The sequence below is a fragment of the Oncorhynchus clarkii genome, chromosome 16 (assembly GCF_045791955.1).
Source record: "Oncorhynchus clarkii lewisi isolate Uvic-CL-2024 chromosome 16, UVic_Ocla_1.0, whole genome shotgun sequence".
NCBI lineage: Eukaryota > Metazoa > Chordata > Actinopteri > Salmoniformes > Salmonidae > Oncorhynchus > Oncorhynchus clarkii.
This window is the reverse complement of record NC_092162.1, coordinates 24,539,134-24,642,344: the sequence shown is the minus strand read 5'-3', so window position 1 is coordinate 24,642,344 and position 103,211 is coordinate 24,539,134. Positions and strand designations below refer to the sequence as shown.

The window sequence follows — 103,211 nt, the reverse complement described above, 5'->3', positions numbered from 1 at the left end:
ATGAAAACGACAGATCTATGACGCATATTTCGATGTGAATTTGGTCGGGTGGCCCCAAAAAGTGACATATTGCAGCTTTCAAAACGGAGCATGAAATAAGGAGACTGCCCCTAGGTGTAGTACACTCATTGACCATGCTGTTTGTTGTTCTCTATTCAAAAACAGACGGAGAGGACCCTCAGGGAGGCACACACTCTGGAAGAGAGCCCATTATCTGGTGGACACACACAGTATATACACAGTATACACACACACACATACACAGTACACACACACACATACACACACACACACACACACACACACACACACACACACACACACACACACACAAACACGCGCACATATACATCCACACTCACGTTACATCCACAACCACGCACGTGAGATATTTATAGCGCTGATGAAGTTCAATGTACTGGAGTGCTAGACAGGACACACACACACATGGAGACACTAATGGACACACGGATGGATAGATGGATGGACAGACGAATAGACTGACAGTCAAACACACTACGCACACAACATTCGCGCAGGCAGTGTTTCGTTTATTAGGATCCCCATTAGCGACTGCACCCACTGGGGTCCACATAAAACATAGAAATACAGGACAAAGTATAGAACAGTTATAAACAAGAACAACAGAAGACATTACATTGCATTCAAAATAAAACATGTATAAGAATTATATTAAGCTACGTGAAAGACACCAAGAGACAACAAAAATGCTATTTACACGCCTTTCATATATATACATGATTATTTGTTATAAACAGTACAGTTCAAATAAAGTGTGAATAAGAACTTGTTCTTAACCGACTTGCCTAGTTAAATAAAAATAGATGTTAAGAAAGAGGAGAGGCGCTGCGATACAATATGTTGTTATTTTTTCTAACTGTTTTTAACTGTTTTTTTTATACATATTACCAGTCACATATTCAGAATTACTCGCCCGCAATCGGACATTCACAAGTACCCTCACCCAAACTCCTAATCACACTCATGGGGTGACACAAAACAGATGCTACTCCATAACGTCAACATCAACTGCTGCTGGGCACAGCACTCTGATGATGTCACAACCCCCAAGGGAGCCGCGACCTGATGTCATAATCCCCAAACGCTGTAAACAAGCAGCATCGCGCCCGATAACAGCACCAGGTCAAACTCAGTTTAGACCGGGACTGAGTTAATCAGTCGTGTCTCAATTGGCACCCTTTTCCTTACATGGTGCACCACGTCTGACCAGGGCCTCTAGAGGCCCTGGTCAGAAGTAGTGGACTATTTATGGAATAGGGTGCCATTTGGGACACATATTTGGTAAATGAGGTGAATGTATCTTATCTCTTTCAATACAGTACCTACCTACTGTACACATTTCATACCATCTAGTCAGAAAGACAGAATTGGAAAAAGATTAAGGGGCACTTAATTAACTGAATAGGGTGCTTTTACACAACACCAGCTCCCAAAACAGAGTCACGGGTTGAGAGGGAGTGACGTTTTTTAAAAAGGGGGTGTGGATGTTTGCGTGTGTGTGTCTGCCTGCCAGTGCCTATATGTGCATGTGTCTGTTTGAGAGAGAGTGTGTATGCACATTTGTGTGTGTGTGTGTGTGTGTGTCAGGGGATATTCCTTCTCATACTCACCTAGAGTCAAAAGGGATAACGAAGATAACTCATATTACATTCATTACATAATTCCCATTCCATCAGTGAGAGAGGAGAGAGAGAGCGAGAGAGAGAGAGAGAGAGAGATCTGCTTTGAGAGGGGCATCATATAACACACACATTCCACACACACACACATTCCACACACACACACACACACACACACACACACACACACACACACACACACACACACACACACACACACACACACACACACACACACACACACACACACACACGTCTCCCTGGACATTCTACTTAGAGAAAGAGACAGGTATTTCTAACCTACTATCCAGATCTCTATAGACCGTTAAAGGACCAAGAATCTAAATTTATCCAGTGACTTTCATTCCTCCATCCCCTCCTCCCTAACAAGCCCTCCCTTCATTCCATTTCAGTCACACTCTTGGTCTGTCTGTCACTTTCTTTCCTTCTCCTCTTTCTCTCTGCAGTTCAGTCACTGTCTAATATCGTCCCTATCTTCCCTCCCTCCCTCCAGTCCAGTCCTACACTCTTGATCTGTCCATCATTTTCTCAGTCTCTGACTCTTCCCCCTTTCTGCCTGTCTTCCCCCTCTCTCCTCTTCTGTTGAGTACTGATAACACTCCCTTCCACTGTCTGGCCTTAGATTGCAGTGAGGAAGTAGGAATTGCCTGCAATGTATTTGTGTTGCAGTTTATGTTTATGTATATCATTTCTAAGTAGCTATGTCAATGATTTACAAACCATCAATACATGTTTTTTTTCTCACGCGCCCGTACACACACACACACAGTCCCCAACCCTCAGCTTTCCACATCCCCATTCTCCTATCCTCGAAAAAGTAACTCCAGGCTGGGTTCACTATACCGGATAAGTAAGTAAGGGGTCATGTATTGGAGATGTCACTTTTCTTCAAACTACTCCACAGAGTCCATTAGTTCATATGAGTGGTCAGCGCAGGAGGATATGAGAGGAGATAACAGCAGACGAGAGGAGGCATAAGGCTTTTAGACTGAGTGGACCGGGGATGGGGCCACTGTAACCCACACACACACACGCACTTAGTCACACACGGACGGACAGACACACGCATACACACACACATACACACAGACACGTGCTCTCTCTCTTTCTCTCTCTTTCTCTCTCTCACTCACTCACCCATACACTCACGCACGAGCACACACACACACACACACAAAGAGTAACCTCTTTCTCTCAATGATGATAATAAAAAAACAATAATAATAATAATAAAATAATACAAAGAAAAAATCAGCTATAATAACAAATACAAAAAATAAAAAAACTCTCTCTCTCACACACACATGGATAATGGTAGTGGAGGAACTGTCCAAATGCAGATTTGAATTTGCAACAAATAAGGTACCGTAAATATACAGATCTCATTTGTCTTTTTGTTTGTTTGTTCGTTTCTGTCTTCCTTTTTTTGTTAGTAGGCTATGTAGGGGAGACCAGGTTGTCACACTTTTGAACTCTTGTGTGTATTTCTCAGCACCAGTATATCTTACAAGACATTATTAGGATAAAGACCAAGGTCTTGGGTTGAAATGGGGGCCCTTTTTTTAATCCTCATATCATATTTCAAAATAGAGTATAAGCCACCAAACACACTCTGTCCACTTGTGACAACCAGCCCGGTTGGTTGTCACACAGTAAGGGGTTGGTTGTCACACAGTATGGGGTTGGTTGTCACACATTATGGGGTTGGTTGTCAGACAGTAAGGGGTTGGTTGTCACAGAGTATGGGGTTGGTTGTCACACAGTAAGGGGTTGGTTGTCACACAGTAAGGGGTTGGTTGTCACACAGTATGGGGTTGGTTGTCACACAGTAAGGGGTTGGTTGTCACACAGTAAGGGGTTGGTTGTCACACAGTATGGGGTTGGTTGTCACATAGTATGGGGTTGGTTGTCACACAGTATGGGGTTGGTTGTCACAGAGTATGGGGTTGGTTGTCACACAGTATGGGGTTGGTTGTCACAGAGTATGGGGTTGGTTGTCACACAGTATGGGGTTGGTTGTCACAGAGTATGGGGTTGGTTGTCACACAGTAAGGGGTTGGTTGTCACACAGTATGGGGTTGGTTGTCACACAGTAAGGGGTTGGTTGTCACACAGTAAGGGGTTGGTTGTCACACAGTATGGGGTTGGTTGTCACAGAGTATGGGGTTGGTTGTCACACAGTATGGGGTTGGTTGTCACAGAGTATGGGGTTGGTTGTCACACAGTATGGGGTTGTTGTCACAGAGTATGGGGTTGGTTGTCACACAGTATGGGGTTGGTTGTCACAGAGTATGGGGTTGGTTGTCACACCGTATGGGGTTGGTTGTCACACCGTATGTGGTTGGTTGTCACACAGTATGGGGTTGGTTGTCACACAGTAAGGGGTTGGTTGTCACACAGTAAGGGGTTGGTTGTCACACAGTATGGGGTTGGTTGTCACAGAGTATGGGGTTGGTTGTCACACAATATGGGGTTGGTTGTCACAGAGTATGGGGTTGGTTGTCATACCGTATGGGGTTGGTTGTCACACCGTATGGGGTTGGTTGTCACACCGTATGGGGTTGGTTGTCACACAGTATGGGGTTGGTTGTCACACAGTATGGGGTTGGTTGTCACACAGTATGGGGTTGGTTGTCACACAGTATGGGGTTGGTTGTCACACAGTATGGGGTTGGCTGTCATGAAGTTTGCTAGTAACCTGTTCCTTTTGTAACAGGAAATTAAGCAATATATCGTTTTAGAAACAGCAAAGCCTTCCTTTGATAGAACGCTATTCCTTCCCATAATTCTGCATTTTATGCCTTGATAATAACATATGACATTTTGAGTAAATGTGTGCGTATGCGTGTTACAAGCACAAAAGAGCTTGGGATTTATTGTATGCTGGCAGTGGCATACTGTTGAATACTGAACAATATGGTTACAATGGGTTGGATTGTGAAAAGGGCATTTCCAAGTAAAAGGCCACATGAGCACTAACATAGGAACACATCAAATGTGGTGTCAAAAGCTGAGTCTAGGCTATATATATATATATATATATATATATATATATATATATATATATATATATATATATATATATATATATACATATATATATATATATATATACACTACCGTTCAAAAGTTTGGGGTCACTTAGAAATGTCCTTGTTTTTGAAAGAAAATCATTTTTTTTGTTGTCCATTAAAATAACATCAAATTGATCAGAAATACAGTATAGACATTGTTAATGTTGTAAATGACTATTGTGGCTGGAAACGGCAGATTTTTTATGGAATATCTACATTGGCGTACAGAGGCCCGTTTTCAGCAACCATCACTCCTGTGTTCCAATGTTCCAATTGCACCTTTTAAAAGGCTAATTGATCATTAGAAGGCCAGCATCCCGGAGTCGCCTCTTCACTGTTGATGTTGAGACTGGTGTTTTGCGGGTACTATTTAATGAAGCTGCCAGTTGAGGACTTGTGAGGCGTCTGTTTCTAAAACTAGATACTCTAATGTACTTGTCCTCTTGCTCAGTTGTGCACCGGGGCCTCCCACTCCTCTTTCTATTCTGGTTAGAGCCTGTTTGCGCTGTTCTGTGAAGGGAGTAGTACACAACGTTGTACGAGATCTTCAGTTTCTTGGCAATTTCTTGCATGGAATAGACTTCAGTTCTCAGAACAAGAATAGGCTGACGAGTTTCAGAAGAAAGTGCTTTGTTTCTAGCCATTTTGAGCCTGTAATCAAACCCACAAATGCTGATGCTCCAGATACGCAACTATTCTAAAGAAGGACAGTTTTATTGCTTCTTTAATCAGGACAACAGTTTTCAGCTGCTAACATAATTTGTAAAAGGGTTTTCTAATGATCAATTAGCCTTTTAAAAGGTGCAATTGGAACATTGAAACACAGGAGTGATGGTTGCTGATAGTGGGCCTCTGTACGCCTATGTAGATGTTCCATAAAATAAATCAGCTGTTTCCAGCTACAATAGTCATTTACTATATCAACAATGTCTACACTGTATTTCTGATCAATTTGATGTTATTTTAATGGACGAAGAAATTTCAATTTCTAAGTGACCCCAAACTTTCGAACGGTAGAGTACAGTCGTTTTTTAAATTAAGGCAAATGTAAATATTTTACATATTTCCATCCTAACAATTAGGAATAAGCAAAGGCTTTTGATTTTTGGTCAAACAGACGTTAAAGGGGTCTTAGGAAAAAAAGTAGAATACAGTTCAGTACAATAAAATACAGCATAGTACAGTAGACTAGAGTTCAGTGCAGTACAGCACACTAGAGTAGAGTACGGTATAATTTACTGTATTGTATTGAGCAAACATGTTCATCACAGTAAAAGCATTCAGCCGTCCAAAGCCCAGCCAAGAACAGGACATCCTGGAGTCCATGCCTCTGTTACAATGCGGCTTCGAAAGACAATGCATCTCATTCCCTGAGTACATGGTTTCTCCATTAAGTCTCACAGAATATTCCTTTACACTATGACACAATTATCCACCCCTCCCACACACAAACAGACAGACACGCACACAAACACACACACACGCATCCACCAGTGGAAGCTGGTGGAGGGAGAAACAATGAGCCCGTCCTTCCCATTTCTCCACCAGGCTCCACTGCCACACACTCACACACACACACACACACACACACACACACACACACACACACACACACACACACACACACACACACACACACACACACACACACACTGTCTGTCTATCTCTAAGAAAGTACACTGTCTCTCTTTCACGCAAACTTCTTTGACTTACTAAGAATAAAGTGCTCTCCCTCTCTCACACAGACACATACACACGTGCTATGAATACAAAGTCTTGCTTCAGCAGTTTTTCTAAAAATACACAGCTACTCTCTTTCTCCAACAAGAATGATGCCTCTCCCTCACACATTCAAGCCCAGAATGCACGCTGTTCCACTTCAATGTATTTCTCTCACACTGTGTGTGGCTCTCTTACCAGCTAAATATTATACTCCAAACATGCACACGCACACACACACTGTTGCTCTGTGACTGAGTGGCCAGTGGCTATCGTGGGAACTAATATGAATATTGATTATAGAGCTGGTGTGTGTGTGACATAATGAGTGTATGTAGTGATGTGTGGAGATAAATGTGGGCATTTGCATCCAAGCTGTACTTTGTGTGTAAACCGCATGCAGGTATTTATTTCTGTGAGTACTGTGCGTGTGTGTGTGACATCCCTCTCTTTACCTGGGCCATGTCTTCAGCAAGACTCCAGCTGGCTCCTAGTCCATAGCATGGCACTGAATCGCCGGAATTCTCTTCCTCAAACACACTCCTCCAGCACGAAGCAGACGCCACGATACACCCTCGCACACACACTCCACCGTCCCGCCGTGACCAGCATGATCCCTTGTTCCCCCCTCCCCTCCTCCCTTTCCTGTGACAGCAAAGCCGCCAACGTCCACTGAATAGCTCGTTCTTCGATGTAGTAGATCTATCTAGTCCTCTTCTCTTTTCTATCACTCCTTCCTTCACTCTCTCTCAAAAGGAATGTGTGTATATTCCTTGTCTCTTTTCTCCACGCCCGACAGAGAATAAGGACTGTGACTATTTTCCTCTCCACACTCTTTGCAACCTCTCGTTCTGTCGTTGAGCTGGGCTCACAGACCGATCCCCCTGTGCCTCTCCTCTCTCTCAACTCAGCCGCTCCTCCTCCTTCCCATTTCTCCCCTCCCCCTTCCTCTCTCCCTCACTGTACACCAATGACTGTACACACGCACAGAATTAGAGCTTGAGAGAGCGAAAGAGGATCAGAGGGATAGTAAGGAGGCAACCATGTGACCTAGTAGAGTTGTGTAGTAGGATTCTACCTACCAGCTGTCAGGCTCATTCCTCCGTAGGCAGACTGGTTGCTTCATCCTTCTCCATTGACAGCAGCCCTGTGTCCCTATAGAGTACCACAGTATGAGTCATAATACCCATAAAACCTAGCGGTCAAACTGGGAAATGGTTCCAATCATTTTTCCACCGTTCATTTTCCCATAGGGGATTTGAGAAAACCTTCAAATAAGGGCTGTGTTTCGTGTCGGCTTGCCCTGGCGGGACATTTTGATAACCATGTAAATCTCTCTAGGACAAGGTGACTTTTATCAATATATTGGCCTGTTTTACCCACTATAAATGGAACGCTAATTAGCTGCACATGTGACTATCATAAAGAATTACAAAGAATTACATGATGATCTGGACGAGACTGCTGCATCGAGACAAAGGTAATAATCTGGATGAACTATCTAATGTTAGCTAAATGTAGTAATGAAGAAATTGGAAACATTTCTTTAAATGGACAATTCTGTGAACTGTCTTGTGCAGGTTTTAATTTGACACAATACCTGTTAGCAAACGTGTCAGCTAGAGATGACGTGCAGGAGCCTGCAGGGATTTGTGGTTTTGCACATGGTCTACTTTGATGCTAATTATTATTTTTGAATCTGAGAGTAAATAGAGCCAAATATATTGATAAAAGTCACCTTGTCCATGAGAGATTTACATGGTTATCAAAATGTCCCGCCAGGGTAAGCCTAAACTAAACACAGCCCTTATTTGAAGTGTTTCTAAAATCCCCAAATGGGAAAAATTATTGGTGTAAAAAATATTGGAACCATTTCCCTGTTTGACTGCTAGGTTTTATGGGTATTATGACACCTTCACCGTGGTTGAGAAATTGTGGGCTAGCTCATGTGTAATAACATATTAAGGAAATACATTGTAACATTCCTAACAGCAGGTATAGGAGAGAATGACACACACACACACACACACACACACACACACACACACACACACACACACACACACACACACACACACACACACACTCACACACACACACACACACACACACACACACACACACACACACACACACACACACACACACACACACACACACACACACACAACGCAAACACAAACACACACACTCCATGGTTTAGGAATCAGGAAAAGGACATCCTCCGGTGTTTCCTTCAAGCTGTATGTGGGGAAACTCCCAGTCGTCAACAACAGGGACAGGAACTGGGCGCACTGCAAATCATGTTCACCCTCATTTTAAAGCTGCAGTCTGGAATGAGAAAGACATGGACTTTTTAACCACATTTAAAGCTATACATAGTTTGTTTACAATGTCATATGTTGGGTTATGATGGGGGTTATACAGCTGTACTAAACTCATGAGTGCACATTTTGTATGAGATTATGTAAACCTGTTACATATTTTTAGATTTTGGTCTTTACAGTAAATGATTTGTTTCATTCAATATCCTGTTGTCATTATAGCACACTGATTAAGCTTGACTAAGATTATGCATCCGCTGATCAAATGCACATTTTGTAGATTTAATAGTTAGTTAGTTGGTATTCTAATTCTTCGCAGATTTGGTCATTATAAAGTGGTAAATGGCGCCATCTTGTGTGTAGTTTACTCCATTGACACTACTGTAATCTGACCCTGGCAAATTGGATGGGAGAAAGAAATCTGTTTGCGTCCGAAACAGTGGATGGGGGTTAACAAAATCGACGTGCATGAAAATAGGTTGAGATTAGGAGCCTCATTTATAAACGCTGCGTAAATGTCACACTAAATAACTGTGTACACCATTTCTGAAAATAATGCGTACATATGCAAATATTGAGATGTATAAACTTTGAGTATGCCATGCATGTGCTTGTTTCCGTTATAAATCAGAACTGTCCTAAACCTGTTCATATTGTGAACGAGCATTATAACTCGTGTCCGCCTAGAAATACGCCCATGGTTTCACTTTACATGGTGACAACAACTCCCTTGTTTACTGTATTATTTGGAGTTGATGGAATTAGGCTACTACTCCTAAAAGAAAAGGTAATGGTACATTTGATCAATCGTTTTGGTAGAATGTATTTTTGCATGGGCTTTCCCCCAATCTAATATGCTGCACTGCCAGTGAATTCTGAAACATTGTCTACTCGAGATATTTGAAATTACTGAAGCCTATTCAGACGTAGCCTACATATATGTCAATGGAAAAGGTGAACTGTCTGTTCTACCATTGTACTGCAGGCATTCTTCTTTTTTTTTACCGACAGAACAAAATACTTGAAATGGTGTATCTAGTTATTACTGTGAAGTAGGCCCAATTAAATGAGTGATTTAACGAATGGTCGCCTATCATAATCGGTTGTATAGGCTACTTCGAGAGTATGAAATCATCACAGTCAGAAAAATAGATCCACTGGGCACTGGGTTGTTTCAACGTCATTTCAACCCACAAAATATATGTAATGACGTTGAATCAACGTGGGAAACTATTGGGATTTGCTAAAAGTCATCAACATAAGGGCATTTCGTCTATCTTCACCCAACTTTTAACCTAAATCCTATGACATTGTGAATTTTGTTGTTGCTGATTATACGTTGAATTCACGTTAGTTGACAACTCAACCAAATGCAAATCAAAACTAGACGTTGAACTGGCATATGTGCACCCCAGTGGGGAGGAATTTATGCTACAACGATCATGGAAAATGAAACAAATAATAGCAAATATATTCATATTTTTTATTATTATTTTAGATTGCAAAATTACAACGTTTAATGGAAAACTGGTGCACACATGTTTTGGGATATATTTTGTACATACACAACGTTTATAAATGAGGCCACAGGTGCCTCATACAAAATTCTGGCGTACGTGGAGATTTAAGGATTGCGTGCACAACAAATGACTGGTATTTATCAAATTGCCGCACGCAAGATATATGCATGTTTTCATTGATGAATCAGAGCCCCACCTGTTTTGAGCCCACCTAAAAACCTGTTTTTTAGGGGTATTGTGGGTAGCTTGAAGAGGGGGAAAAAACGATTAAATCCATTTTAGAATAAGGCTGTAACGTAACAAAATGTGGAAAAAGTCAAGGGGTACTTTCCGAATGCACTGTACAGTGCCTTGCGAAAGTATTCGGCTCCCTTAAACTTTGCGACCTTTTGCCACATTTCAGGCTTCAAACATAAAGATATAAAACTGTATTTTTTTGTGAAGAATCAACAACAAGTGGGACACAGTCATGAAGTGGAACGACATTTATTGGATATTTCAAACTTTTTTAACAAATCAAAAACTGAAAAATTGGGCGTGCAAAATTATTCAGCCCCTTTACTTTCAGTGCAGCAAACTCTCTCCAGAAGTTCAGTGAGGATCTCTGAATGATCCAATGTTGACCTAAATGACTAATGATGATAAATACAATCCACCTGTGTGTAATCAAGTCTCCGTATAAATGCACCTGCACTGTGATAGTCTCAGAGGTCCGTTAAAAGCGCAGAGAGCATCATGAAGAACAAGGAACACACCAGGCAGGTCCGAGATACTGTTGTGAAGAAGTTTAAAGCCGGATTTGGATACAAAAAGATTTCCCAAGCTTTAAACATCCCAAGGAGCACTGTGCAAGCGATAATATTGAAATGGAAGGAGTATCAGACCACTGCAAATCTACCAAGACCTGGCCGTCCCTCTAAACTTTCAGCTCATACAAGGAGAAGACTGATCAGAGATGCAGCCAAGAGGCCCATGATCACTCTGGATGAACTGCAGAGATCTACAGCTGAGGTGGGAGACTCTGTCCATAGGACAACAATCAGTGGTATATTGCACAAATCTGGCCTTTATGGAAGAGTGGCAAGAAGAAAGCCATTTCTTAAAGATATCCATAAAAAGTGTCGTTTAAAGTTTGCCACAAGCCACCTGGGAGACACACCAAACATGTGGAAGAAGGTGCTCTGGTCAGATGAAACCAAAATTGAACTTTTTGGCAACAATGCAAAACGTTATGTTTAGCGTAAAAGCAACACAGCTGAACACACCATCCCCACTGTCAAACATGGTGGTGGCAGCATCATGGTTTGGGCCTGCTTTTCTTCAGCAGGGACAGGGAAGATGGTTAAAATTGATGGGAAGATGGATGGAGCCAAATACAGGACCATTCTGGAAGAAAACCTGATGGAGTCTGCAAAAGACCTGAGACTGGGACGGAGATTTGTCTTCCAACAAGACAATGATCCAAAACATAACGCAAAATCTACAATGGAATGGTTCAAAAATAAACATATCCAGGTGTTAGAATGGCCAAGTCAAAGTCCAGACCTGAATCCAATCGAGAATCTGTGGAAAGAACTGAAAACTGCTGTTCACAAATGCTCTCCATCCAACCTCACTGAGCTCGAGCTGTTTTGCAAGGAGGAATGGGAAAAAAATTCAGTCTCTCGATGTGCAAAACTGATAGAGACATACCCCAAGCGACTTACAGCTGTAATCGCAGCAAAAGGTGGCGCTACAAACTATTAACTTAAGGGGGCTGAATAATTTTGCACGCCCAATTTTTCAGTTTTTGATTTGTTAAAAAAGTTTGAAATATCCAATAAATGTCGTTCCACTTCATGATTGTGTCCCACTTGTTGTTGATTCTTCACAAAAAAATACAGTTTTATATCTTTATGTTTGAAGCCTGAAATGTGGCAAAAGGTCGCAAAGTTCAAGGGGGCCGAATACTTTCGCAAGGCACTGTACATGTACACATTACCTCCATTATCTTATTTTATTGTGTTACTATTTTTTGTTTGTTTATTAAGAAAATTCTTCTTACTTTTTTACAACTCTGAGGGCTTGTAAGTAAGCATTTCACGGTCAGGTCTACAAGGTCTGTATTCCGCGCATGTGACGAATAAAATTAGATTTTTGATTTGATTTGATACATCACCAAAAGTATATGGACATCCGTTCAAATTAGTTGATTTGGCTATTTCAGTGGAATCGAGTTCTCTGGAGTGATGAATCACACTTCACCATCTGTCAGTCAGATGGACAAATCTGAGTTTGGCGGATGCAAGGGGAACGCAACCAGCCCCAATGCATAGTGCCAACCTTAAAGTTTGGTGGAGGAGGAATAATGGTCTGGGGCTGTTTTTCATGGGTCGGGCAAGGCCCCTTAGTTCCAGCGAAGAGAAATCTTAACGCTATAGCATACAATGACATTCTGGATGATTCTGTGCTTCCAACTTTGTGGCAACAGTTTTAGGAAGGCCCTTTCCTGTTTCAGCATGATAATTCCCCTGTGCACAAATCGAGGTCCATACAGAAATGGTTTGTCGAGATAGGTGTGGAAGAACTTGACTGGCCTGCACAGAGCCCTTGGCCTCAACCCTATCGAACACCTTTGGGATGAATTGGAACGCTGACTGCGAGCCAGGCCTAATCGCCCAACATCAGTCTCCGACCTCATTAATGGTTTTGTGGCTGAATTGAAGTGAGTCTCAGCAGCAATATTCCAACAGCTAGTGGAAAGCCTTCCCAGAAGAGTGGAGGCTGTTATAGCAGCAAAGGGGGGACCAACTCCATATTAATGCCCATGATTTTAGAATGAGATGTTCGACGAGCAGATGTTCACATACTTTTGGTAATGTAGTGTAAATATTGGATTTCAAGAAGCAAAGTAGCACTTCCGTTTCACTTCATATGATGCATTTTGCATCATCATGATTAGGTGGCTAGTGACGCTTTGCTTCTTGGTTCCAACTCAATAACTCCCCAATAAAATCATGATATCAGTGATCTTCCGGTCGGAAATGCGGAGCTCTAGAAAGAGTCCCGAGTTCCCTGTGTTGGAATATTCTTCAGAGTTCCCAGATGTTTTGAATGCTACACCAGTTCCCAGTGGTTTTGAATGCTACACCAGTTCCCAGTGGTTTTGAATGCTACACCAGTTCCCAGTGGTTTTGAATGCTACACCAGTTCCCAGTGGTTTTGAACACAACATTTTTTGCTGCTTCTGATGTTGCTTTATGACGCGCTAGTGGACAATGAGAGTCTCGTTTCATACAAGCGCAATTGTTTCCACATTTCTTATTTTCTTCGGCTACAATGTAAAATGAAAGTCAAATAGAAAGAAGAAGTCACCAGTGTTGTCAATTTAGCCACTTCGTTACTATATTTAGCGAGTTTTCAGGCCCATCCAGTGACTTGTATTGGTAAAAGAGGCTAGCGACAAATTCAGCTACTTTTCAGGCTGCCTTGCGGTGTTTTGACACCGAGGATTGCTTTTCACAGGAGAAGCTTGTCTGTGCAATGGAAGTCAGAGCAACAGTGCACACACAGGCAGAGAAGGACAAGGGGAGGTGGTGTGCAGTGGCAGAGCTGGCGAAAATGCTACTCCAGGGACCGCAGTTGTGCCACAGCAAGGCAAATTAGTACTGTGACTTCGTCGCGGCAATGGCAAAACGTCATCTAGTGACTTCTAGCGGCAAATCAAGGAGCCAATGGCGATTCTCGCTGAAAAATAGTTGGTAACACTGGTAGTCACCAATCTATGCAACTTTTGAAAACCAAATCCAGCAGTCTTTGTGTGCATTTGTGCGTTTGAAACAGCAGATTTCTTCCTGGTATTCTGCAATTGTCGTTTTAACTTTTATGGATATCTCCAAAGGAACTGCAGCAATTTTTTACATTGAAAACCTTATTAAGTAGGTGTAGTTTGCACATTTTGGGGAGGAAATGGGTGGGAGAAGAGTTGCTAGCTACCCAGCTAGCACATTTGTTTCCTTGGAAGTTGTGAAAACTTACGTTTTTGGGGTGTTCTGAGAACGCTTCACTATGGTTCCCTGAACATTTTCCTGGTAGGTTTTATTAACGGTCTGAGAATGGAAATTATAGGTTATTTGGAGGTAATAAAAATAACATTGTGAGAACATGGGGCACAGGTAGCCTAGTGGTTAAAAACCTCTACAGGATCTGTGTCCCACCTGCGGGACGGTGGAGCAAAGTAGGCTAATGTGATTAGCATGAGGTTGTAAGTAACAAGAACATTTCCCAGGGCATAGACATATCTGATATGGGCAGAAAGCTTAAATTCTTGTTAATCTAGATTTCAATTTACAGTAGCTATTACAGTAAATAATAGTAATGATACCATGCTATTGTTTGAGGAGAGTGCACAGTTATGAACTTGAAAATGTATTAATAAACCGAATAGGCACATATTTGTCACACATATCACATATAGAACATTTTGAACAGAAATTCAATGGTTTATTGAATTAGTCTAAAACTTTGCCCACACACTGCTGGTCAAAAATAAAAATTGCACCTAACCTGGACTAGTACATTGTGACCTTTCTCTATTGTGCTGTCTGGTTTATAAGCAATTTGATGTATAGCATTTACTTGTACTTTGTAGTTTTGCTCAAGTATAACAATTGAGTAATTTTTCCACCACAAGTACATTTAAAACTTGATACTATTATACTTTTACTCAAGTAGTATTTCACTGGGTGACTCACTTTTACTTGAGTCATTTTCTACTCGGGTATCTTTACTTTTACTCAAGTACGATAATTGTGAACTTTTTCCACCACTGCTAAATTACAATCGTTACAATTGTTGAATTGCATAGAGATGTATATAGATCGCAATATTGTATCTATCTCATTGTGGTGAATGTGAGCGCACGGGCAGCTCTATTGAGATAGATAGAACGTTGTGATCTCTATACATTATCTCTAGCCGATAACACGGAAAGAATGAGGAAGTGGATAGAATCTATTTTCTTATGATTATCAGTGAAATTTTAAAAAGTATAAAATATTGATTAGCTTGGTAAGACTATAAATTACCTATCACCCAATTTTGGAGTAGTTAAAGGTCTATTCCCCGCTTTTGAGACGAGCCCTGCTACTGTACCAGGAGACTCCCAGCAATTGCGCTAAACTAACGATATGCTAACTTCAATCATCTCCAAACTGCATGGAGAGACATAGAAATGGTATTCGTCTGACTCTGGGTAAGTCGATAAACAACCTAAATCTCACAGTATCCTTTTAAGAAATTGTTTACCGTCGTTGATTAAAAAGTGTATCACGAAAAGCGTTTTTAAATGGAATACACACTGAGGCATGTAAAGGCTGCATAGAATACATAACCTCCTCATTTTCTCCCCCCCCCCCCCAGACTCCCTACAGTTCCCTGTCTCTGAAGATGAGGTTTCCCCTGAGCAGAACTGTGAGAAGGAGTGGAGCTCCAGTATGGGGCAGGAGGACCAAGAGCCCACACATATTATAAAGAGGGACAGGAGGAACTCCGGACACGTCACGAGGAAGAGCAGCTTCAAGGGTTCTTTGACACCAAGGACTCCATATTCACTCTTCCTTGTGTGAAAAGTGAATGTGATGAGGAGGACCCACTTCAGTCCTTGACTTCCCCAAACCCAGACTGTGGATAATGGAGAGATTGACTCTAAACCAGTGGATTTCAAACCTTTTGGCATTGTGACCCACCAGATAATCAAAACAATGCCTCCAACCACAGCTCAGCCTTAAGCAGAGAACCAGTAGGACTTGACAGTAGCCCATTGGATCCCAACCCTTCTATTGGATCCCAAGCCACTAATGGGGTACCACTGTTCAATAGACAACACGCCTTCTAAACAAACTCAGTGCTGCTGTGACTGTGGGGAAATGTTTACTCTGAAAGCTGACCTGCAAATGCATGTGATTCTTACCAGGAAAAGACCCAGCAAATGGCGCTTCTGCAGAAAACGCTACAACTCCACCTGTAAACTGTAGGCCCATGTCCGACTCTGCCACGTGGAGAAACCCAAACCTGCTCCGTTTGTGGGAAGACCATCAAGGAAGATCTGTCCAAGCATATGATGACTCACATAGGAGAGAAATAAGTTAATAAGTTATATCCATTTGTTTATTTTTATCAATGGATAGGTTATATGAATTGATTTGATTCATGGAACAGATTCCCAGATTTGTTCATCAAGCCTTTTCTGTCTAACTAACACCTTTTTTTAAAACATTTTATTTTACCCCTTTTTCTCCCCAATTTGGTGGTATCCAATTGTTTTAGTAGCTACTATCTCTTCTCATTGCTACAACTCCCGTACGGGCTCAGGAGAGACAAATGTTGAAAGCCATGCGTCCTCTGATACACAACCCAACCAAACTGCACTGCTTCTTATGTGTCGGAGGAAACACCGTGCACCTGGCAACCTTGGTTAGCGTGCACTGCGCCCGGCCTGCCACAGGAGTCGCTGGTGCTCGATGAGACAAGGATATCCCTACCGGCCCAGTTGGGGTGGGCAGTCTATGTTTGTTTTTCTATGATTTGGGGATTTCTATGTTTCAGCCTAGTATGGTTCTCAATCAGAGGCAGGTGTCATTAGTTGTATCTGATTGAGAATCATACTTAGGTATGATTGTTTGTGGGTGTTTGTTTCCGTGTCTGTGCTTTTCACTACACGGGACGGTTTTCGGTCGTTCCACGTTTATTGTTTTTGTATCAGTTGTGTTCATGTTGAGATTTTCTTATTAAAAGAACCATGGACACTTACCACGCCTCATAATGGTCCTCCGATCCTTCTCGCCTCTCCTCTTCAGAGGAAGAGGAGGAAAACCCTTACAAAGGGAAAAAGCTACGTTTTTAAAAGTTGAACATTTTGTTGAAGCCAAAGCCAGTAGAGGAACAATAGTGATTCATGTGATCTGGGAGTGTTGAGCCAGAATAGTAGCTATAATCCACAATGTCTCGCTAATTGCAGTCCAATGGCTATATGGAATTCGCTCCAGTTTTCATTGGCTATTGGTGTAGACAAAATGAGAGAGGTGTACTGCCATACCAAGCAAAAAGGCAGTAACTGCTCATAGTGTGGAAATGAGAAAACATTTTTTTAAATTGTCCAGACAAATGAATTCTAGGGAGCATTGAAGATGTGGTGATTTGTTGTCTCACTATGAGTAAATGTTTTATTCATGTTGACCCTGATCTCAGACATGACCTTTGACCCGTACTGCCTTCTTCCTTGGCATGATATGTTACAAATTGCAGGGTAATACCAAAGCAAAGAGCAGTATCTGCCATTTTCATTTGTTAGTTTACTATACTTCCCATGTATGATATTAATAAAAGAGTAGTGTAATTACTGACAGTGTAACTGTTATGGAGAGTGAATGAGGACCCAAAAGCGAACTAACTTAAACAGAGCTTCTTTAATAACCAAACATAGGTAGGCTCAGATAGACCGGCAGATTCCGACAGGACAGGACAAGGTTACAGCAAACATGACGATAGTCTGGCTCAGGCATGAAACACAACAAACAAGAATCCGACAAGGACAGGAACAAAAACAGAGAGAGATATAGGGACCTAATCAGAGGGAAAAAGGGAACAGGTGGGAAACGGGGTGAATGGGTAGTTAGGAGGAGACAAGGCACAGCTGGGGGAAAGAGGGGGAGAAAAGGTAACCTAACAACGACCAGCAGAGGGAGACAGGGTGAAGGGAAAGGACAGAAACACACAACATGACAATACATGACAGTACCCCCCCACTCACCGAGCGCCTCCTGGCGCACTCGAGGAGGAAACCTGGCGGCAACGGAGGAAATCCTCGATCAGCGCACGGTCCAGCACGTCCCGAGAGGGAACCCAACTCCTCTCCTCAGGACCGTACCCCTCCCAATCAACGAGGTACTGGTGACCACGGCCCCGAGGACGCATGTCCAAAATCCTGCGGACCCTGTAGATGGGTGCGCCCTCGACAAGGATGGGGGGGGGGGGGGGGAAGACGAGCGGGGGCGCGAAGAACGGGCTTAATACAGGAGACATGGAAGACCGGGTGGACGCGACGAAGGTATCGCGGAAGAAGAAGTCGAACTGCGACAGGATTAATGACCCGAGAAATACGGAACGGACCAATGAACCGCGGGGTCAACTTGCGAGAAGCCGTCTTAAGGGGAAGGTTCTGAGTGGAGAGCCAAACTCTCTGACCGCGACAATATCTAGGACTCTTAGTTCTACGCTTATTAGCAGCCCTCACAGTCTGCGTCCTATAACGGCAAAGTGCAGACCTGACCCTCTTCCAGGTGCGCTCGCAACGTTGGACAAAAGCCTGAGCGGAGGGGACGCTGGACTCGGCGAACTGAGATGAGAACAGCGGAGGCTGGTACCCGAGGCTACTCTGAAAAGGAGATAGCCCGGTCGCAGACGAAGGAAGCGAGTTGTGGGCGTATTCTGCCCAGGGGAGCTGTTCTGACCAAGACGCAGGGTTGCGAAAAGAAAGACTGCGTAAGATGCGACCAATAGTCTGATTGGCCCGTTCTGCTTGACCGTTAGACTGGGGGTGAAAGCCGGAAGAGAGACTGACGGAAGCCCCAATCAAACGGCAAAACTCCCTCCAAAATTGAGACGTGAATTGCGGACCTCTGTCCGAAACGACGTCTGACGGAAGGCCATGAATTCTGAAAACATTCTCGATGATGATTTGTGCCGTCTCTTTAGCAGAAGGAAGCTTAGCAAGGGGAATGAAATGAGCCGCCTTAGAGAACCTATCGACAACCGTAAGAATAACAGTCTTCCCCGCTGACGAAGGCAGTCCGGTGACAAAATCTAAGGCGATGTGAGACCACGGTCGAGAGGGAATGGGAAGCGGCCTGAGACGGCCGGCAGGAGGGGAGTTACCGGACTTAGTCTGCGCGCAGACCGAACAAGCAGCCACGAAACGACGCGTGTCATGCTCCCGGGTGGGCCACCAAAAACGCTGGCGAATGGAAGCAAGCGTACCCCGAACGCCAGGGTGGCCGGCTAACTTGGCAGAGTGAGCCCACTGAAGAACGGCCAGACGAGTAGGAACGGGAACGAAAAGAAGGTTCCTAGGACAAGCGCGCGGCGACGGAGTGTGAGTGAGCGCTTGCTTTACCTGCCTCTCAATTCCCCAGACAGTCAACCCGACAACACGCCCCTCAGGGAGAATCCCCTCGGGGTCAGTGGAGGCTACTGAAGAACTGAAGAGACGAGATAAAGCATCAGGCTTGGTGTTCTTAGAGCCCGGACGATAAGAAATCACGAACTCGAAACGAGCGAAAAACAGCGCCCAACGCGCCTGACGCGCATTAAGTCGTTTGGCAGAACGGATGTACTCAAGGTTCCTATGGTCAGTCCAAACGACAAAAGGAACGGTCGCCCCCTCCAACCACTGTCGCCATTCGCCTAGGGCTAACCGGATGGCGAGCAGTTCGCGGTTTCCCACATCATAGTTACGTTCCGACGGGGACAGGCGATGAGAAAAATACGCGCATGGGTGGACCTTGTCGTCAGAGAGGGAGCGCTGAGAAAGAATGGCTCCCACGCCCACCTCTGACGCGTCAACCTCGACAACGAACTGTCTAGAGACGTCAGGTGTAACAAGGATAGGAGCGGATGTAAAACGATTCTTGAGGAGATCAAAAGCTCCCTGGGCGGAAACGGACCACTTAAAGCACGTCTTGACAGAAGTAAGGGCTGTGAGAGGAGCTGCCACCTGACCGAAATTACGGATGAAACGACGATAGAAGTTGGCGAAGCCGAGAAAGCGCTGCAGCTCGACGCGTGACTTAGGGGCGGGCCAATCAATGACAGCTTGGACCTTAGCGGGATCCATCTTAATGCCTTCAGCGGAAATAACAGAACCGAGAAATGTGACGGAGGAGGCATGAAAAGTGCACTTCTCAGCCTTCACAAAAAGACAATTCTCTAAAAGGCGCTGGAGGACACGTCGAACGTGCTGAAGATGAATCTGGAGTGACGGTGAAAAAATCAGGATATCGTCAAGGTAAACGAAAACAAAGATGTTCAGCATGTCTCTCAGGACATCATTGACTAATGCCTGAAAGACAGCTGGAGCGTTAGCGAGGCCGAAAGGAAGAACCCGGTATTCAAAGTGCCCTAACGGAGTGTTAAACGCCGTCTTCCACTCGTCCCCCTCCCTGATGCGCACGAGATGGTAAGCGTTACGAAGGTCCAACTTAGTGAAAAACCTGGCTCCCTGCAGGATCTCGAAGGCTGAGGACATAAGAGGAAGCGGATAACGATTCTTAACTGTTATGTCATTCAGCCCTCGATAATCTATGCAGGGGCGCAGAGACCCGTCCTTCTTCTTGACAAAAAAAAACCCCGCTCCGGCGGGAGAGGAGGAGGGGACTATGGTACCGGCGTCAAGAGCTACAGACAAATAATCCTCGAGAGCCTTACGTTCGGGAGCCGACAGAGAGTATAGTCTACCCCGGGGGGGAGTGGTTCCCGGAAGGAGATCAATACTACAATCATACGACCGGTGTGGAGGAAGAGAGGTGGCCCTGGACCGACTGAACACCGTGCGCAGATCGTGATATTCCTCCGGCACCCCTGTCAAATCACCAGGCTCCTCCTGTGAAGAAGAGACAGAGGAAACAGGAGGGATAGCAGACATTAAACATTTCACATGACAAGAGACGTTCCAGGAGAGGATAGAATTACTAGACCAATTAATGGAAGGATTATGACAAACTAGCCAGGGATGGCCCAAAACAACAGGTGTAAAAGGTGAACGAAAAATCAAAAAAGAAATGGTTTCGCTATGATTACCAGAAACAGTGAGGGTTAAAGGTAGCGTCTCACGCTGAATCCTGGGGAGAGGACTACCATCCAGGGCGAACAAGGCCGTGGACTCCCTTAACTGTCTGAGAGGAATGTCATGTTCCCGAGCCCAGGTCTCGTCCATAAAACAGCCCTCGGCCCCAGAGTCTATTAAGGCACTGCAGGAAGCTGACGAACCGGTCCAGCGTAGATGGACCGACAAGGTAGTGCAGGATCTTGAAGGAGAGACAGGAGTAGTAGCGCTCACCAGTAGCCCTCCGCTTACTGATGAGCTCTGGCTTTTACTGGACATGAAGTGACAAAATGGCCAGCAGAACCGCAATAGAGACAGAGGCGGTTGGTGATTCTCCGTTCCCTCTCCTTAGTCGAGATGCGGATACCTCCCAGCTGCATAGGCTCAGCTCCCGAGCCGGCAGAGGAAGATGGTAGTGATGCGGAGAGGGGGGCAACGGAGAACGCGAGCTCCTTTCCACGAGCTCGGTGACGAAGATCAACCCGTCGCTCAATGCGAATAGCGAGTTCAATCAAGGAATCCACGCTGGAAGGAACCTCCCGGGAGAGAATCTCATCCTTTACCTCTGCGCGGAGACCCTCCAGAAGACGAGCGAGCAAAGCCGGCTCGTTCCAGCCACTGGAGGCAGCAAGAGTGCGAAACTCAATAGAGTAGTCAGTTATGGATCGATTGCCTTGACATAGGGAAGACAGGGCCCTGGAAGCCTCCTCCCCAAAAACAGATCGATCAAAAACCCGTATCATCTCCTCCTTAAAGTCCTGATACTGGTTAGTACACTCAGCCCTTGCCTCCCAGATTGCCGTGCCCCACTCACGAGCCCGTCCAGTAAGGAGAGATATGACGTAGGCGACACGAGCAGTGCTCCTGGCGTAAGTGTTGGGCTGGAGAGAAAACACAATATCACACTGGGTGAGGAACGAGCGGCATTCAGTGGGCTCCCCAGAGTAACACGGCGGGTTATTGATTCTGGGCTCCGGAGATTCGAAAGCCCTGGAAGTGGCCGGTGGATCGAGGCGGAGATGGTGAACCTGTTCTGTGAGGTTGGAGACTTGGGTGGCCAGGGTCTCAACGGCATGTCGAGCAGCAGACAATTCCTGCTCGTGTCTGCCTAGCATCGCTCCCTGGATCTCGACGGCTGAGTGGAGAGGATCCGAAGTCGCTGGGTCCATTCTTGGTCGGATTCTTCTGTTATGGAGAGTGAATGAGGACCCAAAAGCGAACTAACTTAAACAGAGCTTCTTTAATAACCAAACATAGGTAGGCTCAGATAGACCGGCAGATTCCGACAGGACAGGACAAGGTTACAGCAAACATGACGATAGTCTGGCTCAGGCATGAAACACAACAAACAAGAATCCGACAAGGACAGGAACAAAAACAGAGAGAGATATAGGGACCTAATCAGAGGGAAAAAGGGAACAGGTGGGAAACGGGGTGAATGGGTAGTTAGGAGGAGACAAGGCACAGCTGGGGGAAAGAGGGGGAGAAAAGGTAACCTAACAACGACCAGCAGAGGGAGACAGGGTGAAGGGAAAGGACAGAAACACACAACATGACAATACATGACAGTAACAGAGTTGAAACTGCATCCTTTGTGTTTCTTCCACTAAGATACCTGTTGCATTTACTTGGAGATGTAGATTCTGCGTCAGTCACATTACATACTGTGTTTTACAAGTAGCCCATGTCTTGCTATAATAATACATGTGAATAGCAGCACTGCAATTGTTTAAATTACATTAAATTATGACCTATCTTGTAATATATAATGATGCCATGGAACATGCTAGAAGTATAACGAAGGGTAATACTAATTATAAAAAATGACCATGAGATTGCAAATGAAATGATTTGTATTTTTTTTAATGACACTTACATAGACAATGTTGAATAAATTACAGCTTTAAGAATGAATTTTAAACATATTTATATTTTCATATTCATAAGAGGACACAAATGAAATGATTTGTATTTTTTTTAATGACACTTACATAGACAATGTTGAATAAATGACAGCTTTAAGAATGAATTTTAAACATATTTATATTTTCATATTCATAAGAGGACACAAATGAAATTTAGCTACAATTGATAAAATGCTGAATAGTTACATTTAATTTTTATGTAAAATGTTATTTTAATTTTTAGAAATTGTGTGTGTGGTGTACTGATTCAAAGAAACCATCAGATGACATTTCAGAATATAATTAATTATATGGGTGATAGATTGAAGTTAGTATCCATTGATTATCTTCTCTTATGGGTTATGGGAGACAGTAGCATTGTTAGTCCATGCTCACTAGCTAGCTAATTAATGACGTTCTCAGATCTACTTAGATAGTTCTTACAAGTGTCGGGGTGTCTGGGTTTCAGGGCAAGTTCAACCATCATTTTGTGCCGTGATGTTGTGTCCCTAGATTAGCAATGCATGTGTGTAGCTGTCAGTCAGTGTCATACAGGTTCGGTTGTAATACTATCAGAATAAAATTATATGATACCAAGGTAAAAGGCATTAAATACAGCCAAAGGCAGGTTAAAACCAAGCTAAAGGGCAGTAAGTTCAGTTACTGCCATTTACCTTGGTTTCACAATAACTTTTCTCCGAAACACAATACAATAGAGGCAGGATACTTGTCCACGTGATTAAGCATATATTTAAATGTCGCAAAAATGACTACTTCATTTTCGACCAAATGAGTAGTTACTGCCTTTTTGCTTGGTAGGACAGTGTAGGCTAACGCCACTTAGGGAAGGGTGAATGAGCTTCACCCTCCCAGTACCCTAAAAGGCCTCCGCTCTGGTTCCATCTGGTTCACAGTAGGTCATTGTGTCAAGGCCGTCCGTAGTGTGCGGGGCTCGTGGTCAAGTCCACACACACAGCAGCTATAGATTGAATCCACAGGTGCATCGGCATCAATGAGTAGGTAGCACGCAAAATAGTAGAGGATGTCAGCATACAGCGCTGCCTGAAGCCACTCACTGGACTCCTATGATCACTCGGCTACGCATGGCTCTCCCTAACGTCAATATGCCTTGTCCATTGCTGTTTTGGCTAGTAATTATTGCCTTATTTCACTGTAGAGCCTCTAGCCCTGCTCAATACGCCTTAGTTAACACTTTAGTTCCACCTCCCACACATGTAGAGACGTCACCTGGTTTAAATTATATTTCTAGAGACAATATCTCTTTCATCGTCACTCTATGCACAGGTTTACCCCCACTATACTCACATCCTACCATACCTTTGTCTGTACATTATGCCTTGAATCTCTTCTACCGTGCCCAGAAATCTGCTCCTTTAACTCTCTGTTCTGAACGAACTAGACGACCAATTCTTTAGCCTTTATCCTACTCCTCCTCTGTTCTTCTGGTGATGTAGAGGTTAATCCAGGCCATGCAGTGCCTAGCTCCACTCCCATTCCCCAGGCGCTCTCATTTGTTGACTTCTGTAACCGTAAAAAACCTTGGTTTCATGCATGTTAACATTAGAAGCCTCCTCCCTAAGTTTGTTTTATTCACTGCCCTAGCACACTCTGCCAACCCGGATGTCCTAGTCGTGTCTGAATCCTGGCTTAGGAAGACCACCAAAAACCCTGAAATTTTAATCCCTAACTATAACATTTTCCGACAAGATAGAACTGCCAAAGGGGGCAGAGTTGCAATCTACTGCAGAGATAGCCTGCAGAGTTCTGTCTTACTATCCAGGTCTGTGCCCAAACAATTTGAGCTTCTACTTTTAAAAATCCACCTCTCCAGAAACAAGTCTCTTACCGTTGCCGCTTGCTATAGATCACCTTCTGCCCCCAGCTGTGCCCTGGACACCATATGTGAATTGATTGCCCCCCATCTATCTTCAGAGCTTGTGCTGTTAGGTGACCTAAACTGGGACATGATTAACACCCCGACCATCCTACAATCTAAGCTTGATGCTCTCAATCTCACACAAATGATCAATGAACCCTCCAGGTACAACCCCAAATCCGTAAACACGGGCACCCTCATAGATATCATCCTAACCAACATGCCCTCCAAATACACCTCTGCTGTCTACAACGAGGATCTCAGCAATCACTGCCTCGTTGCCTGCATCTGTAATGGGTCCGCGGTCAAGCAACCACCCATCATCACTGTCAAACGCTCCCTAAAACACTTCAGCGAGCAGACCTTTCTAATCGACCTGGCCCGGGTATCCTGGAAGGATATTGACCTCATTCTGTCAGTAGAGGATGCCTGGTTATTCTTTAAAAGTGCTTTCCTCACCATCTTAAATAAGCATGCCCCATTCAAAAAAAATTGAACCAGGAACAGATATAGCCTTGGTTCACTCCAGACCTGACTGCCCTTGACCAGCACAAAAACACCCTGTGGCGTACTGCATTGGCATCGAATAGCCCCCGCGATATACAACTTTTCAGGTTAGGAACCAAGTTAGGAACCAATATACAGTGCCTTGCGAAAGTATTCGGCCCCCTTGAACTTTGCAACCTTTTGCCACATTTCAGGCTTCAAACATAAAGATATAAAACTGTATTTTTTTGTGAAGAATCAACAACAAGTGGGACACAATCATGAAGTGGAACGACATTTATTGGATATTTCAAACTTTTTTAACAAATCAAAAACTGAAAAATTGGGCGTGCAAAATTATTCAGCCCCCTTAAGTTAATACTTTGTAGCGCCACCTTTTGCTGCGATTACAGCTGTAAGTTGCTTGGGGTATGTCTCTATCAGTTTTGCACATCGAGAGACTGAAATTTTTTCCCATTCCTCCTTGCAAAACAGCTCGAGCGCAGTGAGGTTGGATGGAGAGCATTTGTGAACAGCAGTTTTCAGTTCTTTCCACAGATTCTCGATTGGATTCAGGTCTGGACTTTGACTTGGCCATTCTAACACCTGGATATGTTTATTTTTGAACCATTCCATTGTAGATTTTGCGTTATGTTTTGGATCATTGTCTTGTTGGAAGACAAATCTCCGTCCCAGTCTCAGGTCTTTTGCAGACTCCATCAGGTTTTCTTCCAGAATGGTCCTGTATTTGGCTCCATCCATCTTCCCATCAATTTTAACCATCTTCCCTGTCCCTGCTGAAGAAAAGCAGGCCCAAACCATGATGCTGCCACCACCATGTTTGACAGTGGGGATGGTGTGTTCAGCTGTGTTGCTTTTACGCCAAACATAACGTTTTGCATTATTGCCAAAAAGTTCAATTTTGGTTTTATCTGACCAGAGCACCTTCTTCCACATGTTTGGTGTGTCTCCCAGGTGGCTTGTGGCAAACTTTAAACAACACTTTTTATGGATATCTTTAAGAAATGGCTTTCTTCTTGCCACTCTTCCATAAAGGCCAGATTTGTGCAATATACGACTGATTGTTGTCCTATGGACAGAGTCTCCCACCTCAGCTGTAGATCTCTGCAGTTCATCCAGAGTGATCATGGGCCTCTTGGCTGCATCTCTGATCAGTCTTCTCCTTGTATGAGCTGAAAGTTTAGAGGGACGGCCAGGTCTTAGTAGATTTTCAGTGGTCTGATACTCCTTCCATTTCAATATTATCGCTTGCACAGTGCTCTTGGGATGTTTAAAGCTTGGGAAATCTTTTTGTATCCAAATCCGGCTTTAAACTTCTTCACAACAGTATCTCGGACCTACCTGGTGTGTTCCTTGTTCTTCATGATGCTCTCTGCGCTTTTAACGGACCTCTGAGACTATCACAGTGCAGGTGCATTTATACGGAGACTTGATTACACACAGGTGGATTGTATTTATCATCATTAGTCATTTAGGTCAACATTGGATCATTCAGAGATCCTCACTGAACTTCTGGAGAGAGTTTGCTGCACTGAAAGTAAAGGGGCTGAATAATTTTGCACGCCCAATTTTTCAGTTTTTGATTTGTTAAAAAAGTTTGAAATATCCAATAAATGTCGTTCCACTTCATGATTGTGTCCCACTTGTTGTTGATTCTTCACAAAAAAATACAGTTTTATATCTTTATGTTTGAAGCTTGAAATGTGGCAAAAGGTCGCAAAGTTCAAGGGGGCCGAATACTTTCGCAAGGCACTGTACACAGGCAGTTAGGAATGCCAATGCTAGCTTTTTCAAACAGAAATGTGCATCCTGTAGCACTAACTTCAAAAAGTTCTGGGACACTGTTAAATTCATGGAGAATAAGAGCACCTCCTCCCAGCTGCCCACTGCACTGAGTCTAGGAAACACTGTCACCACCGATAAATCTGCGATAATTGAGAATTTCAATAAGCATTTTTCTACGGCTGGCCTTGCTTTCCACCTGGCAACAGCCCTGCCCCCCTCACTGCAACTTGCCCAAGCCTCCCCCATTTCTCCTTCACCCAAATCCAGATAGCTGATGTTCTGAAAGAGCTGAAAAATCTGGAACCCTACAAATCAGCAGGGCTAGACAATCTGGACCCTCTCTTCCTAAAATGATCCACCAAAACTGTTGCAACCCCTATTACTAGCTTGTTCAACCTCTCTTTCGTATCATCTGAAATCCCCAAAGATTGGAAAGCTGCCGCGGTCATCTACTACAGCTACAGATCTATATCTATTCTACCCTCCCTTTCTAAGGTCTTTGAAAGCAAAGTTAACAAACAGATCACCGACCATTTCGAATCCCACCGTACCTTCTCCGCTATGCAATCTGAATTCCGAGCTGGTCATGGGTGCACCTCAGCTACGCTCAAGGTCCTAAACGATATCATAACCGCCATCGATAAGAGACAATACTGTCCAGCTCTATTCATCGACCTGGCCAAGGCTTTCGACTCAGTCAATCACCACATTTTTATCGGCAGACTCAACAGCCTTGGTTTCTCAAATGACTGCTTCGCCTGGTTCACCAACTACTTCTCAGACAGAGTTCAGTGTGTCAAATCGGAGGGCCTGTTGTCCGGACCTCTGGCAGTCTCTATGGGGGTGCCACAGGGTTCAATCCCCAGGCCGACTCTTTCCTCTGTATACATCAATGATATCACTCTGATTCTCTGATCCACCTCTACGCAGACGACACCATTATGTATACTTCTGGCCCTTCTTTGGACACTGTGTTAACTAACCTCTAGACGAGCTTCAATGCCATACAACTCTCCTTCCGTGGCCTCCAACTGCTCTTAAATGCAAGCAAAACTAAATGCATGCTCTTCAACTGATCGCAACCCACCCATCCAGCATCACTACTCTGGACGGTTCTGACTTAGAATATGTGGACAACTACAAATACCTAGGTGTCTGGTCAGACTGTAAACTCTCCTTCCAGACTCACATTAAGCATCTCCAATCCAAAATTAAATCTACAATAGGCTTCCTATTTTGCAACAAAGCATCCTCCACTCATGCTACCAAACATACCCTTGTAAAACTGACTATCCTACCGATCCGTTACTTTGGCGATGTAATTTACAAAATAGCCTCCAACACTCTACTCAGCAAATTGGATGCAGTCTATCACAGTGCCATCCATTTTGTCACCAAAGCCCCATATACTCCCCACCACTGCGACCTGTATGCTCTCGTTGGCTGGCCCTCGCTTCATATCTGTCGCCAAACCCACTGGCTCCAGGTCATCTATAAGGCATTGCTAGGTAAAGCCCCACCTGTATGTTTGTTTATTCCATGTGTAACTCTGTGTTGTTGTTTGTGTCGCACTGCTTTGCTTTATCTTGGCCAGGTCACAGTTGTAAATGAGAACTTGTTCTCAACTAACCTACCTGTTTAAATAAAGGTGAAATAAATTTTAAAAATTAAAAGCGCTGTAAAGTACAATGTCTCCAAACTCTGTTCTGACCAAAATAGCAGTCACATGAACTGCCACCAAAAGGTCAACCAAATTTGCAGTGTAGAGTTTGTAACATAAATGCCATTAATGTACCAGAGATGGTAAGTTTAAGAATTTACTAAATGCGTGTCAGCTCAGCCAACCATCTGAGGGACCAGTTAGCAACAGCCCAGGAATCGGTACCAGCCCACGGACCAGAGGTTGAGAAACACTAAACTGTAGCTGACTAAACTCAGCAAAGAAAAAAAAGTCCTCTCACTGTCAACTGCATCTATTTTCAGCAAACTTAACATGTGTAAATATTTGTATGAACATAAGATTCAACAACTGAGACATAAACTGAACAAGTTCCACAGACATGTGACTAACAGAAATGTAATAATGTGTCCCTGAACAAATAATGTGTCCTCCTCATGCACTGCACCAGCTGTGAGATGTTACCCCAGTCTTCCCCCAAGGCACCTGCAAGTTCCCGGACATTTCTGGGGGGAATGGCCCTAGCCCTCACCCTCCGATCCAACAGGTACCAGACGTGCACAATGGGATTGAGATCCGGGCTCTTCGCTGGCCATGGCAGAACACTGACATTCCTGTCTTGCAGGAAATCACGCACAGAACGAGCAGTATGTCTGGTGGCATTGTCATGCTGAAGGGTCTTGTCAGGATGAGCCTGCAGGAAGGGTACCACATGAGGGCGGAGGATGTCGTCCCTGTAACGCACAGCATTGAGATTGCCTGCAATGACAACAAGCCCAGTCCGACGATGCTGTGACACACCGCCCCAGACCATGATAGACCCTCCACCTCCAAATCGATCCCGCTCCAGAGTACAGGCCTCGGTGTAACGCTCATTCCTTCGACTATATACGCAAATCCGACCATCACCCATGGTGAGACAAAACCTCGACTCGTCAGTGAAGAGCACTTTTTGCCGGTCCTGTCTGGTCCAGCGACGGTGGGTTTGTGCCCATAGGCAACGTAGTTGCCGGTGATGTCTGGTGAGGACCTGCCTTACAACAGGCCTACAAGCCCTCAGTCCAGCCTCTCTCAGCCTATTGCGGACAGTCTGAGCACTGATGGAGGGATTGTTTGTTCCTGGTGTAACTCAGGCCGTCCTGTACCTGTCCCGCAGGTGTGATGTTCAGATCCTGTGCAGGTGTTGTTACACGTGGTCTGCCACTGCGAGGATGTTCAGCTGTCCGTCCCATCTCCCTGTAGCGCTGTCTTAGGCGTCTCACAGTATGGACATTGAAATGTATTGCCCTGGCCACATCTGCAGTCCCCATGCCTCCTTGCAGCATGCCTAAGGCACATTCATGCAGATGAGCAGGGACCCTGGGCATTTTTCTTTTGGTGTTTTTCAGAGTCAGTGGAAAGGCCTCTTTAGTGTCCTAAGTTTTCATAACTGTGACCTTAATTGCCTACCGTCTGTAAGCTGTTAGTGACCGTTCCACAGGTGCATGTTCATTAATTGTTTATGGTTCATTGAACAAGCATGGGAAACTGTGATTAACCCCTTTACAATGAATATCTGTGAATTTATTTTGATTTTTATGAATTAACTTTGAAAGACAGGGTCCTGAAAAAGGGACGTTTCTTTTTTTGCTGAGTTTACAATCAATGGCTACTAGAAGACAGAAAAACGTGTGGCCTATATTTTAAGTGTTTTGTCGAATGTTAAACTGAGCAGAATTATTATATAGGTTTTTTACCTCGGCGTAATAAAATTAAACCATTAGAAGTGCATCATTATACCATATGACAAAAAATGTAGGGTATTGTGTCTATTTCTATCTATTCAAATGTAGCTAGTGTATTATAGCCTAAAAAAAATATGTAGAAGATTTATTCAATTGAAACGGCGGCCTTCACCCAGTCACATAATGTTCTGAAACGATTTAAGTCTCACAATAGAAACGCGGCCCAGGAGTTTAAATCAATCCTGAAAAGCACATTTGCACAGTCTCGCTTGCCTTTGCATGTAGCAAGAAGTCCATCCCATCTCAGAGCCATTAGCATTCCTATGATCTGGAGAAAGTAAAACCGAGAGACACACACAGTTGCTTTTCTTTAGTCGCAGTAGATGATGGATACAGGAACCGGTGTCGAGATGTCGAACTCGCTGGAGCGGAGTGATCACACTGCATTCGTGGAAGGAAGCTTTCTTTATGTGTGGGGAGGCTGTAAGGTAAGGTTATATGGGGCAAAGTATTTATTTATTTTTTAAGCCGCATTTGAGCAAAACGCAATAGGCATCACATTTAATATGTTCAGATACCTTTTGAGTTGAGAAACTCGGCTTTCTTTTCACTTAACTAATTCATAGACGTAACCACCTTCAGCTCCTATCGACGATATCTTACAGCCGTGGAAGTTTTTTTGAGCTTCAAATCTCGTTTATTAAATTTCAAACGCATCGCTTTCAGTACGGTTTAGGAAACAAAATGAACTTGTCTTTCATACCGACAGCGATAAATAATAATACATAATGTGAAATTACTACACACCTTTATAGGGTTAGGATTCCCACACGGTCATATTACAGCGATTGTTCACAGAAAACAAACGCGCCTCCGGACACCTGTGTGTAACGAAGACAGACGCCACAAACTTGGCACTGAAAACTACAATCTGCTGCAACTGTAAAACTGGTTAAAATAATGTATGTTTAAAAAATAATAATAATGAAAGTTGAGGGCTTTATGTTGCTAGAGCCGTACCGTAATTGAGCCCCTTTTTGAGATTGAGTATTTGGTTGTTTTAGCTGCCAAAGCCAATTTACCTCTACAATAAGGTGTAATGTTGGGCTACCTTTTATTAATGTTACCACTGCCGAAACTTTTAGTAGGTTTAGCCTATTGTGTGAATTGCTACAATGTTTCAATAGAGTGTTGCACTATCTTATTGACGGTAGATGTTGTTTTTTTTAATGTTCCATGACAGTCAGTCTCCGGAACAGAAACACTGTTACCCAGTGATGAGATTTGGCTGTGCGATTTGGAGAGTGGAATATGGTAAGAGTCTCATAACAATCTTAATGTCTGTTTCCTGTTGGATTCAAGCTCTTTAGTCGTTGTTAATTTCTATGATTCTAAAATTAAATGATTCACCTGCCCGCTGCTGTTGACACTTCTTTGTCATTCATTGTTTATTGCTCGTTAATATCTTCACTTACTTGACCAAGTTTGCCGTGCCGTAGCATGTACACAAAGGCTATCACTCTTCCCTATTTCGCTTTTTGTGTTTGTGATAAAGCCACCTGTATGTCTGTGTGTTACACAACCCACAGACATACACACTACGGAGCTTTAATTTGTGTATGTGTGTGTCAGGGAGCGGAGGGGGATGGAGGGAGAAATCCCTCCGGCCTTATCAGGCGCCTGCGGTTCTTATCACAACGGCACTCTCTACGTGTTTGGAGGGTGTGACCCAAATGGACACACCAACCAGGTAAGAATCACCCCCCCTTTTCTCTCTTACCACCCCACCCCAAGACAGCAATATTCACCCGATGACCTAGGATCAGGTCACCCTAAAGCTTACCGTTTGCTTCTGAGTCAAAACAGTTTCCGCATACATTTAATGATATCTTTGTTTGTTTTGGTGTCTTGTCAGTTTTTTTTTCAGCTGTTCATGCATGTGTAAAGTTCTGGAGCCTAAGTATTCGCTTCTTTGTCTGCGATTGGTCAACAGTAGCAATTCTTCAATGAAGTGTTTGTTGTCATTCAACAACAGACGACTCGTTTTCATGCACATTTTTTCACTTGAGAAATACTGCACCAAACATTTTAATGCAAAATTGCGTGACTATGACCATCCCAGCAAAAATGTCAAAATGAATTACAAAATGTTATTAATTCAGACTATTTTTGAAGAAGTGTACTTTTGCTACAGTGTCTCAAGAGGGGCAAAGAGCAGTATTACTGCTTTTTTCCCCTTGTTTTCCAAGCGAAGGTATTTTAAGGGAGTATGCGAGCACAGACATTCACTTCTCTTAGCTAAGTTCGGCAAGGAGCAAACCGAACTTATGTATGCGGATGCCTTTATCCAGCTGTGTCCTTTTCCCCCCCTTGGAGGTACAAAGTGTTAGAGTGAAACTGACCTCCGATCAGATTGTGTGATTGATAGGAGCCTATTAAGAGAACCAAGAAAGGCCAAAAGCTGTCGGACGTGTTTTGTTTTGCTCATGGCCACGTAGCATTGTTATGAAAACTATCCGTGATATGCAACCTGGGCTGTAACCTGATATCAGAGAAGTGCAGACAGAGAAAAAGACAGGAATGCAGGAATGCATTAGAGCCATTCATCGATTGGAAGTGAATTGGAAGCTGACTTTGTGAAAAGAGTTCGAAATGGTCTTTGGTAGACTATTACATCCGGGCTTGGGAATGTTTTCTTTGGTATGACAAGGAAACAAACCTTTCGTGGTAGTTGTTAGTACACTGCTAATAATTTGATAACCATAAGCAGTATGGTAGTAGCTCCACCTTGCTCTCTGATCGGGCTAAGTCAAATCAAATCAAACTTTATTTATCACATGCACCGAATACAACAGATCCTTAGAGTGAACCTTAGAGTGAAATGCTTGCTTACAAGCCCTTAACCAACAATTCTTTAAGAAGTTTTAAGGGGAAAAAAGTGTTAAGCAGAAAATAGAAAATAAAAGTAACAAATAATTAAACAGCAACAGTAAAATAAGAAGCGAGGCTTTATACAGGGGGTACTGGTACAGAGTCAGTGTGAGGGGGGCACCAATTAGTCGAGGTAATTGAGGTAATATGTACATGTAGGTAGAGTTAAAGTGACTATGCATAGATTATAAACTGAGCGTAGCAGCAGCGTAAAAGAGGGGTCTGGAGTCTTTGACAATTTTTAGGGCCTTCCTCTGACACCGCCTGGTATAGAGGTCCTGGATGCTTCTACACCTGCATTGCTTGCTGTTTGGGGTTTTAGGCTGGGTTTCTGTACAGCACTTTGAGATATCAGCTGATGTACGAAGGGCTATATAACATTTTTTGATTTGATTTGAAGAAGCTTGGCCCCAGTGATGTACTGGGCCGTACGCACTACCCTCTGTAGTGCCTTGCGGTCGGAGGCCGAGCAGTTGCCATACCAGGCGGCGACGCAACCAGTAAGGATGTTCTCGATGGAGCAGCTGTAGAACCTTTTGAGGATCTGAGGACCCATGCCAAATCTTTTCAGTCTCCTGAGGGGGAATAGGCTTTGTCGTGCCCTCTTCACAATTGTCTTAGTGTGTTTGGACCATGATTGTTTGTTGGTGATGTGGGCACCAAGGACCTTGACGCTCTCAACCTGTTCCACTACAACCCCGTCGATGAGAATGGGGGCGTGCTCGGGCCTCCTTTTCCTGTAGTCCATAATCATCTCCTTTGTCTTGATCACGTTGAGGGAGAGGTTGTTGTCCTTGCCCCACACGGTCAGGTCTCTGACCTCCTCCCTATAGGCTGCCTCATCGTTGTCGGTGATTTTTTTTGCACTGTTGCACTGTTGTGTTATCGGCAAACTTGATGATGGTGTTGGAGTTGTGCCTGGCCTTGCAGTCATGAGTGAACAGGGAGTACAGGAAGGGACTGTGTTGAGGATCAGCATGGCGGATGTGTTGTTCCCTACCCTTACCACCTGGGGGCGGCCCGTCAGGAATTCCAGCATCCAGTTGCAGAGGGAGGTGTTTATTCACAGGGTCCTTTGCTTAGTGATTAGATTTGAGGGCACTATGGTGTTGAACTCTGAGCTGTAGTCAATGAATAGCATTCTCACATAGGTGTTCCTTTTGTCCAGGTGGGAAAGGGCAGTGTTGAGTGCAATAGAGAGTGCATCATCTGTAGATATGTTGGGGTGGTATGCAAATTGGAGTGGGTCTAGGGTTTCTGGGATAATGGTGTTGATGTGAGCCATGACCAGCTTTTCAAAGCACTTCGTGGCTACAGATGTGAGCGCTATGGGTCGGTAGTCATTTAGGCAGGTTACCTTAGTGTTCTTGGGCACAGGGACTATAGTGGTCTGCTTGAAACATGTTGGTATTACAGACTCCGTCAGGGACTGGTTGAAAATGTCAGTGAAAATGCTTGCCAGTTGGTCATGCTTGAAGGACACGTCCTGGTAATTCGTCTGGCCCTGCGGCCTTGTGAAGTGTAATTCAAGCTATACGATTCAATGTACTTTGTCTATTTACATGGAAATTCATTTTGTGAAGTCTGCAAGCAAATACACAAAAACAATACACTATAATACAGGTAATGCAGACAAAATGGATAGTTAATGCACACACATTCACAGTTGCTGTGTCCTACTGTCGGACCATGTATTGGACCTACATCTGTCCTATGTCCCACTGTTCAGCAGCCTGATGGCCGTCGGAATGAAACTTGACCTGCTCCTATTCTTGCTGAACAGTGATACTTTAGAGTATATCTCCTTCTGGAGGGCAGCAGCTCAAATCATTGGGCAAGGTTGTGTGTGGGGTCCTCTATGGATCGTTTGGCCTTTTCCTTTGCCCGTCTATCAAAGATTCCCTGAAGACCCTGGGTGTTGACATGCAGTTCAAATCCAATTTTATTTGTCACATGCGCTGAATACAACCGAACCGTTGTGGACTTTACCGTGAAACAATGCAAATTTAAAATGCAACAAATTAAAGGAAATGGTAAAAAAAATTACAATGAGGCTAGAGTCCAGTGAGTCAGCATAGAGCCAGTGCAAAAAAATATAGGGGGTCAATGCAAATACTCCGGGTAGCCATTTGATTAACTGTTCAGCAGTCTTATATCTTGGGGGTAGAAGCTGTTCAGGAGCGTTTTGGTCCCATACTTGGCACTCCGGTACCGCTTACCGTGCGGTAGCGGAGAGAACAGTCTATGACTTGGGTGGCTGGAGTCTTTTTTATAAGGCCTTCCTCTGACACCGCCTGGTATAGAGGTCCTGGATGGCAGTGAGCTCAGCTCCAGTGATTTATTGGGTTGTTTGCACTACTCTCTGTAGTGTCTTGCGGTCAGATGCCAAGCAGTTGCCATATACCAGACAGTGACGTAATCAGTCAAGATGCTCTCAATGTTGCAGCTGAATAACTTTTTGAGGATCTGTGGGTCCATGCCAAATTTTTTCAGCCTCCTGAGGGGGAAGAAGTGTTGTTGTGCCCTCTTCATGACTGGGTTAGTGTTTGGGCCATGATAGGTCCTTAGTGATGTGGACACCGATGAACTTGAAACTCTCGACCCGCTCCACTACAGCCCCGTTGATGTGAATGGGGGGCGTGCTCGTCCTTCTGTTTCCTGTGTTCAAAGACCAGCTCCTTTGTCTTGCTGACGTTGAGGGGAGAGGTTGTTGACCTGGCACCACACCACACACTCTCATTGTCGTTGGTGTTCAGGACTACCACTGTCGTGTCGTCAGCAAACTTAATGATGGTGTTGGAGTCGTGTGCGGCCACACAGTCGTGGGTGAATGGGGAGTACAGGAGGGAACTAAGCACAACGTTGTCTTAGTCTACATAGGAGGTGCAGATGTTGTTGGATACAAAAAAATATATGTTTTCAGTGTTGCCATTAAAAGCGAGTCTGCTCTCCATGATATTCCCCAGGTACTTGAATCTCCCCGCTCTTTCTGCCTGTTCAATACCCAGGAATAGCTGGCTTCCTCTGCTTTCCTCTGGAAATCAATGAGCATTGATTTTGTTGATGTTGAGTGTGAGGTTGTTATAGCACCATTCATAAACCCTGTTTACTTCTGTTTGGGAATGCATTGTGTAATCTGAGGAGTCCACAAGGGTGGCGTCGTCGGTGTATTTCGCTGCCAAGCAGTCTCTGTCTGAACCTTTCATGTCATTGGTGGACATGGAGAATAGCACTGGAGAGATTAATTTCCCCCTTGAACCAGTAGATGTACACAGAGGAAGGGATGTTGTGTTGTTGAACTTGGCATACTGCCCCCTGTTCAGCAGGAAGTCCAGCACCCACAAGATAATGCTGGGGTCTACCTGCAGGTGTTAGAGTTTTACACAGAGAAGGTGAGGCTGCATGCAGTCGAAAAGCAGAAGAGAATTCCAGGAAAAGGATGCACACACAAGAGAGACAGTGGAAATCCGGTGGGACCATTCTACCCAATGAGAGGGCAGATGCACAATGCCTTAGTGTACATCATGGAATGTTGAGTCAAATAGAAATAACCTTCTTTAAAATAAAAACTGTTTTAAAGTTGGTTTTGTAGCATAAACTGGGAATTTAATATTTTGGAGTGATATGATGGTCTGTTTTCATATCTGCAAAGTACTTAAAACATTGTAAGTTCCACTTTATTAAGGAGAGTGCAAAAGATGTCTGCCAGTTCATCTGCGCATTCCTTCGGTAGCCGTCCCTTGGTGTCCACTTTCTTTTTGTAGTTGTCTTTAGCCTGGGCTGTTTGTTGTTTTAATGGTCCCTTGCAGTGTTCACTTCCTTTTGGTTGCCAGCAGAAAGGGATATCTGTTTCAGCTCTGCACTAATCCAAGGCTTGTTATTTGGATAGCATTTCACCATCTTTGTGGGGATTAACATGCCCTCACAGAAATGGCTATATGCAGTCTCTGCTGATACTGATAATGTCCCAATTTGTACAGGGAAAAACATCCTTGCAGGGTATTTATATTGACCCCCCCCCCCCCCCCCCCCCACCCACTTGTAAAGTGCATAGTCACTTTACATATTACCTTTAATCCCACACATTGGCTCGGTACCGGTACCCCCTGTATAGAGCCTCGTTATTGTTATGTAATTAGTTACTTTTGATTAGATTTTTTTAACTTGAGTTTTTTCAGTAAATATTTTCTTAACTCTATATCTTGAACTGCATTGTTAGTTAAGGGCTTGTAAGTAAGCATTTCACGGTCAAGTCTACACCTGTTGTATTCGGCGCATGTGACAAATACAATTTGTTTGATCTGTCGCTTCATCTGACCATATCTGAACTGCCCTTTCCAATACTTTTCCTGCTCTTGTTTGTATTTTAGTAGTACTGGAGGCGTCTGCAGTGACTTGTATGCCCTGTTAATATTACCATAACACAAGTCTAGTTTCCTATCTCCCCTTGTGCTACAAGTAACACATTGTTCATAGTTTTATAGGTCAGTGTGAAGTGAGCAAGAGTTAAAATCTTCAGGAGACAAATTGGTAGGTGATGTTAGCAGCCATTGTAGTAGTATGCTGTGGCTAGTACATAAACAGTTGGGATAAACACTGAAATGGCGCAATGAGATGACTAACATTTCAAAGTCTTTTGCTCTTGATATTTGTGGAAGAACACTAGCGTTGGTTTATGTAGAAACACAACCCCTCCTCCGGCGATGCCAGGTCGCGCTCTGCGTGAATGGGGCCATAAAATCCCTTCAATTTCAGCACATTAGAAATCTCATCAGCTAACCAAGTCTCTGTTTTACAGAGTGAAAGCATCTCTATATTCACTCAGAAAGCAGGCATTGGCGTTGAGATCATTAAGGATCAAAATTGACACACACACACACAGCTGTCCTACTATACTTGACTTTTTGGGGGCCAACAATTGATTCCCATTCAAAGCTCTATTTTCCCTAACTCCTAAACCTTACCCCAAACTAAACCACTAAGCCTAAAAGGGCCTTTTTTACAAGTGGGGACCAGCAAAATGTGTTCACTTCTTTGAATTTTAGGTGGTTTACTATTCTTGTGAGGACTTCTGGTACTCCACAAGTATAGTAAAATGTGTGTGTGCGCACACACAAAGACCAACATAGGGCTACATTGCTTACACCCTAAATGCAATCCTCTTGTATCTACACAAGTGCCTAGTAGGTTGGGGTTGCTTCTGGACAGAGCCTATACCTTTTATGTCTGTGATACATTATGGAGCAACAGTCCACTGCTTGTGTTAAAATGAGAGCTTAATGTTCCTGTGTTGCTCTGTCTGCAGCTGTACAGTGTTGGCCTGCTGGAAGGATGCTACACCTGGAGGAAAGTGACAGACGCTGGGGGAAACACCCCCTCACCCAGAGACAAACAGTCCTGTTGGGTAAACCGAGACAGGTACACACGCACATCATGTTTTACTATGCTTGTGGGGACCTAAAATAGATTTCCATTCAAAATGTAACTCCTTACCCTAAACCTCTAACCCTAATTATAACCCTAATTATACCCCTAACTCCTAAGCTTAAAATAGTATTTTTACTTGTGGGAAATGTACCCACGAGGGAGAATTTTCCTTGTAGTTCTATCGTTGTGGGGACTTTGGGGGATTTCCGGTACTCACAAGGATGGTAACACGCGCACACACACACACACACACACACACACACACACACACACACACACACACACACACACACACACACACAAAGACCTACATGGGTATAGAACTTTGTCAGTGTGCTATCTCTGCAAGCACTAAAGTAATGTACACACACACTTTGTTTTTTTTACTTTTAAGGATTTTATGGAATTTTCATCACATGACATCTAGTGGCCTTTTTGGGTGCTTCCGATAATTAGAGGTGTCTACATTTCTCTGGACATCTTTTTGGCCTTACCTGTCCCACTATTGTTTGTGGATATGCTCTGATGGTTGACTGACCGAAAGCTTAGCTTCTATTAAAAAAAAAAATTGCATCTGACTTTTTGCTGTTTCTCCAGTTTTGGATTTTCTTCCAGCACCTTCACTAATCAGCTTTGTGTATGCGGTAGATTCTGCCTAGATTGAATTTTCATCACATGTAAAATATATAAAATTAGATGATTGTTAAATAAAAAATAGAATGACAAAGCTGTAAAACATTATCCTCACTACAACCCATCAACTTAGTGAATACCATTGGTGTTTAATATGACGGTTTCAGTATAAAATATCTTATTTTCCGTATTTATTTTTTATTGACCGTTTATTTAACTAGGCAAGTCATTTAAGAACAAATTCTTATTTTCAATGACGGCCTAGGAACAGTGGGTTAAATTGCCTTGTTTGGGGGTAGAACGGAAGATTTTTTTACCATGTCATATCGGGGATTCAAGATCGAAACGCTCTAACCACTAGGCTACCTGACGCCCCAGGGTAGGCTGTCATTGTAAATAATCATTTGTTCTTAACTGGCTTGCCGAATTAAATGAAGGTTAATAAAACGTGTATTTACAGTGGGGCAAAAAAGTATTTAGTCAGCCACCAATTGTGCAAGTTCTCCCACTTAAAAAGATGAGAGAGGCCTGTAATTTTCATCATAGGTACACTTCAACTATGACAGACAATGAGAAAAGAAATCCAGAAAATCACATTGTAGGATTTTTTTATGAATTTATTTGCAAATTATTGTGGAAAATAAGTATCTGGTCAATCACAAAAGTTTATCTCAATACTTCGTTATATACCCTTTGTTGGCAATGACAGAGGTCAAACGTTTTCTGTAAGTCTTCACAAGGTTTTCACACACTGTTGCTGTTTTTTTGGCCCATTACTCCATGCAGATCTCCTCTAGAGCAGTGATGTTTTGGGGCTGTTGCTGGGCAACACGGACTTTCAACTCCCTCCAAAGATTTTCTATGGGGTTGAGATCTGGACTGGCTAGGCCAGGACCTTGAAATGCTTCTTACAAAGCCACTCCTTCGTTGCCCGGGCGGTGTGTTTGGGATCATTGTCATGCTGAAAGACCCAGCCACGTTTCATCTTCAATGCCCTTGCTGATGGAAGGAGGTTTTCACTCAAAATCTCACGATACATGGCCCCATTCATTCTTTCCTTTACACGGATCAGTCGTCCTGGCCCCTTTGCAGAAAAACAGCCCCAAAGCATGATGTTTCCACCCCCATGCTTCACAGTAGGTATGGTGTTCTTTGCATGCAACTCAGCATTATTTGTCCTCCAAACACAACGAGTTGAGTTTTTACAAAAAAGTTATATTTTGGTTTCATCTGACCATATGACATTCTCCCAATCTTCTTCTGGATCATCCAAATGCTCTCTAGCAAACTTTAGACGGGCCTGGACATGTACTGGCTTAAGCACGTCTGGCACTGCAGGATTTGAGTCCCTGGCGGCGTAGTGTGTTACTGATGGTAGGCTTTGTTACTTTGGTCCCAGCTCTCTGCAGGTCATTCACCAGGTCCCCCCGTGTGGTTCTGGGATCTTTGCTCACCCTTCTTGTGATCATTTTGACCCCACGGTGTGAGATCTTGCGTGGAGCCCCAGATCGAGGGAGATTATCAGGGGTCTTGTATGTCTTCCATTTCCTAATAATTGCTCCCACAGTTGATTCAGTCTTCCCAGCCTGGTGCTGGTCTACAATTTTGTTTCTGGTGTCCTTTGACAGCTCTTTGGTCTTGGCCATAGTGGAGTTTGGAGTGTGACTGTTTGAGGTTGTGGACAGGTGTCTTTTATACCGATAACAAGTTCAAACAGGTGCCATTAATACAGGTAACGAGTGGAGGACAGAGGAGCCTCTTAAAGAAGAAGTTACAGGTCTGTGAAAGCCAGAAATCTTGGTTGTTTGTAGGTGACCAAATACTTATTTTCCACCATAATTTGCAAATAAATTCATTAAAAATCCTACAATGTGATTTTCTGGATTTTTTTTCTCTAATTTTGTCTGTCATAGTTGAAGTGTACCTATGATGAACATTACAGGCCTCTCATCTTTTAAGTAGGAGAACTTGCACAATTGGTGGCTGACTAAATACTTTTTTGCCCCACTGTATATATTAAATGTCAATACATCTTTGCTGTAAATGTTTTAGCGTCAAACTGGTGGCGGATGTGAAAAAAGTCAATAGTTGGAAGAGTTGCAGTGTTAATTGAAAAAGAATGCCATTGTTGGTTGATGTTGTTTTTGCATTAGGCCATTTTCTCTTGAACCATATGGTCTATTAACTAGAAACTCATGGACGCAAATATAAAATATATATTTTTTAAATTATTTAAGTATAAATGACCATATATGGCCATAGATGACCTGTTGATGATTGAAAATTCTGATTTACTTTGGTAAATTACCGGTAGTTTGCAAACCGACATTTATGACATTGATCACTAGCCAGACTGGTTAGGCCTAGAAATGTGATGACGATGCAGAGGTAGAGGGTATTTTAAAGCCTTCTCCCCACGCCCATTGTTACTAGCATTAAGGCTAGCCCCACAACAAAAGGTGCTCTTGAGCCATTCGCCAAACATTCACACCTTCTAGCTGACAATGTCTATTAACTGCCTATTCAGATTCACTCAGTTGGAATCCTCATTTTACTTGCTAATTTACCTACTTATTACATCTCAATGGGAGGGAAATAGCCATTCGTAGTAAGGACTGACTTAGATTACAGTGATGGGTGTATTGTGAACAAACAAAACGATGCAAACATTATGTGAGTGTACACTGTGTTCACTGCTTGCAATATATGTGAGAGGGTTACTTTCGACGCATTTATTAATCAATAGCTGCAGTGAGCAGCTGGATGTAGTAATGATGGTGCCATTAGTGATCTTTTGTGTTATTGTTTTATAGGCTCATCTACTTTGGAGGGTATGGATGTAAAACCATAAGAGAGGTCAACAACTCAAGGAACTTCACAGTCCATGAATCATCCTGGGTAAATAAATAAGAAATTAACAAACAATATAAATACACTACATGTTCACTGATACTGGAATATGCTTATGTTTTACTTGGGTGTTATAACTCCTCAGGCAATGATTGGGACGACATTCTTTAGGTTCTGGGGCTGGAACAGCGAAGTCAATGTTTTTGACACACACACTGCGACGTGGGAAGAACCTGAAACCCATGTGAGTGTGTGTGTGGTACTACTATATTCATGTGAATGAAATGAATGGTCTTATTATTGTTGACATGTCCCTAATCATGATTTAAGTATGATTTTTATTCAAGTATGTAGCAACTATCTTGTCATTTGTTTTCTGTTGTTGACACATTGATAATACTCTTGATGACACGTTCCCTCGTGGCTTCTTTCCGTAGGGTCAGACCCCATCTCCTAGAGCCTCCCACACCAGCGCCACCCTGGGGGACAAAGGTTACATCTGCGGAGGTCTGGTGAGTGGACCACCATTAGATTCCTGCTGTTTATGGGTGGTATACAACATCTCTTTTTGGATCTGCCATCTTGAAATCAACTCTGGACCTTTGCTTTGAACGTCTTTATATCAGTGGTTGCCAACTGTATTGACCTATCAGGAGAAGAGAAAAGAAGCTGACAATGTGGCTTTGGATGTGGCAAGGATTTGCTGATGGTGACTGACTTATGTCCCTGTGATTTCAAAACATTTCATATTTGTGACAGGAGGACACAGATTTGGACATCCACTGTCTGGATCTGGACACCTGGATATGGACACGGATGTAAGCTCATTTACTCTATATCTATATAAAGTATGTGACTGACTGGGTTTGAACCTGGGTCTCTAGCGTGCCTCAAGACTGTTAGATCTAATATGTTTACTCAACCTACAACAACCAGGGGCTTGTCTCTGTAAAAACTTTTGTCCTTGTTAGCATGTGTTTAGTGCTATATCTGTGTGTTTGTGTAAAACACTCTGCATTCCTCCAGTGACTTCCTCTCGTCTTTGGTGCCCGTGGGGCGTTCCATGCACACTCTGACCCCAGTGTCTGACCACACCCTCTTCCTGTTTGGTGGGCTGAGTATCACCGGTGAATCTTTAAGTAAGTCTGAAGCTAGCCTGGATAAACCAGACCGAGTGCTACACTCACTTTTGTCTACTAGGCTAGTTATGTCTAACAAAAGTGTTACCTCATTGAATCAGCAAATAGATACATTCGTTTAGTTTTTTTTTATTTTTTACATTTGTATTTTTATCAAACCCTAATGCATTATGGGTGTAATAAGGATTCATAACAGCCCCATCGGTCCTTATAGCACTTACGTCTTTCTAAAATGCTAAAGTGCTTTTGTAATCACTTGTGGACAGCATGTAACATAACTGGTATTTTAGCATCTGTCAACAGACTGATGCGATGACTAACGAGGAACTTTGTTCCGCTGCGCAGATTTATTATCACCACGGATCATTTGGACAAATCACGATTTCGCAGGTGTTCACATCTTTTGCATTTAGGAAGTGGGTGGCACAATTGGCCCATAGACTAGCCTGTAACTTGTAAAGAGAGGGGGGTGGAGCTACCGCCTTGCTTCTGCCCCTCATTCTAGTATTTTTTCTAACATGTCTTCCCCCCAGAACTTAATCGAGCCTCTGACGCATTACTGAAGATTTTAGTTCTGGGTTTCCTGTGAGTAGTGCTTTTGTAAAGAATGACATATGTATTGAGGGTGGTTTGTAAAAAATCATACATATTCTTTCATATCTTTCCTTTAGGTGACGGATGGGAGTTTGACACTCAGACAAATACATGGAGAGAGATGGATCACCTACACCATGACAAGCCCAGGTAGGGGATGGCCATCAAAAGCCACTGTTTGTGCATATTCTCACTGTCATTAGCCTAATTTCCAGTAACACGCCATCTCTGTGCAGACGTTTTGAACCGAGAGACTCAACCAGCAATAACTTATTGTAATGCTTGCGACGTTCCTGTTTATTATTTCTTTATTCGTTAGGTGCAACCAATTAGTGAGCAGATCTTTATTTTATTCAATTAAACAAAATAAAAAGTTGTTTGAACATGGTATACAGTGCCTTGCGAAAATATTCGGCCCCCTTGAACTTTGCGACCTTTTGCCACATTTCAGGCTTCAAACATAAAGATATAAAACTGTATTTTTTTGTGAAGAATCAACAACAAGTGGGACACAATCATGAAGTGGAACGACATTTATTGGATATTTCAAACTTTTTTAACAAATCAAAAAATGAAAAATTGGGCGTGCAAAATTATTCAGCCCCCTTAAGTCAATACTTTGTAGCGCCACCTTTTGCTGCGATTACAGCTGTAAGTCGCTTGGGGTATGTCTCTATCAGTTTTGCACATCGAGAGACTGACATTTTTTCCCATTCCTCCTTGCAAAACAGCTCGAGCTCAGTGAGGTTGGATGGAGAGCATTTGTGAACAGCAGTTTTCAGTTCTTTCCACAGATTCTCGATTGGATTCAGGTCTGGACTTTGACTTGGCCATTCTAACACCTGGATATGTTTATTTTTGAACCATTCCATTGTAGATTTTGCTTTATGTTTTGGATCATTGTCTTGTTGGAAGACAAATCTCCGTCCCAGTCTCAGGTCTTTTGCAGACTCCATCAGGTTTTCTTCCAGAATGGTCCTGTATTTGGCTCCATCCATCTTCCCATCAATTTGAACCATCTTCCCTGTCCCTGCTGAAGAAAAGCAGGCCCAAACCATGATGCTGCCACCACCATGTTTGACAGTGGGGATGGTGTGTTCAGCTGTGTTGCTTTTACGCCAAACATAACGTTTTGCATTGTTGCCAAAAAGTTCAATTTTGGTTTCATCTGACCAGAGCACCTTCTTCCACATGTTTGGTGTGTCTCCCAGGTGGCTTGTGGCAAACTTTAAACAACACTTTTTATGGATATCTTTAAGAAATGGCTTTCTTCTTGCCACTCTTCCATAAAGGCCAGATTTGTGCAATATACGACTGATTGTTGTCCTATGGACAGAGTCTCCCACCTCAGCTGTAGATCTCTGCAGTTCATCCAGAGTGATCATGGGCCTCTTGGCTGCATCTCTGATCAGTCTTCTCCTTGTATGAGCTGAAAGTTTAGAGAGACGGCCAGGTCTTGGTAGATTTGCAGTGGTCTGATACTCCTTCCATTTCAATATTATCGCTTGCACAGTGCTCCTTGGGATGTTTAAAGCTTGGGAAATCTTTTTGTATCCAAATCCGTCTTTAAACTTCTTCACAACAGTATCTCGGTGTGTTCCTTGTTCTTCATGATGCTCTCTGCGCTTTTAACGGACCTCTGAGACTATCACAGTGCAGATGCATTTATACGGAGACTTGATTACACACAGGTGGATTGTATTTATCATCATTAGTCATTTAGGTCAACATTGGATCATTCAGAGATCCTCACTGAACTTCTGGAGAGAGTTTGCTGCACTGAAAGTAAAGGGTCTGAATAATTTTGCACACCCAATTTTTCAGTTTTTGATTTGTTAAAACAGTTTGAAATATCCAATAAATGTCGTTCTACTTCATGATTGTGTCCCACTTGTTGTTGATTCTTCACAAAAAATACAGTTTTATATCTTTATGTTTGAAGCCTGAAATGTGGCAAAAGGTCGCAAAGTTCAAGGGGGCCGAATACTTTCGCAAGGCACTGTACCTGTCTGAACATGGTTTACCTCCATAGGTTGTGGCATTCGGCGTGTCGGGGCAAGGATAGTGATGTGGTTGTCTTCGGGGGGAGTCGAGACTACGTCCTCCTGATGGACTCGGTACGTATAAGTCTACACTGGGGAAAAACAAGTCCTTAAAACCTCTTATGGCTGGGGGCAGTATTGAGCAGCTTGGATGAATAAGGTGCCCAGAGTAAACTGCCTGCTCCTCGGTCCCGGGTTGCTAATATATGCATATTATTTGGATAGAAAACACCCTGACGTTTCTAAAACTGTTTGAATGATGTCTGTGAGTTTAACAGAACTCATATGGTAGGCAAAAACCTGAGAAAAATCCAAACAGGAAGTGGGAAATCTGAGGCCTGTAGTTTTTTAACTCAGCCCCTATTGAAGATACAGTGGGATATTGGTTATGTTGCACTTCCTAAGGCTTCCACTAGATGTCAACAGTCTTTAGAAACTTGTTTGGTGCTTCTACTATGAAGGGGGGCTGAATGAGAGGGGAATGAGTCAGAGGTCTGCCAGCAGCCACGAGCTGGTAAGGCGCATTTCACATGAGTGGTAGCTCCTGTTCCTTTGCTTTTCTGAAGACAAAGGAATTCTCCGGTTGGAACCTTATTGAAAATGTATGTTAAAAACATCCTAAAGATTAATTCCATACATCGTTTGACATGTTTCTGTACTGTAACGGAACTTTTTGACATTTCGTCTGCAACTAGTGAACGCGCTTCGTGACTTTTGATTTGTTTACCAAACGCGCTATCAAAAGTAGCTATTTGGCCATAAATTATGGACATTATCGAACAAATCAAACATTTATTGTGGAACTGGGATTCCTGGGAGTGCATTCTAATGAAGATCATCAAAGGTAAGTGAATATTTATAATGTTATTTCTGACTTCTGTTGACTGCACAATATGGCGGATATCTTTTTGGCTTGTTGGTTCTCTGAGCGCTGTACTCAGATTATTGCATGGTTTTCTTTTTCCGTAAAGCTTTTTTGAAATCTGACACAGCGGTTGCATTAACTTTTTGATGCACCCATCCCGTTACAGGGATCATTTTTTGACAACATCCGCTGAATTGCAGAGCGCCAAATTCTAATTAAATTACAAAAAATATTTAATTTTCATGAAATCACAAGTGCAATATAGCAAAACACAGCTTAGCTTGTTGTTAATCCACTTGGCGTGTCAGATTTCAAAAAAGATTTTCGGCAAAATCATACCAAGCGTTTATGTAAGGCCATCTCTCTCAGTAAACAAAACATTACAAACAGCTAGCAGCCAAGTAGATTGGTCAGAAAAGCAATAACATGAATCGCTTACCTTTGATCTTCGGATGTTTGCACTCACGAGACTCCCAGTTACACAATAACTGTTCCTTTTGTTCCATAAAGATTATTTTTATATCCAAATTACCTCCATTTGGTTGGCGCGTTATGTTCAGAAATCCACAGGCTCGAGTGGTCAAGACCGGGCAGACGAAAATTCCAAATAGTATCCGTAAAGTTCGTAGAAACATGTCAAAAGTTTTTTTATAATTAATCCTCAGGTTGTTTATACAATATATAATCAATAATATTTCAACCGGGACTGTAGCTTCTTCAATAGGAGAGAGAGAGAAAATGTCTGCTCCAAACTGTTGCACATGCAAAATGCTGCTGGCACCCAGCTATCCAATGACACAATGTGATCTTTCTCGCTCATTTTTCAAAGTAAAAGCGTGAAACTATGTCTAAAGACTGTTCACAACATGGGGAAGCCATAGGAAAAGGAATATGGTTGATATCCCTTTAAACGGAGCGAAGGCAGGCTATGGAACAGAGAGCTTTCAGGAAAAACAGCACTTCCGGGTTGGATTTTCCTCAGGTTTTCGCCTGCAATATCAGTTCTGTTATACTCAGACAATATTTTGACAGTTTTGGAAACTTTAGAGTGTTTTCTATCCTAATCTGACAATTATACATATTCTGGGCCTGAGAAATAGGCAGTTTCATTTGGGTACGTTTTTCATCCAAACATCAAAATACTGCCCCTTACACTCAACAGGTTAAGGAGAAGTTTATCTATATTTCCATGTATAACACTTGTATTTTCATCAACATTTATAATGAGTATTTCTGTAAATTGATGTGGCTCTCTGCAAAATCACCACATGTTTTTGGAACTCCTGAACATAACACGCCAATGTATACTGAGATTTTATATAAATATGAACTTTATCGAACAAAACATACATGTATTGTGTAACATGAAGTCCTATGAGTGTCATCTGATGAAGATCATCAAAGGTTAGTGATTAATTCTCTCTCTATTTCTGATTTTTGTGACTCCACTCTTTGGCTGAAAAAATGTCTGAGTTTTTCTGTGACTTGGTGCTGACCTGACATAATCGTTTGTGGTGCTTTCGCTGTAAACGCATTTTTGAAATCGGACACTGTGGTGGGATTAACAACAAAATTACCTTTTAAAATGCTATAAGATTGTATGTTTGAGGAATTTTAATTATGCGATTTTTGTTGTTTTGAATTTGGCGCCCTGCACTTTCACTGGCTGTTGTCATATCGATCCCCTTAACGGGATCTCAGCTCTAACTTTTAAGGATGCTTTTCACATTCACTAGCTTGATAGATGGAGTCTGAATGATGGTTGAATTGTGTTAATTTTGTTTAGTTTTCATTTGATCAAATAATTAATCTTATGGTTGAAAGACACTGTAAAAAAAACCTGCCATTGAGAAGACCGATAACTGATTTCTTAAGGGAACTAGCTTTCTTGGACCAGTAGTTATGGTCACTGCCTTTTGGTCATGGCGACCCAATTTCAGGCTGCTCATCTTAACCTTGCACTGTTCCCTCAATCACTACAATACTTAATGTACTCATGTTCATCTCAAGTCTGGGCTGAGTGGGAGCTGCCCTCCCATAGGGGTGGGAGGGCCAAGAGACCTGAGGTGGCAGAACAGAGTGTTGGGTAGGGAGGGACTGTTGCTCTTGCTGTTCCATAGGTAAGCACCATGGTCTTCTAGTGGATGCGAGCTTCTACTGGAAGCCACTGGAGTGTGCGGAGGAGGGGGGTGACATGAGTGAACTTGGGAAGGTTGAAAACCAGGCGGGCTGCTGCGTTCTGGATAAGTTGCAGGGTTTTGATGGCACAAGCAGGAAGCTCAGGCAACAGTGAGTTGCAGTAGTCCAGACAGGAGAGGACAAGTGCCTGGATTAGGACCTGCACCGCTTCCTTTGTGAGGTAGTGTCGTACTCTAAGGATGTTGTAGAGCATGAACCTGCAGGAGCGGGTCACTGCTTTGATGTTTGCAGAGTATGACGGGGTTGTCCAGGGTCTTTGCACTCTGGGAGGGTGACACTGGAGTTGTCAACCGTAATGGAGAGGTATTTGAGAAGGCAGGCCTTCGAGGAGGAAGATCAGTTCCGTCTTGTTGAGCTTGAGGTGGTGGGCCGACATCCAAGTTGAGATATCTGCCAGGCACGCAGAGATGCGTGTCATCACCTGGCTGTCAGAAGTGTGGAAGGAGAAAAGTAGTTGTCATCCACATAGCAATGATGGGAGAGACCATGTGAGGACATGACTGAGCCAAAATACGTTGTGTATAAAGAGGAGAGGGTCTAGAACCGAGCCCTGGGGGACACCAGTTGTGAGTATGTGGTGCAGACAGATCCTCTCCACGTCACCTTGTAGGAGCGGCCTGCCAGGTAGAATAAAATCCAAGAGTGTGCATAGCCTGAGAGGAGAGGAGGAACCTATGGTTCGCTATCAAAGGCAGCGGATAGATTGAGGAAGATGAGAACAGAGGAGAGAGTCAGCTTTGGCAGTGCGGAGAGCCACGGTTAAGTAACCCATCTTGAAGCCTGACTGGTTAGGGTCAAGAAGATCGTTCTGAGAGAGATAACGATACATTTTATCAGAGACAGCATGCTCAAGTGTTTTGGAAAGAAAAGATTGAAGGGATACAGGTCTGTAGTTTGTCAGATGAGTCGAGTATTGGTTTCTTGAAGAGGGGAGCAACTTGGGCCATCTTTTAAGTCTGAGGGGACGCAGCCATTGGTCAGGGATGAGTTGAGGGGAGTGAGGAATGGGAGAAGGTCTCCAGAGTTGGTCTGGAGAAGGGAGGAGGGGATGGGGTCGAGCAGGCAGGTTGTCTGGCGGCCAAACCACACTAGTCGCAGGATGTCATCTGGAGAGAGAGGGGAGAAAGAGGTCATGGCGTAGGGTAGTTCTGTGAGTGAGACCAGTGGACTCAATAGGCTGAGTGAATGAGTAGCAGATGTCATCAAACTTTTTTTCCAAAGGGGTTGACAGTCATCCGCAGAGAGGGAGGGGGTGTAGGATTAAGGAGGGAAAAGGTGGAAAAGTTTCCTAGTATTAGAGTTAGAATCTTGAAATTTAGTGGTAGAAAGTGGCTTTGGCAGAGGAAGAGAAGGTAGAGAGGAGGGAGTGAAAGGATAATAGGTCCTCCGGAAGTTTATTTTTCCTCCATTTTCGCTCAGCTGCCTACAGCCCTGTTCTGTAAGCTCCCAATGAGTCACTCGGCCACGGAGCAAGAGGGAAGGGCCAAGCCAGCTGGGAGGAAAGGGGACAGTGTGAGTCATAGGATACGGAAAGGGAGGAGAGTAGGGTCGACGAGGCAGAATCAGGAGACGAAAGCGAGAAGGATTTAGCAGAGGGGAGAGATGATAGAAGAGTAGTGTGAGAGAGCGACTATTGAGATGGCACATGATCATCTGGGTAGGGGCTAAGTTGTTAGGTTTGGCAGAAAGGGAGACAGAAAAGGAAACAAAGTACTGATCAATGACCTTGAGGGAGGTTGTAGTGAGATTAGTAGCCTCTAGTAAAGATGAGGTCAAGCGTTTTGCCTGCCTTATGAGTTAGAGGGGATAGGGAAAGTGTGAGGTCAAAAGAGCGAGTTGGAAAGAAATGAATCAAAAGCAGACGTCGGGAGGTTGAAGTCGCCAAGTACGAAGAGTGGTGGGCCATTGCCAGGAAATGAGTTTATCAAGGTGTCAATCTCATTGAGGAACTCTCCAAAGGCACCTGGTGGGCGATAGATGACAATGTTAAGCATGAGTGGACAAGTGACAGTGACCGCATGGAATTCAAATGAGGAGATGGACGTGAGAGAGGGAGAAAAGCGAATCTCCATTTAGGAGAAATGAGTAGACCTGTGCGACTAGGGGTAAGGAGAGTCTGTAAAGCATACAGGGAGAGGAGCGAACTCATAGTTGACAAAGCTACACAAGAGCAAAATGAAAATCTGTAAATAACTCGGTAAGATACACGAGTGGTGTGAAGCCCTCCTCTCTTTCATTGAATAACTCTGCAGAACAACTCGGCAGAACTGTCTTTGTTTCAGCAGGTGTCTTAGTTTTGCGACAAAATTGGCACGATCGCGGCTTACAGCTGCCGCTGACAAACCAGGGGAGACTGGAGAACTAACAATAATTGCTAATTGCCTAGCAGAGGTGGAGAGCACACCTCCATGAACTGATTGCCTTGGAGAGGTGAAACCACTCACCTCCCAATACAGCCAGTGATTACTAAACCAAGTCACTGATTGCCCAGCCACTTGATTCTGTTTGATGTGTCAACAATCTGCAAATTGTGAGCAGTCAGCAGTTCACACACGAAGTATGCCACTGGGAAAACGGGCAGCACTTGAAGTAGATGGCCCTAGCTAGCAAAAAAAAACAACGTACAAGACCACAACATATAAAGACAACAAATTATACTTATCACTCCTGGAGATATCAGGAGTCCACTAGCTATATTACTATTTAAGGGGTGGCAGCGTGGCCTAGTGGTTAGAGTGTTGGACTAGCAACCGAAAGGTTGCAAGTTTGAATCCCTAAGCTGACAAGGTACAAATCTGTCATTCTGCCCCTGAACAAGGCAGTTAACCCACTGTTCCTAGGCTGTCATCAAAAATGTGTTCTTAACTGACTTGCCTAGTTAAATAAAGGTTAAAAAAAATAGATTGCATTTCCTTGTGAAATATTTGAGAAGAGAACGTGTTTTTAACCAAGCCACTAATACATTTCTATGTTGAAACTTCTGAAACAACACGTTAAAACATAACATTCCCTGGGCCTCCCGGGTGGAGCAGTGGTTAAGGGCGCCAGCTGTGCCACCAGAGGCCCAGGCTCTGCTGCGACCAGGAGGTCCCTGGGGAGACACACAATTGGCCTAGCATCGTCCGGGTTAGGGAGGGCTTGGCCGGTAGGGATATTCTTGTCTCATCGCGCACCAGTGACTCCTGTGGCGGGCCGGGCGCAGTGTGCGCTAACCAAGGAGGCATCACTGGGTTCGTTATGTCACTACATACCCTCCATCAATCCATCCATTCATCTACCCATCTCACTACTATGTTACCAACCCTCTGCTTTCAGGTCACTGTTTTGAGGTCTCCGTCACAGAACCACTGCAAAGATGTTCTAGTCTTTCAGACCCAGCCATACCCCCTACTCAGGTAAACCACACACCTGGTGATATACTGCACTTGAATCAAAATCTATTGTTGTTAGAGCGTTAGACTAGTAACCGAAAGGTTGCAAGTTCAAATTCCCGAGCTGACAAGGGACAAATCTGTCGTTCTGCCCCTGAACAGGCAGTTAACCCACTGTTCCTAGGCCATCATTGAAAATAAGAATTTGTGGCTTGCCTAGTTAAATAAAGGTAAAATACAGTGGGGCAAAAAAGTATTTAGTCAGCCACCAATTGTGCAAGTTCTCCCACTTAAAAAGATGAGAGGCCTGTAATTTTCATCATAGGTACACTTCAACTATGACAGACAAAATGAGGGAAAAAAATCCAGAAAATCACATTGTAGGATTTTTAATGAATTCATTTGCAAATTATGGTGGAAAATAAGTAATAAAATGAGAACTTGCACAATTGGTGGCTGACTAAATACTTTTTTGCCCCACTGTATGTGTAAGCCAGTGCACTGGCACATGTACAGTAGTCGCCTGTGCAAGTGTGTGTGTGTGCGTGTTGGTCCACTCTCAACCCAACCATTCATGACTAAATGGTTTAACAAAGTCCACAGTGACCATTTGAGCATGTTGTGCAATTTATACTCCGACTTTGATCCTAGCGTTACTTGTTGTTTGAGTGTTGTGGGATTTTGCTGTGCTTTTCCACTGTGACGTAGTGCTGATTTTATAAAGAACTGAATAAAAATGAACATCACTGTAAATGTGCAATAAAGATTTGACATGTTTTATGTGAAACCGTAAACTTAAAACCAATTATTTAATCCTTAACCAGAGAGAGGACTATTTTTAGATATTCAATCGCTACTTTTCTCAAGTCTGTGTATTTTACACACATTGTATATGGTTGCCATGCTATCTATAGTGACACACCTTTTTAGTTTCCAGCACCTGGTTATCCGTTGATGTTTTAACAAAGCTGTACTTCAATTTCTCGTTATAGATTATGTAAAGACTGCATAGGCTGTAACGCTGATGTTTTGCAAGAGCAGCTTTTGTGGCTGCCACCCAAACTACAGGAGACTGTGGACAAGAGAGTGTCCTTCTTCAGGATCGGCCCAAACCAGGAAAATAAAAAACGGTTGGACCTGGTTTTAGATTGACAGTATATCAAGATATATTACATGACGAAAGTTTTATTGACTGTTTTGTTTTAAGTGTGGTATTCTATTGGTTTTTATCAGAACTTGTTCATTTCACTTTTCTAAAGCTCATCAGGAAATGAGTCTCATTGGTGCATCGGTCTAAGGCTCTTCTCACACAGGTCATGAATGGGAGATGGCTACAGGTAGTAAGATTGGATATTTGGCAAAAAACATTGTTTTGCAATTAATGTACAATCAATAGTAGCCCATTTAACTTGACAAAATGAAAACAGGAAAATAAGGTTGTATTTTCTTTTAATGTTGATTAATAAAATGTTGCTGACTTAAAATATTGTTGGATGTGCTCTATTCAAAGCGTACTCTTTGGTTCGACTGGGTACCTCAACAATGCTAGCTACATAGGCTGTGATTAGACAGGCAGCCCAATTCTAATCGAACGGCCAATTAGTGAAAAAAAGATCAGAATTGGGCTGACTGTCTAAATGCAGCTATTGAAGTAGTCCCTCTTGACAGCTACACATTGGCTGGCACAAGATTTCAAAGAACGCTTGCAAGATTGGCTAGATTTGACATTGTTGCATTCAAGTCAAGTTCGCTTTCTAAAGCAGAAGCAGAGACATTCTGGCACATAGGCTGCTTTGTGTATGTAAGAAAAACAATGAGACAAATTCTCAAATATTCAGTTTTACCCCAATGAATTTGAATGCTTCATTGCAAAACTTAGAATAGAATAATATAAATCATACCTATTTAATTTTTCAAACGTATAAAACACCCTTGAATCCCTGTGAATGGTAACATTTTTGAATTCTTCATTTCTGTCAAGCCGTATCACACCACCAATTAAGTATTTTTTTCGTATGCACGGCGGTGATATTTTAAACGGCTCTTTTAGGACATCCTTAGTTCTGTTCTTGTTGATTAATGTTCTATTTTATGTTTGGTGTGGACCCCAGGAAGAGTAGCTGCTGCTTTCACAACAGCTAATGGGGATCCTAATAAAATACCATTGATTGATAATTGTGCACACCTGTTTCTGCCTAGCCCAAACCAAGTGCTGCTGATTAGTGTAACTATTGTAATCAGTAGATACAGACCGGTAGGTATTCTAACAGGTACTAGTTAGTAAATACAGTTTGCTAACAAGTACTAACACGGAAGCCCTCTAGGTTCTAAATTATAGAAATATCTGTCCTGAAATGTACAACTGTCAACTGGAAGCCGATCCTAAACTTTCCAACTTCATGCAAAATTTCGGAATAATTAATACATTTTGGGGAACTCTATATATTGTACACTGCCTAATAGATGCAAGCTTAATATGGTATGGCCTCACTGGGGTCGTTATGTCATTACAAATAAACCACGGGGAAGACCTAGACATTTAAAACCATTTAGGTGTAGTAGTATTAGGGCATTGAGCTGTCCAATAGTGGACTGTGTACTGAAAATGGCAGTGAGAAGCTTTATTAGCTAAATCAATTAACTTTTCAAAAACCATGAATAATAGACCATATGAGCAAAAACATGGTCAGAGACAATATTCAAGTCTTAATGGCACTAGTTGTTTCCTTTTCTCTTTCTTCTGTCCTCTCCCTCTCTTAGGCTGTGACTTGTTTCCCATATTTACCCCCCCCCCCCTTTTCATCTCCCCATTTCTCCTGGACTAAGTTCAGCAGTGGAGTGAAACTCTGAACGTTGCAGATAGAAAAGTACAACCTAGAGAGGACACTAACCTTCAACCTGGGTTTTGTTCATTACGACATGCAACAGAAAGGGTTTTAAACGCTTTGCAATGAAAAAGTAAATTGAGCGTTTCTTATTGGACACGTCCGGGCAGTCACACCTTCTTTCAATCCATTTTCTTCCCTTTGGTGCCTAATGAACACAACCCATGCTTACATTTCTGTCTGCAGTGTTCTGAATGTTTCAACCAATTGAACGAGGCCCAGGGTTTCAGAGGGGTTGGACGTAGTTAGCAGGTAGCATGCCCTGTTGCCCGGTGCGTTCGATGCGGCCGTACATCCATCCCTCATCTATCTGTTGTACGTCTGCAATCAGGTCGCCCTCCTGGAGAGACACCTCGTCGGCGTCGGCAGCCGTGTAGCTGTACAGAGCCCGGTAGCGCTTCTGTAGACAGATATGGGGACATACTGTTTATCCATGCATGCACACCACACACATTCATCAACATAGGGCTACAGAATTGTGTGGGTATTACCTCTACAAACACGTGCACACACACACTACAGAGTTAAGCAGATCATATCACCACTACAAAAAAAAATATCATAAAAACGCTCCTACCATTGCTGCTCAGGGCACACAGAGGAAGACAAAGAACAGTGGACTATACTGTATGACATCATACAGTGATGTACTGCTCTGTGTTATTCCTTACCCCTCCACTAGGTGGTGGTACAGCAGCAGCAGAGGGAACAGACACAGGATCCGGCTGGGAGCTGTAGGTCTGAGGGATGGCTGGCTGCGGCTGCGGCTGCGGATCTGCAGACACAGAATACAGGATCAGACATTGCACACTCCACATTCTTCTAAGGAGATTCGAGGAACAATGTATGGCAATTACAATGATAACCTTTCGATTGATAAACATTACAGTGATAACCATTAGATTGTTTGACTGGCAAAATATAAAAAGATAAAAAACTATTATACACAATAGTATACAGTAGCATCTAGATGAGAGGCAAAAATAACATTTGATTTAGGGGATTTTTTTGCGTCGATATTTTACATAATTTGAGAGGGTGATTTGCTCATAAAGTGATTTTAAAATATGGTGTACTTTAATTAACAAGCTTTTTGTGTCATATAAACCTCAAAATGATGAAGTCAAGGAGATTTCTTTGACATGTAACAGGTTATAACACATCTTACAAACTTTTAGGGGTTAATTTGCAGACTGTTAAAATAACCCAAAATATGGTGTATTATAATTAAACCACAAGCTTTTTATCATATAAACCAAATTGATAATTACATCAGCTAGTGAAATCAACTCTTGGCAGTTCTGGGCTATTGTGACATCACCACAGCACAACAATGTGAGCCACAATAGATGCAGTGTTTTTGTTTGTGTATGAAGTATTTGGCAACAAGAATAAAACAATTCACAATCATTTCAGTGGTCTTGTTATCATTGCAATGGTAACATATCTTTCATGTCAAAAACATGGGTAGTGTTCATAATGGTAAATAAGTATTTTGCAAGGTTTTCCCAAAATTCTGACACAAATTTACATTCAAAGAACAAGTGAGACAAATTCTCACCGTTTTCACAGAAAACGCAGATATCATCAATAGCCACAAATCTGGATATCATAGAATTACAATTTTTTTTGATTGAATATAACTATTTTATTAAAACATTAGCCCTAGTGAACAATAACAAGAATAACATTTTCCTACATAATTCTAAGATTTTTTCAGAGTGATTACAATTGCACTAGAATAGTTAATTTTTTATATATTTTTTGTTTGTTCCAATATTTTCTCATTAATACCTGCATTCTGTTTTGATGTAATGTTTTGATGTAAGAATGTAAATTGTTGATCTGTATTTTGATTTTTGGATTTTATTATATTTTTAAAAAACCAATAGATGCGGTGAAGGAGTAAATGGAACGCAGACCATTCCATTGAGCAGATTGGCGCACAGTCAACAAATCTGATCTAACAAATGGGATATTCCTCAAATCCATCATGATTTATGTATTGTAACAGGCCCACAATGTGGTTACTTTAGTCCGATTTGGATATATTTGGCTGTTTTCGTAGCACAACATTTATACGTTTTCAGGTTTAGAAGAAGTAAATGCTAACTCTCATTCATACAAAAGTTACACTTAAATCCAAACTGGTTCTCCAGCAGATTAGTAAAAATGGCTCACCCCGTGTTAAAAAATAGCCTCTTTCCCAATATTCAAATTACAACGTCTCACTTTCGGTTATTTGAAAATTAAATAATCTCCAAAATATTGCTGTATTTAAAACAACCCATAGAAAGCTGTTTGCAATTTCTGTTTAATCCACCAGAAAAGACAAACAGATATTACAACAAATATTATGGTTAAACCCAAATATACTAATTCATATATTTTTAAATATACGTATATAAAAAATAAAAAAAACAGTTAAATACCTATCTTTGTTATCGCTCAACACAGAATAGCCGCATAAGGGGATGTTTGAAGAAAATATTTATATTTTATTCAGCTTTGTTCAATAGTATTCCTCATATTATAAAATAATGGCACGGAAATATAAACAAATCTTGTCTGCTAAATGAACTAGTGTAGCCCACAGCCATTTGGCATAGCCACATCAGGACCTAACATAAGGACAACTCAGAGTTTGCTATTCTTTTCTTCTGAAATATACTACATTTTCTTCATATCATGTTTCTTTAGACCTGTCTAAAATAAATAATGGATTTATTGTGAAGGTGTAGGCTACAGTTGAAGTCGGAAGTTTATATAAACTTAGGTTGGAGTCATTAAAACTCGCTTTTCAACCACTCCACAAATTTCTTGTTAACAAACTATAGTTGTGGCAAGTCGGTTAGGACATCTACTTTGTGCACAACACAATACATTTTTCCAACAATTGTTTACAGACAGATTATTTCACTTATAATTCACTGTATCACAATTCCAGTGGGTCAGAAGTTTACATACACTAAGTTGACTGTGCGTTTAAACAGCTTGGAAAATTCCAGAAAATGATGTCATGGCTGTAGAAGATGCTGGTGGAAACAGATACAAAAGTATAATATCCACAGTAAAACGAGTACTATATTGACAAATCCTGAAAGGCCGCTCAGCAAGGAAGAAGCCATTGCTCCAAAACCGGCATAAAAAAGCCAGACTACAGTTTGCAACTGCACATGGGGACAAAGATCGTACTTTTTGGAGAAATGTCATCTGGTCTGATGAAACAAAAATAGAACTGTTTGGCCATAATGGCCATCGTTATGTTTGGAGGAAAAAGGGGGAGGCTTGCAAGCCGAAGAACACCATCCCAACCGTGGAGCACGGGGGTGGCAGCATCATGTTGTGGGTGTGCATTGCTGCAAGAGGGACTGGTGCACTTCACAAAATAGATGGCATCATGAGGTAGGAAAATTATGTGGATATATTGAAGCAAAATCTCAAGACATCAGTCAGAAAGTGAAATCTTGATCGCAAATGGGTCTTCCAAATGGACAATGACCCCAAGCATACTTCCAAAGTTGTGGAAAAATGGATTAAGGATAACAAAGTCAAGGTATTGGAGTGGCCATCACAAAGCCCTGACATCAATCCTATAGAAAAATTGTGGACAGAACTGAAAAAGCGTGTGCGAGCAAGCAGGCCTACAAACCTGACACATGCTCTGTCAGGAGGAATGGGCGAAAATTCACCCAACTCATTGTGGGAAGCTTGTGGAAGGCTACCCGAAACTTTTGACCCAAGTTAAACAATTTAAAGGCAATGCTACCAAATACTAATTGAGTGTATGTAAACTTATGACCCACTGGGAATGTGATGAAAGAAATAAAAGCTGAAATAAATAATTCTCTCTACTATTATTCTGACATTTCACATTCTTAAAATAAACTGGTGATCCTAACTGGGATTAAATGTCAGGAATTGTAAAGAAAACTGAGTTTAAATGTATTTGGGTAAGGTGTATGTAAACTTCCGACTTCAACTGTATGTGGAGAAGCCAGGAGATGCTAAATGTGGTGTTCATTAATGGTCAATTATAGTGAGACCGACAGTTACTTGCTTGACAATCACCGGCTGACAAAATGTTGTGACCGCCACCGCCCTAGTCCAGACCATACCAAATCTGAACCAAACATTGACGTTTATGATTGGTTCAGATTTGGTCTGGACTGGACCAAAAACCAATGTCCGTGGATGTCGAAATCAAGGGCAGTCTGGAACTGCACCAAAAAACAATAATCCAAAAGGCATCGGTCAGTGCTTACTGAGGTGTTGACTACAGTGTTGCCTGAAATGGCATCGTATTAATGCCAATCTATGTGGCAAGCCTACCATTTGTAAAAAAAAACAAAAAAACGACGTCTGGGCAGGAAAAAAAATAAATGTCCAAATAACGTTGGCTCGTGCTTACTGGGGTATAGCCTACCATGTCAGCCCACAATGGAATTTTATGAATGCCCATCCATGTGGTAGGCCCACCGATTGTAAAACAGGCCATTGTATTGGCTTTCTTAGTCCTGATTCATGTGACTAATTAATTTGGCTATTTAAGCTCTAAATATCATCTACCCAACTTTATCAGGAGTTATCGCGAGCCTATTTGCACAGCGGGAAATGCAAAAGTATTTTATTTTTCACTATGATAAGCTTGTCAAAAATTGATGGATACAAACCACTGATCATGACAATGGGGTGAAACTCCTCCTCCTCATTGCCCCCAGCAAAATGTGCCTACATTTAGGCTATTGTTATAATGCTTGTATGGATGTCAACCTCAAATGTTAATTTCATCGTCACAAATCAATTGCATTGAAGTTAAAAACGACTTTGACTACCACCACCAATTTCAGTATGCTAGCTATGCTAACCAGGATTTTTTTTTGGGGGGGGTGGGGTTTTTAATATTGCAGATAGATTGTGGGTTCTATCACTGTAATTGTCTGCATCACTTCCAATCCCCCATATATTTTTTATTTAGAAAAATGATTTACCATAACCCTACCACCCCTCCCCTAATTGGAGTAAACTAATGGAGAGCAAAACTTAGACTTCTACATCCAGATTATACATACTATATATATTTTACAGACACGGTACATTATACACGAGTTATCATTTATTTCCAGCATCATTTGTCCCAATAAAGTTTGACTAAATGAAAATCCACCGAACGGATAAATATGTTGTCAATCTTTAGAACATTTTTCCTATATCCAACGTTTCCATTAGACTACATAAGTCACAATATATTTTTTTTCGACATTGCTTTCGTAGAATAAACCCGGGTGAATAGAAACCTGCCTCGAGACAGGACAAAGATACACAGAACTCCGGAATAACCCGGGAAAAATGAACAAATGAAACCACAAGTGCCTTCGGAAAGTACTCAGACCCCTTCCCATTTTCCACATTTTGTTATGTTACAGCCTTATTCTAAAATGGATCAAATAATGTTTTCCCCTCATCAATCTAGATTTTTGCAAATGTATAAAAATAAAAATGAAATACCTTATTTACAGAACTCTTCAGACTCTTTACTCTGTATTTTGTTGAAGCACCTTTGGCAGCGAGCACGGCCTTGTCTTCTTGGGTATGACGCTACAAGCTTGGCACACCTGTATTTGGGGAGTTTCTCACATTCTTCTCTGCAGATCCTCTCAAGCTCTGTCAGGTTGGATGGGGAGCATCACAGCACAGCTATTTTCAGGTCTCTCCAGAGATGTTCGATCGGCCACTCAAGGACACTCAGAGACATGTCCCAAAGCCACTCCTGCATTGTCTTAGCTGTGTGCTTAGTGTTGTTGTCCTGTTGGAAGGTGAACCTTCGCCCAGTCTGAGGTCCTGAGCACTCTGGAGCAGGTCTTCATCAAGGATCTCTCTGTACTTTGCTCCATTCATCTTTCCCCCGATCCTGACTAGTCTCCCTGTCCCTGCTGCTGAAAAACATCCTCACAGCATGATGCTGCCACCACCATGCTTCACATTAGTGATGGTGCCAGGTTTCCTCCAGATGTGACGCTTGCATTCAGGCTAAAGAGTTCAATCTTGGTTTCATCAGACCAGAGAATCTTGTTTCTCATGGTTCGAGAGTCCTTCAGGTGCCTTTCGGACAACTCCAAGCGGGCTGTCATGTGCCTTTTACTGAAGAGTGTCTTCCGTCTGGCCACTCTACCATAAAGGCCTGATGGGTAGAGTGCTGCAGAGATGGTTGTCCTTCTGGAAGGTTGTTTCCTCTCCAAAGAGAAACTCTGGAGCTCTGTCAGAGTGACCTTCGGGTTCTTGGTCACCTCCCTGACCAAGGCCCTTCTCCCCTGATTGCTCAGTTTGGCCGGGTGGCCAACTCTAGGAAGAGTCTTGGTGGTTCAAAACTTCTTCCATTTAAGAAAGGTGGAGGCCACTGTGTTCTTGGGGACCTTCAATACTGGGCTCCCGAGTGGCGCAGTAGTCTAAGGCACTGCATCTCAATGCTAGAGGCATCACCACAGACCCTGGTTGATCCCAGTCTGTATCACAACCGGCCGTGATCGGGAGTCCCATAGGGCGGCGCACAATTGGCCCAGTATCGTCCGGGTTAAGGGAGGGTTTGGCCGGGGTAGGCCGTCATTGTAAAATAATATGCTCTGACATGCACTGTGGGACCTTATATAGACAGGAGTGTGCCTTTCCATGTCCAATCAATTGAATTTACCACAGGTGGACTCCAATCAAGTTGTAGAAACATCTCAAGGATGATCAATGGAAACAGGATGCACCTGAGCTCAATTTCGAGTCTCATAGCAAAGGGTCTGAATACTTATGTAAATAAGGTATTTCTGTATTTTATTTTTTTACATTTGCAAAACTTTCTAAAAACCTGTTTTCACTTTGCCAATGTTTGAGTATTGTGTGTAGATTGATGAGGATATATTTTTATTTTATACATTTTTACAATAAGGCTGTGTCGTAACAAAAAAATCCACTGTGAAATATCTTTTCCATAACCAAAAAGATTGTAGTTTCAGCTGTTTGAAGCTGGTGTACATAACCGAGAGGTAAAAGATGCAAAAACTAAACTTAATGCACATAGAACAGACATAGACATGGTTTCAACGAGAATGACATATCTATAATTTATATGTGGATTTGGTCAGGTCACCCAAAAAGTTATATATTGCAGCTTTAAATAAACAGAAATTCTACCTCATGAGTCTTGCGGACGTTCATGTACACAATAAACATCGTACCAAGTCAGAGGGTAATAAATGATAGGCCTAAATTAAATATATCTTGTCAAAAATCTTGTCAAAAATGAAACAGAAATGTCTAAGTAGCTAGCTTTCCATCCAATTGGCTATAGATTATCATGCAAATATTCTAAAATTCTAAAATATGCATTTTCTCACCAGTGGTACTGTATGTGTCTACCCAATAGACTTGTTGCAGATAAACATTTGTGTGTGATGACGTAGTGCAAAAAAAATGCACTTTTTAATTTAAGTTTTCCTGTACTGAGTAAAAAAATCTCAAATTCAATGTGTTTCCATTGCATTTTCAACTCTACCGAGTTTTGTCACAAAAACTGTTGCGTTGAATAGCAAATGTGCCTACTCATATATGATGGTTGTTTTATCAATATTTGCACATAAAGGCATTTCCACCACCATTTCTCGCTAATACATTTTACAGACAAAAAATATCCCACTATGTCGAAGGAACAAATTATCTTTCGGCATTTATAAAATTGTACCGAAACTACCACTTTTCATCACAGCTGTCGTGATATTTTTTTACAAGGTATGACTTTACTCGCATTAAAATTGTGGATGGAAACGTAGTTATTGTTGCAATAAACGGTCAGGTAAAGTCAGACTCGAGTCCAAGTCATGTGACTCCAATCCAAGAATAGTATTAAAAATGACAGATATCACATGACATTGAGGTAACTGTTCACGTGGTTCCTCCAATCTGGTTCAGGAGAAGAAGAGGTAGAGGCTAGGAGCTTTTGGATGGATGACGAGGAGGAGACCTGGCTGACAACTGTGGCACGTTTTGGGAGCATGGAGAGGCCAGAGATACTGTTGCCAGACTAATAAATTGGGCTAAGGAACAGAAGATGGGTTTTGGAGAAAGGCCATCAGTGTGTGTTATGCAAGCAGTACAGCGGATGACGGCACGGAATGAGCTCGGTGAAAGGATAGACGTGGTTATGGACAGTGAGGAGGAAGGAGAAGAGCCGAGTGCAGTGGGAAGATGTGTGTTGGGGAAAAAAGGCGCCAAGTACAAACCGTATTATGCCGTCTCTGATTTCTCAGAAATTGAACCTGACGAGACCTGTGGTGCAGGTGTGGTGAAGACCTCCGAGTCCGTGCCTCCCCCCGATGGTCATGCAAAGGATGATTCGGGCCCAGTGGGAGTGACATTTTTGGAAAAAGTGGATCCCTGCGTTTTGGCTGAGGCTGGGGTAGATAATAAGTTGGGTAATGTTAAATTGGTTAAGGTAGCTCAAAGTAGACTTGTGAGAATTTTCTGTGTTTCTTCTGTCCAGTGGGAGCGGGCCCTTCACATCACGCGACTAGGGCCAAGAGCTGTGACTTGCAATTGGGAGCAGGGCGCCTTTAAAAGGAGTGATTATTCGGGTGACTTTATGTGTTGAGGTGGAGCAAATTGAAAATTCCCTATGTCTGTGATGCACGCCGTTTGGTGCGACGCAGACCCGGAGGCGAGCTTGGTGAAACTGAGAAGACACTGTCTGTCATTTTGAGTTTTGAAGCAGTCTTTACCTGATAAAGTGATGTTAGGATATGTCAGTTATCCTGTGAAAGCGTTTGTGCCGAACCCACAAGGTGTTTCAGATGCCAAGCTTTTGGTCATGTTGCAGCAGTGTGTAGGAGGGAGATTCCAGAGAGAGAAGTGTGCTGGAGGGTATGGGATAAAGGAATGTGTAGTATCGGTGAAAAAAACTGTGTGTCAATTGTGTGTGTACTCATGTTGCTGGGGATCACAAGTCCCCGGTGCGAGAGAGACAGGTTGAGGTTGCCAGGGTCAGACTAGAACAGAAGGTTTTGTATGCTGAGGCAGTGCAGAGAGTAGAGGATGATGGGTCAAAGGTCAGACGTAGGCTTAGGCCAGTACAGAGTGATACGAATTTGTGCTTCAGTAAGGTTGGCTTCTTAGCATTCATTCATTGTAATCACAGAAAATAGATGTTGTGGTAGCAGCTGCAGAGAAGTACAGTACTTGGGTGTACATGGTTTTACTGCAGAAGAGTTACAAAGTGTGTTGAATAAAAGAGTCCCGTCCTCCCAGGCCGTCTGTCTGGTGTAGGATCAGTTACGGTCAAAGTGGTGGAATGGGGGTGGTGATTTTTCTTTTTATGAAATAGTGGCATATATAGTGTTCGAGACCGATTCAAGACCAAGACTGGAGCGAAAAGAGTCAGAGTCAAAGCCAAGACCCAAAGGGGGGGCAAGACCGAGTCAAGACTGAGACCGGGAGGGGGACGAGAGGTACAAGACCGAGTCGAGACCGAGACCTGAAAAATGCGAGTCCAATTCAAGACCATGATTGTAATTTTGTCAAATCGTCCCCATAACAAGAGTTCAAATAGAGCCAGTCTAAAAAAATGTACTAACCCAAAAACAGTGGGGAACAATGAGAGCCTTCTACGCTTTAAGAGAAAATCTAAGGATTTATAAAATAATACAAATAATTATTCATATTATTCTTTTCAATCATGTTCTGATTTAATCTCTTCAGGATTCTTCCTTGGTGGACTCTGAGGGGATACATCTAGCTAGCTAAGTCAGCGACTGGCGAGGGCTAGGATCAGAAGCTTGATGGAAGGCATCTGCCATTCAACTGTATTAGGGCAAAATGTTGGAGTGACAGTGGAATCAACCAATTACATTGACTTGTAGTGGGTGGGACCGTTTTAACAAAAATGTATGGAAACAGGTCACTGCAATAGCGGGCATTAGTTTCCCCAAGGTCTCGCTAGCTAGCTTTTATTGTCGGCTAGTTTGCAGCGGCTGCAGCAGGTGTTATTGAAGAGGATGTTGTTGCTAATTTGTTAGCTTCTCCCTTTTCAAGAATACATTTCAACAAGAGGTAGTGGAACTGTTTTTTTTTTATTGCTGTTTGCATGCTGGTAGCCATCTCTTTGAAAATAACTTATGTGTGTGACACATTGTTGCATTTCAACTTTAGATCACTGGTTACTTTGTGTGCTAAACCTGAAAAAATGTTTTCCACTGGGAAGTAACAGTTGAACATTTCGACTGGGAAATGCTTAACCTAATGGTTGTGTTTTTGTATTCTTAGGACTGGGACCTACTGGCTTATTATGTCTTAGCGAATGGACTGCTGTCTTTCCATCGACCCTATGCAGTGGTGTCGCGGTGCCTGTTGAAGTGGGTCCTGTGTGAAGGAAAGGCTGTTTTCCCATCGATTTTTCTGATTTTCACTTTCAACATCACACTTTCAAAAAATGTTATGCTGTAAGTCTACAACAATGCTTAACCACATCGGCAGAGCATTTGAGGTCTGGGAAAAAATCATCAAAAATACATTTATGGAGGGTGTAGTTGCCCTTTAAAATTCAATTGACCAAAGCAAATGCCCTCCCCATTGACACAAATCAGCATTATATCATTCTATCAGATAGGACTACAATGCAGTCAACATTTAATTGGGATGTTTTTGGGGGGTAAGCCTTTTGAAATGTTCATGCAAACCGCTCATGATGACTGAATTGCACATCGCAAATTGGACCAACATTTTTTAAAACCTGGTTTGCATACCCACTGTTGCCTTAGTTAGCATTTACTGGTAGATATAAGTTGAAAGTCTTTCCTACCTACCGCCTACCGATGTCATTCTTCTGTGAGGTGCTCCATCCCTTACGAAAAAAGACTGCAGTAATTTTGCAGTGTAACTGCAGTTACAGTGCAGTATAACTGTAGTTCAACCTCAGTACACTGCAGTTATTTCTGCAATCACTGCACCCAAAATACCACAGTCGACTGCAGTCACTGAAACCTTTACTGCAGTTTCAAAACTGCAATCAGCCAACTTCAACCTGAAAGAGTGTGATATCTCCGGCTGGCGCTTTCATCCCGACCGCCAGGAGAAACACAGGCAGAAATGTGCCAAGGTCGCCTCCAATGGCAAAAGACGGGGGTTATACGACTCCAGCGAGCACCGGTGTACAAGGGCACCAACCTGGATGGCTTCATCAAGCAATCTATTGATCCATGATTCATGTAATGCAGTGTCGCTATCCTCGAAGGCTCCCTGACCAAGACAGTTTATAACTTTACCCCTATTAGAGAAACCACTTATTTTCACCTCAATCAAATCAAATGTATTTATATAGCCCTTCGTACATCAGCTGATATCTCAAAGTGCTGTACAGAAACCCAGCCTAAAACCCCAAACAGCAAGCAATGCAGGTGTAGAAGCACGGTGGCTAGGAAAAACTCCCTAGAAAGGCCAAAACCTAGGAAGAAACCTAGAGAGGAACCAGGCTATGTGGGGTGGCCAGTCCTCCACCTATTGAAGAAATATGAATATGAATTGTTTGGATTTATCAGTGTATTTCAAAGAAAATATACAGTACCTGTCAAAAGTTTGGACACACCCACTCATTCAAGGGTTTTTTCTTTATTTTTTATTTTTACTATTTTCTACATGGTACAATAATAATCAATACCTCAAAATTACGAAATAACGCATATGGGATTATGTAGTAACCAAAAAAGTGTTAAACAAATGTATTTTATAGTTGAGATTCTTGGCTACCACGCTGTGAACAGCATGAGGCGAATCCGTGCACATGCGCAGATACTGTGTTTGACCGTTGCAGAGTCTACCTTTAAACTGTCTTCTTCTATGACCATTCGGGTTTTCTCACACAGGTTTGAATGGGAGATGACTACAGGTAGTCTTTAATTGGATATTTCGCAACGAGAACATTAGTTGTAAATACTATTTTTTTTGTTGCAATTGATGTACAATCATCAATAGCCGTTCATTTAACTTGACAGGATGAAAACATTGAAAATAACACTGTTGTATTTTATCTTCTTTTAATGTTGATTAATAAAATGTTGCTGTTTAAAATGTTAAAATTATTAAAACGTAAAACTTTTATTGTTGTGTTGGATGTACTGTATTCAAAGCCTACTCTTTGGGTAGACTGGTTCTACATTCAACCATGTTAGCTACATAGGCTGCGTTTAGACAGAAAGCCCAATTCTGATATTCTTTCCACTAATTGGTCTTTTGACCAATCACATAAGATCTTTTCACATCAGTTATTTTTCTGAGCTGACCTGATTGGTCCAAAAAAATACCAATTAGTGAAACAAAGATCAGAATTGGGCTGCCTGTCTAAACGTAGTCATTGTAGTCCCTCTTGCCAGCTTAATATTGGCTGGCTCAAGAGCGGAAAGAAAGATTTCAAGATTGGCTTGATTTGACAGTGTTGCATTAACAACCAATTAGCTTTCTAAAGCAGAAGCAGAGACATTCTGGCACATAGGCTGCTTTGGGTATATTAAGAAAAACAATGATGACACCGGGACACAAATTCTGAAATATTCTGTGTTTTACTCAACATAATGAATTGCAATGCTTCATAGCAAAATTTTGAATGGAATATTATACAGCACGTTCGGAAAGTATTCAGACCTCTTCCCTTTTCCCACATTTTGTTACGTTACAGCCTTATTCTAAAATGGATTTAAAAAATAATACATCTCATCAATCTACACACAACACCCCATAATGAAAAAGCAAAAACAGTTTTTTAGCTATTTTTTCCCATCTATAAAAAATACAAAACGGTAAGTATTCAGACCCTTTGCTATGAGACTCGAAATTGAGCTCAGGTGCATCCTGTTTCCATTGATCATCCTTGATAAATCATCAAATCACATTTTATTGGTCACAAACACATGGTTAGCAGATGTTATTGCGACTGTAGCGAAACACTTCTAGTTCAGAGGGTGCAGCAATCTAACAATTCCACATCAACTACCTAATACACACACATCTAAGTAAAGGAATGGAATAAGAATATATATGTATAAATATATGGATGAGCAATGACAGAGCAGCATAAGCAAATACAGTATATACATATGAGATGATTAATGCAAGACATGTAAACATTATTAAAGTAACCAGTGGCCAATGATTTCAAGTCTGTATGAATGCAGCAGCCTCTCTTGTGTTAGTAATGGCTGTTTAACAGTCTGATAGTCTTGAGATAAAAGCTGTTTTTCAGTCTCTCAGTCCCAGCTTTGATGCATCTATACTGACCTCGCCTTCTGGATGGTAGCGGGGTGAATAGGCAGTGGCTTGGGTGGTTGTTGTCCTTGATTATCTTTTTGGCCTTCCTGTGACATTGGGTGTTGTAGGTGTCCTGGAGGGCAGGTAGTTTGCCCCCGGTGATGCATTGTGCAGACCGCACCACCCTCTGGAAAGCCCTGTGGTTGTGGGCAGTGCAGTTGCCGTACCAAGTGGTGAGACAGCCCGACGGGATGCTCTCAATTGTGCATCTGTAAAAGTTTATGAGGGTTTTAGGTGACAAGCCACATTTCTTCAGCCTCCTGAGGTCTGCTGTTTCCTGAAGTACACGATTATCTCCTTTGTTTTGTTGACGTTGCGTGAGAGGTTGTTTTGAGTGCCCTCAACTCCTCCCTGCAGGCTGTCTTGTCGTTGTTGGTAATCAAGCCTACTACTGTTGTGTCGTCTACTTGATAATTGAGTTGGAGGCGTGCATGGCCACGCAGTTATGGGTGAACATGGAATACAGGAGGGGGCTGAGCATGCATCCTTGTGGGGCCCTAGTGTTGAGGATCAGCGAAGTGGAGATGTTGTTTCCTACCTTCACCACCTGGGGGCGGCCGTCAGGAAGTCCAGGACTCAATTGCACAGGGCGGGGTTGAGACCCAGGGCCTCAAGCTTAATGATGAGCTTAAAGGGTACTATGGTGTTGAATGCTGAGCTATAGACAATGAACAGCATTCTTACATGGGTATTCCTCTTGTCCAGATGGGATAGGACAGTGTGGTCGATTGCATCGTCTGTGGACCTATTGGGGCGGTATGAAAATTGGAAGTGGGTCTAGGGTGACAGGTAAGGTGGAGGTGATATGATCCTTGACTAGTCTCTCAAAGCACTTCATGATGACAGAAGTGAGTGCTATGGGGCGATAATCACTTAGTTCAGTTACCTTTGCATTCTTGGGTACAGGAACAATGGTGGCCATTTTGAAGCATGTGGGGAGAGCAGACTGTGATAGGGAGATATTGAATATGTCCGTAAACACACCAGCCAGCTGGTCTGCGCGTGCTATGAAGACGCGGCTAGGGATGACGTCTGGGCCGGCTGCCTTGCAAGGGTTAACACGTTTTTATATCTTACTCACGTCGGCCACGGAAAAGGAGAGCCCACAGTTCTTGGTAGCTGGCCATGTCGGTAGCACTGTATTATCCTCAAAGCAGGCAAAGAAGGTGTTTCTACAACTTGATTGGAGTCAACCTGTGGTAAATTAAATTGATTGGACATGATTTGGAAAGGCACACACCAGTCTGTATAAGGTCCCACAGCTGCAAAAACCAAGCCACGAGGTCGAAGGAATTGTCCGGAGAGCTCTGACACAGAATTGTGTCGAGGCACAGATCTGGGGTAGGGCACCAAACCATTTCTGCAGCATTGAAGGTCTCCAAGAACACAGTGGCCTCCATCATTCTTAAATGAAGAAAGTTTGGAACCACCAAGACTCTTTCTAGAGCTGGCCGCCCAGCCAAACTGAGCAATCGGGGGAGAAGAGCCCTGGTCAGGGAGGTGACCGAGAACCCGATGGTCCCTCTGACAGAGCTCAAGACTTCCACTGTGGAGATGAGAGAAATTTTCAGGACAGCCATCTCTGCAGCATTCCTCCAATCAGGCCTTTATGGTAGAGTGGCCAGACTGAAGCCACTCCTCAGTAAAAAAAGGCACATGAAAGCCCGCTTGGAGTTTGCCAAAAGGCACCTAAAGGACTCTTGGACCATAAGAAACAAGATTCTCTGGCCTGACGAAACCAAGATTGAACTCCTTGGCCTGAATTCCAAGCGTCATGTCTGGAGGAAACCTGGCACCATCCCTACGGTGAAGCATTTTGGTGGCAGCATGCTGTGGGAATGTTTTTAAGTGCAGGGGCTGGGAGATTAGTCAGGATTGAGGGAAAGATCAATGGAGCAAAGTGCAGAGAGATCCTTGATGAAAACCTGCTCCAGAGAGCTCAGCACCTCAGACTGGGGTGAAGGTTCACCTTCCAACAGGACAATGACCCTAAGCACACAGCCAAGACAATGCAGGAGTGGCTTTGGGACAAGTCTCTGAGTGTCCTTGAGTGGACAAGCCAAAGCACGGACTTGAACCCTATTGAACATCTCTGGAGAGACCTGAAAATAGCTGTGCAGGGACGCTCCCCATCCAACCTGACAGAGCTTGAGAGGATCTGCAGAGAAGAATGGGAGAAACTCCCCAAATACAGGTGTGCCAAGCTTGTAGCATCATACCCATGATGGCTCAAGGCTGTAATTGCTGTCATAGGTACTCAAAGTACTGAGTAAAGACTCTGAATACTTATGTAAATGTGATATTTTTGTTTTTAATTTTTAACCAATGTGCAAACATTTCTAAAAAAAAACAGCTTTTTGCTTTGTCATTATGGGGTATTGTGTGTAGATTGATGAGGAAAAAAACTCAAATTTAATCAATTTTAGAATATGGCTGTAACGTAACAGAATGTGGAAAAAGTCAAGTGGTCTGAATACTTTCCGAATACACTGTAAATAATACATATTTCTTATTTTCAAAATATTGTACTTGTGAATGATGAAATTATTGAATTCTTAATTTCTGTCAAGTTGCATCACACCACCAATTAAATATTTTTCGTATGCACAGTGCTGGTATTTCCAACTGCTCTATTAGGACACCATTGATTGATTACTAATTGCGCTCGCCTGTTTTTTCCCAGCCCAAACCAGGTGCTGCTGTCAACTGGAAGCCGATCTTAAAGTTTCCAACTTTATGCAACATTTCAGAATAATTCATTAATACATTTTTGGTAATGACTTGGAAGTATGGCCTAATACTACCTAATACTATAGATGCAAGGAAGACATAGACATTTAAAACAATTTGTAGTATTAGGACATCAGGCTGCCTGATAGTGGACTGTGTACTGAGAATGGCAGTGAGAAGCATTATTAGCTTATCAATTGACTTTTCTAAAATCGTGAATAGTAGACCATATGAGGAAAAAAATGATTGGAAGCAATACTCAAGTCAAAATGGGCTTTTGGGTTATTTTCTCTTCCCCCTCCCTCCCCAACTTCCTCCCTAACTTCCTCCCTCTATCTTTCTTTCCCTCTCTATATATCAAAATACTTACTTCCAAATGTCTATAAGTTAGCTGGCATACCCAAAATAGTATTTGAACCCAGCCAGGTCTGTTACAGTATGCTTTTTATTGTGTGTGTGTGTCTGTGTGTCTGTGTGTCTGTGTGTGTGTGTGTGTGTGTGTGTGTGTGTGTGTGTGTGTGTGTGTGTGTGTATATGCGTGTATGAGTGTGTGCACGTAGCATGTGCCAGCATGTGTGTGGAGTATTTACCTTGACTGGCATTCACTGGGGGTGGGGCATCACTACTAATTCTGCTCTTCTCAAATTCCTCATGATACTTTATCTGCAAACAGACAGACAGACAGACCGACAGAACGGAGACATCATACATTGTACTGAGAGAATACTGCACTTTATAGATCGTTCCAGAAGGGGTCACTATGTTGCCAAATTCTGCCATCAACAACGCAATAGTCTAGATTTGTGTGAAATACCATTTTTTAAGGTATTGAAAAAAACAAAGATGAAATTACAGTTCAAAGACAACAGTGATTTAACAATGAATACGTTTGCAACCAAGTTAAGCCCTGATCACATAACTTTGGTAGGAGGTTTGCTCTAAAGTTCTGAAACGAGATCACTTTCCCATCCACAACCATGTGCTAAGAAAATCCTACAATGGTTCCTTTCCTTGTTTCCTTTCCTTCATGACCACTTGTCTTAAAGCGCTGGATAGGGTTAGTTGTTCTCATAAACCAGTGGAAATTGTATCTAGTTACCCTTATAGGAGACAAGTGGCCATGAAAGGAAAGGAGACGATCTGTCCGAACTGTGTTCAACTACTGGAATGCAGCCATTGAAATTTGAGGATGGAGGAAACAGAGGACTGAATGTCCAGAGGAAGCGAAGTGCAGCCCTGTGTAACCAACTCGTCCTCAAACGACCTGAAGTAAACAAGCCCGGGAACTCAACAAACTACTAAGGAGCTTTAGAACGAGAGAAAAAGAGGGATAACAAATATAGAGTGTATGTAAAAGACAGAGAGAAAGACAAGAAAACAGAGAAAATAGCTAGAATAGAATAAAGACAAAAACAGCTAGAAGCAGACTGAGGCAAGCATTCAGAAAAATCAAAGTGAGATAAAGAGTTAAGAATGTGAGACGGGCAGAGAGAGGGGAGGACAACAACGAGACAGAAAGACCAGAGCGAGAGAGAGGACATATCTAGACAGAAACACAGAGAGTAAGAGGAAATAATGAAAGGTGAAACATAAACAGACAGAACTAGGAGGGAGTCAGTGGAGGGGATTATGTTAGTCTGACACTTGAAGTCACATTTCAGACATTTCTTAGGGCCCCAGAAGGAGTTGCCCTATATGGTCAAACTCCCTCAGCTATGAGGAGAAAGTGAATGTCCACTCTCAGTTTGCTGCTGTTCCCCAGATAGACACTCTCACTCTCTCTCTCTCTCTCTCTCTCTCTCTCTCTCTCTCTCTCTCTCTCTCTTCCCCCTGCTCTCTCTTGCCTTTTTCTATATTTCCCCTTTACCCTCTCTTCCCACTCCCTTCTCTCTCTCCCCCTTCTCTCTCTCTCCCCCTTCTCTCTCTCTCTCTCTCTCTCTCTCTCACTACCCCCTTCCTCTTTCGTATCTCTCTTTCTCTCTCTCTCTCTCACCCTCTTTCTCTCCTTGGAGCAGCAGTAGCAGAGTGGAATGAGGAGAGATAGTGTTGAATTCTAGACATGGCTCTCCATTATACCTCTAGGGAATACTACAGTCTCTAACAGTCTCATTCTTTTAGCCTTATCTGATATATGATATAGAGATGGAATGGGATAGATTGAGCCAGTCCATTTGACAAAATCTGTCTATTAGTTTGGTCAGTCAGGAGAAAATGAGTTTAAGTTTACTGATGGATAAAGGATAATGGAGAGCACAAAACAGTACAGCCTGCAAAGAAGGACTGCAGTTTTGTACGTAGCACTATTAGCAATGGTTCTTGGTCCCAGATCTGTAAATGTATTAAGCGTAAACAGATGTGGGACCAGGCTAGTAGCAATGACCTTTGCAGCTAAAATCTTTTGGTCCAAAGTGAGAAGAGGGGGAGATAGGGAAGTGGGTGTAGTTCATTAGGAATGTTGACTCTCTACTGGTTTAGTTCTGTTTTTGAAAATGTAGATAGAGAGTAAATAGACTTACGTTGCTGATCTGGTCTTGCGTTTTCCTCACTCTCTGCATCTCCGGTGTGTCGGCCACCACGCTGAAGCCTTTCCCCTTGTTCTTCTCAAACTCCTCTTTGTACAGCGCCTGACACACGCAAACGCACGCACACACGCACAGAAACACACACATACGGGTTTACAGAAAACCTCACATACTAACAACATTTCTTCACTTGCTTACTTACTGTATGTCATACAGACGACACACATGAGCACATGACACATAAGCCATTACACTTCAGTAGGAGGGCTGAAATCAAAATACTGTACTACAATTATAACATTAGTGGTTACGATAGTGTTGATTGGGCAATGCATTCATGCTAAATATACTTTTTCTCCTCGTCTTATCTCTGTGAACCCTCCATATTCCGGAAATTGCTCACATCCACAAAGAACTACATTCCCCAAATGCTCACCACGACGCCCAGATCCGTTCACCAGTTTTCTTACACGAAGATAGGTTTTAAATGATAATTCTGCCATAAACAACTATTGAACAGACATTAAAGAAATCCAACAAAGTTGTCAATAGTGACACTCGAATCACAGAGAAAGATGAATTATGACCTTCAACTTCCGTTTGAATATTTAAGAAAGGTGTTGTTGATATAATTAAAACCAATCTTACAGTCAAAATGAAAGGAAGCTAATTTGGTACATGTCCTGTAATATCAAATCAAATCAAATCAAATCAAATTTTATTTGTCACATACACATGGTTAGCAGATGTTAATGCGAGTGTAGCGAAATGCTTGTGCTTCTAGTTCCGACAATGCAGTAATAACCAACAAGTAATCTAACTAACAATTCCAAAACTACTGTCTTGTACACAGTGTGAGGGGATAAAGAATATGTACATAAGGATATATGAATGAGTGATGGTACAGAGCAGCATAGGCAGATACAGTAGATGGTATCGAGTACAGTATATACATATGAGATGAGTATGTAAACAAAGTGGCATAGTTAAAGTGGCTAGTGATACATGTATTACATAAGGATACAGTCAATGATATAGAGTACAGTATATACGTATGCATATGAGATGAATAATGTAGGGTAAGTAACATTATATAAGGTAGCATTGTTTAAAGTGGCTAGTGATATATTTACATCATTTCCCATCAATTCCCATTATTAAAGTGGCTGGAGTTGAGTCAGTGTCAGTGTGTTGGCAGCAGCCACTCAATGTTAGTGGTGGCTGTTTAACAGTCTGATAGCCTTGAGATAGAAGCTGTTTTTCAGTCTCTCGGTCCCAGCTTTGATGCACCTGTACTGACCTCGCCTTCTGGATGATAGCGGGGTGAACAGGCAGTGGCTCGGGTGGTTGATGTCCTTGATGATCTTTATGGCCTTCCTGTGACATCGGGTGGTGTAGGTGTCCTGGAGGGCAGGTAGTTTGCCCCCGGTGATGCGTTGTGCAGACCTCACTACCCTCTGGAGAGCCTTACGGTTGAGGGCGGAGCAGTTGCCGTACCAGGCGGTGATACAGCCCGCCAGGATGCTCTCGATTGTGCATCTGTAGAAGTTTGTGAGTGCTTTTGGTGACAAGCCGAATTTCTTCAGCCTCCTGAGGTTGAAGAGGCGCTGCTGCGCCTTCTTCACAATGCTGTCTGTGTGAGTGGACCAATTCAGTTTGTCTGTGATGTGTATGCCGAGGAACTTAAAACTTGCTACCCTCTCCACTACTGTTCCATCGATGTGGATAGGGGGGTGTTCCCTCTGCTGTTTCCTGAAGTCCACAATCATCTCCTTAGTTTTGTTGACGTTGAGTGTGAGGTTATTTTCCTGACACCACACTCCGAGGGCCCTCACCTCCTCCCTGTAGGCCGTCTCGTCGTTGTTGGTAATCAAGCCTACCACTGTTGTGTCGTCCGCAAACTTGATGATTGAGTTGGAGGCGTGCGTGGCCACGCAGTCGTGGGTGAACAGGGAGTACAGGAGAGGGCTCAGAACGCACCCTTGTGGGGCCCCAGTGTTGAGGATCAGCGGGGAGGAGATGTTGTTGCCTACCCTCACCACCTGGGGGCGGCCCGTCAGGAAGTCCAGTACCCAGTTGCACAGGGCGGGGTCGAGACCCAGGGTCTCGAGCTTGATGACGAGCTTGGAGGGTACTATGGTGTTGAATGCCGAGCTGTAGTCAATGAACAGCATTCTCACATAGGTATTCCTCTTGTCCAGATGGTTTAGGGCAGTGTGCAGTGTGGTTGAGATTGCATCGTCTGTGGACCTATTTGGGCGGTAAGCAAATTGGATTGGGTCTAGGGTGTCAGGTAGGGTGGAGGTGATATGGTCCTTGACTAGTCTCTCAAAGCACTTCATGATGACGGAAGTGAGTGCTACGGGGCGGTAGTCGTTTAGCTCAGTTACCTTAGCTTTCTTGGGAACAGGAACAATGGTGGCCCTCTTGAAGCATGTGGGAACAGCAGACTGGTATAGGGATTGATTGAATATGTCCGTAAACACACCGGCCAGCTGGTCTGCGCATGCTCTGAGGGCGCGGCTGGGGATGCCGTCTGGGCCTGCAGCCTTGCGAGGGTTAACACGTTTAAATGTCTTACTCACCTCGGCTGCAGTGAAGGAGAGACCGCAAGTTTCCGTTGCAGGCCGTGTCAGTGGCACTGTATTGTCCTCAAAGCGGGCAAAAAAGTTATTTAGTCTGCCTGGGAGCAGGACATCCTGGTCCGTGACTGGGCTGGATTTCTTCCTGTAGTCCGTGATTGACTGTAGACCCTGCCACATGCCTCTTGTGTCTGAGCCGTTGAATTGAGATTCTACTTTGTCTCTGTACTGACGCTTAGCTTGTTTGATAGCCTTGCGGAGGGAATAGCTGCACTGTTTGTATTCGGTCATGTTACCAGACACCTTGCCCTGATTAAAAGCAGTGGTTCGCGCTTTCAGTTTCACACGAATACTGCCATCAATCCACGGTTTCTGGTTAGGGAATGTTTTAATCGTTGCTATGGGAACGACATCTTCAACGCACGTTCTAATGAACTCGCACACCGAATCAGCGTATTCGTCAATGTTGTTATCTGACGCAATACGAAACATCTCCCAGTCCACGTGATGGAAGCAGTCTTGGAGTGTGGAGTCAGCTTGGTCGGACCAGCGTTGGACAGACCTCAGCGTGGGAGCCTCTTGTTTTAGTTTCTGTCTGTAGGCATGGATCAACAGAATGGAGTCGTGGTCAGCTTTTCCGAAAGGGGGGCGGGGCAGGGCCTTATATGCGTTGCGGAAGTTAGAGTAACAATGATCCAAGGTCTTTCCACCCCTGGTTGCGCAATCGATATGCTGATAAAATTTGGGGAGTCTTGTTTTCAGATTAGCCTTGTTAAAATCCCCAGCTACAATGAATGCAGCCTCCGGATAAATGGTTTCCAGTTTGCAAAGAGTCAAATAAAGTTCATTCAGAGCCAACGATGTGTCTGCTTGGGGGGGGATATATACGGCTGTGATTATAATCGAAGAGAATTCTCTTGGTAGATAATGCGGTCTACATTCGATTGTGAGGAATTCTAAATCAGGTGAACAGAAGGATTTGAGTTCTTGTATGTTTCTTTCATCACACCATGTCACGTTAGTCATAAGGCATACGCCCCCGCCCCTCTTTTTACCAGAAATATGTTTTTTCCTGTCTGCGCGATGCGTGGAGAAACCTGTTGGCTGCACCGCTTCGGATAGCGTCTCTCCAGTAAGCCACGTTTCCGTGAAGCAAAGAACGTTACAGTCTCTGATGTCCCTCTGGAATGCTACCCTTGCTCGGATTTCATCAACCTTGTTGTCAAGAGACTGGACATTGGCAAGAAGAATGCTAGGGAATGGTGCACGGTGTGCCCGTCTACGGAGTCTGACCAGAAGACCGCCTCGTTTCCCTCTTTTTCGGAGTCGTTTTTTTAGGTCGCTGCATGGGATCCACTCCGTTGTCCTGTTTGTAAGGCAGAGCACAGGATCCGCGTCGCGAAAAGCGTATTCTTGGTCGTACTGATGGTGAGTTGACGCTGATCTTATATTCAGTAGTTCTTCTCGACTGTATGTGATGAAACCTAAGATGACCTGGGGTACTAATGTAAGAAATAACACGTAAAAAAACAAAAAACTGCATAGTTTCCTAGGAACGCGAAGCGAGGCGGCCATCTCTGTCGGCGCCGGAAGTAGCAGGATGCGCCGGAAGTAGCAGGAATATGACACCTTCTAACAGCAAATGTTCATATTTTTGAAGGAGAAAAAGATCATTTATAGGAGTGGTAGAGATAATACATTCTCACTCAAGGCAAGCAACACGTGTTGATTGTATAGCTATGAGGGTTGTACATTTTATTTAGTTGTTGCTCTGCTCTCACACAATCTGAAATCTCTGTGATGGGCTAACGCTAGGCTAGCTAGCTAGCACTGGGAAACAAATAGGACAGGTAGCGATAGCATCACTAACGTTAGCTAACGTAAGCATTGAAATTGCTTTTAGAATGTAGTTATTTTCTCCTGTCTGTGTTGTTCATGTTTGTCAAACAGACAGTCTGTTCTCTTTCATTGACAGCTGGCATTTTCAAAGCAGTTCTGTTGATTTATGGACAGGCGTATTTATGTTAGCTAACTGACTGACTAAATTAGCAAGCTAGCCAACTACCTAGCTAATTACCATATGAGCTAATCGGCCGTATCACTTGATAATTGTAGGTTTACTAGCTATCTGCCTAAATGTCAGTAAAGTCATGATAAAGGCAAAAGGCTCAGGCCTCATTCAGTGTGAGCTTTTGGCAGGACACTGGTACTTAACAGCTAAATTTAGCAAAACCATAGAAGGGAGGATGGTCAAGGAGGATGTGTGACATATAATGCAAACGTCTAGCAAACCAAAGGTTGCGTGTTTGAATCGCGTCTGGGACAACATGAGTACTTTAGCTAAAAAGTAACTTTAGCTAACCACAACTTTAGCTAACCTCAACCATAGTGTTCTGCAACTACTTAGCATGTTAGTTAACCCTCATCCTAACCCTAACAGACCTGGAATAATTATAGTTTTACTATGCTTTGTGGAAAGTAACTATTTTTTCCGGGGAATACATACTGTAGTTCCTTTGAAGGTGACTACAACTATTTGAATACAGATCCCAAAAATTACTACCAATATTTTGTACCGATAAGTACAAATAAGTTATGACGCTCAACTACTGTATGAATCTTTCAACATGCCACTGAAAATGTTGAAGTCTGCAATTAATTTGACCATACCTGAAAATACTGCAGAGTAATTCAAAGCCATTTGCAAATATTGCAAACAGCAAGTTGGATGCTTAGCAAAAACAATTTCTAACCTCTTTGTCCATCTGAGGTTAAGTGTTCTTGTTTCAAACACACACTATACCATCTTTAAAGGGATGGTTTACTCAGAATTTAAATTAACATGATTTTCTTGGCTGTAGTTTTAGGATATTTTGTTTCCTTCCGATACTTAATACCCATTTTTCGTTCCTGTTAGCATTCTCAGTAACACTCAACATTAAACTGTTCTTGTGCCTGTTTAATACAACTGTAATTACTTTTGGAGCAACATTTTATTAGCATGTTGTTAACACTTTGGTAATTGCATTTTAATTCCATAGCAATGAGCTGAGAGTTTTGTAACGACTGTACACAAGGTATAGTGACTGTCCCATATTCCAATTATGTAATAACTCCATTACTATGCAATTATAAAGCAATTTCCAAAGTCCTATGTAAAAACAATGTTGTTATTGTAATAATGACAAAGTTACAGCACATGTATAAGAACTTGATGTCAAGAATTACTGTACTACCTTATGTCTCACTCAATATGAAAATATATTTGTTAGTCAATTTTGTACAGTGTATCAATAGCAGTGGCAGATGTAATAAGCTGAGTTTGCCGTACAACCTTAGTGCATATGTACAATTTAGGGCAGGGATGCTCATATCGAGCATACAGCCATGCAATCTACATAGAAGAACATTGGCAGTAGAATGGCCTTACTGAAGAGCTCAGTGACTTTCAACATGGCACCATCATAGGATGCCACATTTCCAACAAGTCAATTTGTCACATTTCTGCCCTGCTAGAGCTGCCCCGGTCAACTGTAAGTGCTGTTATTGTAAAGTGGAATCGTCTAGGAGCAACAACGACTCAGCCGCAAAGTGGTAGGCCACACAAGCTCACAGAACAGGACTGCTGAGTGCTGAAGTGCATAGCACGTAAAAACCGTCTGTCCTCGGTTGCAACACTCACTACCGAGTTCCAAACTGCCTCTGGAAGCAACTTCAGCACAATAACAGTTCATCGGGAGCTTCATGAAATGGGTTTCCATGGCCGAGCAGCTGCAAACAAGCCTAAGATCACCATGCATAATGCCAAGCGTCAGCTGGAGGGGTGTAAAGCTCACAGCCATTGGACTCTGGAGCAGTGGAAACGCATTCTCTGGAGTGATGAATCACACTTTACCATCTGGCAGTCCGACGGACTAATCTGGGTTTGGTGGATGCCAGGAGAATGCTATCTGTACCAATGCATAGTGCCAACTGGAAAGTTTGGTGGAGGAGGAATAATGGTCTGGGGCTGTTTTTCATGGGTTGGGCTAGGCCCCTTAGTTCCAGTGAAGGGACATTTTATTGGACCCCCAATGTGTGTGGGTGTTAAATTCGATTTTGTGTTTGTGATCATGCCGTTTATAGCTAGGCCTACAACAGACAAAGAAGTTTGTACAACATGTCGTAGGCTGAAACAGACAAAGACGTCTGATCATTGCCGGGGGGTGAGTGGGTCACGTTCTGACCCTAGTTCCTTTATTTTGTCTTTGTGTTAGTATGGTCAGGGCGTGAGTTGGGGTGGGCAGTCTATGTTCATTTTTCTAGGTTGTGTTTATGTGTTTGGCCTGGTATGGTTCTCAATCAGAGGCAGGTGTCGTTCGTTGTCTCTGATTGAGAATCATACTTAGGTAGCCTTTTCCCACCTGTGTTTTGTGGGTGATTATATTTTTCAGTTTCAGTGTTTGCACCATTCAGGACTGTTTCAGTTTTCATTTTGATTCTCTTGTTCTTTTTGTATTTTGTATTCATTCTCATTAAATTACATTATGGATACATACCACGCTGCATTTTGGTCCTCCGATCCTTCCTACTACTCCTCCTCAGAAGAGGAAGAATAAATCCGTTACAGAGTGAGAACTGGAAGGGAGGGGAAAGCATCAGCGGAGCTACCGGAGCTACATAAAAACATTTGTTAAAACCTCTTACTTCTACCCCCTCCTTTTTCGAACATTCTGTTAAAAATCGCGCAACTTTTCAGCGTCCTGCTACTCATGCCAGGAATATAGTATATGCATATGATTAGTATGTGTGGATAGAAAACACTCTGAAGTTTCTAAAACTGGTTAAATCACGGCTGTGACTATAACAGATTGTGTGTTTCATTGAAAAACGCAAGAAAAACTGCTCTCTGAAAGCTAAAAATAATTTCCATAAGTCACTTTCATGGGTTGTTAAAAGGGGACAAAATGTAATATCGACCTGCATGCAATTCATACAAATTCCACACGATGTCGCCATTGTCGTCATTTTCAATGGAATTTTTTGTTGGAAAATCCAACTATCTGGATTCCGTTTCTTCCGGTCTCCACCAGGATGTTTTCAATGTGGACATTGGCAGCCATTGATTTGCAGACGAGGAGCTATTGAATATACTAATCATTTTGATAGATTATAAACGTTTACTAATACCTAAAGTTGGATTACAAAAGGATTTCGAAGTGTTTTGTGAAAGTTTATCGTCGACTTTTTTAATTTAAAAAAATGACGCAGCGTTTAAAAACAATGTTTTTTTCTGAATGACACAGCTTCCATAGAAAGCTATTTTGGGTATATATGGACCGATTTAAATGAAAAAAGACCCAATAGTGATGTTTATGGGGCATATAGGAGTGCCAAGAAAGAAGCTCGTCAAAGGTAATGAATGTTTTATATTTTATTTCTGCGTTTTGTGTAGCGCCGGCTAAGCTATATCTTTGTTTACATCGCATTCAGGCATTTTGGGGTGTTGCATGCTATCAGATAATAGCTTCTCATGCTTTCGCCGAAAAGCATTTTAAAAATCTGACTTGTTGGCTAGGTTCACAACGAGTGTAGCTTTAATTCAATACCCTGCTTGTGAATTTTGATGCACGTTTGAGTTTTAACGAGTACATTTAGCATTTAGCGTAGCGCATTTGCATTTCCAGGTGTCTACTTGAGACATCTGCGTCTCAAGTAGAAGAAAGAAGTTAATAAAGTATAACATGCGCAGAAGGTTGTTTGGCTATCGGGAAGAGGCATCCAGAGAGTCTGGTCACCCAGCTAATGTTCCTCACTGGATTCTGGAACTCCATTAAACCAATGGTGACTCCATACTCCAATAAACCAATGGTGACTCCATACTCCAATAAACCAATGGTGACTCCATACTCCAATAAACCAATGGTAACTCCATACTCCAATAAACCAACGGTGACTCCATACTCCAATAAACCAATGGTGACTCCATACTCCAATAAACCAATGGTGACTCCATACCGTTGCCTCCGCTCTAATATTTGTAAGGTTGCCCATGGAATGGTCTTCCCCAGAGCTGAAGATCCGAATCCGATTCTGTGCATGTGTTTCTTTACCCCTAATTTGCACACACATTTTTGTGGTCACCCTCGCTTCAAATTTCTAACTTTCAATCGTGTAAGAACCAACGCTGGAGATGAGAAGCAGGAACGGGGAGTAGAACAGTTAATGTAGCACAGACATGGAACAGGACAGGAACAGCATCAGAACCAGGGAAGAAAATTACAAGCGAACATTAATGCTGACGCGGGGAACAGAGCTGGGGAACAGACAGATAAAGGGGAGGAACACAGGTGACTGAGTCCAGGTGAGTGCAATGAATCGCTGATGCGCGTGACGAGGGGAGCAGGTGTGTGTAATGACGGTGGCAGGAGTGCGCAATGCTGGGCAGCCTAGCACTCTCGAGCGCCAGGGAGGGAGAGCGGGAAGCAGGCGTGACAAATCGTGAGTGATAAGTTTTACCAGTGAAAAGTCCATGCAGCATCTGAATATCAACCATTTCATCTCAATAATTTTCACAGGAATATGCATCTAGATCTTCTTGAGTTATGTACAGTGTTGTTTCGAGGTACATTGTTGTTCTGAATTACGTACAGTGAGTAGATTTTAGAGAAGATGGTGTTAACAAACTGTAGAATACCTGTGTTTTGTTTCAATCAAAACACATATTGTGCCTAGTGGTGCGTAGGGCTGTGGCAGTCATGAGATTTTGTCAGCTGGTTATCTTCATGCAAAAGTCTCGCGGTAATTGACCGTTATTTAACTTAAACAAGTTTAGCTGCATACAAAACGCTTTACGCACGCCTTTGAAACATTTACATTTAAAAAAGGTGTAATAAATCAATGTAATATACATCATCACAATAAATCCAATATTTATTTCAGTCAGGTCTGAAGAAACATGATATGAAGAAAATATATTTCAGAAGAACAGAATTTGAGTTGGCCTACTGTATGTTATCTGGCTATGCTCCATGCCATAGGCTGTAGGCTTGTTAATTTAGCTGACAAGATATGTCCTGTGCCATTATATATATTATATGATTTTATAGTAAGAAGAATATAATTAGACTTAGCTGAATAAAATAGAAAGGATATTTTTCCCATTCTGGAGCGAGGGCGCATTTGAAGTGGCTATGTTGAGCGTTAATGTGATCATTTGTTACAGGTCCTATACGCTAGATTTAGAGTTATTTGCCAACTTTAATTGTGAATGATACAAACCTAACAATGTCTTAGAAATCAAAACATATACGGGCTACATGATACGAATACAGGCTCTTGATGATTTGAGAAAGTCAAAAAAAAAGAAGCTTGCCTCACTTTCATCAAGTTATCATATCTTCACCCATCAAACTATTCTCAATGTAATATTGTCTTTATTAATATGTCAAATTAGTTTAGATTTACAATGGCCCATTATCAAATGGGCAGGAACAGGGGCAGGGGGAAAAGACATGTCGTCCACATGCACTCAAATAGCGAATGAAGGCAATGCTCGGTTTTATAGTGGAGCTGTGCTTAATATGAACAGCTGATAACTAAATATAAGAACACTTATTTACCTCCATGCATCAACCCCTGTTTGCTCTCATTGTGCCGTGGGCTCCCCAACCCTGTTTCTACAGCAACCCAGTGCTTAATTTGAGAAACCATGTGAAATCTGTGAAATCTGTTCGGGAACATTGATAGTAACATGTTTTCGCAACAAAATATATTTCACTAAACTGTTGACTGCCCCTCTACACGCTCGAGAAAGGAATAAAGAAGAGAGGAGGAGTAGATGGAAACACATGGTGGTGAGATACTCTGTATACCTAGAGGTAATGTGTCACCCAATGAATTATGAAAATATAAAAAATGCCCTATTACTAGGCTGTTCAAAATCAAATACAAATTCACTATAATTGTAGGCTAACTGTAAGCCTTTGAGGCTTGGGCTCATATGCCTAAGAATAAGCTCTAACGTGTATTGATGTTTTGAATTAATCGTCACCTTAGAAAGTGCTGTTTATTTCATAGCGCTAGGCTTTGAAACAACATTCACAACAACCATGTTTTACACTCAGTTTCAACCTGCTGCTGAACTTCTTTCTTCATATTGATCATCACATTGAGGTGAGTTTTAAAAGCATGATACTCTTTTGATGATGTGTTTGATGATTTTCGATTGTATTTGCATTGATGGTTAGAGGGACAATAGAGCCCTGAGTACCAGGCCATTAGGACCTGATGTTAGTTAGCAAGTTGTGTACTATCAAAGCATGTCCGGTGTTCATAAAAGGAGATTACCGTGACTCACCGTGACTCAACGGTTACATGGAATTTTGACTCATGACTGCCGGTGTGGCGTTAATACGGTCACCGCAACAGCCCTACCTAATAGCACCATTCTCCATTCCTCACTAAGATTCACCAGAGTAGCCTGTTCTAGGCACCCGAACAAGTAGAGCAGAAACTGTGCATATAGTGGAGAATTTGGCACATGCGGAGAAGCTTCAAACTTTTAGCTGTCAGGAAGAAGGTTCCAAAGAATTCGGATCCACAGACACCCCCCGTAATTTTAAAGCCTCCAACTGCTGGGAGCCACAAGTACTAAAGTCATTAACAACAACCCATAGCAGAGAAGAGACAACTCCTCCTTGCCACACACACACACACACACACGCACACACGCACACGCACACGCACACACACACACACACACGCACACACACATACACACACACACACACACACACACACACACACACACACACACACACACACACACACACACACACACACACACACACAGAGATGTGAGTCATGTGCTTGCTATGCTATGAGGAATATGCTTTCTCAGTGAGGGAGAGCAGGGGTGCATTGACTTTTATGGTTATGCTTTATGAACAATAAAAAGGCCTTGCTCGTGTGAGTGAGCGTGAGGGGGAAAGGACCATACAGTGTTTACAGAAAGTACCCTCCTACAATAGGAAGATTCTAAGAAGTTACTAAACATGAATATTGTTTAACATTACATTTTTTTTTTTTTATTTTACCTTTATTTAACCAGGCAAGTCAGTTAAGAACAAATTCTTATTTTCAATGACGGCCTGGGAACAGTGGGTTAACTGCCTGTTCAGGGGCAGAACGACAGATTTGTACCTTGTCAGCTCGGGGGTTTGAACTCGCAACCTTCCGGTTACTAGTCCAACGCTCTAACCACTAGGCTACCCTGCCGCCCCATTAACATTTCCCTTTTGTCAAACCTTCCCCTAAAAGTTTTACCAAATTGACAGACGAGGCATTTTTTTTCACTTAAATGTGAATGGCTAATCTTTGAGATATGGCTGTATCTACTGTCATTAAAGGCCCAGTGCAGTCAAAAACTCAATGTTCCTGTGTTTTATATATATATTTCCACACTATGTGGTTGGAATAATACTGTGAAATTGTGAAAAGGATGATAATGCCCCTTTAGTGTAAGAGCTGTTTGAAAAGGCCGCGTGAAAGTTCTGTCTGTTTTGGTGGGATGGAGTTTTGGCCTGCCTGGTGACTTCACCAGGTGGTAAATTAGTTAATAGACCAATAAGACAGATAGTTCCAAACATTGGATTAGGAATCAGTATATTAATAGGATCTGGTTCAAAACCTCTTTGCCAATAACAGGTTGTTTTCAGTTTTCAGTTTTCAGCGCCCCACCTCCAGACAGTCCTAGCAAAATTGTTGCTTGAGAAATTGCTCTTTGGTAAGAAGCTATTTTTGTTTCTTTTTGATGATTTTAATTGATAACAACACAGTAAGGTACTTAATTGTCACCCAAAAATCGATTTGATATTGATACAAAAACAGCTGCATTGGACCTTTAACATCTATGGTAGTGGGAAGAATTGCCCACTTAATATTTCCGCTAACACTAAACATACTGTACAGCTGTGTGTGCATAGTGGCTGCTAACCTAAAAACACACAAAACATACTCCCGTTCTTCCTCGGCAGAAACGAGAGATAGAAGGAGAAAGAAAGGAATAGAAAAGGAACAGATAGTGATAGAGGAAGACAAGCAGAACATGGGGTCTTTAGCGATGGGGGGGGGGGGGGGGGGGGGTTGACCTTAAAGCCTCAGTCAAATATTTGATTCACGTTTGACTACCATTTTGTGGCTGTGGGTAGGCTTTACTAGTATCAGCGTGGCTAGTAATAGGTTTAGGTTTAGGTTTAATCATCTTGGTACATATGTCAGAAACATACATAACATGTGATGTCATACAACAAGTGAAAAGATTAGACCAGCCTGAAAAGTTAAGACCAGCCTTATTCATGACTATTGTTTTAGGGACGAGTTATAGGTAACACTTCTTATGAATACCTTCTTCATAATGCATTATAAACACATCCACAGAGCCTTATTAGCTATGCATAATACACTTTAAGCTATAACTACATGCATAAAGGATTATGAGTTATTATGCACATGAGATTCTGTATTGGATTGTTCATCTTGGATTGGATCATCTTTGTTCATGGTAATGTAAAACATTAAGAACACCCCCCCCCCCCCCCCCCCCCCCCCCCCCCTTTTGCCCTCAGAACAGCCTCAATTCGTCAGGCGTGGACTCTACAAGGTGTTGAAAGTGTTCCACATGTTTGCTTGCCCATGTTGACTCCAATGCTTCCCACAGTTGTGTCAAGTTGGCTGGATGTCCCTTTGATGGGTAACCATTCTTGATACAAACGGGAAACTGTTGAGCATGAAAAGCCCAGCAGCTCTTCAGTTCTCAGCAGCTCTTGACACAAACCGTTGGACCTGGCACCTACTACCATCCCCTGCACAAAGGCACTTAAATCTTTTGTCTTGCCCATTCACCCTCTGAATGGCACACACACACAACCCATGTCTCAACTGTCTCAAAGCTTCGAAATAATTATATTGCCTGTCTCCTCCCCTTCATCGACACAGATTGAAGTGGATTTAACAGGTGACATCAATAAGGGATCGCAGCTTTCAGCTCGATTCACTTGGTCAGTCTATGTCATTGAAAGAGCAGGTGTTCATAATGTTTTGTACACTCAGTACAGTAATTTGCTTAATCTAGTCGCATTGCATCAGAGGTATGAATAGGGAAGGAAAGCCAGTGTGTGAGTTTTGGTTCATTGCCACATGAGAGTGTGCATATGTGTGAGCATATACAGTGACGGGGTAGGCTGTCATTGTAAAATAAGAATTTGTTCTTAACTGACTTGACTATTTTTAAATGCATGTGACTCCATGATCACATTGGCCCCACAGGGGTTCCCAACCCTTTTACAGAGGTTCCCAACTATACTTTACAGGGGTTCCCAACCTTTTTACAGGGGTTCCCAACAATACTTTACAGGGGTTCCCAACCTTTTTACAGAGGTTCCCAACTATACTTTACAGGGGTTCCCAAACTTTTTACAGGGGTTCCCAACAATACTTTACAGGGGTTCCCAACCTTTTTACAGGGGTTCCTAACTATACTTTACAGGGGTTCCCAACCTTTTTACAGGGGTTCCCAACAATACTTTACAGGGGTTCCCAACCTTTTTACAGGGGTTCCCAACAATACTTTACAGGGGTTCCCAACCTTTTTACAGGGGTTCCCATCTATACTTTACAGGGGTTCCCAACCTTTTTACAGAGGTTCCCAACTATACTTTACAGGGGTTCCCAACCTTTTTACAGGGGTTCCCAACAATACTTTACAGGGGTTCCCAACCTTTTTACAGGGGTTCCCATCTATACTTTACAGGGGTTCCCAACCTTTTTACAGGGGTTCCCAACAATACTTTAGATTTGAGAAATTCCTTGAAGCACTAGGAAATGTTTGCTAATTTAAAGCAAATTTCTGGCAATTTTACGTAGTTTAGCATGACATCTATTGTTGTGTATGCTATTTCATGATAATAATGATGGGAAAAATCAAGTCTTGCTCATTTGAGGTTATCTCCCTACCAATATGTAATATTGTATTTTAAGCCATTTTAACCTCTTATTCAGAACACCATGGACTATCAAAGTAGCAAAATGCTTTATGGTTTTGTGTAATTTTCAGAAAGTGAATAGCTCGATTGATGGCAACAAATATTTGTGACAACTGAAGGTTGTAGCTCAGCCTCTGAATGTGAAACCGAGGATATCCCTATGTGCAACAGGATCGTGTCTTTCTTATGCAGTTTATGGTTGGTTGTTTCTAGCCTAAAGCATTGCAAAGATATTCATCATTATTCATTGGTTTATTTAATAAGGATTTTTTTTTTTACCCCTCAAATCACGTAAGGCTCCGGAAACCCCCCAGGAAACTTTATCTCGACCCCTAGATTGGTAACCTTTTGCAGTAGGGTGTCTGCAGTGCTTATGTTGGTAATTGCTGGATAGATAAAGTATGTGTTTGTGTGTGCGTGTGTGTTTCCATGGCCTCATTACTAATATGTGAGTTCAAATTGGGCCATTGCAAAGTGTGTGTATATGTGTCTGTGTGAGTGTGTGTTAGTTTCTAAGGAGGGTAAAGAAGGATTCATCAGTTGTAGAAGGAATCCAATTGTCATGACAGCGGGGTAGAGAGTTGGGTTCAATCTGTCTTACTGAGTGACGGAGTAAGAGATGGAGATAGAGAGAGGAAAAGGAAGATAGAAGAGGTCATGCCACAGGATTAAAGAAAGATTACTATGGTACCTGGGTAGCAATGATGGGAGGAAAAACGGTTAGAGAGAGGTTACAGTGCGGCACCAAGTGGGTGTGAGCCCTGCAAGGTAAGGTCTAATGCAGGCAGGATTTAGAAGTCTATCTCTGGGCACAGGAACGTGAATCTGGGTTGTCTTTGATTCCCAGCCTAAAATAAATTGGTTTCAATTTCAATTTGGTTAAAGAGGCCCTAGATGTTGATTTGAGGGCCTTTGCACTCTTATAAACGCTTATACCTCCCGAGTGGCACAGCGGTCTAAGGCACTGTATTGCAGTGCTATAGGCATCACTACAGACCCTGGTTTGTTTCCAGGCTGTGTCACAACCGGCCGTGATCGGGAGTCCCGTAAGGCGGTGCACAATTGGACCAGCGTCATCCGGGTAGGATGGCCGTGGAGGTAGGCCGTCATTGTAAAAAATAATTTGTTCTTCACTGACTTGCCTAGTTAAATAAAGGTCAAATAAGTAAATAAATGATATGGGTATATACACACAGATAGGCACAGGTCACACAGTCCTGGACCACAAACAACACCCCTTTTTCAATGGACAATCTCCATTGAAAGTACTTTGTGCTTTTTAGTCCAGGACTAGGTTGACTCTTTGTCTGGGAAACTGGCCCTTAGAGTTCAGTAGTATCTGTGTTCTAACCTGGCTGTTCAACATGCTCTGCTGTTTGAGTCGCAGGTTCTCTGGGGTGTCAATCACGGAGGTGAAGGAGCTCTTCGGGTAGTGCCTGCAACAAAGAGCCAAAGAGAAGAGATATTAGAGCAGGATGTGAAGAGGCATACACATGGGTAAGAATGTACATTTCTTTCAACTTCTAGCGCTTTTTTTTGCCACTGTCAATTGATTTTCAGTGGAATTTTTTGGGCCTTTCCAGAGCACTGACCAAACTAAACTTGGGTGGTTGAAGCTAAGGTAATCTATGTTAAGAAGGCCCTCCTATAATGCCCCCATCTGGAGAAGGGTGTGTGCACACAGGTAAAATACATCCTGGATTAGCAGGTAATCCCACCACACACACACACTACTGTGAGTACACACATACACACACAGATGGACACGCAGCATGTCTGTGTGTGTTTGTCAGTTTGCCAACTGCACCCTGTCATACATCCTGTGCCACAATCCTTTCTTGGTTAATTTGATCTAGTCACCATAGGGGAGTGTGGGAGAAAATGTAAGACTTGTCAGACAACTGACAGATTTGTCTCTGTCTCTGTCTCTGTTCCTCCCTCCCTTCGCCCGTCTGTCTGTCTGCCTAGTCCCACTTCTCTATATCACCTTTCCAATGACATGACAATAGCCCTACTGTCTTGTCATTCCCGTAGCACATTGTAGTGTAGTTGGAGGGATCATTGTCTGCCTGCATGAACGGAAATTCAAATGAAAAGCACCTAGCACACCAGACAACGTGCTTGCAGTGCCTGCCAGACAGATACAAACATGGACGATAATATCAATGGTATGCTGTGTGATATACTCACATACTGCAGTAGGGTTTCTTGTCGAAGCCTTGGTAATTCTTCATGTTAAGGGTCAATTTGCACACCTCGCAGCTGAAACATCCTTTATGCCAGTACTGTGAAGAATGGATGGAGAGAAAGAGATGGAGGGAGAGATATGGGCGGGTGGAGAGAGAGAAAGATGGAAGGACGGGGTAGAGAGATGGAAGGAGACAGGGAGCAGGGAGAGAGGGGGAATATGAGGGTAAAATAGCTCAATTACATGATTTAGGACTAGTGTCACGACTCGAGTATGACTAAATCTGTGACTGTTGGAATGTTTGTCCCATGGGAAAAGCAAATCCAAGTGTAATGGCAAATGAAATGTAATCTGTAATGACAGCATGGGAAAATTCCATTCTTCTAACATTAAAGCACAGCTGCACCACCGTTGCATGACTCACAAAACCACCATATCCTCCTGACCCGTGTGGACTCGGAGTGGGGTGACATGGGAAATTGAGTTTTCAGACTTGATTCAGAAGAAATCCGTAAAGCAAGTGTAAAATATATTTGGGGGGATTTTTGTGCTTTCAACGTTCCAGATTTCACACACACACGCACGCACGCACGCACACACACACACACACACACACACACACACACACACACACACACACACACACGCACACACACACACACACAGGGAGAATAACAATAGCCAAAAATCATATCTGGTAGATACACAAACCACAAACCTCAAGTGTTTGAAAATAGACATGATATGCTCTTGGGCAGGGCTATGACAAATGCAATGAGCTTCACACACACACACACACACACACACACACACACACACACACACACACACACACACACACACACACACACACACACACACACACACACACACAACATTATGTTCATACTGTTCACAATACCAGGGTTATTAACACCATGTTGTGGATGTAGAGAGGGGCATAGAGATTTGTTGAGCTTCCAATTCACTGGTCATGTAAAGAGGAGAATGTATATCTAGCCCGTCATGCACACCTTGCAGTTGTAATTGCATGTTACAGCCTATTACAACATGAATCCGCTCCCAAACAGGGGATTAAAACGTAAAATGGAGTAAATTGTATTATTATATATGGACTGGATACATTTAGCCAGAGCTGGATAGATAAGCAATACTACCCACATCAGACAATGTTATTATAGGCTAGCCTATCCATTGTACATTTCCCAAAAGACTAAGCATAATGTAAACAAACATTGGCAGAATGTAGGCTATCATTGACACAGCAAAACTTGTGAACTCTTAGTGCAACTAGATCATTTATCATTCATTGTTTTTTTCCTTCTATCAGCAGCCACCCATGCACCCAAAATGCGCTTGCACGAAGAAGATAGCCAACTCCCTCAATATAGTTTATTATATTCTGTGAATATGCGTAGGCCAAAATGCGCTCGAATCATGCCTTACCTTGTCTAGACAATTCACTTTTTCCGTGGGGTAAACCATTTTACTGCATCTTCCACATAACGGATTCATGGCGAAAGGGAAAATCCTCTTTCAGAAACAACGGGACGCAATGAAATGAATATTCTGGTGTAGACCTATTGAAGTGAACCTATCCAAAATAGCGTCAGGTAAATCGGCAGATATTCTAAATTCCAATAGTCAGTTTTTTTGACAGCGCACAATTCTTACTAGGCGCGCGCGTTCACGAAATTGATTAAATGAAAACTCGGTCATGAGGCGAGAGGGAGAGGCTTATTTTCGGAGAGCGGAGAGGGAAGGCGGTACCGCTGTAATGATGTAGAACGGTCAAGCAGACTATTTGCTCCGTAATAACCTTATAAGGAGTACAGCAGATGTGTCTTGTATTTGCTGTTATAAACAACATTGGCACAAGTATGGTTATGGTATTCAAGTCATTCGCAACTTGTAGTTTAGGGGGAGACCTACTGAAGTTGCAATCCTGGATGAGTGTGCCAAGTTCTTGGGCGTTGCAGTAGTTTCAACATGTACTAGTAGCTAGGCAAATAACCATCAAAGAAATAAAAACAAGCTCAGTCAGAGAACAATGTGTTATGCCATGTGTTAACCATTATTGGAGAAAAAAATGACATGTAACCCCCACCCCCATTAAAAACGTACATAATAGGCTACATACATAAATACACAAATATAGAAACCAGAATTGTGTTACCCCCTATTATTTTGTGGGGAATTAGACAAACGCATAGAATGGTTTGATCGACCAAGTGTTAAATTGAGAACATGCTCCTTTGGTGTCATGGCAGCGATGTACATTGCCACGCATATACATTGTAACATATCTGAGATTTTCCGTGCTGGTAGATGTGTTTAGAAATATTTTCGTTTTTGCTGCCTTTCCTCATAAAACACCATTACTATCAGAACACCATAGTTCTACATCAGCAAAGACAATTGTGGTGTAGACTACATAAGCTGTTAAATGTCAAAATTTGTTGTTAACGGGGGTATAGCTCAGTGGTAGAGCATTTGACTGCAGATCAAGAGGTCCCCGGTTCAAATCCAGGTGCCCCCTCATTTTGGCGATGTATATTTTATCAGTAGGATATTGATCGCTTGAAATAGTTTTTCACACGTCATAATATTGGTATCCTGAAGCTGATGTATATGGTAGATATGTAGGGCAGTAATGCAGTACAAATGGAATGATGTATGCTTTATAGCAGACCTGGGCAATTATTTGCGATGGAAGGCCACATTAGAATATATTTTTGCCATTGCGGGCCAGAATAATATTACAGGATTATGCATCATGTGTATGACTGTGTTGACAGATATATCTACTGTAAATCACATCCAGATATGCTACTTATTTTACTTTTGTAACATGCACAGAAATTAAACACATCCATGTTCTCCTTTTGGTAGGCATTTTCATTATTAAACATGCAATGAACTACACAGAGGGAAAAGTACACTGTGCATTCAACCCCACGGAAGGAACTCTTGTTAACGGGTATGCACAAAAACACAAGAAAGAGAGAGAGCTCAACATTACATTTAAACTTCTCAATCAGTGTGAGGTGTGAAATCTCTGGGCATTGACTAGAGCAGTGAAGTCAGGCATAGTTTCTGAAATTATGCGCAGGATTGCTGAGAGGTGAGAGTCAATGAGAGATGATCTGTGCCTTAACTTGTTATATTTCATCACTGAAAATGTCTGTTCACATACATAGGTTGACCCAAACAGTACAAACACCTTCTGAGCATGACTCCTAATCTTTGGAAAGTTTTGTTCATCGAGTGATGCATAGAATCTTGTCAGTGACATTGTTCTGAATAGTTCTCTAATCACTGCAACAGACTGAAGATTGATACGCTCAAGTTGCAGGTCAGTGGGATTGTAATCCACATTGAAGGTGAAAGGAGAGGAAACCAACAGCGTGCCATTTTCCAACACTTTGAAATCCTCAAAACTACTGGTCATCTGATGAGGAACAGACTAGTAGCGTCGGAAGGTGGATGAGATTGTTGGCTTCTACTAGGCGGGTCAGGAGGATTAATTTTCCTTTGAAGGCTTTGACAAGGCTGTACATCTGATGTGCAAAAGGCTCTTCCCTTGTAGTTTGGAAATCAGTTAATTCATGAGGGCCATGATGTCCACGGTGAAGGCAAAATCAGCCAACCGTTTTTTATCTTGCAGTTGAGGGAAATCCACATATATTCCTTTCATTTGTAAAAACTCAGCAATCTCCGACTTCAGGTCCAACACCCTTTTAAGCACCTTCCCAAACTCAGCCATCTCAAGTTTGTGTGGTAGGGGAGATCTGCATGACCCAACTCTGTCTCTCCCAACAGTGTGACAGAGACAGTCTGTGGAGACAGTCTGTGGTTTAAAGATTTTGCTTTTATGAAATAAATCACTTTAGTGACTGTATCCACAACATGGCTCATTTTCAGAACACATTTACAGAGCATCTCCTGATGAATAATGCAATGCAGGAAAATAATTTTCTGATCTGGGTTCAGCTCAGCTACTTGATCGTATATCTTTTTCAAAAGGCCAACATTTTTCCTGTCAAGTTTGGGCACCCTTCAGTGGTCACACTGTATAACTTTTCAAAACTCAGTCCCAGCTTTGCCACACACTTATTAACCTAAATCTTGCTCCTCATTGCCTGCACTGAAGCAAGCTCCTCTGTATTTTCAAAGTCTGGGGTTATGCCTCGTAAGAATATCAACAACTGCGCTGTGTCACGTGCATCACTGCTCTCATCCAGGGCCAAGGAGAAACAGGTGAAATCCTTTACCTCGTCTTTCAACTGTTGTTCCATATTCTCTGCGATGTTCGTCTTGACAGGGAAACATTTTCAAACAGCTTTTTCTTGTCGGGGCAAAGTATTGCTGCTGAGTCAATTAAACATTATTTTAAGAATTAGCCCTCAGTGAATGGCTTTCTACGTTTAGCAATTTTGTGGGACAGTACATAGCTAGCTCTCGCAATTCCGTTGTTTTCTGAATGCAGTTTTGTGAAAAGTCCTTGCTGCTTTTGCAACTGAGAAAGCCACACCTTTCAATGTACTTGTCCTCTGCTCAGAAGGCATATTCCTATATTTCTCTGCATGCTTCATCTGGAAGTGTCAGGACAAGTTGTAGTCTTTCAAGACAGCGATGCACTTTGCACACTAAGCACACAGCTTTCCCTGATACCTCAATAAAGAAATATTTCGATGTCCACTCTTGCTGGAACACCCTACATTCATTGTCTACTTTCCTTTGAAATCTTTGAAAAACTAATTTTTGTGCAATTTCTAGCTAGCTACAATGTGTAACTATGACGTGTGTGTCAGCCTGTCAGTCACTGTCTGTCCTCGTGCAGTTGTTATTTATACGTGCCTTCAAAATAACGGTCCAGCAAGCGGTGGGAGTTAAATCATTACACAAAGATGAGTACTCATTGGGCCTTTAATTTGAATAACAAATACGTTTTTCAAAACCTTTCTATCACAAATTCTTTATGTGATCTGTGCATGATTCTGCGGGCTGTATTGAACCAGGTCTTGGGCTGCATATGGCGCCCGGGCCGGCCTTTGCCCAGGCCTGGCTTGTAGTTATACAGGTGAATAGCCAGACTTACCTGGGTATCCCTTCAGTGTTTTGGGTCATTCCAAGTTATTTGACCCTGCTTTGGAACTCTGTTCATGATATGGGTCTGAACCTGGTTAACTATAGGCTAGAGATGGAGGGTGGGCAGACCCATGACAACATCTCCATTTAAAAGTAGCACATCTTCAACAGTAGTATTTCTTCGACTTGTATGTATGAGTGTATTGGCAGATCTTAAACAAACTGAAAAGGCATACTGTCACAGACTGCTGGCCGTATAGCCTAGGCCAGTGGTTCCCAACCAGGGGTACTAGGACCTGGGGGTACTTGGCCTATCCACATGGGGTACTTGAGACCATAAGCTTACTGGTAAAACGCAAATGATGGGCACTTCAGGGGTACTCCGGGCAGAGCAAAATTCAGTTGGTGGTACAGTAAGCAAAAAAGGTTGGGAACCACTGGTCTAGGCTACTATAGGAATAAAGTCAAATTTGGTGATTTGCTGCCACATGCAGTGCTAGAGCAGCAGAGAGCCCACTCTGGAAATGTGATGTTCTCGTAGACTATTATGTCTAAAAATCAACAACCTTAAAATGGGCACTTTTTAAATATTTAGGTTTATATTTTTAATTATCCATAAATGGATGTAAAGAACTTGTATTCCTAATCTAAACACAACTCATATTAAAGAGCACATGGCATCAAAGGACTGGTTTTGTAGGATCAACAGATTCATTGTTGTAGTGTATTAGGATACATTTTGGATACAGATATAAACATGGCCTCTTTTTGGTTGAGTAAGTCAGCTCCAAAATGTAGGTGTTTCTGCATAGCTCAGTGCTTTCTGTGGTGGTGGGGCAAGCCAGCAGAAAATATGGAATGTTGCGCTTTGATTGGCTCAGTGTTCTGTCACTCATGGGAACTTTACGTCACTGCCAAGTGTCAGAGAAGACATTGAAAATTCTAGCCCTTCGGCTGCTGCCATAGAAGTGACCATTCAAGAAGGCTCAAGGTCATTGACCACAGATAAAATTATGTCAAATCACGTTATATCTACAGTAGCTTTGATTGGACTGATCATGTCAACATCATAATTTCACAATTTTAGCTAGCAGTCATCATCATGAATCAAGTCTACTGGCAAATCATTTTTAATACTTGTAATATGAAGAGAAATTATAGATAAAATGTATCGGTGCTCATCGGCCATTGGACATTAGCATTAGACAACAAGTTGGAAATTGCAAATTCAATTCAATGAGTGGTTTGGAAGGAATCAGTGACAGTGGCTGTGTGGTCCCAAATCTGGGATTAAGGGGCTGTTTTCCAAGTTTAAAATGATAAACATTCAACATTGGCCATGCTGTCAATGAAGCACGATGTGTGCCATGCTCACAACAACTGTTAACTCAGAGGACCGTCACGCCACCTTACTGTTCAAGTAAGCCAACCAAAAATGTATTGTATGCTGCTTCAGAAATGATTTAATATGCCAGGTGTTTACTGTAGCTAAGAAAGTAATACTAAGTGTATGTTGTGTAGTAAGATATTAGTAGCCCATGTGCCTCACTCTAATAATTTGGTCTATTTACCCCTCTTAATTTCACCTACTGTTCTACTGTAGGCCATAACCTGTTTTAGAGAAATGTAATCATTGAATATTGTTAGAGCTTTTATTGTCTGCTTATTTGCCCCCTTTATTTATCTCACAGTTCTAACTTGGTGTACAGGGAGAGCACTGTCAGAACGGTTCATGTTCTGAATTCTGTCGCTGTACATTTCAAAAGTGCTAAACAAATAGTTATATTGACTAATGTCTGTCCTAGCTCGCTCATTGTCTTAATTGAAATTATAGTTTGCCTCTTATCCGCTTGTCGTCCCCTTATGCCATAGTTTGTACATTTCAATTGTCATTAGAAACCACATTTGTTTAAGCAAGTCAGCCATTTCAGCTATTTTTTTTAAAGGCAGTAAATGAGTCTGAATGAACTGTTTCTCTGTCAGACAAGGCTCCGCTGATAGCCAGGTGTAGCAGTTGTAAGGTGTCCAAACCTGGATGGAATGCCCCAGTAAGACTCCAGACACACCAGGCAGGACTTGACAGCTTTCTGCTTTCTCCCAGGGCAGAAATCACTCTTTACATCTCCAGGACCTGCATAGCCAGAATAATTTTTGACCTGAGGTTCAGCAGTAGGTACATTTTTAAACCACTCAGCACACCACGTCAAATTATGAGCGACATCAGTTCCGTCAGTCACAGCCGTTATTTCACCCCAAAATAGTATTTAGTCCATCCGTTTTGGCCTAAATTTAGCTGAAGATCAGCCTGACCGCTAGCTTGCTGTACTCATTGAACACGAGAGGCATGAAAAATAATCATATATTGCATAGCCTATATTGATTGAATTACGGTGGCTTCATGGAAATATGGGTGCACAATTTAACAACTAAATGTATTGCTATTTGAATTCAGTATTTTAACTGCCATTTGCTTCTGTGACATACAGTACTTTGCAAGTGCTCGGGGGACAACTGAGTGCATCTTCAGAGCAATGCATCCCTATTTTGTGAGGTAGGTCAATAAAAGCCAATCAACACCTATTTCTTCATGCAACAATGCTGAATAGTTGTTTAAGGTCTGTTTAATGTTAAAAAATAAAACAAGTATTTGAATGTAAATTAATTGCGTTTTATTTGTACAAAGGATTGTTTTCCAACACTATCATAAATATGCCTTTGGTTTAAAGTAAATAAATGACCGTTTTCAGATTCGCTGCTTGGTGGGGTTAGCAGGGACAATCCCATAGAAGGCGTAGACCCTCAGATTATCCAGGTCAGCCTGGCCTGCCACAGCGAAGTGTCACGTTCTGACCTTTATTCCTTTGTTTTGTCTTTATTTAGTATGGTCAGGGCGTGAGTTGGGGTGGGCAGTCTATGTTAGTTTTTCTATATTTTCTATTTCTGTGTTTGGCCTGATATGGTTCTCAATCAGAGGCAGCTGTCTATCGTTGTCCCTGATTGAGAACCATATGTATATAGCCTGTTTTCCTTTGTGTTTTGTGGGTGGTTATTTTCAGTCTTTGTGTGTCTGCACCAGATAGAACTGTTTCGGGTGTCACGTTGTTGTTTTGTATTTTTGAAGTGTTCAGTTGTTTATTAAAAAGATGAACACTAACCACGCTGTGCTTTGGTCCTCTCCTTCTTCCACCCAAGACAGCCGTTACATGAAGGCTGTGGACAGGAACTTGCAGGAGGAGCTATATAGTGGATGGTGTTCCGAGACACACACTCTGGTGAACCATTGCATGCAGTGGAACAAGTCCAGTTTTACGTCAATGTCCTTGTTGAACTTGCTCCGTGAGGCACAGTTGTTAGCCAAGTTCTCAGATGTGACCTCTGCCACTATAGCCTCTGTGGTCGTTCAGGCAGCCCACAGGAGATGCTCATGAGGCTGGGAGTCCGGGACTCAGAATGCAGCACAGCAGTCCCTATTTATACAGAGAAAAAATTATTGACATAACAATTTTTCATGAGCTGATCATAGCAAAAAATAAAATACTTTTCCCACTGTGGAAACACATTGCAAACATGTTCAGGATAAATCCTGTTAGATTTAGTAGATGATATTCAGAGCTTAAATAGCCCAATGCCAGCAGCGCTGTAGTGATTGGTCCTCTTAGGTAGCCTCCAGGGACTGCTCACTCTCCGACTGCAGCATAACCCAGGACAGGATCATCCAGTTGTCATTCATCATCACATAGGATGACACGGTGCCAGATGACAATGTCACCTTCCTGGCCACTTCGTGGGTGTGGTCAGACCTGAATACCTGTCCGAAGGTGCCATGTAGAGCTGGATGAGGGCTGGCTCCTGCTGTTGGTATTCTTGTAGGAGGCAGTCAGTCAGGTAGGTAGTGAAGACACAGACACTCCACACCAGCCATCTATCTGCATCTTCATAGCCTCCAAACGGAGCAGGAGAAGCAGGGTGTTTCAGAGCTACAAGATACAAAATAAACATGAAACATATTGTTAAACCAAAAAAGATCCGTGTAGATGAATTACATGGCAGAGTATGTCATACCTTGAGGCAGCACTGTACCCTGCTCTGCTCTGGTAGGGGCAGGGGGCCTCACATTCTGTAATGTAACATCTAGGGTAAGCTGGGGCTCCAACGGCTGCTGCTGGTGTACCTGAAATCACAGTTAACATGTGCATTTATCATTGCAGTAGATACAGTTAAATAAATTAATAATCTGGACATGATTGGCATGAGTTTAAAGTATTAGTACACTCACTCAGCTAGGTCTGGAATATAGATGGGGACAAACCCAACATCTCCTTTTCCAAATCCTCATCCATTACTGTGAAATTAAACAAAGACGTCATTACAAATAGCATGTCATATTAAAGTAAACCAATAGTTTTCTATATTTTTGTTACCAACTGACCTGGAAGATCATAGGCAAGGGTCGAGGTGGCTGTTGGGGTTGGGGCTTCCATGCCAGATGATGTTGGAGGTGGAACAGGGGCAGTTGTTACCTGGCTTTGCTTTTTCAACAGGGACTGCTGTAGTTAGTGAATGTGTGCCTGACACACACTTCTGACTAAGGAAAAAGCTAGCATACCCATCAGCCCTGGTGTTCCAAATTTCCATCCAGGTGTTTTTGGACTGTTTTCCCAAAACCAACAAAGTTCTCATCCTCTGAGGTCACAACAGGTGTAGCTGGTCTTAGTGACTTGTACTTCAGATGGTCCTCAATCTCTTGAAAGCTCCTCAAGTACTGGAGGAAGGACATTAGGATGTCCTTTTTGTCACCCACTGGGTTGAACTGCCTAGTCTTCCCCTCCTGTTCAACCTTCTTGATGGAGGTACAAGGTCTATCCCAAATCATTCTCCAGAAGCCACAGGAAAGACTTGCCATTTTATTTTCCAAACTGGAGGATGTACTCGCACAACACTGCAGGTCTGTCTGACACAGAAACACGAGGCAAATGTACAAATAGTTAGCTTTACACCTTTGATGATCTATTATACAAATTCAACTTGGAAGCCTTATTGAATGACAACATTATGGGCACTTCTAGGCATTAGTCAAATCATTGGAAACATAGATTACGTTGTTAGAAATTCTCTAGCAATGCCCACTGGAAGGCTAATTGTATCTGTCACATTATGGTGTACTGTGTAGGTTCGCTATCATTATGCAGAATATTGTGTAGACTTGTTACAGTATTATCTAAAAACACTATCAGTTGGGACTTTCGCAATAGATTGCAACACCTACTGTAGCTACATGTCTAACAGTGAACTTGCAAATTCAATCACAACTCTTGAAAAAAAAAAAGAAGCATTGAGACGGTTAACGTTAGCTATCCAACTAGTTTAACTGTAACGTTATAGAGGGCTTGAGGCTGAATCACAAATCACCATGTTGGAAGACCAGAGTCAGTCTGGCAGAAGTCCTCCAATTGTCCACATGGCTTGCTACCACCAGAAACGTTGAAGATTACCCCATTATTTAGTTTTTCCTAAAGGACCCAGCAATGGGCAGTGGAAGATCCTATTCAAGTAAGTAAATATATTTAGAAAATAAGAAACTATGTATTATTAGCTAGCTAGCTAGCTACAAGAACTTAGTGTTCAGGCTAACTCAAATCAGCTGCGAACGTAATGTTCGCTAGATAGCTTTGCATACTGCATAGCTAGCTAAGTGAGTTAAATAACACCAGCTAGTTAACTAACATCATAATAGCTAGTTATCTTGATGTATAATTGTAACTCTAAATGCATTTGTAGCTAGGTAGCTAGCGAACAGCCGTGGAGGAAGGTGAAAGGATTAGCTAGCCGTTCCGGCTGTCAGAGAACAGAGAGTAGGCTACTCTGAATATTGCAGGTACCTTTGTCTGAGGACATTATGCAAATATTCTCCAGTTCCAGTCCCTAGAGTTAGCGAGAAAAACTGAGAACAGAGAGATATAGCAACATCATTTTCAGTACTGTCTAATTTGAGTATAATGCACCCTGTTTCTTTGTGATGTTTTCTTTCTGTCCCCAGATACAGAGAGCTATGAAACCCTGTCTGCAGAGGAATATGGGGCGGCAGGGTAGCCTAGTGGTTAGAGCGTTGGACTAGTAACCGGAAGGTTGCGAGTTCAAACCCCCGAGCTGACAAGGTACAAATCTGTCGTTCTGCCCCTGAACAGGCAGTTAACCCACTGTTCCCAGGCCGTCATTGAAAATAAGAATTTGTTCTTAACTGACTTGCCTGGTTAAATAAAGGTAAAATAAAAAAAAATGTCCCAATGAATGCCCTGAGAGAAGGGTATTGTATACCATGGGTCATATGTGTACGTACCTATGTTAGGACATTTTGTTAACAAAAATTGAGTTTAAAAAGTCACACAATGTGTAAACACTAAACTGGATCAGGTCAACCCTGCTGGGTGTGCTGGATTCTGTTCCAGCCCAGCACTAACACCTGATTCAATTTATCAAACCAAATTAGTTGATAATTAAGTGTGCCATTGCTGAGTTGCAATAGAAGTCTGCTCACCCAGTAGATCAGGGATCAGTGGAGCAAGGTTGGCCACCTCTGGTATGAACTTTTTTTGTTCAACTGAAATGATGCTTTACTAATAGCCTACTGGTTACTAAGATGCTATTCAATGTGTTGGCTAATTGCAGTAATGCCAAATTCAGTGTTTCATCCAATCATTCAAAATCAAATAGCTAAATAATCCCCCCACCAAACAGGGCTTAGAATAGAGGGTTAATTGTTAACTATTATTCAAGATGAACAAGCGCAATAAAGAGGGGAAGGGAATTGGTCTCTAATTTGTCTGCGTTTGTGTTCTATTCTCAAATAAACACTTGTTGTAAGCTCTCCAATTAGTTTTGATTGTCACTTTTTTCCCCAGTCCTTGAGTACCTTCCCAACAGCACACATTTGTGTTGCAACCCCAGACAAACTTACCTGATTCAACTCATTGAGGGCCTGATTAGTTGAATCAGGTGTGCTTGTCTCAGGCTACAATAAAAATGTCTACTGTTGGTGGTAGATGAGGACCGGAGTTGGGATCCACAGCTACAGTATGATGGCATTTGCCTTACGGGCAGTTGCAATGCACCCGTGCACACGTGTATGGCGTTGTGT

The 103,211-nt window shown here is 42.5% G+C and overlaps 3 protein-coding genes and 1 non-coding gene across 4 annotated transcripts in view; 2 read left to right on the top strand and 2 right to left on the bottom strand.

Annotated features, from left to right (window-relative positions):
- The window catches only part of LOC139368243 (Rho GTPase activating protein 23b), a 74,098-nt gene extending 66,795 nt beyond the window's left edge, over positions 1–7,303 (bottom strand). Inside the window, exon 1 of the mRNA XM_071106942.1 lies at positions 6,931–7,303. Coding sequence (XP_070963043.1) covers positions 6,931–6,939 — 9 coding nt within the window. The 5' untranslated portion in view covers positions 6,940–7,303. The remainder of the gene's footprint in view (positions 1–6,930) is intronic.
- Positions 7,304–30,980: 23,677 nt separating this feature from the next.
- LOC139368241 (kelch domain-containing protein 1-like) lies at positions 30,981–54,199 on the top strand. Its single transcript, XM_071106938.1, has 13 exons — positions 30,981–31,160; positions 31,916–31,986; positions 32,305–32,422; positions 38,909–39,021; positions 42,477–42,561; positions 42,659–42,757; positions 42,951–43,025; positions 43,273–43,331; positions 43,540–43,652; positions 44,324–44,396; positions 46,279–46,363; positions 52,668–52,747; positions 53,716–54,199. Exons 1-13 carry the CDS (start codon positions 31,056–31,058, stop codon positions 53,873–53,875), a joined length of 1,236 nt encoding a protein of 411 aa, XP_070963039.1. The 5' UTR covers positions 30,981–31,055; the 3' UTR covers positions 53,876–54,199.
- On the bottom strand, positions 54,156–92,737 carry LOC139368242 (LIM and SH3 domain protein 1-like). The gene is made up of 7 exons (XM_071106939.1): positions 92,432–92,737; positions 90,988–91,082; positions 90,149–90,233; positions 74,187–74,294; positions 72,261–72,333; positions 56,280–56,383; positions 54,156–56,008 (listed from the first exon to the last, which is right to left on the bottom strand). Exons 1-7 carry the CDS (start codon positions 92,498–92,500, stop codon positions 55,835–55,837), a joined length of 708 nt encoding a protein of 235 aa, XP_070963040.1. The 5' UTR covers positions 92,501–92,737; the 3' UTR covers positions 54,156–55,834.
- A 715-nt stretch (positions 92,738–93,452) lies between these two features.
- trnac-gca (transfer RNA cysteine (anticodon GCA)) lies at positions 93,453–93,524 on the top strand. The gene has a single exon. It is a non-coding gene; the product is annotated as a tRNA-Cys (tRNA).
- The last annotated feature ends 9,687 nt before the right edge of the window (positions 93,525–103,211 follow it).

Excerpts from the sequence above, each read along its gene's own strand:
- LOC139368241 (XM_071106938.1), top strand. The coding sequence starts at position 31,056 with ATGATGGATACAGGAACCGGTGTCGAGATGTCGAACTCGCTGGAGCGG. Across the intron at positions 42,758-42,950 it reads GGGAAGAACCTGAAACCCAT|GGTCAGACCCCATCTCCTAG; the intron begins GTGAGTGTGTGT and ends TTCTTTCCGTAG. Across the intron at positions 43,026-43,272 it reads GTTACATCTGCGGAGGTCTG|GAGGACACAGATTTGGACAT; the intron begins GTGAGTGGACCA and ends TATTTGTGACAG.
- LOC139368242 (XM_071106939.1), bottom strand. The coding sequence starts at position 92,500 with ATGAATCCGTTATGTGGAAGATGCAGTAAAATGGTTTACCCCACGGAA. Across the intron at positions 91,083-92,431 it reads AAGTGAATTGTCTAGACAAG|TACTGGCATAAAGGATGTTT; the intron begins GTAAGGCATGAT and ends CATTCTTCACAG. Across the intron at positions 72,334-74,186 it reads CGCAAGACCAGATCAGCAAC|ATAAAGTATCATGAGGAATT; the intron begins GTAAGTCTATTT and ends GTCTGTTTGCAG.